This window comes from Perna viridis, chromosome 1, assembly GCF_037379345.1.
Source record: "Perna viridis isolate PV_CMFRI_1.1 ecotype Kerala chromosome 1, ASM3737934v1, whole genome shotgun sequence".
In the NCBI taxonomy this organism is placed as follows: Eukaryota; Metazoa; Mollusca; class Bivalvia; order Mytilida; family Mytilidae; genus Perna; species Perna viridis.
In genome coordinates, this window is record NC_142445.1 from 62715639 (window position 1) to 62839507 (window position 123869).

Here is a 123869-nt window from a genome sequence, read left to right on the forward strand (position 1 = left end):
AAATCACTTGTTTTATACTGGTATAAAGATTTAGCAGCACACTAAGAAAAAAAAACAAAAACAAAAACAAACAAAAAACAAACAAAAGAAAAATCCAAACAAACAAACAAACAAAAAAAACCAAACCAAAACAAAACGGAGATATAGCTTTTGCACGGAGTTTTTGTGAGCATTACTATATACATGCGTCCTAGATTCATTGACTTGGCGGAGTTTGTTTCAGTGCAAGGGGATAACCAAACATAAATAGCTTACATACAGTTACACAAAGACCAAAACAAAAACAAAAACAAAAACAAGACGAAGGTATGCTGTAATTAAGCACGCCAATAAATACATTAACGCTTTTAAATTTTGCATCATTTATAATAAAGGTCAACCTCAAATATATTAACCAAAAATCATATACTAGTATTACCAACGGATACAGGTGGGCCAATGGCTTGGAACCCATTTTTTCTGAAACATGACCCCTTTTCCAGATAACTAGATCAGTGCCTGTATCAAATCCTATTTGTATACCGGTTGTCATTTAACCAATATCAACTTTCTAATGTGTGTCAAACAAGAGAACAAAATGATTTAATATTCAGAGTATAGAAGTGCCGTACTGTGAATATTGGACTTTTGAATATTGATATGTTGCATTTCATATGTTGGTTTTTCCTTTTTCCTTCTTCCTATGGCCCCGTGCGGGTCCAGGTGTCAAAAAAGCTAAGCTTGTCGTAATAGGTTTGTTTGTTTGTTGGGGTTTAACGTCCGAGCAGCAATATTTCAGCTATATTCAGACGATGAACATGAAATTGATGATAAAATGAACATGAAATGGTGATGAAATGAAAAAGGGATGGGACACAAAGACAATGGGGTCGACAAATTTTGATTGCCACTGGAAATTGGGTGAGGTGGGTAGGGTCAGGCAATTTAGCCTCCTGTGGCGGAGCCTTGTGGTTCCTACTCCGGGAGAATACCACAGTAGGGTTCTTTAACGTGCGAGGAACGTGGCATTTTTCCCCAACACGGTGCACCACTATGGTTTGCGGTCAGGTTTTCCGTATTATAACCTGACAACCCCAGCATGTAACACGCCAGGGGTACCCCATTCCACCACCTGGGGCACACAACCCAGTTGCTCTGTGGGCAGAGCGCCCTGCCCCTAGCCCCCGACTAGGGTTCTGAGCACTATTTAGTCGCCTTTTACGACAAGCTTAGTGCTGCTGCAGGCCTATTCGTCTGACACCCGGACCTGCACAGGTCTGTCGTAATAGGTAGTTGAATTGGTAGTTGCATTGGGTACCCGGTATACGAGCATTTTTTACCATAAACAAAAAATGAAAATATCCAATGAAAACATGAAAGATACACATAAAACGCGTGGTTTTATGTTATAGAAACAGGGTTGTCAGGCTATATTTCGGAAAATCTTACCGCAAACCATAGTGGTGCACCGTGTTTGGAAATGTGCCACGTTCCTGGCACGTTAAAGAACCCTGTTGTGGTATTCGATATGAGTAGGAACCTTTGCGCTCCGCCACAGAAGGCAAAATTGTCCGACCCTACCCGTCCCTCCTTATTTCTAGTAGCAATTAAAATTTGTCGACCTTATTATCCTTGCGTCCCATCCCATTTTTAATTTCATCACAATTTCATGTTCATCGCCTGAATGTAGCTGAAATATTGCTGTGGGCGTTAAACCCCAACAATCAAGCAATCTTCTTCCTATCATTAAACTCTCCCTTTTTAAGCCTCTAAATCCCTGAGAACACGTGCTTAGTCTATATCCGGCAAATTGCCAAGATATTTGAACTTAACGTAATGGCCAAATAGTTCACATAATTCTGACCATTATATTCATAGACATACATCAATGGTAAATAGAAGAACTATAGCTATCGATACTTGATAAAATATATCTTTTCTGATTAAAAAAAAAATAGGGTTCTGACAAGGAACCAACGACTTTTATTTCTAAATTCATCCGCTGTAAACAGGATTGACAGGGGACTATTTTCTAAGGAATGAATCGTCGCCATAGATGAACGGGAAAAAATGGATTTATGTGTATTGTTACCACCATAAACTAGCAAAATGCACATGTTTGTAAAGGATATATCCTATTTGGATTATTTTTGGGGGTTAGTGAGTTGAAATCATAATATACTGCGGTACAGCAGCTGCAGTCGTGTCCCGGAAGTGCTTATTTCTCATCTGTCAGAATGAATTATTTCTCGACAATAACATTGGTGTTGTAGCATAATGAATGGAGAAGTTAAGGTGACCGTTCACAACACACATTTTATGGAGTATTTAATTGGAGACTTTAACAGTTGTATATTGTGGGCATTCTTTTGTGACTGCAAATCAAATTCGTTCACGAAAAAGAGGTCACCGTCATTTGACCTGTGTGGTCCCTATTTCTTTTCTTGTTCAGCTCCTCTGGACATTTTTTGTATATATAGAAATTAGTAGTTTAGTTTTAATACCTTGTTATGAAACACCATGACTGGGATAAAAGAAGTATTGTATGTTTTAAAGATCAATATGTTGATACATCACAGACATGTAAGAGTGATGATATTGTAAAGAGATTTTGACTCTGTTTTGCAATATTGTACATCCATCTTCTATTATTTTTTAAGATGAGTAAGAAGTCATCTATGGCAAATGGTGAATTGACACATGAGCATGTGGGTAGGTCAGGATCTCCTCACATTCAGTCTAAGGGTTTAAGGAGAGGTGAAATGGGTCAGAAAGTAACACATAGGAAATTGGATGGTTCATTGGCTAACAGTTCTCAGAAGCAGCTGACAACTGATGGTACATTTAGTAGAAATATTAGAAGCACCAAGATAATCCCTTCAAGAGCTAGACGCTGTGTTTCTGATGATATCTCATCTAAAATTGATACCGGTAAAAGTGAATTGCATTTGAGTGCAAGGCATCGAACAAAAGATGGAACCAAAAAGTCTGATGTACATGTAGTTGGGCGAGATCGTTCTTGTAGTTACCCCTCAGAAACAATGTGTTCTGAAATAATTTCAAAAATAAATGACCCAAATGTGAAATTGAAAAGTATAGAGGAAAATAGCAAGCCAAATGATAAGGATAGTGCTACAAATGAAAAAGTTGAGTCTAGCTCAAGTAATATAAGCAATAATTCAGAAGAAACAAAGTTTAAAATAGTAACTACTGAAGATGAAACAAATTTGTCACCTAAGTTTTCAAGTGTGAGTTTAAATGGTGAAGAAATTGAAGAGGATTTAGAAAAAAAATCTAACCAAAAATCAGTAGAAAATAGAAAATTTGCTAGATCAGTCACAATTGACCATACAGCATTAATTTTTGATTCTGAAGGATTAAGAACTGAGTCTGACATTAGTTCTGTAGCAGATAGTGGTGTTGGTGTAACTGGTGAAATAGACCAGCTTAGTGGGAAAGCATCTGAATCTGATATTCAAGAAGCCCAACTTGATGTGCTAGGTGCTGAACAAAGTTTTAAGAAAGATGAAACCGAGGAGAAGGCTGTTGGAACTTCTCCCGATGGACGCTTCTTCAAGTTCGATATTGAAATAGGAAGAGGGTCCTTTAAAACTGTGTTTAAAGGTCTTGATACTGATACTGGAGTAGCTGTTGCATGGTGTGAATTACAGGTAAATATTCAGCTGTATTTTGGTGAAGCACAATTCACTTGAAGGTAAATTGTGTACATATCCAATGTACACAGGATCGTATAGAGTTAACTAGCCCGAAATACATGTAAGAAAAGTACTTAGTACACATCATTTTGCTAGTCCAAATCAATTTTTACTGATGTAGCCCTGGGCTTCAGGCTAGTGGCTAAAGATGAGCACTGGGTCACTGAATGATGTTGATTTACAAGAGGCATTATCATTTTAGTTTAGAGTGAAACATTTCCTAATTTGGTCTGTACATGTATTTTAATGTAATTTTTCAATGTACAGTAAAATGATGAGTCTGTTTCAAAGCATTGTACAAATCTGTATGCATAACTTTATTGGTACATGTATATGTTCAGCTGTATTTTGGTGAAGTTCAGTTTACTTAAAGGTAAATTGTGTACATTTCTACATGTACATGTACTTTAAATGCTGACTTAGACTGAATGATTTTGATTAATTGATATACAAATTTTTAAATTTTGGAGCTCAGAATGTGTTCAACTATCATTTGTTTGAATTGACAATTTACCGATGTGTAATCTTCCGAGTTAAAAGGTACAAAAAATGTTACAAAGTGTATGTCAAACCTTTCAAATACAAGTTTTTCTTTTTTTCTGTAATGTTTTGAATCCTTGTTTGTACAATACAATTATAGTTAGTTTCTGGATATTGGACTCTAATGCTGTTGGTACATTTTTTAAATGTTTATTTCAAATTTTTGAAATATGTTTACTTTGACCACTTACATTTTGTGTCAGAATCTTGTGAGTGCCAGTCATCAAATCAAATTGCAAAGCTTAAATATTCCTCTATTGTATACACAAATGTACTTGCACAAGTCAGTTTTTCTTGGTTTGACCTCTGCAGTTGTATCATGCTTCACACTGACTTCACAGTATTTTATTTAATTTTGGAAATTCCAAACTTGTTGGATATTGTTTGAATTTTCTGAACATTTTATTTTTAGTTTTACACATTTGATTTTATTTACTTTGAAATTGAATGAAATTGATTACAGTTATAAGTCAAAATTCTAGAAGGCAGAGCTCACGCCACTGGATGATTTGGGCGAAATAGTCGCCCTGGAGTCGCTCACTTCGCCCTCAGACGACACCAGAAGTGAAGTGAAGTCGCCCTCTCATTTTCAGACATTCCCATGATCAGGACTGTACTCCGTCTTTTAGCGATATTTTGACTAGAGTTATCTTTCTTTTGAAAAGAATTCAAACAAAAATGGCGCCTGTTCAAGAAATTAAATAAATTTTTGAAATCTATCAAATTATGGGTTACAAGCAAGTATTTTAATCAGCTTTTTGTTTCAAACGTTTAAGACTGGATACAGGAGAATATTTTTCACTTCAGCTACGATAATTCATGTTTTACCGTTCACATTTCGTTATGAAATGTGCAAATTTATCATGTGGGTTCTTTGGATTTGGGTTAAATTTATCTCAATTGATAATTTAGTAGAAAACCCAAAGCGTTTCTTTTGCTCTTCTTGTTTCACAACAGAACAGTAAATTCTCCATTTCAAAGAAACATTTCTTGAGCTTGAGAAAAGTTCGTATTGACCGCTACAATACAGTCGAACTTCACTCACTCGAACTCGGATGGCTCGAACACCCGGGATTTCTCGAACACAATTCAAAGTACCAAAATTTTCTTTTATATAATCAATGTAAATAACCTTGGAATTCTCGAACTTCGATTTCTCGAAAACTCGAACGGACTGACTAGTCAGTCCGTTCGGTAATAAATCTCAGAAAATAAATCTGACTAACTCGAACTCGTCAGTCATTTTGTCAGCTTGGGTAATAAAAGGTGTGAAAAACTGAAACCCTATCATTAATCAGTGTCATTTTAGTTAATTACAGGTAATATTTAAGTCATCACTAATTAGGTAGTTTTGATAAAACTGATTTAAGTTCGAGAATGTTCCGAAGTCGATATGATGAAACCATGAAAGAAAATCGGATGAAAACAAATTATTGACCAATGAACCTGCACTCTGGATGTTTTTAAAAAAAATACAGCATTCTGAATGTCCGTAAATCAACATAATCTTCCGAAAGCGAATGAGAATGATTCACGACCTAACACAACTTCGGAGGAAGTAGGAAAATTTCTAACGATAAAGTCGAACTTGGACCGCCAATCAAAGAAATCCGGAAATATACGAACTTCAATTTCTCGAACTCCTGATAACTCGAACACATTTCAATGGTCCCTTGGAGTTCGAGCTACCGAGGTTTGATTGTATTTGTCAATTAAGTTTCAGTCTTGATTTTGTCAGTAATTAATTTTTAACATGACCACTGATACTCTTGATCAACTTATATCAAGAGACTAAATATTTTGGACAAGAAATCATTATGGATGAAGTGGGATCAGGAAAAAAAGTAGAACAAAATGAAAATTCAAACAGAATGTCAAAGCCTGAAAATTTTCTATTCCAGTGATGCTAAAAAGACAAAATAATAGGACAATGCATAGCAAGAAGCTTTGCTTTGCTCAATCATGTATTAATTTTGCTGTAAAAAATTTGGTAAGGGGTAGAGGTATAGATTAGAAATTAAATTTCATGAATATATGATACAGTCAAATCATTCAGTCAGCAGGGCTGATTTCATTTTGTCCAAAATATTTAGTTTCTTACATATGTAACTTAGAGAAAAAGTAATATTTATCTTAATAAAAGAAAATAAATATATGAAAATGGTTCTTTATATGGTGTGCTTGTAAGTAACATATAATACATATAATTTTAAAAAAGCATTAGTAAATGATGCGTGTACGCATTCACTTCTCCCTGTTCATCCCCACTTCTCCCTAGTGTCTCTTTGAAAGAGAAGTCACTGCTCCCTGTTTTTCTCAAGTAGCTTGAGCCGTGGAAGGTCATTAAAAGATGGTCATGTTTAATTGTTTGGCCAAACTGGGTGTGTATTAATTTGTTAGCTTACAAAACATTTGTATTTCTTGCTTTTTGTATTGTCAACAGAAAGGATGTTTTTAGATGTCATTGAAGTATATTTTTGTATTATAAAAATTTGTGGCAATGATTTTCCAGTCCTTATTTTGAGTCAAAAGTTGGCTTTATTCCCAATGAGTAATTTGCTTCAAATTTCATCAATACATATGATATCTAAATTATGACTTGAAACATTGTCTCAAGATTTGTATAAGAATTGAAGATTAAAATAAAAATTCGTGAAATGCACATACTGTACATGCAACCTATCTACTCTGTACTATATCAGATTTTTCATTCAGAGGTTACCTTACTTGTATGGACATAAATACAATGAAATCTGTAATATCCTCTTCAAGGATTTTAAAGAGTAATTATTTTAAAATACTGTTTAAAAGTCATTGCCCTCTTGTACATGTATATGTACATGTAAATTATTTCACAAAGTTGCAGTTTTCACACTCTAATTTTCAATTTCATGGGCCATGGGTGCCTTCCCCAAAACAGTGGCAAATCACTGTGCGGTAAATGCTAAATACATGTATAAAACAAAGATTGAGGGACATTAAGGGCTCATATAGGTCTAAAATACAACTGAAAATAATTACGTGTATCTAGTTTTGAAAGAGTAAATAAAATTGCCAATTTGTACATTAGAATCCATATCAATTGAGAAAACAAGGATCTCTGAAAGGTCTTGCATTAAAGGACGCAAGAAGTTGCATGAAGTTGACAAAAATTCAAATATTTTGTTATTTCACATCTTTTGGTCACTTTCTGGTAATATTTCTATACTCGGCGTCACGTTAGGTCGTTTTTTTGTCTTTTCCCCAGTTTGGCAACCTTGACATACAGTAACTCGAGAAGTTCATATCGCTTTGTCTTTGACAATCTGTTTGTACTTCCATCTTAGTTTTGTGTTTAGAGACGACGTAGGAACAAATGCGTGAAAGACTAGGAAAGACTTTGACACTACACCTGGTTTCCTATAATTGGAAGTGCATAATTTAGGTGGGGACTGTTTCTCCAGGATCAGTTAATGTTATTGAAAATTTTGTAACAGAGTATTGAAATTCAACACTTAATGACTTTTCAGTCGATTTCTCAGACCAGAGTTTGACAATAATGAATAGAAAAATAATATGATTTTGAAAGAGCGGTATTTATTTTGACAGGCCTGACTGGCACTTGAAGCCCACTGTTTTACATACACGACTGTTATTTCACACATCTCAGGCTTCTGACTACCAGCTAATTTCAAAGACTAAAAATGTGGATTGTTCAAATCTGATTAGATTTGAAATCCAGATCACAGTGTTCACACTGTTGAATTGGCTGTGATTTTGTTACCGAGACAATTTTCGGTAATTAGTAGTCAGTAATAGGGATTACCATGTGCCATGTGCCATAGTCGCGTTTCCTCTTGAAATGTTGTATTGAGTGACTATCGTGCCCCATCATGTGCACACATTAAGTTTCCATCATTAATGGTGGAGTGTTGTCAGCTACTTGTGGCACTTAAAAACAAAAATGGCGGAATTACTATGGAATTTGTAGTAAGGAAGTATAAAATTCTTTTTGATTTGTGCATATCAGTCGTAAGTACTGATGTGTGGTTTTTAGAAACTGAGAAACGCATAACAAATTAAATGAAAAACAACTCTACCTTGATAAAAGAACAGCTGAAGAAAATTATGATTAAATAAAAAAAATGGGCTTAACTGACATGGAGTATAGGAAGGATGTTGAGTCAGCATCTAAGAAACGACTTCATATTTAGTGAATACATACAGATAGTTTATACATGTAATATACATGTACTTGTATTTGAAAATATAATTTATGTTTCGCGAGAGTGGACATAATTTTGTGGGTGTAATTGTATCTGAAATACATGTACATAAAAATGAACAACAAAACTTACTTACTGTTTTTGTTAAATGATGTAAAACTATGGCACAATTTTGACCTGTTACAATGAACTTAAGTTGCAAAATATTAATGTTTTTCCTTTAATATACTTAAATATTTTACTACATGTACAATTGTATGCTATGGAAATTTTAATTATGTTATTATAACAAAGATGATATTTCCAAGCCAGAAATAGATTCTAATGCCTTTACTTTTGTACACATGTGCCTGGAAATGTTTTTCTTGTTACATTTGTGTTTATTTTAGGATAAAAAATGGAACAAAGCTGAAAGACAAAGATTTCGAGAAGAAGCAGAAATGCTTAAAGAACTTCAGCATCCAAATATTGTTAGATTTTATGATTCGTGGGAGGAATCAACTTCAAGAAATAAAAAATTCATTGTATTGGTAACAGAATTAATGACATCAGGGACTCTTAAAACGTAAGTACATACATTGAAATTTAGTAATTCATTATTTAACTTTTTTGGCTATTGGTAGAAATTATTTGTTGGTGTTCTAGGAATTTTGAAATAAAAGGTTTCTGTTAGAAAACTCCAAATAATTCAACAATTTAAGTCTGCTTTAGAGTGCCTACTCTAAAGTTACCAGTGAAATCCTATGGGGAAATACATATAGTCCAGCAGTGTTAGAAACTTAAATTTTGGTCAACATAGACCCATCATAATATTATGTAGACCACACTGTAGATTTCAAAGGAAATTGATCCAATTTCATCATAGATCTGCTTGATTTTATATAGACTACTGCTAATTTCTTTCACTGGCCCAATATTTCTGCCTGTTGGTGGCTTGGGTTGTTTAGTGGATGGTAGGAATGATGTAAGAATAGGAAAAAGTTTAGTTTAAATGATCAAATGAGATGACCACAGATTTCAAATTCTTTCAGGTTAGCGATTCACGCTCTAGAGCCTGTTGTTATTTTTATTTTCTCATTTATTACTTTTTATACCCTGCCCTATGAAGTGGCAAGCTATTATGTAAAAAGTTGTGTGTCCGTCTGTCCAACATTCTTCCATGTATGACAATTTTTAGCTCACCTGGCCAAAGGCCATGTGAGCTATTGCCATCACTTGTCGTCTGTTGTCGTCGTCCGTCATCGTCGTCAACAATTATACAAAACTCTTCTCCTCTGAAACTACCTGACTGATTAGAACCAAACTTAGTGTAAATGTTCCTTGGGATATCCTGCATATCCTGAACTGATGTGGGGATATTTGATTGAATTAACCCATGTTGGAGTTATTGCCCTTTATCGACGATTTTTGCTATTTTTAATGTTATTTTTTTTTAAAAATCGTCTTCTCTGACACTACTTAACCAATTAAAACCAAACTTGGTATGAATGTTTCTTGGGATATCCTGCATAGAACTGAAGTGGGGATTTTTGATTCATTGAAAAACATGGCCGCCATTACTAAAAATAGAACAGAGGGGTCAGACAGTAGATTTTTGAATATATCTCCAAAGCCGATAGGTTTAGCTAAATTCTGAAAGGGTAAAAGTGTTCAGCATGATGATATCTATCTCTGGTTAAGTTTTGGTTTTAATCTGTTAACCCATGTTGGAGTTATTGCCCTGTTTCGACAATTTTTGCTATTTTTAATGTTATTTCTTTCAAAAATCTTCTTCTCTGACACTACTTGACCAATTGAAACCAAACTTGGTATGAATGTTTCTTTGGATATCCTGCATAGATCTGATGTGGGAATTTTTGATTTGTTGAAAAACATGGCCGTCGTTACTAAAAATAGAACAGAGGGGTCAGACAGTAGCTTTTTGCATATATCTCAAAACCGTTAGGTTTAGCCAAACTCTTTCAATTGCTAAAATGATCTTTATTATAAGGCCTTCAAAAGTCTTTAGGGATCAAAGTTGTCAGGCGACTCCTTGTAAGGTGAAAAATTTTTTTTTTTTGCAGTTTCAATATCTTAAAACCTATAATAGATAGAAAGAAACTTTTAATTGCTGAAATGATCCTTATGATAAGTCCTACCAAAGTCTTCTTGAGTCAAAATTGTTGGACATCTCCTTGTTAATTTATTACCCTTGAAAGACAAATTTTTTAGCAGGTGAGCAATTCAGGCTCCTGGTAGCCTCTTGTTTTGAAGAATTAGAGTTATCTTATTGGAATATAAATATTGAAATTTTGTTTTCTTGATTTATAGCGTAATCTTTATTGTTATTTTGAAAAAAGGTGAAAGTTAGTTCTTTTAAAATTATGGAGTTAGAAAAAACAAATTTTGAATTTAAGTTTAATCTGTTGTTTCTGTAGGATGATTGGCAATTTAGAATGTGTCCATGAATATTTACAACACAATGTGGCAGTGTATCATTTAATGACCCATTATATACCATTTTGTTTGTGTATGTGTACACAGGCAGGTATTTTTCACATGAAATTCATGTCAATCGAGCAATAGTAAGAGGGTGATAGAGCAGTTTGTTACCCTGAGAAAATTGTTGTCATCCAAGGGGGTAGCCGAGGGTGACAATGTATTTTCAAGGGTAACAACCTCTCTATCACCATCTTAAGCTAAATTTAAATGACATTCATTACATAGTAACATATCGCAATCTGTGATGATTCAATGTCGCAACAGATACCCAACTAGGTAGTGGTGATCTGCCATTGATCCACGATAATTCCTCGTTGATATCATGATGATAGGTTGTCATGCATGATCAAGAAATTCCATCAGGGATCATGACAAATGTAAAATCCACGAGGTGATATCTGTAAATTTTATTTATTTATTTTACTGAATCTCAAATTGTAATTCTTTTTTCAAATTAAACCCTAGGCTATGCCGCTAACAATTAGTTTTGTATGTTTGTCATTCATCTTTATTTTCTTCATTAATATTGTTGTATATATTTTTTTTCAACTTTACATTCATTGGAAGCTGTGGATTATACCCTTTTTTGTGACCTTTATTCCATGTTCCAGTTATGGACCTTTTCTTTGCTCACAAACAGAAATATCTATAAGATTGTTTTTTGTTGTGTTTTGTTTTAAATTATATAGTTAACTTCCAGTATTGATTTCCAGCTTGTATCTGAAAAGATTGTGATGCACCAATAGATCATTACCCCAGTAATGTATAAATGTTGTGTCAGTTTTTATGTGTAATGAACATTATGTTTTTAGAGCATTTGGTTTTTCATTGGTTGGTTAAATTGATACCATGAAAAGATTTTGATCTAAGGTTTTGTAATTGGTTAGGTGAAAATTTCCAACATCTTATGAAATACAGAATGAAAAGAGCAGTTACAGAATTCTTTTGTCTTAAACCATCCATAAGCAAAGAAGGTTCCATTCTCTGTTATAACTTATCAAGTCTGGTCCTTTATGAATTTTTATTTATAGACTTACTTGAATAATGTGTCTTTTTTTTTATATTAAAAAACATTTGTCTTTTTATGATGGGTGTATTTTAACTTTTTCTGTACAAATGTATTTGCAGGTATATTAAGAGATTAAAGAGATTAAATCCAAGAGTTCTGAGAAATTGGTGTAAACAGATTCTAAAAGGACTTTACTTTCTGCATACAAGGTCTCCTCAAGTAATACACAGAGACTTAAAATGTGATAATATTTTTATAACTGGACCAACAGGATCTGTTAAAATTGGTGATCTGGGCTTAGCTACTCTAAAGAATAAGTCCTTTGCAAAAAGTGTTATAGGTAAGTTGAAAGCAGAAAGACATTATTCATATACTTCAGATTTAAATTTTGCATGAATACATGTATCGAGTTTCTTATATTTGCTTGTCTTAATCGCTTTGGATTCTTGAAAGAAAACCTTGCTGTTGATAAAAACTATTATAAATTGACTTAAAATGTGCAATGATTTTTTTATTCACCATTGTAAGGTATAATTTTGTTTCAAGAAACCAAGGCAGGTTAATTACATTTGTTTAATTTGTAGTGAATAAAGGTAAGTTTTATGATTATTGTTTCAGGGGATAAGTAAAAAAAGAAATCATTGAAATTAATTAGCACTTTGTCCTGAAGTCGTTATTTTTTCTCAATAAAAATGTCATATTTTCAGTAGTAATGATATTCGTTTAATTACTATTTAATAAGAAATTAATAGCACATTTTCATCCTTTTTTTAAAAATGAATTTGACTACATACCATTAAAAAGTTAGTTGCTTAATGTAGTTAGTTATTTAATTTTTGTTTAAAAGTAAGATGTTTCATTTTTCTTCATCTGTTAAAGCTTTTCACTTTTTAATAATTTACATGTAACTTTTTTGCTACATGTACATGTTTATTTTTAACTTTTACCTTTTGTTATAGCATCTGTCCTCTTTGATCTCCTGGGTAAATGACAGATTACAGGTAAGATGACCAGGTAAAAAGTTGTATAATATGAAATGTGAGGGGAAATATGAACATGATAGACCACTAATCAATTGTCTTATTTTCAGGCCAAAAATAAACATCTGGTTGCAATGACTAATGACTAATCTTGTTTTCCCCTTCACATTTCCCTTTGTAGATTCCAGCAAATGGTACAAGAAGCATCTTCTTATACATTTAAGGTACTCCTGAATTCATGGCGCCAGAAATGTATGAAGAACACTATGATGAATCAGTTGATGTCTATGCTTTTGGAATGTGCATGTTGGAAATGGCTACATCAGAATATCCATATAAAGAATGCCATAATGCTGCTCAAATATATAGGCGTGTTACTACAGTGAGTGACAATGATTTCTAATATTTAGTGAAAACAAACAAAAAAGAAAACTGAAGCATTAATGAAAGATTTTCATGTTTAGTTTTCTGATAAGGCCATAATAAAAAAAAAATCCTAGATTCTCATCCAACTTTTCTGAAAAGATAAGGTGAGAGGGTAAATTTTATTTTTTATTTTCCTACATTTTAAACTCACTCTAACTGAACAATTGATGTAGTTGTTACAATCATCCTATGGGTGCTTATTTGTTGATTTCACCAGCACAAAAGTCTTGCAACAGCTCTATCAAAGTATACATGTCTCTAATGCTACACCTATACCAGTTTTTAATCAATTTGGAACCATGTTTTAAAGAAATAACAGCGAAGACCATGTTGTTTTCTTATTTTATAAACCAGAAGTTGAATTATGATAATTAAAAAAAAACAAAACGATCCAGATGTATGCAGCTGCATTAGCATCACTAAATCACTATTCTGTATCCATTTTATTCATATGCCCCACAGTCACAGTCTATTGACTTAAAATCTTTAGGTTATTTTTTCTGATAAGGTCATTTAAACATAAATCACTTTTACTAGATTGGTTGTATTTCTATGTAGTTGCATTAGCATCACCACTTTACAGTTTCAAATCTCTTTCATGCATTTGTCCCAACATATATATTTATGTATACAATACCCTATACCTGAGAAATCTGTCCACTTTGGTGGTGTTAAATGGTTGGATGGATATTTTGAATTAATCATAAATATAAAAAATTAGCAACAGTGTCACCTTCAATCAACTTTTGGATGATTTTTTTCCATGTGCAACATGCAAGACATGTCTCTGTGATAACTTTTTTTTTTTTTTTTAAATCAGTGTGCTAATTTCTTGATATTGTTTTGTACAACATGTCCTAAGCTTTTTCTATGTTGATTAGTGAGGATGAATTAAAATGAAAAAGGAAATAACAAATTACATGTACAATTGAACAGTTTAAAGTACCAACATTTTCTTCTATATAATCAATATAAATAATCTTGGATTTCTTTAACTTTGATTTCTTGAACACTTGAACTGACTAGTCGGACCGTTCGGTAATAAAACTTTCAGAATAAACCTCACTAACTTGAACTCATCAGCCATTTTGTCAGCATGTGTAGTAAAAGGTGTGAAAAACTGAAACCCAATCATTAATCAGTGTCATTTAGTTAATTACAGGTAATATTTAAATCATAACTAATTAGGTAGTTTTCATTTTAACATAGTAGTGTTCGAGAAAGTTCTGAAGTCGGCATGATAAAAGCATAAAAAAAAATCAGATAAAAAAGAATTATTGACCAAGGAACTCAAACTGAACGTAGCACATCATTTTTAATATCCACAAGTCAGCATAATCTTCCGAAAGCAAATGAAAAAGATCCACAAACTAACAAAGTTTTCGTAGAAAATAAGCAATGTCTAACGATAAAGTTGAACACGGACCGGCAATGAAAAAAATCCGGAAATATATGAACTTCAATTTGTCAAACTCCCGATAACTCAAACACATTTCAATAGTCCCTTCGATTTCGAGCTACTGAGGTTTGACTTTATATTCTTAAATCTGATGTAATGATTCTTTTTTTTTCTAGGGTGTTCCTCCAGATGCCCTAAAAAGTGTGGACAATCCAGAAATAAAAGAAATAATTGAACGTTGCATTCATTCAAAGAAGGAAGAAAGGTATTTTTTCAAAATCATTACTTATTTATGAGATGGCTGAAAGAATTGAGACTGATTTAAATGTAAATTCATGTCATTTTTCATGCTCATTTCGAAATTTTTTCAGTCTGTTTCCTTCATACATGACATACCAGTAGATGCAAGATATTGATCATTACCTCATGTCTCCTTTGTACATTCAATGTTAGGGAGTCCAGAATGTTGTGTAAAATAAACATGTAACATGGAATTAAACCATGCATAAATGTGCACACACCAACAAGAATGAAATGAAAAGTTGTTCTCATGTCACTTTCACATCTTATTTACATTTTTAGATACTCAGTAAAAGATTTACTGCAGCATAATTTTTTTCTTGATGACAATGGCTTGAGATTGGAGATTGTAGAAACAGAAGGAGATTCAATACAGTTCCAGCTGAGGGTAGTGGATCCGAAGAAGAGGAAGGATAAACACAAAGAGAATGAAGCAATCCAGTTTGGGTTTGATTTAGGTAGTGATGATCCTGATCAAGTTGCTCAAGAAATGGTAATTAGCATTTATATAATAATATATGGCACCTTTGGCAGTCAGTACAAATGAATTGATAGAAAAAAGAATTACAACAGTTTCAAGTGTTTCATTGATGATAAAATTTGATTAGATATGGAAAATTTGATAAAACTTTTTATCATAAGCCTATCTGTTTTTTTTTAAAATATATTGTAGGCAAATTCATGTAGTATATCATGACATTTTTTGTTAATGGAGTAATGCTTTTGTTGTGTGTCTAACTGGCTATTTCTTTAAAAACAGAAATAATGGAAGTATATTGTAAAAATAGTATGTCAGTTATAATAAAAACTAATGTTTTTTTTCTTCTTCAGGTGAAATCTGGGTTTTTGCAAGAGGAGGATGTCAAAATAGTGAGTAAACAAATCAGAGACAGAATTAACCAGTACAAAAGCAAAGGCAGTGTTATAGAAAGTCAGAGCAAAACTGGGGACATAAACCAAGATGTACAAAGTATACAAGATGCTGGAATTGCTGGGACTTCTGGCCATGTGAATGATCCTCATCATAGTCAGTCATTTGTAAATAATGATTCATCTAGTCAACAACATACACCTCATACTGTGCAAACACAAACATCAGTGCAGGCTGTTCTGCAGCAACAATCAGTTGACATGTCATCAAATGAAAAAGTTAATACCACAACAAGTGAACATATGATAACAGAAACATCAGAAGTACCTCATATGGACAGTCAGCAAGAAAAGGGTAAATTATTATCCAGGCACTTGTGAGGTGCAGAACTTCAGTTTGTCTTTGGTTTTAAGTCCATCGTTACACTTTTAGTCAAGTTTTAAATATGAAGTTGATTATTTTCAAATTATCCTTTAGAAATCAGAAATCTAGCTAGTGAATTTTTATTTATCTCTAATAGATTTTTATGCCTGTTAATTTGTAGATTCTCATCCACCAGCAACTAAAAAAAATGGGGCATGTGGGAGGATTTTATTTTTTATTTTTCCAAGATTTGTAAAATTCATTAAAGAAATCCTGGAAATGTGTACTTATGGTTATGTTTGTGCCATATCAAGGCTTTATTTCTTTAATTTCCCTTATAATGCGACTAACAACGAAAACCATCCTGAGAGCTGCCAAAAAATATCAAGATATTCTGTAAACATATGCCACATGTGATGGATACGGACATAAAAGAAATCCGGAAATTTGAACCACTGAAAATTCAAAAATAAAAAAAGTAGGGTGGGCACTTCTGATAAGGGTGGTGGGGATGAGAATCTGCAAATTAACTTGATGTGGCCTAAGGGAATTCTACATTTTATTTAGTCCATTCATTGTTGAATTTTGTTAAAGTTCTTTTTTTTCATTGAATTTACATCAGAATACAAGCTATTTCCTTAAGCCAACTTATCTTCAAATCATGCAAAATTCCCCAAAATCATAAGTTGTCCCAGCTTTTTTGGTTTCCAATGAGTTTATTTTCTTCTGAAATCCAACAGGGAGCACTTTTGAAAAATAGTAAAAATCATTGATATTGAGGCAACACAGTCATATATATGGTTCATAGCATTGTTTTCACTTCACTTTTACTACATTCCTATTTCCTGTTCAGCATACTTGACAAGATTTGAAATGAGTGGGTTATATATAATTTGACATCAAGTGCAACTTCTTGTTAGCTTAAAATATGTTATATGATCTGTGGTTATGATGTGAGCACAGTTAGTGTTTTGAAAATTGAGGTGGTCAAATATACCTTAACATAAATACTTTATCAAATCTTTTTAAAGCTTGACTTTTTGAGAACCCTCTTCTTTCCTGTTAAAATCTCACATGAAGATGTGTCATTAGCAATATTTTTTCTTTTGATTTAGATTCTACAATCGCTAAACTGACTGGTGATGTAATAGACATTTTAAAAGAGCCATCAGCTCCACAGGTAATGGTTCCTATTAAGGAAATTTATAAGAACTTACAAACCAACTACCATTTAACATGCTAACAAAAGAATGATGCATTTTTAACTGAATGAGTGAAACTGAAGTTTTCATTCTTAATTAATCAAAAGGGAGTCATTATATTATTATATTGAAGATTTGTTCTTTACAAATGATGCTATTGCCATCATATGGTTGAATATTAAAATTTGATGATATATGAAAGATATTCCATGAACTTAAGTTTGACATTGTTGAACAATTGAATACTTTCAGACAACAGAAAGAGAAAGATCAGAGAGTTTGCCATTAATTTCTAGAACTGAACAAATCCAAGACTCCAACAGTCAACAGGTTAGGAATAATTTATTGAAGCTATATAGGGTGGTATAAAAAACATTTGAACAGTCATAAAATCTTGACTCATTGCCTTGGAATTCTAAGAAAAGTATATGTGATTTGGTTGTTAGAAATCTAAGAAGATCCTGTTTGTTAATTTAATTTTTTTGTGGTGTTTGGACCTAGGTCTATTTCAGAGAGTTTGAATGAATAACCTAAAGTAGCTTTTGGTTTTTAGACTAATTTTTTAAAATGATTGCTGTAATACTGGTTTATCCCCATCTTTCAGAAATATTATAGAATATCGTTTTCTGTCTGTTTAAACATTTTTACACTCTGCTGAAGAATTCAAATCACTCTCACCATTTCTCTTGAAACTTTGGTATTTTTTTTCTATTGATGTAAGCTCCCTTTCAATATTTATGAATTTCAAATTCTATGTTTTGCGAGTCATACAAAAATAAATGACTTTCCCATTTTCAGACTGGAACTCAAAAACAGCAATTTACCGAGTGATTAACGATTTAATTGGTTTACGTGTACATTATCTACAAACTCCTTTTAATGGCATTGTTATAATAGCAGTTAATTTTTAATGGTATTGTCCTTATGAAAAAAAATGTTGTTGACAATATTACACAAATTTTTCACACTCATGTTATTTTTATATGTATATCATAGGTCGCTGGCATTGACACTGCATCAAATAAACAGAATATTCAACAACCAGGCTCTTCATCCAATAATCAATGTCTAAAAAAGGTCTGAATATCTGCTTGTCAATCTTTTCTATTCACCACTGATGCTTAGTTTTAAAATTCATTTTTTGTGTAGATTTATTTGTTGTTTGATGACTATTCAAAATTTTTAGTTGATCTTTTGACTTAACTTAAAAAAAGCGGATGCTATTATGAGTATGACCACATAGTTAAGGGAAAGAAATATACTCAGTTATGCTATTGTCGAAATTTTTTTAGTTTTACATTTTTGTAGGAAGGAATTAATATTAACTAGGAGATTAATTTTAAGATGCATTAGTGAGTTAATATCGTGGTTAAATTCAGTGATCTAATTTCAGGGGAAATACTTGCTAAATGCAACTTGAAATTCAGTTTTGCTAGTAGAAATTATTTGCACTTGCTAAAATTTGCCATTGGAATTCTACATTTTATATGTATATAAAATCCAGAAATAACCCAAAAAACTTAAATTTAGCGAGTGTAAATTTTCAGTACTTGCTAAATTTAGCTAGTGGAAAAAATTCTGAAATTCAGTCCTTGAAATTCACTCTTTGTTATGAATGAATGTAATGTCTAAATTGTTTCCTCATTTGACAAGTTTGGTATATTGCATTTAATATTTAAAAGTGAAGGGAAATTAGTGATTTTCTGAAATTCATTACGCTATTGTCTCCCTCCACACCTTGTATCCACTCTCATGCCTACATTTTCCAGTGGATTTGGATTTGATTTATACTGAAGTTTAATTGAATGTATTTTTTCTGAAGAAATCAACAATTATCAGCTGATATTATACCAGTTATTAGCTGGGGACATAGACAACTATTGTTATGAATTTTTAAAGGCAAATTTTAATGTCTTAGGGACAGGAGTGATTTCACTTATTAGATTGTCTTTGGAGATTGTTTTGTTGTGCTTGTTTTTTTTTTTTTTAATTCTTTTAATTTCTCTCTTTTACACATGCACATGAAATTGATTCTAGCATTAATCCTTAGCATTTATTTATACCCTCACTTGATGAATTTGGATTTTTAGTGATCCTTTAGTTTGTCTGTTAGTCCTTCTTTCACACCTTTGGTTTCTGGATAATATTTTAAGGACCCCTCAAAGAAATCTTATTGAATTTTATAAATACTTTTTGATATAAATACATTGTTTTTCTGAAGCAAAACTTCTAAGTAAAATTTTCAGCTGAAAATTAGTTTGCAGTGCATAGCCCCAATTAACTTCATGATATAATAAATGATATTAATCTGGCTGATGGTTGTCAGGGTAAGGATCAAACTTCAGATGATTGTTTCTTAGAGTATTCTGCACAAAATGACCGTTTGGATTTTTGATAGGTTAAAAAACATGGCCATTGTTACTAAAAATAGAATGGGTCAGACAGCAGGTCTTTTGCATATATCTCCAAAACGGTTAGGTTTAGCCGATATCTTTCAATTGCTGAAATGATCCTTATTACAAGGCCTACAAAAGTCTCCAAGGGATCAAAGTTTTCAGATGACTCCATGTAAGAGTTATTTTGCCCTTGAAAGGCAAAAAATTACTTTTTCAGCAGTTTTGAGTCAATATCTTGAAAACAATAATAGATAGAATGAAACTTTCAATTGATGAAAAGATTCTCACAATAAGTCCTACCAAAGTCTTCATGGAGTCAAAATTGTTCAGAGTTATTGCCCTTGAAAGGCAAAAATTTAACAAGGTGAGCGATTCAGGCTCCTGTGAGCCTCTTGTTATTTTGTCATTAGGTCTAAGGTCAAGGTCACAATTTTTTTTTTTGCAATAGAATTGGCTTCTTAGGCATGACTTGTATAAGTAACCAAGAAGTAAATGGAGTAGCATATGTATGTAATTGCACTTTATTCTCTCATAAATATGATGGTCACTCTTTATGGCAACAAACTATTGTTTAACAATTATCCTTATCATCTGCTTTACCATGCTCTTAAAAAGATAGCTATGGTTTTTGAACAAAAGAATAATGTAACCCAAAAATTGAAATTTATATATTATTTTTTTCACAAATGCACATAGATGTAAATAATAAAACTAAGCATTAACTTGATGTTGTTATCTCTGCCACTGAGTGGACTTTTTCTTGGTGTGGTCACTTAATGATGCACATGTAGTTTATATACTAACTTTTGCATGGGTAATATAGCGTTTCCTTTATTTATTTAAATCAACTGAGACAAGCCTGATTTTTATTCAATTTTGAAAAACTTCATATATTCCAAATAGGTACATGGTTTGCTGAATGTGACATTTAGAATATTCTGTTTGATTGAATTATGCTCTCTCTTGTTCAGCTTTGTGATGTAGGTCCAATAATTCTTTGCATTTTCACATATACTGGTAATTATGAAAGAATTAATCAACAAAATAGGATTTTTATACAATGTTTAATGGTATGGTGCTGTTGTCATCTGTAGATAATTGTTTTTTTTTGTGCAGTAACTTGAACATTAATTGCTTGATCTTTATGAAATTTTATGACAAGGTTCCAAACCGCAAAAGAAAGGTTTGTATTAATTTTTTGGGGTAATGGCCCCAGCTGTTTTAGAAATATGGGTCAAAATCAAGCAACTCAAGTAAAAGCGTATGAACGTCTATGATATTTTCCACAATATTTTAAAAAAGTGGGCGCTAGACACAAATATTTTCCCGATGTCCAGTCGACAACTTTACTATAAGTAAATGGATCTCATTTATGAAATTGTATTACAAGGGGTGCAATATCACTAAAGGAGGACTAGGATTGAAATTAGAGATTAAGACTAGAACAATTTACGAATTAGTGGGCCAAAAAGGGGTCAGAACAAGTATTTGATATTTCTTGATTATAACTAGACAGAAAGTAAATGGATCTCTTTTAAATTGTACTACAAGGTGCTATACCACAAAAGGAAGATTGGAATTGATTTCTTTTGGGAGGATTTCTTGTAAGGGCAACTCTTCTTAAAAGGTTCAAGAGGTTTTAATGAGATGTGCATGTGGGAATATTATTAGAGCTCAAGAAGGAAATAGTCCAACTTACAGGGTTAGACTTATGGGTTTAACATATCAATACCTAGTAAGAACAACACCTTTTAAACCACTCCAGGGATTTTGATGAAATTTTATGGAAATGTTGGACATCAGATGCTGATGTGCATGAATAAATTTGATTATTGTTAAATGAATTAGAAGAGAATACTCAAACTTCTGAAGGCTTTTAAAATTTGATATATAACTCCATTTGAAGTTGGGGAATGCTCTATGTGAGTTTGCTGTCATATTATTTCTACCAGTAGGTCAATGTTGAACTAAATCAATACAGTTAACTAAAATATTATTTTATATCCATATTTTTTTTGTTTTTGCTGTATCATGATCTAAACCATAGGATTTAATATGGTATTTATATAGCATATATATAGCTGAGTTTTATCAAATATTCCAAGTATAATATATTATGATAATTCACTCTGTGAAATAAATTCGGAAACTTTACTCATGGACTTTCTTCTGCCACAGTCGCAATTTTGATATCTGTCTGCCAATCACAGAACATAAAATTGATGTTGAAAAAATATCAATAAATTTTGAAGAAGATATATATATAAAATAAATACTAAGGATAATCAATTGGTTATTGTGAATAACCATAATATGATCACTTGTGCCAAGAAGGCTTGAGGATTTAACTGGTGGGCAGATCAATTTCTGCACACTCATTAAATCTAGGTGTTCTTCGCCACTCCTTAACAAAATTATCCTATTATACTTTAATCCTATAACTGAAGACAACAGTTTATTTACTGGCAAAAACCCAGTTGACCATTTCTTAATTCTATGAGGTTGCATTAAAAAAATATGACATAATTTATACTTGTGTTGTTTATTATCTTATCACATGCATAGCCACATACATCTCGCCCTAAATCTATAACAACATTGTTAGATTAAAACCTATTAGTCTTGAGAAATTCAGTCACTTCATTAGATTTTATGTTTTTGTTTTATAAAGAACGTTGGTTGATATTTCGTCTTGTTATACTATGGTATCTATTTGCTCTTAGGCAATGCATGAGTTTAGTGATTATATGCACCATTAAATGAACACAATAGACTGAGTGAAACCTGATACTAACAATACACTTTGTTGGAGTAATTTGGCTGTGTATATTTACATTATTTTCTTCAAATGGAGAAATAAATATCAGTATACATATATTACTAACATTTCATTGTTTCAAGTCGAAGACTAATCCTTAACATAAAAGGGGACATTCAGACTTTTCCTGCTTGAGTTTCATGAAAGTAGATTTAGAATTGTTGGTACTTATTATGACTTAAATCATGCAGTTATACATATCCAAATATTTATGAGAATGTTATAGTACTATTACTTTTTGTTATCACTGTGTCAAACAATATATAATCATGTACTTTTTAATTATGATTACATTGACTTGTTGGAATTGAGTTGAAAGTGACAAATAGATTTTTCAGCCACCATTGCAATTTACATCATTTTCTTTCAGATGCTGTACAAAGATATTGGTTTACATCATTCTGCTGGTTTGCTTTAGTCTTGGTCTTATTTTTTTGAAAAAGGTTTGGACTATACATTTAATTTTTTGTATTGGTCATTATTAAGTTTCTACTTTTTTCTTTACAGGGTGCCAACTTAGAGCAACTTAATATTGCTGTAGCCCAACAGTACCAAGGACATTATCAAAAATCTAAATCTATGGGTCCACAGTCTGGATCATCAGCATCTAATGCAGGCATATCTGCAAGTTTGTCATTGGGAAACTTGCAAGACGATCATTCTAACAGGGACAGGTTTGATCACTTATACTTCTCTTGATTTCACACTAAATTGTGGTTGTTCAGTGTTAAGGTGGTGTATTCTTTCATACACATCTGGTTTGCAACCAATAATATGAGTATCTTTATGAAATCCATACCACATTGGGGGTTATTGCCATAATCATAAGGAGTTGAGGGCCAAAGGAATCACAAGTACTTAATTAAATTCATAATAAATGCTTACTTTTTGACCAATTTTATTGGGATTCAATCATAAATCTTGACTTGTTTTGGATTTTTTATTAGCCGAGTCTTATTGTGTATTTTAAGTTCGTCCCAAGGGCAACCCTGACTTACTTCGTTTCATTTTAACATACATTGAAATCTTAAGTTTGCTTAATCAAAATGATCTAAAAATAAAGGGTCCAAAATTCTGTGCATAACATCTTTGCCATATCAAACATTACATCACAATCCTGAATCATAGCTGTGTAAAGCTTTTGTTGTGTCCATACTTGCCCTAGCTTTTTATGTTTCAACCTCTGCAGTCATATCAAGCATGACCCAGAGAAGCATTTTATAACCTGATAGATTTTGATTGCTTATTGCAAAAAGATTTGGAAGAAGAGGATCTGGGAAAAAAAATCTTGGATAAGCTAGATACACATTTATATACAAAAAATGAAAAGAATGAGTTACCCTGTTTTTATAATTCTTGTGTTCTAAACCTAACTGTAACTAAATATATTTTCTAGTGAAAATGAATCTTCAACAGTTAAAATGGATGAAAGGAAATTAAGGAAAAAACCAAAAAGAAGAAAAACTTTAGAGAGATCTCCCAAATTAACTGTATTGAGTTACAATGAAGAAGATGGAGAACTTGAATGTAGATTGGAACTTTCTAACAAGAATACTGTTACATTCAAGTTTGCTACTCAGTATGATAAACCAGAGGAAATAGCTGAGAGTTTGGTAGGTTTAGATAACTATAATATCATATACATTTTCCCCCTCTTGTTAAGTGGAATGGGGGCTTATAAATGCTTGGCATCTGTGTGTTTGTCTATCACACCTGCACTCTCACTTTTACATTTTTCTACAAATTTGGATAAATTCATACCAAATATACAAATATGAAATATACAATTTGAATAATAATGAATCTCTCTGACAAGTTCAGATCGGGAACACTTTTTTTTTTTTTGTACTAGGGGTTGGACATATTATATAAGAAAGTGTCAGTCGCACAATTTTTTTCATGCCCAAAAAAAATTAACATATTTTCTAATACATTTAAGTACATGTGTTTCATAAAGAAAACAAATAACATAACTGAGCGGAAATGGAATAGAACATATCTATTATTTACGAAATCAGGAGCTCACAGGGTCAAGAATATTGCTATATATAAAAATAAGAGAATGTGATTGATAGATGTACTGCTATTTACGAAAAAATACAGATTGATTTTAGGAATCTTGATTGAATATGCAAAACCTTTAAATTAAATGCTAAAGGTATGAGAAATGTGTTCATATACTGATCATGGATATGTTCTTTTGTTTATATATAAGGTTACTGAACAGCTTCTTCCTAGCCAACAGTCTATAATGGTAATAACTCTATTGAGGGAAGTCATAAATATGGTAACAGAGGATCCCAAAAATGCTGTCTCCCAATGCCTGAGTTATGTCAGCACTCCTTCTTCTAGTCCACAGACAGTTAGAAAAAGTCGACCAGCATTTGATTCAGATGCTGCAAAGGTAATCTATGAGCAATGAGTCTACATTTTTTGATTTTTTAATATCATTTATTCTAAAAAAAAATAGTTAAGTGATAATTATAATAGGTGAAGTATTTGTTGAAGCAAAAAGGTAAGATAGCAAATTACATGTAAAAGACTCTCTGTTGAATTAATTTCTGTTTTCCTTTGGCTTTTATCTGTTGGACTTTAATGTTTAAGAGTCTGACTTTGTTGACCTAAATTAGTGCACCTGTGAATTTTGTTCTCCCTTTCTTTTTAAAGTTTTTTTATTGTATGGTAAAAATAATTTCTGAAGTTGCTTATTTTCCTTCCAAAAAGGATACTACTTGTATGTTCAGAAAACTAGTAAGAGAGAAGCTTAAACAGTGTAAAAAGGTTTGTTTGCATCCCAAGTAAATATGCAAATTACAGGTTATGCATCTTACTTTGTAATTGATTGCAATGATTCTCTTATTTATGCTGCCCAATACACATATTTTCAGTGAACATAGAATTAAAAAAATATAAACTATTTTCTTAAAAATATGGTACTCAGTATTTGCATGAAAATTCTAAATAACATCTACAAGTTAACGGTTAATACTATGATGTGAAAAGTTGTGTAATGTGCATATCTTTCTGTAACACTTTTTTTCAGTTCCTTGCTGACCCTTCAGCTTTATAGATTAACTCATTAAGTTGCTCATTGACCATATAACTAAACAAAATTAGGGGTAGCAAATACCAACTTTGAAAACACATATCACTTCTTGAGCTTTTTTTATTTCACAGGACTCTATTATGATTCTTGGTTGGCGTTGACATAATAATACTTGTGTGTTTAGAATGTATTTGTAATTGTTCAGTTACCAGCAGTTCTTATTGGTTTGCTTTTCTGCACTTTCTATCACAATTATCATGGGTATTACATCCATTACCTTCTCTTGTGAACAAGTTTGATCTGTCAATGTTAAGGCTTACTGAATGTGTTATTGCTCTACATAAATTATAGCAGTTGTTTTTATGAACTTTTTAAAAAATTTCTCCTAGACTATTTAATATAATTATAAATCAGTTATTTCATAAATTAATGATACTCATCTTAATCTATGGATGGCTGTGACCAGCACTGAGTGGAATGGTTATACTGTTTAATTGAGACATACACTTTGTTACATGTCATGGTATAATTAACTTCTACCACTACCAATAAGTTGTTTTCTATGGGGTAACAAAAACCAAGATTGCAATAGAACTTTTTGTGCTTATTTCTAATAAGCAACAATTTCCAATTAAAAATTACTTGATCTCATTTTTGCAGAGACTGCAGTTTGAATTTGACGGAGATAGCGGCCCAGGTTCAGATGATGGGAGATCAGATCTTGGTGTTCATGTTATTAGTGATTCAGCCCCTGATGGTATACAGAAAGAAAATCAAGAGTCAAGGGTTGTGTCTACAAAAAAGAAAAGTTTCATTGTTAGTTGTGTTGCTGAGCCATCATTACAGGAATCAAAGATAACTGAAGATGAATCTGAAGAACAAATTGTAACATCTGATAACTATATATCTCCTGAGAACACACAAACATCCCTGCCATCCTCTAGTGCAACTACCACACAAACAAATGTAGCATTGGACTCTGAAGCATCCTCAAACTATGATACTGAAAAATCTCTGAAAGGCAAAAAAGTACCTGTTGATTTGAATGATTTACAGGAAAAACTGACTCAGTTAACTCAAAAACAAAGTGTAGCTGGAGGTTCAAATGCATCACTAAATCCACAAGATGGAGTACCATCCCAAACTGGCACCAGTTCTCTTCCTACACCTTGTGCTGAAAATCAGCCTGCATCAATGCAGGACATTCAACAAACATCAGGTGCACCTTATTCTACTAACCAACAAGATGCTAGTCAAAAACTTTTCCCTTCAAAGGATGGACAATCATTCTCAAGAAATACTCAACCTGTACTTCATCAAAGCAATGAAGGAAGTGCAACTCCTAATCAACTGCCTACTATGTCATCCCAACACAGTCTTTCACAACCACTGGATCCATTACAGATTCCTTTAAACCAGTCTTTTTCTGGAAGTGTTTCAAACCTATCTCAGCAAGGGCAAAGTAATCAGCAAATGTATTTTCAACAACCTGCTCCACAGTATCAGATGATGTTTCCTCCATATCAGGCTGATCCAATGTTCATGTCAATGATAGGCTATCAACAAATGATGTATGCTTCAATGATGATGCATCAACAACAAGCCCAACATCAACAGCAACAACAAAGTCAGCAGACTCAACAACAGTCTCAATTTTTACCCCCACATGTAATGTATCCAAACTGGATGATGCAAGGGCAACAAATGCCTTATTATCCGCAGATTGGAGGAGGAACACAAAATATTCCTAGTCAATTCCCACAGAATCTTCAAAATCTGCAGTCAGATGTCACTTCTCTTATCAGTTCTCATCCAACTTCACCTTCAGTAATGAGGAAAGGTGAAACAGAAACACAAGGTGAAAGTTCATCTGCACATTCTTCAGTAAGTGGTTCTCATGGAGCAGGAAAAAAGGAATTGTCAATAAAACAGTTAGAGGAAGAACTGAATAAACTTCATGTTGCTAATATTCAAAAATCTGATAGCAAAGACGGTGTAGTAGTGACTGTCAATTCTGATACCAAGATTGCTGAGGATGCCAAAAATACAGATTCTGTTCCTATGGAACAAAGTGGTGCTAATAGTAGTGTAGATACAGACTTGCAAATTACTGATAAAACTAAATTTAAGTCAAGATTTGCTGTAAGTGTTGTGAAGGAAGACAAACTTCCTGAGCAGTTTTTGAAAGACTCTGAAAGTAGTGTTGATAAAGAGATTCCTTTAGCATCTGAGGAGTTAGATGGAAATGATATACATAAAAACATAGTTAAACAAACATTAGAGGAAATACTTGATAAGGTTACAGAAATAACTGGTGATGATATGGAAAAAGAAATGAAAGATGAAGATGTTGGCAGATTAGAACAGGCTGAACAAACAGGACGTCGAAGGAGCCGATTTCAAGTGACAAAAATAGAAGAAAATATTGAGACTGCAACTGACAGTTTATCTCCTTCCCCGCCTGCACCAGAAGGTGGAGGGCCTAGTAGTTCTAACATAGCTTCCAGTAAAAGTGTATCACATTCCCTTGTCTCTAGCATAGTAAGTAATAATCCTGTATCACCTAACCAGCATCGAAAAGCTAGCATTGCTGTGCCTTTCTCTTTCATCAGAGCTCGAAAATTAGATATAAGCAAAAGACGTCGAGTGAAATCTTGTGGCAGTTTTGAGGATGATGTTGAATCTTGTCCAGATTGTAGAAGGGGATCTCTGATGTTAGGAACAGGCATGGACAATGATAGCGAAAACCATAAAAAGCATTTGTCCTCGCAACATACTGAAAGCTATGACAAAAATATTTCGACTGACCTACCTATCGGCTCCCCGACATCTCCAGCATTCTTTTACTTGGACCCTACAGTAAATCAGGAGGTAAAATGGGTTGGATATGCAAGCTTTTAAAATAGAGTGCATTCTTATAACAAAAACCTTCATTTAATGTTATTAGGGCTTACACATATAATCTTTTGTGCACATGTTTGTAATCCATATTACTAATAATTGGGCTTTCACTACCTACTGAGTGCTGTTACATTCAAAATATTGCCTAGAAGTAGAGGTTTTAAATAGGCTCTAAGTATATTTTACAATGTTGCATTAACTATTGTTGTACATACCTTATATTGATTTTATTTACATAACCGTTGTGAATTCCAGATTATTTCTGTAGTATAATGATTTTTTTGTCTTTTTTGAACAGCTTATTTTCATAAATTTCTTATATAATGTTTAATGTTTAAAATACCCTATGCTTCAAATGGACATACTAAGTAACTGAAAATTTGGCATTTAATGGGTAATACATTTTGTATGAAACTTCTATTCCTAGATTGTTTTGGGGTAAATTGTCACCTTGGGTTGTTTACAATATTGATAATGTGTTAAGTTAAAAGTTTCATGAAAAGAAGGTCAATATCAATTATATCTTACTGTATCATGTTTTCCACCTTCACAAACTGGAGAACCAAATAATTCATATCTTCGTCTTAAAGGAATTATTCGGTGGTTGGTTGTAAGCTCTAGGTTAGGTGCATTGAATTTTATTACTTAAAACTTGTACTATTAACATTTCAATTCTTTAATACATTACCATGCTACATTTCATTTTAAAATCATATAGCCTTGAACTTAGGGTCAATAGCTTCAAGCATAATTTTTACACTGGCATATCAAGCTTTTGATTGCTTCTTGCTGCTAAGAGCTATTAAATTAACCAATCAGGAAATAAGAAAATTCCTTTGAATTAAGAAACATAAAGGTAGCTTTACTGACATAATTCCCATAAATGACCTCATGAAAGAGTAATCATGGGAACCAAGGTTATAGCGGTAATCAAAAGAATGTAATCCAGGGACAAAGACCGGACATGGAAAACAGACATACACAACAAAGAACATACAGTAACTAAAATCATACATACAAAGTAACAAAAGCAAATGAGCAACTCGGATTCCACTAAAAACTGGGAGCATGGACCAGGTGCACCGGTAGGGTAAGCGTCCTCTGCTTTTCTAGAAACACCTGCTGAGTTGCTCATAAAGAGTCAAGTCCGGGGTAGACAAACAAGGAAAGGAAAACTGTGACCCGTTGAATAAATCAGTTTTCATGGTGCAGATGGATACACCATAACGATCCATATAAATGAGTACATTATCTAAAATTGTTGCCAGTGTTTCATTAAGGGTTACAAGGGGTCAAAAGATGTTTATGTTGATTGTTGACCTGTTATCAAATTTGAATATATTTTTTTCTTTTTCATTTACACCTTAGGGACATATGAACCCTTAGACAGACACTAATGAAAACTTCTATTACAAAAAAAAATAAAGTGAAATGTGACTGTTTTGAAAATGATATTTTTTTCAATATTGCTTGGTAAATATATCATTCAAGATTGTTTTTTCATGTGACAAAGTCCAATTCAAAAAGAAAAAGAAGGTAAAATTTATATCTGTTTATCCAATAGGTCAAGTTTTTTTTAATGTCTAATGTCATTCCCTTATGCTATGTACACATGTAGATTGACAATGTATATTGAAGTATTATAGATAATTTGCAGTATACTATTGATATATTTAGATGAAGGATAATGTATCTAAGGTGACAAATGATGTTTAAGTATTGCAAAGTCTTCTAATACCTTTCTTGTGTTATTTTGCAAGTGATCTGAATGTTTCTGTTACATATTTCACAAACTGTTTCTTCATTTCTTTTACTTTAATATGAAAACCTGGGTAGTGTAAAAGAAAAAGCTTTAATATGTCTTCATTATTTTCTTATTGATTCTCTTAGACTTTGCATCCAAAGTTGAGTGGAGTCTATTATCTTCTTATGCCTTTTCTCTTTTCTGTCATAAATATTTAAATCTTGACATTTAAATTATACAGAAGGACATGCTTGAGAAAAAGACAAAATCTCCAAAAACCAAAGATGATTCTGGAGCAAGCAAGGCATCGTTTATGATGATGATAAATGATCAAGAATACCAAGAAATAATGGCTCGGTAAGATTTTTAATTGTGTTTTATTAAAATATAATTTTAGGATTGAAGAACTTGCGGTAAAAACATGAAGATAAGAATTATTGTAAACTTTCTTGATGTGGAAGTTATTTTTAAAATTGATAACTATGATAGATGTTAATGGTAAAGTTTGACAGACTTCAGACAAAATCTGTTCCAACTTAATTTTTTTGTAGACAAAGCAAGGAGAACAGTGAATTGACTTTAAAACACCAGAAAGAATTTCGAGAATTTTGTGAGAGAAAGGGTTACCCACAACCTCCTGTCGCACCTCCTCTGCCCAGCAGTATTCTATCTAGAAGTGTTAATTCCATGCTTAGTCCTCAATTAGTGACTTTACCCTCTGGCTCAGCTGACTTGTTGATGGCAACAAAAGAATCAGCAAGAATCCGTTCACTTAGTGAAGGTACTAATGTTTCTTCAAAAGAAAATAACAATGTGCAATCTACTAATGAAGAGTCATTAAATGAACTCAAAAAAGACAATTCAGAAAGAGCGAAGGAGGGTGAGAAAACAGACCTTAAAGAGGATGATAAAAAGAAGGAAGATTCATCAACTGTGCAACATATTCAAAAACTTGAAGGACAAATTTCTATATCTCAAGAAGATAAAGTGGTAAAAAGTGATGGAAATGACCAAGAGGAGACTGCATCTACTAGGAGTCAGGGTAGTCGAAAGTCAAGCACAGACTTAACGCATATTGTAAATACTACACAGCCAAAGCAACAACTGACTTACTCTCATCCAATAATGTCTGGTCAACCACCAATGTATTCCTTTCCAGGAATGTATCAGCAGTTTGGTTACCCTCCTTCAGTGCCTAATATGCCTAGTATGTTTTATCCAAACATGTCATTCCCAAATCCAGGAATGTGGAACTTTAATCCAGCTGATCAGCAGCAACAATTTCAAGGCATGCCATCCATGCAGCAACAACAACCTGCACCTAGTATGCAGCGACCAACTGGAATACCAGAACAAGGATTTCAAATTCCAGCTGTCTCACAACTCCCAACAGGGACAAGCTTTGTGTCTAGTGCTAATGTTCCATCAGTGCTTCAGTCAGCTACCAGCAGCCTTCCACCCAACACTTCCTCAAGTTAATTTTTAAATATGCCACATGTCTTTCAGTAATAGAGAAAAGATAAAAAATGTATCTTTGTAATAGTAAATAAAACTATTAATGTAAATATTACTGTACATTCTGCATACAGATACCCCTATAACATACATGTGGGGAGTCTTGATAAGGTTTGAAACAATTTATCAAATTTATTTATACACAAAACACAATTCTGAAAGCTGGTTCACAAGCCATAGATGTTGCATGTATTTGAAGCTGATTGCATGTCTGTGAAGCTAGTGTCATTTTGTCACAGTTGTTGCACTTCATTATTAAACCTTATCATGACCTCCATTGTTAGAGAGATCTGTATGGTTAATTGGGATCAATTAGTTCAGTTTTGAACTTTTTATAAATGAAACATATTGTTGTATGATTATTTGTTATAACCAGTCAAATTTAAATGTTATTGTATATTCAACTGCACAAGTAACTGGGGTACGAGCTAAAAGTATCAGCAGTGCTCATTTATTTGCATCAGAACAGTTAGGAAGTCAATGTAGTACTTTCTTTTTTATATTCTTAGCACATGTATTTCAAATATATGAAAGAAATTGTTTTGACCATAAGTTTTGCAATATAAATGTGCCTTCTTTTTTAAATTTTTGATTATCTATATTTCCTTTACTTAATTAGTTGAGGGTTCTACTGAATCTTAAAAAAATCCTTTCTGCTTTTAGACAGAGATTTAAGTAGCAGTCTTTATAAAAATCAGACAGGAAGTGATTCATGCAAGTCAGAAACCCACTGAATTCACTTAAATATCTAATTCAGAAACAATTACTGAACACAAAACCATTCTTAGTTTGTCATAAGGTGCATATTAATTACATAGATTGTTTTTGAAATTTGCACTTTGCAAGAGTTATTATTCTTGATTTACTTTGATTTGATTTATTTTAGTCCGAGATGAATGCATGGTTTTCCCAAAAATACAGGAAAGACTCTCATTACGCAAAAATATATCATGATATGGTTCTTTGTAGACAAAAAGCATTGTTTAATTGGTGTGTTATTCTTTACCATGAATCACCTCAGCTATAGACAGTGTCAGAATTTTATAAGGACTGGTACTTGATGAAATAATTTTAGGTGTCATGGCATTAATGGAACTATCACTTAGGGTGCAAACATGTAATGGACTAATATGGTAAAAAAAAAAAAAAAATTTCATGACCTCTTATACGAATATCAAGTACTTAATTACATTGTATAATTCCATTTTCTTAACCTGACAGTAATACAAAAGTAGGTTGAAACATTTTGTGCTAATTCTGTTGATGGTTGTAGTGGTGTTTGAAGGCCAAGAGATTGTACTGTTTTGTATATTTTCAAATCCTATCATGGAGATATTTAATAAAAAAAATAACTTCGATCAATCCTTATGAAAATGTAGAAAGTATCTTTTGTTTAAAATCTAATTTTCTCCAATTAAAAAAAATTATAAAAGGTAATGTGGCAAGTTGCTGCTTTTGAAAAGTACTAGATATCAAGTGCAAACTGTAGGTGGATATCATAGTTACAAGGAAATGTAATGGAACTCTTAATTTTTCATGTATAGAAAAGTTTCATAATTTAACAGTTTCTTTTATCAATGGCTGTACATGTAATTAAAATCAATCACATACATTTAGAAATTAGCCATCTTAACCAAAAAAAAAAATAGCTTTACTTATTTTTTTTCAACTTGTTTCTCTGGTTTTGTAAGTGATTTGCTGTATCTGGGCCATGTAATAAAAATGCTTTATTTATTTTTTGTATGGGATGATGCAATGTTTAAGGAAGTAAAGATCAAAATGTTGTGGTATGCTTGTATGAATGATGCATTTTAGGATATGTGTGGCATACTGGTACATTTTATGTTAGGTCAAGAAGAGTTCATTCAGATACCTGTCTCTTGTCCAGAGTTTATCCAGACAATTGTTTACGTGAAGTATATAGAATATGATACATAAACCAAGTTGTTGCCATTGACAATCTTGTTCCTTACAGCATTTGTAATTTCTCATTTCCAAATCATAACTTAGTATTATTGTAAAGCACAAGCATTCTTGCCTGCATTTTGCCATCATATGATCACAGAATGTTTTCATAGAATATTTTGCTTGTAAATTAAGTTTTAAAAAGATGGCACCTTTGAAAGTTATTTTTTTAATTAAAAAAATATGTTATAAAACCACCTTTTCAAAGATTGGTGTAGAAAAGGTGAATTGACTTTATTTCCATTGGGAAATGATTTTAGCTTGTATAAAAGCTTCTTTATAAATCCACTTGACATTCAATTCCCACTAATATAGTTAACAACTGTAAAAAAAATACCAGCATTTATATTGTCATTACATTTGGACTATATTTCGTTCAGAATGTAAATAGAGCCATGAGAGTGACTTTCTGGTGTGTGTTATAAGTGTGCAATTTTTTTGTTGGTTAGTACTCACTTTGAGTTAGCGTTAATTTGTTTATTTGCTGTTAATTTTTAATATTGAAATCAGTGAATAACAGGTTTAAATGAATTAAGTTGTTTGACAATAGAATGACTTGGTTATAAGAATAGCAATGTGATATCCACAGAATTCGAGATTTAATTGATTTTTGTTGCAATGTTATATTTTTGAAATTCAAATACAATGCAGAAAAAAAAGCTTTTGCAGTAAAGAGTGACAAAAATCATGATATTTGTTATTTCTTGCTTTTAAGAGGTGTGAATATGCACTCATTAAATGGTATGGCATTTTTGTCATCAGTAGACTTTTTGTGTTTATGTGATAAACTGAAGTACTAATGAGTAATGAGAAGTCTGTTAAAGTTGTTAGGTAAACAAACTCTCAATACGTGTACTAGATTAAAAGAAACGTATACTGTGTCACATAAATAACATATTCTTTATATTTGAATTAAAAATTGGTCTACAATTTTATTGACACCTGTGGATTTTTAAATGACTTGCTCATTGATATCACTCAAGTTCTTGTCTGTGAAATGTGAATTGTTCAAATCTGATGCCATTTAAATCCAGCATGACATAATCAGCCGTGATTTGTTACCAAGACAATTTTCAGTTGTATGGTATTTGACCAAAACAATGATTTACCACAAATTTTTGTGTCAAAAATTCTTTTTAAGGTTATGGTTCCTGCCAAATAATTGTTTATTTTCAAATCTGTGAGAAGTAACTTAATGTCAACACTGAAATTGAAATATTTTTTCAATAATTGGCACTTAGCAACAAAAATGGTTGAATGATAATGGAAATTCTGGTAAGGAATTATAAAATTCCTTTTGATAGGGTATATCTATCATAAGTACTGATGTTTGAAATGTGAAACATAACAAATAAGAAGAAAGGCAACTCTGCCTTGATAATTGAATGGCTGAGGAAAATTATTATTCATCATAAATGAGTTTAAACTGATGTCAAGTATAATAAATCAGATAAAGATGAGGAAGATTAATTCTTGGTTAGTGTTAAGAAGAATACTACTAGTCTGCAATTCAGAATGAATTTTATAGTGATGGTACTCACAGTTACACACAAACAACAAATTCAAGAATGTTGCAGACATTTAAAAAGATATTCAATGTGAGTTGGTCACTATAAGTACATGTATTTGCTGGAAAATGACACTATCCCCATCCTTCTGTTCAAAGACACATGGTTATGCAATAACAGTATCAAGTATGATTTGAAGGACCTTTATAAAATTTATAATTAATAATTTATAGAAATTTGAAATGGAATTAGGGCAACAAAAAAAAAACCCCAAAAATTAAAAAAAAATTTTTTTTTAAATTGTACAAATCGCTTACTTCCAATCCAAATTTAGTCTGTTCTTGGTGCTTATTCATGTATCTAGATTTTTGGGGCAGAATTTTATATTTGATTATACCCCATCAAGTATTTTTAGGAAAGTATATTAAAATAACTCTGTCTGACTGTTTTCTGTGCACACGTCTTAATAACACAATTCTGAAACCCACTCAAAAGATTGTTGAAGTTCTACACAGATGTATGTCAGAATATATCGATCTTTTCAATAAAATTTCATGAAAACAGCACTGACAAATTAAGTATAAATAAGAGCAGTCATTATTTTTCTCTGCAGTTGGAGATTCTACAAAAGGAACAAAAATTAAATACTTTGGTTAGATTTTACTTCAGAAAAAAAAAACAGTTTTTCAGCACATGCCTTTTGCACAAGCTGTTTTTTACAATTACTTTAATACCAGGTTAGTGGTTGAATCTTATATCACATGTTACACCATTAACTTATTTTGGTACACAGACATTCTTTATGCTATGTTCTGCTCTTAAAAGTAGTTCAGTGTGGTCAACAATATTTGATAGCAACTATAAGGATGGTTCTTGCATCAAATTCCAATGTTCTCTTTGAGGTAGTCAACTACTGCCGATGAACTTCCAAGTGCATTAAAAATGTACCTTTCAGATCTGGGTAAAACTCTCTCTAGCATGTAAATAAGATGATTATGAAAACACTGGTATGTTGTCCCTAATGCAGTTGATATGTTCAGCTAAAAAATAGTAAAATAAAGCTACTTTAATTACTTAACAACTATTTTCAACAACACTGAAAAAGTTCACTAGTAATTTGGCATCCACTGGTAGTATGAAAGAAGAATAAGCAATGAATCTTTATGAACAGAGGCGAAAGAAAATATACCAACTAGATAGCAGCTGACACTACATATCTGTTACACTACAGTTGAAAGTAAGGTCAAAATAAAATCTGAAGCATATTTCCTGCCTAAAGGCCGAACACTTCCTCCTGTTCAATTTTTTTTCTGTTCATCCGCATAAAATCATGATACATAATAAAAGTGTGAGTTATCATTTCTTTTGGTCTACTAAATGTGCTAAAAACAAAATTATTTACTGAATATTTTCCCTACTTAAACTATATACTAGTAAACATAGGAGAGTATATTGTTTTTGACTGTCTGTCCATCTGTCATCACTATGTTGTCAATTGGAAACTGCTTTCAATTTTTAATAGAATTCTTTCCAATATGAAGAAAGCTTGTATAGAATACAATTTAACAAAACATTATTGATGACCAAGAACTTCACCAAAACCATAGATTCATCCATGTGGCCAATGCGAGAGTGTCTGGAGTTGTAGGGTATGTGAGTCTCTAAAGTGTCAAACATCAGAGTGTGGGGGGTATGTGAGTTTCTAAGAGTCCAAAAAAAGGTATGTGGGGTAAGCGAGTCACTAAATGTCCAACATGAGGGTGTGTCTCGTTGAGTATACCAGTGTCTAAGCATCCAACATGAGGGTGTGTGGAGTACTTAATGTCTAACAGTCCAACATAAGGGTGTGTATGGTATGTGAATGTCTAAGAGTCTGGGATATGGGAGTCTTAAGTGTCCCAACATGTGAGTGTGTAGACTATGTCAGACTCCAAGTGTTGAGTATGCGAGTCACAAGAGTCCAATATGAGGGGTTGTGGGGTATGGGAGTATCTGAGTCCACCATGTGGGGTGTGGGGTATGTTAATCTGTTAGATTTATCCATTATCAACTTTTTACAGAACAAACATATACATCTTCATCTTACCCAATTTTCAACACATTCCAAAGGTGTTATGTCATACCCTGCATACATAGCTGGATTTTGTAAAATCCCTCTAGCTGCCATTACACCTATAATATATTTGTTTTCAAAATAAAAATATTTGATATTATAGAGTTATTGCATGAATACTGGTGAATATTCTGCGAGGGACAATATTCACCAGTATTCATGCAATAACCCTTTTATTATATAGTAATAAATATTTCAGTTAACATTATACTAATTTGTTGGATATAATGCATCTGACGTTGTATGTGTTTTATTGCACTAGTTCAAATATGATGCATAATAAATATATGAACTAGTGCAATATGAATTTATGAATGTTTGATAAACTGTAGTAAAATTGAAAGGAATGCATTTTTTGTTTGTATTATTTGAAAGAAAAGTGGAATCACAATATCTGTCACCAAACACGGAAATATGTTGACCCATACAAAGAGGTCATTGCCATTTATATAACAACCTGTCAATATCCCGTTCAGCCATTTTTTTAGCAAACGACAACAGTGCAATAAGTTTAAAAATGTATTCGGAACATCTCCGAATTTTTTCGAATATGAATGAAAGTTTGCGTGCAAATACGGGGATATATTGCATGCTTTGTTTTCTATTGATTTGAATAGGAAAATATTTATTACTATATAATAATATATATAAAGATATTATTTAACTTTTCAAATATCTCATATGTTAATTTTACACAAATAAACATTGAATTATATTAGTGATACTGTGTAAGTATTAATTTTCGGAGTGTACTCATTTTCGCTATTTACACAGTGGATAGAAAAATGTGAAAAATAATACCTACAAAATTTATTTTTAACACTATAAAACACTTATAATTTTTTGATGCCGAAAAAACTGATACCTGTGAATATGTTCACTTGACAGAATCTGTGAAATTAATACATTTACAGTAATTTTTTCCCTAAGTATCAACGAAACTAAAATTTTGTTATACATTCACCTTTTTAAAGGACCATCTTAAAATAGTGCAATTCTTCAATATGTTTTGTCAATTAAGAAATAATTCCTTCCAGGGGTAGATTTGTACTCATTTTAACATGGGTACAGCATTTATGTTCGATTATTTAACACTGAGCGACAACAAGTGGTTAAAAGAAAATATAAATGCCAAACCCATGTTAAAATGTCAGTACAAATCTACCCCCGGAAGGAATTATTTCTTTTCTAATATGACATATACGGTAATTTTTGTGACAAATTTCCCTAGGCTTGGCCAAAATAACGGCTCTGTTTAACCTCCCCTGAATGGAAGTTGGATTAATTAAGAAATAAACTGCATATCCAAGTAAACCATCTATTGAATAAGTATCAGTATCAGTATAGTAATAGATAACCTCAGCCATTAAATCATCGCGTAAACATTTTTAAATCAGTGTTTTGTCTCGAAGCGATAGCGAAAGAAAAGAGACAATGCACAGGTGCTAAAGGTGGGGTTGTACCGACATAAACTGTTTGACAATATAAAGACGTCATATTGGAATGCTGAAGAATGCATGACCAGGACTTTTATATGACTTTTTGGTAGATTGAATAACTTTCTTTGTTATTTTATATTATAGTCTGAGTTACTCATTTGCTTTTGTTATTTTGTATGTTTTATTTAAGTTACTTAATGTTCTTTGTTGTGTATGTCTGTTTTCCATGTTTGGTCTTTGTCCCTGAATTGCTTTCTTTTGATTTCCACTAAAACCTTGGTTCCCTTGGTTACTCCTATAATAAGTATAATACTTTCAGTTTAATTTTTTTCCTATTTGTTTTATTTTAGAACTCTTAATCAAAATAATACAGGGAAAACATATTACATGTGTTAGTATGGCTGTTTATTAATTTTTGCATCAAAATTGTTGTCAGCATTTTCAATAAATGTTGTAAACTGGCAAAACTTTCCATCCATCATATTTTCTCCTGCTCACAGCAAAGCTTTTGAACAAATCTCACAACATTATAGTACTTGCACTGTCTTAAATCTTAGTAGAATCAATGGCTGTACATTTAGATTGCTCAATTATCACTGAACATTTACCATTGACTCCAGTTACATCAGCTATTCTTTCAACATCATCCAGTGATCTTACATCTCCATTAGCAATGACAGGACATGAAACACTATCTTTAATTGTTCTAATGGCTTCTAGATTGACAGGTTGATTTCTCTGATCTTTTGTTCTACCATGAACTGTTATCCATGACACACCAGCTTTCTCTGCCTTTTGACAGAGATCAACAGTCTCTCTTTATCAATAGCAAGAAAGTATCAAATATTATCTTCCCAACTTTTATGAGATTTTATCAAATGTGTCTTGTTCTTAACCTGATATGATTCTTGGTTAAGAAGCATCCATTTGATTTGTAAGTGATGGGCTATGTTAAATTATGAAAGTGTTGCACATAGCAAAACATAGTGCCCTACTAGATGTAAAATTAAAATGAAAGGAGTACTGCTGTTTCAGATACTAACCAATCAAACTCCCAGTTTGAGTATACCAAGTTTAAGAAAGTCATCAAGTAATAGAACAAAAAAATACATCTTACAAAAGTAAATCAGAAGAAAATGTCTTGAACAGTATTAATCTGATGAAAAAATTTGGAGTCTATGACCTATAAATTAAAGAAACTTGGATTGGAACGAATGAAACACTTATTCTGTAACCTTTTTCTGCACACTCAAATACAAATTATCAGATAAAATTTAAGTCCTGTTGGAATTAGCCAAAAGCCAAAATTGGAAGACATTCGTATCAGCTTAAAAGACAGAAAGACATACAATTTTCAGGCTCTTGAAAAAAATAAAATACTTTAATCAATAGAAGCATGTGTTCCATATTTTTAAGATTCTAATAAATTATTATTAAGATCAAGTTCTTTAAGTTGTAATCAATTTACATGTCAATATAGGCATGATCTAATTTCTTAACTGACAAAATCATTTTTGGAAGTTTACCTTATATCATTGTGTATTCTGATTTTTATGGACACAGTGAAGTCTTCATTATCAACTCTTGATTTTGCTTGAGTCACCATTTCCTTGACAAGCTCTGGTTTCTTAATCAAACATGCACCATATCCTTCTGCCATTGCCCATCTATAAGATATTTATTTTAAAATCAACAGGATAAAACAATCCCATGGGCTTTTTACATATAAGATCTAAATTTCTGAAGGAAACCAGAGGCTGCTGAAGAGCCTGAATCGCCCACCTGGCAAACCATGCCCTATTAACTAAGAAAGTAAAGATATGCTTTGTTACCATGTTCGACAAAATATTTCTAAAAAAAAAGAGCATATATTGATGAATGTTGTAAGTTCAACTGAGTACCAAAGGCAGTGTAAAATGCTGGAAATGCCTTCAAAGTATTTTTAGAACCTCTGAAAAAAAATTTGGGCAGGGGTCCCCTTATGCCCTGCTATTCCAACAAGTCTGAGGAGGCATTAGCCAAATATCACTGAAATCAAAGCACTGATGGCGTTGAAACTCTGAAGTCATGAGATATTTATAGGTATTTTAAAAATTTATAATCCGCTGATGGTAATTTATTCTTTCAGTATTTCATTAAAAATTTACAAGGGAATCAGCACTTTCATCACTACTAGAACTGCACATCAACACAATACTGATGATTCAAAATTTAAATTTAAATTTCGTTTTCTTTTCTTTTTTTCATTGTTTTGTTTCATTTCGTTTTTATTTTGTTTCTAAAATGTGTAACCTTGACAACCTATTTTTAATTCTAAATGTAGCCAATCACATGGAATCCATTTATGGATATCAAAGGCATTAACAAAATATAGTTCAAACTTCTATATATGTATTTGAATCATGTAAAATATAATTTCAATCATTTACTGTAAAATGGGCATATTTATATGAAATAATCAATTTGATACATTTTAATAATCATCCACCAGATTTCTTTCACGGTGGAAGTACTTTTAAGGCGGTTATTAACCACAAGTGCTTTTGATTGACATCAGATGGTTTTAAGACTTGTTTGTCATGTGACATGTAAAATTCATGCGAAAATGCCCACCTAGAACAAACTGTTGTCATCACTATTTAACTTAGAACACAATGTTTCCTCCAGAGACCAAAAATCGTTGGAATCCTAGCAACTGGTGAAAAAGGTCTGGTGGCAGCTTTTTTGAAAATGGCAGTCTAAAAAATAATTTCAATACTGCCAGTCAACTCAGAATATTGTTTATCTTATGAGTAGCTTTCATCTTCATTATTCTTCTATAGCTGAGGAAAAAAATAAAGCATTTTCACCCCATGTTCTATTTTTAGTAATGATGGGCATGTTTTTTTGAAAGATGAAAAAATTAAAATAACCAATTTGTGCAGGATAACCTAAATAAAAAACAATTATGCCAATTTTCATTAAATTTTGTCGCATGGTTACAGAAAAAAAAAAGTTTTCCAAAGTTGTACATGTAAAAAACATTAAAAAAAATCTGTTTTGGGGGCCATAACTCCTACATTGGGTGACAAATCATTTTGGAAATTTCGGGATAGGTCTGTTTTCTAATGGTGAACAATTATACCCACTCTCAGAATTTTGCTAAATTCAAGGGTTTTTCAGTTATTTTCAAAAAACTGTATTTTGATCCGCATGTTCAGTTTTTATGAACAGCCTCCATATTTTTAAACAGAAAAAAAATTTTATGCAGGGTACCCTAAGAAAAAATCATTCCTACTTTAATTGAATTCTGTACAGATATTCTATTATTAAAGTAATAACATCAAAACCAGCAAAAAATGTCCCAAAAGGGCAGTAACTCAACATGGGTCAACAGATTTTCACCAAAATTGGATCCCAGATAGATCATGTTAAACACTATAATTCTGTCAGAATTTGGTTAAACCTAACAGTTTCAGAGATTTATGCAAAAAACTGCAGTCTGACCCCTTTCTATTTTTAGTAATGTCAGCCATGTTTTCCTACAGATCAAAAATCAAAATGGTCATTTTGTGCAGGATATCCTAAAGAACAATCATAATAAGGTTCATCCAAATCCATTCATTACTTTCAGTGGAGAAGAGTTTGAAAAATTATTGACGATGGATTCCAAGTGATGGCAACAGCTCACATGGCCAATGGCCAGGTGAGTTAAAAAAGTGCTTTCATATCATCTACCTATATTACAGTTATATTTGTATGTTTATAATTCAAAAACAGTTATAACTGTAGTAAAACATTTTTTTTATACGGAAAACTTACTATAACACACAAACAATTACCTTTGAGGGCATCCACAGTTTAAGTCAACACCATCAGAATATCTGTAAATAGACAGCAATCAAAGTCTAAATACATTAGTTATAGGCAAGCCATAATTTTCTTTATCAAAACAACACTATTAAGACTTTTATTACAATATTACATTTTATCACATGCAATTATCAGTGTTCCAGCTAGTTTAAAAACAAATGAATGCAGTCCCCTTCCTCCTTTTTGAAGAGCCATGTCAAAAATCAAAAGGAAAATAATTTTTTTCATAATTGACTAATCTTTAAGTACCAGTCCTCATAAAGACACTGCTAATGGTAAAGTGATTCATGGTGAAGAAAAACCAACCAAACAAATGATGCTTTTTCAGTCTACATATGCTATACTTTAACTTAACTATGATAATTCGTGCATTCAGATCAGCACTTTTTAGAAAATCATACATCCATCTCCCACTAAAACCAACCAAATGAAACCAATGAAGAACAATAACTCTTCCAAGTGCCAATTTCAATATATTTTTCTCTCTCAAAAGCGTAACAACAAAATGAAAATCTAAGACTGGTTATGTGATCAGTAATTGTTTTTGAACAAAAAATAAAACTGAATTCGGTGGGTTTTTTCACATACATAAATCACCTTCTGTCTGATTTTTAGAAAGATTGCTACTTAAATTCTTATAAAAAGTTTGAATATTCAAACTGATTTGGAAATCAAGAATAATAGCAAATTCCCATGAAACAGGAAATTGATATTAGATAGGAACTAAAATCACTTACAACATATGTCCCATCTATATAAAGCCACAAAACAAATTTGAAATCAATTTATCTATTGGGAGCCAAGATAACTGCCCCTAAGTTCAGACAAATGGACAAGGAGATTCCAATATACCACCCACTCATTGAGTGGTGGTATAATATTACAATCTGGTAAACATGCTGAAGAGTCATTGTTTTCTAATGTGGTAACCCTAGATTCCACCACATACAAACACATACGGTACAACAACTTCTGTAGCATCAGCTAGTTCTTCAGCATTTTTAGCAGCAAACTGGACAATCAAAGGACGATCACCTGAAAAGAAAAAAACAATATTCCTATTTTCACTTTCTGTAACAGACATGGAGTTGACAAAAAATTGATAAAATTTCTGGTAATTTTTTTCTCAGCGAATAGAAAATGTTTCATACCCACTTCACATGCACAAATCTTTCTTACAAGTTGTTATAAATAAACATATCTTTGTCATTTGCAAGCAATAGTATTTAACTGTCTACATTCGCAAATAACTCTTAATAACTCTTTGCAGACATTTGTACCAATTCACAAAAGAAGATGAATTTTTTTTTTTGACACGTTAAATTTTTTTTTACATGAATGTCCACAATCTTTATTGAATAAATTATTTATAGAGCTCACAAACCACTCTTAACAATTAGTAAGGCATAATAACCAATCCCAAGAACTCGTAAAGGATTTATGTATGGGAAAAAGGGTATAAAAGAGGAGATGATGCCTACAATAAGAGAAGCTTCAATAATCTTTTAAGTGTCAGTCTCTGTAAGAATCAGGCAGTGAGTGAAACATGGTATGACAAAACCCATCATTTCGAAAGTTTAATTTGACTACTTGCACCACCAGAATCTAGGAAAAAAGACAAGATTTTATATACGATTTTGGTATATTGAGTCATAGTACCACTGGAATGCACTGAAAATAAACATTTCAAGGGCAGATAACTCTGTCAAAAACTTCATTCTTCTAAAATGATATAGAAAAATTTCTGAGCAAATCCAGTGATGCAGGGATCAAAAAATGGTCTTTTCAAATAAAGAAGGTGTCATTGTGTGATATTTTATTGTCAGATCAGTAGGGTTTTGATATGCATGTTTCTGATTTTTCCAATTTTGCCTGATTCTTCCAAAACCTTACACTTTAGTGTTACATGTGTATAGACTGACCAACCTACTAGCTTGATCTGATTGAATAAATCTTGTATTCAACATGTATCAAATGCATACAATAAACATGTCTGTCTGTTTGGGTTGAAGTTAATGCTTGACCTTTAAAATCAGAAAAAAACATATTGAAACTGGTAAAGTGAAACCTGCCTAAACTGAACCATGAATAATATGAAAAAAAAAATGTTTAAACTTTATGAAGTCCATTAATATCAATTTGAAAGTATTTTTAATCTTGGTAAACTAAATACCCGTCTAAACCAAACCAGAAGTCCAAATGGGATTCTTTTTCACAGTACTTTGAAATTTTGTGTATACAATTGAGTTTCTTAAACAGATTTCTTGAAAAGAGTTGGGTTAATCGGTTCGCCCAATAAAAACTAAAAATGTCTGACAAGATTTTTATACTAAGTACCTGTCGACCAAGTGTCCAACAAAAATTTTACATGTTGTTCCCACATTTTCAGAAATATTTACCGATTCGAGCATTACAATGACCAGAATTTCTTTTTTCAATAAAAAAATGAGAACTTCAAATAATAACATTTTACATGTGGACTATGAATGAAAGAATAAATGCTTGTTTCTCAATAGCTGGCCAAACTTGGCTATAAAATGACAAGAATAGGATGACGTGCTCAATTTGGAAGGACAATACAGAAGGAGAAAGAAAGTGGGGGTAAAAGAGAGGGAAATAGTAAGATAAATAAAAAAGTAAGAGTAACAGAGAGGTTGGAAATGATTGTAGTAAGTAAAGAGAAAACAACATACAGCATAGAAGAAGATGATGAAAATGAGCAAAAAAATGAAGAAAGTAATGTTGAAAGTGAGGGGGGAAATGAGATGGATAGTGAGTCAGAGTGTGAGCAGAATGAGGATAAGACTTTCAGAAATGTAAAAAAAAAAAAAAAACCACACACACAGAACATGAAATTGAATTTAATTAATAAAGGATATAAAACAAATTACAATTGTGTATGTATTTATGAAATAGGATTAATTATTTGTTTTTCATTGAAAAAAAATTGGACGGACAATTTTTTTTTCAGACTGATAAAAATCTAAGTGTCAGTCCAAATGACTGATAGATGTTTTTTCCTTTCAAGAACACTGTGAAATGACTTCTGAGCTCCCAAAATTAAAAAGCATAACACCAATTAATTCACAACAACAAAAATTGTATATACATTATAATAAAACTAAACAAACCAGCACAAGTTGTGAAGTCACTGTCTCTTGCTTTTAATGACTTGATGAATGAATCTGAGATTATCATTGGAGTGAAGGCCAGATCACATCCATATTCTCTAACTAACATACGGAATGACAATCTAAAAAAGAAGTAAAAACTAATAAAAGTAATTGTGAAATGAGTGGATTTGTGAACAAAGTTCAGCTGGGAACATACCGTAAGAAAGACAACAGACTAATAACAAGTCACACATAACACAAAGGAATTACAGTGTATACACAGAAACAAGCAGCAAAACCCAGGAGTGACCAAGGGTGCTCAAGAAGGGTGAGCAGTTTCCATGGTTCTTAAAAAGTATTTGCCATGCTGCTGTTGGAAGGTCATGTCCAGTGACTGTTTAGAATAAATACAATCAACTGAACTAGATAAATAATTTGATTTAAATACAATAAATAATACATGTATTTAAATTAGAAAAATCCAAATGTTAGGTGCAATCATTTGTTAGAAAATTAGCGACTACATTGATTACAATATTTCTTTTTTCACTGAAATAATTATATTGATTGCTTCATTAAAGTATGTACACATCCAAAGATTTTCTGTATCAAAATTTGTAATAAAATGTAAATTAAGCCATGGAATTATTTGGTAATGCATGTAAATGCAGTTCTTATGAAATTTCTTGCAAGACATCTACCTTGCTGACAAAAGGTTATATCCAGTAAATTTATATAAAATAAACAACATTAACACATTTTGAAATGCTAAAAATGAATTACAAAAATATCAGATTCATTCCTTTTTTTAAATAAAATAGCAACCACATTTATAAGTAGAGCATGACTACAATATTTTAATAGTAAAATAACGGCATGAGTTGGTTAATTCTAGAGGATGTAAAGTTAAAACTTACAGTAAAAAAAATTGCAATATCAAATATATTTAGATATAAATCTACATTAAGCAGTGGCATTACAATGTAATTGGTAATAGGTGTGTAAGAGATCAGAGCTGAAGAGAATATAAATAGAAACACTGACAACAAATAACATTAATGTCATTATTTATAATATACAAGTGTTTTGTTAATATACCAGTACATGTAGCTAGAAACAAAACCAAATACAAAAAAAAAAAAAAAACTGAAATAAATAAAAACAAACAAAAATCCTTTCAAAAGTATCAAGCTTCTGGTAAAAATTCAAGTTAATGAATAAAGATTTAGAATACAATAATAAACTATTTACAATGAAAGATTCTGTTAGTTGATTAAAATTTAAATAACTAATTCCAAATTGTCAGTCTACAAAAACTACTGTATTGTGTATATTTGTTCTCAATGTCACCAGTTTTGTATGTACATTATGACTGTCAAAGTAAAGGAACCAAAAAATATGTTATAATAATGTGATAAACATATTTCTCTACAAGAAATGGCAAGAAAACAAAACAAGCAAGTGTAAAAAAACACACATACCTTATAACTACAGTCTCATTAACTTACTTGGAATACCTGACCATTGGAGCACAAATTTTTACACATTTTTTCTCTTGAAACAGTTGCAATGGTTTCATCCGTTGAATCTCATTGTCATTAATCATCTCTTAATACTTCAGATTAGTTTTTTTTGTAATGTAAAAGGTGCTCTGTATCTAAAACACTAAAACATTACATATATTAAAACAAAAAAAATTAATGAAAATTATATCATATCTCAGGTAGAAACCTATTCAAGGGAACAAAAGAAATCACGCTCTAGTTTAGCTGAGGAGAAAAAGTGAAATCTGTTGTCTATGGTCATTGCTAATGACCTTTAAAGATATTTTTTAAAATGAAGTTAAACTTTCTCATTTTGAGTGTTACTACTTTCTGCAAATTCAGGAAAAAATAAACAGGTCCATCAAATATGAATCAACCAATATGCCAATATTTGATTTTTTTTCAGTAATAGTCCTTTCTACCCGAGTTAACCTGTAATTGATTACATCACACTTCAAATGCTTCTAATGACACACCTATCTATATGTAGTTAGATTCCTGATTTATTTTACTCTATGCTGATTCAATATTAATTACTAAGATTTCATTTTCATTGAAGTTTCAATCATTTTGGATGTTAAACCCTGTTTGATTGACATTTTAAACTATTTAAATATAAAATCACAGGTGATGAGAGTTTGGGAGAAGCTTATTATTTCTGCAATGGAACAGTAGCAGACATGTTTTTGATCCAATAGAATTTTGAATAATTCTGATGGGTTTTTTAATAAATAATGAAATCATTGTAATATTCATCTATATGCTATCTGCCAGGGAGTGTATATCAGAGAGAGAAGTAACTTGTAATAATCTATTAGAACTGTGACATTGCTATTTTTCTGTACATTAGCCAAATGTCTCCATTTAAAATGGGGTAACTTTGCCTCAGAGAGTTTGTAAACAGCACGTTTTCATTAATGATGTACATAATTAAGGATAACAGATTGGAGATAGGCAATATATTTTTAAAACATTAAAAATAAAAGGAACATTAATACTTTACAGTTAATCAGTCTGAGATGTCATTTTAATATCTAAGCTTCTTTTTGCATCTTCCCTCTTAAAGATCTATGTCTTTTTTATGGTTTGAATAGGCCATTTTGATGGTCTGATTTGTCTTTTTTCACAGTCCAAATAGTCATGGTCTGAGTTGTCTTGCACCCACCTGTATCAGCATACAGGAAAATGAGTTTGGGATCAAACTAGGTTGGCGTGTAAGTCACTGGAAGCATTGTAAGTGTGGTACGACTGAAAATCCATCTTTTTATATAGCACTCTATTCTAAATATCAATGTCTAAATAAAAAGCAATTTAGACTGTTGATTTAATAATTTTATTGTAAAAGTTTATGAAATATGAAATATTTATTTGTTCATCAAAGATATTTTGCAATATATGGTCATGACAATATGAAAAAAATTAAACAGCATAAAATCGGTAATTCAAAAGTAAAAGAATAATTTTTTATATAATAACTTGGGGAGATGGTGACATAAATTGACATAATAGACATATTCACACCAGAGTTAGAAATAGTTGCCTGCCCGCCAGCCCGAGACTAGCTATTTTTTGGCAGGACTGGCTAATTTTAGCAAAACTATATAGCCATACAGTAAATGTATTGAAAAGTTGTATTCAGGACTGGCTAGAATTTGAGCGAGTTTCCTACCCTGATTCACACTTGTGAACACCACTGATGAAAATATATTTTCCTGTTGTTTTGGTTCTCCTTCCACTGACAGATTACTAACATTTCAAAGGAAAAAAAAACATTGTTTTTCAGACTTCAAAAGGTTATTTGGAAAAAATTAAAATCTGGGGTCGTTCCAAGCAAAATCAGTTTGTATTCATGTTTTGCTATTCAATAAAGAAATACATGTACATATTAAACTTATAACTTCCTGAACTTACATTAAATGACGATGATGACATTTTTTTCCCTGACATCTATTGATGTATTCAATAACAGCTTTAAATGTCATTAAACAATTATGACTATATATGTATTTTACATTATGTCTTTACCTTATGTCTTAATTCTTGTCTACAAATGTATATGTGTTTAACTGTTACAGTCTGGACAGTGGCCAATGTGAATGAAGAAATGCATTTCTTCTTTTATTTGACCAATGCATTTCTTCTTTTATTTGACCAATGCTGCATTTAGTCTGAAATTCATCTGACCCTGCAACCTTTCTCTTTATTTGGATATTGATATGTCAGGTTGGGACATATCTAAATCCAAATACATGTAGGAGAGTTCACCAATCTCATTTGTGATGTCATGTTCACTAATTTCCATCTCATTTAATTGTCAAATTGATTGGCAACTAAACAATTAACATTTTTAGGATAACCATCCAATTTTCAAAATTGAAACACTTTGTTATTTCATGTCCATTATGAAGTCAGTTTAGATTCTGTAAAATACCTTATGGCTTATTTAGATGAAATAACTCATATTTCGTCTGTAAATTTATTATTCTGTTACTTGGAAAATAATTTGAAGTGATATTTAAATGTAATCTTCTATTTTTCCTCTATCATTGTTATTTAAAATTTATTTGTAGATAGCCTAATCACTGAATATTTATCTGAAATTTCCACAGATAATAAGAGTTTTACTTGCAGTCGAAGGAATCAAACGAATTTTTCATACCTTAAAAAATAAAAAAAAGTTATGATGATTTAAAGTTGATGCTCTACACCACTAAATGGATTAGTTTGCCAACCAAAACCCAAATCACAGGTAACTGATGACATCACTCTCTAATAATCAAAGTACTTATGTACTGAATTAATTTATATTGATTGTTTGAATATTTACGCCTCAAATAATCGTCAAATTGCAAAAAATGGGGATAAAAGAAAAATACAGAAACTGAATTAAAATGTATCAAGACATAAGCTTATTGTTGTAAATGGTCAGTATTGAACTTTCATTTATTTTTAAATTCCTCATTCTGATTATGAAGGTCATTACAAAAAACACACTAAATTCATAATGCATCTTAGCAATGCACCAGTTTGCGTAATATTCTGGTTCAATGTCAGTTTACATGGATCACCTAGATGAATGAACACAACACTCCAACATACTGCATAATTGAACAACAAACTACTAGTTGACCTTTCTCAGTTTCTAAATTCAATTTATCAACCTCCAGTTTGAAACAGTCTGTTAAATCATTCAAACTTAAGCCGCCACACTCACTGAAATAAATCATCTCCTTAGATACTTGTCCTTCTCAACTAGCTATATTCCTAAGTTGATAAGCTTCATATCTCAAATACTACAAGTTATCGTATAGACATCTATGTGTAATTTAAACTGATTAGTTTCTTAGGCACCTAGTTCCAGACACACATATTAACATAAATGCCAAAGTCTTACAATATAATTTCAACAATTATGCCTGGTGCAGACAATACTAGCCAAGCACTTTTATGGCCCTAGAGCACCGGCAGTTCTATTATCTTCATACATGGCCAAAATAGTCCAATAGAATGATTATTACAAAAAGCAATATCTCCAGACCACAGACTGATGCCATTTAAAAATACCATTTAGTGAGTGATAAATCGGGATGTTTCGGTTTGTGCTACCCTTTTGTACAACGTTTGACCTAAAAGTGTATAGCAACTGAGAGCTTGGCACCCCTTTCTCTATATAAGTTTCTTGATCAAATCAACTGCCCTGTTTTGTACATATTTGGATACGCTAGGGCCTGCATGAAATATCTAAAAACAGCTTCAGCTATATATCTATAGCCTCGCAGGGTTTTCATTTCTAGCTAAACATTAATTAGTTTTTTTAATTTGAATATATCAACAGTCAACAACTGAACAGGTACTGATAAGAAGTTAGAGGTCACCTATTTTTAATTGGATTGTTTGCAGAAAAAGTTGATTATTAGTTTTGTTTATTGGTGCAAATGACATAGAAGTAAATTTGATATATTATAAATACCTATAACATGGACCTAACTACCAGTATTTGAACCTAAATGGGGCATGCCAATGGAACTATTTTACTGCAGTAAATTATTGCAGATGCTATCAGGTTTTTCAAATCTCAAGGCTCTAACGACTGCTATATCAATTCTGATCTTCGATCAAAACTGATAAAAAATTGAAGCTTGCAGTGTCAGAGGAAATTCAGACTATGCTTTATTTAGCGCATATTCGGTTATTTTGGGAGACATTTTTATCTGATCAAATATAATTTTATTAATTCATAATACCCTTTAACTTAATCTCAACATAATAAAGAAGTAAATACTGTCAAATCATCATTTTCATCAACTTCAAAACTCAGTCTCAGGGGTTTAATAGACAGGGGAGCGAAATGAACTTTAAGGGTGATAGTTATTATTTGTTTTCGTACAATAATAATGTTGTATAGAAGATATTCCCGGTACCATAAATTATTCTTATACTTTAAGATAGTGACTCTTAAGATTTTTTAATATATTAAAAAAGTCAAGCCGGTGTTTGATCGGTGTTTCGCATTCCAACTCACAACCGGAAGTGTCATGGAAGACTTCTTGCTGGAAAATCTTGGCACCGATGGTAAAATTTAGAATACCTTAAAATACAAAATTAATTTGAAATAATAAACTTGCTTGTGCAATTCTTAGGGAAATCTCAACTCGTTTTTCCATGACAAGTGTCTCCAACATTCTGTGACCATTAGAAATGCTTTGAATTGTAATTATCTGGAGCTGGAACCGCAATATATACCAAAAAAAAAAAGCGAACACCACTGCCTTTCGTAGGAGGAAGTTGTCACCATTCCCTCATCCTGTTAAGCTATAAATTTACAAGACACTAGTTGGACCACAACTCAATCGAGCATAAAGAACCTGCGACAAGAAAAATATGTGTTTCTGGTTACCTACCCTAGTATGACTATGTTTTGCTGCCAAAATTCTGTCCCTAAGCTTCAGCGAAATATTTTTAATTGTTTACATGTGAAAATCGCATGAGACCGGACTGGACACAGCTTGTTTTATTTGTAAAGGAATGGAGCAGTGACTGAAATGAGAAATTTGATATGGAGAAATTTATTGTGTTATTTAGATTGATAAATTGATGGTTTAGCATATTCAACCATATTTATAAGCATTTTTGTAATTTTAGAGTACCTTTGCCAATTTAACCCCCAAAAAATTTGTTTATGATTTCTATTTACCACTTTTATAGGAGTTAAAATCGGGTAAGACACCCCTGGGTTACGTTGGCAGAGTCCCTGGAAAAAAAAAACATTAGATACATTGAAAATGGACATTTTTCCCAATTTTGTTGTTTTTGAAACATTTTAGGCTTCCATAAAACTGAAAATTAGTGTTATTGAAAAAAAATGTGTAACCTCAGTAATAGGTATGGTTACATCAGGTTACATGGTTACAAAGTAATAGGCCCAGTGCAGGTCCGTGTGTTAAAAGAATAGGCCTGCAGCAGCGCTAAGCTTGTCGTAAAAGGTGACTAAATAGGGCTCAGAACCCTAGCCAGGGGCTAGGGCGCTCTGCCCACAGAGCAACTGGGATGTGTGGAATGGGGTACCCCTGGCGTGTTACATGCTGGGGTTGTCAGGCTATAATACGGAAAACCTGACCGCAAACCATAGTGGTGCACCAGGTTGGGAAAGATGCCACGTTCCTCGCACGTTAAAGAACCCTACTGTGGTATTCTCCCAGAGTAGGAACCATAGGGCTCCGCCACAGGAGGCTAAATTGCCCGACCCTACCCACCTCTCCTTATTTCCAGTGGCAATCAAAATTTGTTGACCCCATTGTCCTTGTGTCCCATCCCTTTTTCATTTCATCATTTCATGTTCATAGTCTGAATATAGCTGAAATATTGCTGCTCGGACGTTAAACCCCAACAAACAAACAAAAAACAAACAAACAAGGTAATAGGGAAATAATATGCAATTGGTTACTTGAAAATAAAGTAAATTTGAATTTCTTTCTAAACCCAGGTTACACTGGTTACAATGGTTACATGGGTTACATCTCAATATTTAACATTTTCCTTGGGCAGTTTCTCAGTTTTCAGTGCATTTTTAGTCAAGGAGTAATCAAGGGAACCAAGGTTATAGCAGTAATCAAAAGAATATAATCCAGGGACAAAGACCAGACATGGAAAACAGACACACACAACAAAGAACATAAAGTAACTAAAATCATACATACAAAGTAACGAAAGTAAATGAGCAACTTGGACTCCACTAAAAACTGGGAGCATGGACCAGGTGCACTGGTAGGGTAAGCGTCCTCTGCTTTTCTAGAGACGCCTGCCGAGTTGCTCATAAAAAGTCAAGTCCGGGGTAGACAAACGAGGAAAGTTAAACTATGACCTGTTGAATAAATCAGTTTTCATGGTGCTGATGGATACATCATAACGATCCACGAGTTCATGATGACGACCATAAAACTTCTGTAGTGATGACTTCAATCTTGTAGCAACATAACCCTGTTCCAGAAGCCTATTTGTTAGACTTCTAGCGCGATATAAAAAGTCTGCGTAGTTTCGGCAAGCTCTGGCATAATGTATACGCAGGAGCTGAAGGGATGTTGCCACAGATGAAAGGTACTTAGGTACACTGGTTACTTTAACTATTTCCAAGGTTACAGTAAATTTGAAATGCTTAAAGGGTTGATATATTGGATTTTGCTCACATTTCTTGCAGTGTGTAGCACATTTTTTTTCATTTACTTCAGTCTTATTTTTTTCTTACAATAGGAGGCCGAATATGGCTCCTATCGTACTTTATCCTTTGACATTGCTCAGGGTCAGCACCTCTTTGCAAAAGGTTTTAGTTTTTAAGGTTGTAGTCAGAGAGTCTTCTAGGTATTCAGTGAGTTATATATTGTATCCATGTACATGACGACACTGTAAAAAGAAAATTTTAGGTTTTGATGAAAAAAAATACAATATCAATATTAATTTAAAAAAAAATGAATATCCAGATGTCAATTTTGTAAGAACAGGATGATGTCAAGTATTTCTTTATACCGGTAACAGTCCGTCTTGGTTATTATCTATTTGATATGATATTATGTCTAATTAAAATAAAAAATATCCTTTTCCTTTGACAGTAATTTCTCTCTTGTATTTTCATCACTGGACTTGAATCCCCATAAAATTACCCTTTTTTTTACTTTTTGATCTTCATCTGAAACAATGAAATTGCAGAAGAAGGTTGCTTTATGTTCACTGTTGAAAAAATTCACAGAACTCAAAAGAAAATTTTTACATTTTAAAATAGTAAAAAAATTCTGTTTGTTTTGTTGGGGGGTATTGATATGTAAGGTCATACCCCAACTTGCTATTTTTTTTATAGTAAAACTTAAAGAAAAAAAAGAAGGGAATAAATACACATAAAGCATTTCATGATGTACAAGTATGACCAGACAAAAAACTATATACTTATCAGTTGATCTGCAGAATTCTCAAGAAGCTTCCAGTCCTAGACCTTCAAAGTTGAAAATCACAGAAGGGGGACCTCAGGCCTTTTGAAAATTATCAATTCATTAAAAATATATTGGTTTGTTCTTTTTTTTTTCAGATGAGTTCAAGCAATTCCTTGATGAAACATTTGATGTTAAGGCACATGCTAACAAGGCAATTCAAGGAAAAGAAATATCTGAACAACTTTCAAAGCTAGCAGAAGGAATATCTCTGCTAGACAAAGAAATTCATTCACAGGTATTTTATTGCTCTAAGCCAGCTTTTTTTATGCAGTCAGAGTCTTTCTTTGTATAAATAAAAAAATCATACAATTTAATCTTGTTATCCTAGTTCTACTTTTTATGAGCAACTCGGCCGTGCTTCCAGTTTTTGGTGGAGTACAGGTTGCTTTTTTGCTTTTGTTACTTTACTTGTATAATTTTAGTTGATTTATGTTCTTTGTTGTGTATGTCTGTTTTCTATGTCTGGTCTTTGTCTCTGATTACATTCTTTTGGTTGCCATTGTGGCCTTGGTTCCCTTGGTTTCTCTTTGTAACCCCAAACAATGAGTAGATCCTAAATTTGTACAGGGGTTTTTTATATAAAAATGTTGGTGTATAGAGCACCAACAAATACCTTATTGTACTTTGTTTTGTAGATTGTTGCCCATCATGATGACTTACTGTCTCAGGCCACAGGAGTTGAAACTCTGGAAGGTAATTACAATCAAGTTTCAAGGGAAAGTTTGTTGTAGTTTTCTGAACTATTATGATTGCATAATTTTGTAATTGAAATAATGATAATTTTGTAGGAAATGGGCTCTTGAATCATAAAAACTTTTGATTTTTATAATACTCTTGTATTTAAATGCATATTATACAAGTACAGTGCTCAGAAACAGTTAAATGAAAACATTTTCATTTCTGTTTTCAAATTTGTATTTTATTTTTTGTCCAGGTGTTTTACAAATGATGCAGACAAGAATACAGTCATTGTTGGCTGCTATGGACAGGTAATTATCAGATTGTTTTATGGCTTAACAAAAGTGTCACCAAGATTAAAATGGTTTAGATATTCTATATTTTAACAAAATTCGTCTTAAAGATCTTTTTAAAGACATGGATTTAAAAAAAAAAAAACAAATCTGTGCTCCTTATGTGACACATGGAAAAGTAATTTAAGGAAAAGAAGACTTTGTAAATTCATCACTATTTTAAACATAACTCAGCAATAAAATCATGCTAAAGACAGGTGATATAATTTTAAGACCTGTGTTCTGTATAGAATTGCTAAATCATCTTGAAACTCCTAATATAATTTTCTGTTTTGTTTCTAGGATAAGAACTAAAGTTACAGAACCTTTTAACAAGATTTCTGCTAGAACTACACAACTTCGTAATTTACAGGTAAAACATGAACCGTTTTGCATTCTCTTGTTACATGTATTTCTTGCAACATTTTTACTTACGTGTAGTTCATGACTTATGTCAGATCCTATTGTTGGTTTTGTTGTACCGATTAGTACTGACCATCCAACAATGAAAAAAAACAATTCGTTGTTTTGAGGTAACAAATCTTGTAAATAAGCCAAAATTTAACTTTGGCATAATGTTGCTTGGATGCTAGCTATCAAAGACAACTAAATAATTTATGATTATTATAATTCAAATGTAAGTGATATAATTCAAATTATTTATCAGGCTAAATGCAACAATCCAATTCAAATACATCACAAAAACTTAATTAAATTGAAAAAGTCGGACTTCTGAGTCAAGGATGTACACATATATTTTCTCCTATTCTTTCAAATAATTTGAAAAAAATATTGCTATGTTTGTAGGAAGCCTGTGATTTACTTCGTAGAATCATCAGAATTATGTACCTCAGTAAAAGACTTCATAGTCAACTGCAGGGAGGGGCCAGAGAAATTACTAAAGCTGCTCAAAGCTTAAATGAATTAGGTTAGTGTATTTATTGTGCTACAAAATTATACTAAAAAAGGTGGAAGTGTACCATAACAATGACTTAACTCATAATTTGGAATTATCAATTATTGAAATGGGGGTAATACCCTAAACTGCCTAATATAATAAACACAGTTATTTCTAAAGTTACAATTGTACCTGTGGAATTTATATTCAATATGCCACGAAGTTGGTGTCTGGCATTGAAGCAAACAGGAGGAGGGTGCATTAGATTCATAAACTTTAAAATTGTGAATGCATTTTATTGTACCTTGTTTGTATTTTAGACTATATTTGTGAAGGTGTTGATCTCAGTGGTATTGAGATTATAGAACAAGACAGAAGATTTATAAAACAAGCAAGACAAGATGTAGAGACACAGGCACAGAAAATGTTAGAACAAAGCATGGAAACACAGGTTATTAATGAAATGGGGAAATTTGTAAAGGATACAAAACTTTGAACTTGATTATCTTTATAATAGATTGAAACAGAAATAAGAGATATGAAGGTATATCCATCCAGATATTCCATTATATATACACACAAATAAGCAAAACATATGCCCCTGATGCCTAAAGCATATAAAGATATGTAATGTATATCTTGAGCAAGGGAAAGTTTTTCCTCTGCATTCATAATGAATGATTGAATTTCTGACCATAAAATTAAATCTTAGCTGAAAAGACCTTGTTTTAATGGTAGAAAGGCTGAAAAAATACATGAAATTAGACATGTAACTATCTTGACAAAAATATCTTTGATAATATTGACACTTACACTGAAAAAAATAATATTTCACTATTGTTTTCTTTCTGTTTTTGTCATTATTAAGTGATTTTCCTTTTTTAGAACCCTACACAAGTAGCAACTTCACTGCAGGTTTTCCATAATCTTGGTTGTTTACACACAGTGGTAGAAAGAGTTGTCAATGGATGTCAAGAGGTTCTACATAAAAATATTAGATCATGTCTAGATGTAAAAACTTTGTCTCAACAATCATCTAAAAAAGGTAAATTTCTAACTTTCAAGGTAATATTTAAAAAAAAATATCATTGTGACCATAAAATGGACTTTGCATTTAACACAGATGTATAATAGATTTGTATGTTTTGTATGTTTTGTATCCACAGTTTCTCATAAAATGGTTTTGTATGAAACATTTAGGGAATGATTTTTGGATAATGCCATTGTTCAGCTGCTATTGTGATTTTTGTTTTAAAAAAATGAAAGTGCAGTTTCCTGTAGTAAAACTTGAATTTTGCCATTAAGTTAAGTTGGTTTATATAGAGGATAATATCCAATTTAGTCCTCTTTACAAAGCTTGTATTAAACATACTAGAATTGATTATTAGGTAATGCTATGGTGCATTTGCTATTTTGAATTTTTATATGAATGAAATTTGGGTTTTCATTTGTGTATGGTGGACTTTGCAATGAGCCCTGATTGATGGAAGAGGGTACCTATTTTGTATCCACAATTCCTTTTTAATGAAAGTATATATCAGTATGTAAAGACTTTGGGAGATTCTTTTGTGAGATATACTCACAGTGATTTTATTCACTCTTTAGTTTGTCTATGTAGTGAAAATAAATAATAAAATTATGATTATGTAGGTCCAGGTAGAGCAGCAATACCCTTAACAGGGAACACAGCTGCATTTAGAGCCACATTGTGGACAAACATGGAAAAACTAATGGACAATATACATTCCACTTGTGCACAGGTAATTGTATATTTACTCTGAATGCGTTTTTAACCCCTATTATCCCATATCTAAATATGCTTTTATTTGGTACATTTAATCAGAATGTTTTTGAATTTTGAGCTATTGCCATCACTTAGCATCCCTTGTTGCTGTCATCCATCATCATGAACAAGTTTATTAAAGTTAAAAGTTAATAAAACTCTTTTCCTCTGAAACTACTTGACCAATCAGAACCAAACATGGTATGAATTTTCTTTGGGTATTCTGCACAGAACTGATGTGCGGATTTTTGATCTGTCAAAAAACATGGCCACCATTACTAAAAAAAGGAACATAAGGGTCAGACATGAGTTTTTGCATATATCTCCAAAACCTTTAAGTTAGCCAAATTCTGACAGGGGTAAAAGTGTTTAGCATGGAGAGATCTATCTTAGGTCAGAATTTCATGTAAATTTGTGAAGCCATGTTTGAGTTACTGCCCTTTTTTTTGATGTTTTTTGGCTATTTTTTGTTGTTGTTGATATGTTGAAAAACATGGCTGCCATTACTAAAAAAGGATCATAGGGTCAGATAGTTTTTCGCATATATCTCCAAACCCGTTAGGTTTAGCCAAATTCTGACATCAAGGTAAAAGAGTTCAGCATGACGAGATCTATCTCTGGTCAAAGTTTCGTGTAAATTTGTTAAGCCATGGTTTTTGTTTTTTGGAAAACTATGATAGTTAGAAAGAAAATTTCAGTTGCTGAAATGATCCTTGTGATAAGGCTTACCAAAGTCGACTTTGATTCAAAATTGTTGGACACCTCCTTGTTAGAGTAATTGCCCTTGATAGGCAAAAAATTTTGTTTTTAGCAGTTTTCAGCCAATGTCTTGAAAACTATGATAGATAGATAAAAACTTTCTATTGATGAAATAATCCTTCTCCCAGTTTTTAGTGGAGTCCGAGTTGCTCATTTGCTTTTGTTACTTTGTGTGTATGATTTTAGTTACTTTATGTTCTTTGTTGTGTATGTCTGTTTTGCATGTCTGGTCTTTGTCCCTGGATTGCATTCTTTTGATTACCGCTATGACCTTGGTTCCCTTGATTACTCTTTCTGACAAATCTTACCAAATGATCCTTGTGATAAGGCTTACCAAAGTCTTCTTTGAATCAAAACTGTTGGATAACTCCTTGTTAGAGTTATTGCCCTTGAAAGGCAAAAATTAACCAGGTGATTGATTCAGACTCTAGGGAGCAAGGGTCCGGTAATTTTGACAGCCCATGTTGGGTCATTTTATCAAACTTCGTCAAGCAGATGTTTGTGTCAGTCTTTTACATGCTCAGATCAAGAATAAATATTGGAATCTGTGTTATTTCATCACAAACTCTGTCATTTACAAAATATCTGAACAAGTGAACGAGTTCGGTTTCGACCACACGTGGACATTCTAAAATGTAAACAAAACATTGTATCTCTTAGACATTTTCAACACATCAGCAAACAACCCAAGACTTTTGAGTGTTAAAAATAAATGTTGATTATTTATAAAAGAAAATCACTATTACATTTTGTATATTGATCTAAATGGGTTGTTGACTTCTTTGTTAAAAATATTCAATCGATAAATTAATAATTACAAACTATGACTGATTCGTAGTTTCACAACATGTGCTTTCATTACCACTGAAAGATCGGCAGAAAAATGGTGGATTTGTCAATCATTGTAAATCTAGTAATAAATGAATGAAAATTCTCTGTGTCACATCAATTAATTCATATACATAATGATGCTGTCCATGTACTGTTAATTTAATTATGCAATCAATTAATCAGATACAGGTAAATCACAATCACAGGTGGGCGCACATCGGCCAATATTGACACACACCTTAATTTTCAATAAACAATTAGGAGACAGGATGTTTTTACACTAATAAAACCATGCAGACTGTAATTTATAAGGGTTGACAATTTTTTATGTCCGATATTGGAAAATGGTCGTTGACCAATTGTAAAACTTGTCGGTCAATGACCGACATTTTTTGCTGTTTCCGGACCCTTGCTTGGGAGCCTTTTGCTTATATGACCGCAGACAAATTTTTCAGTTGTATAACAGTATCATCCTGTTGCCGTCATTGGCGTATGTTAACTGTAGTTTATATATGATAACTTAAATTAAAATTTATCTTATCTTTTGAAATTTTAGCACATTGTTCTTAGGCACATAGTTTTTTGGAGATTTTTGCTCCATCTTTTTAAAAAAAATAGGTGCTAAGAGGAGAAAAATAAGTGTTCTTATTAGAATTTATTGGAAAAAATTATTGTTGATCCAGTTGTATGATTCAGATGTCAGTGAGTTCATTTGGAAATTCTGTTTTTAAAATTTTTGTACAGCTAGGCTTATCTTTTGGAGTAAAATGGGGACCTAAAAAACCAACTTAATTTTTGGTCTGATTAAAAAAACAAATTTTATATTGGATTCCTTATAAAATTCCTGCCTGCATTTTTAAATCAGATTTCAGATAAATCTTATGGCTTTCGAGTTATAAAGATCAAAGGAGCCACACCGAAAAAAAAGAACTTTTTAATTTTTTTGTCCAGTTACGAAAATTTTAATTGTATTTCAAATTTTGTGCTTTATTGTGTCCAAACTGGTTGTTGTGCTATAATGAATTGTAAGTCAAAAACTAGTTTTTTGTCTACACTTGTACTAAGTAAACAGAATTCAACATCATGCTGCATGCAGTATAGCTCTTTATTTAGTGAGGGTTGAAGAATTGTTTGTTTTCCTTTGAGGCAAGATACATCTAAATTATAAAAGAAAAGTAAACTTTGGGCAAATATCCTGCACATACATGTTTCTCTCACTTTAGCTTTTGTGAGGAAAGACATAAATTATATAATTTCAGGTTCAACATCTACAGAAAGTTTTGTCTAAGAAGAGAGACCCTGTAACACATGTGTGCTTTATAGAAGAGCTAGCAAAGGTACTTAAAAGTTTTCTGATGTGGTAGTGATTAGAAACACATGCTAAGTATAATTTAACTTGAGGGAACATGGAAATGCTGTCCGTCCACGTTTTCCTCACTTCTTTGTAGTGCTTTTACCAAATAAGTTTGTTTTTGGTATGTGGCTTTATTATAAAGAGTTATAGATTAAGTTCGACTTTGGTTACGGTTGAATGGTTTTTACAGAGGGTATGGCCCTTGGACTTAGAAAATTTCAGTGAATGTAAAGTTTTTTTTTGCAGGGGACATTGAAATGCTGTTAATTTATCTTGTTTATTTATGTGCCTTATATTAAATTAAATTTTATGAAATTTTCCCAATAGTAAGGGTCTGACATTTGGGGCTGTATCATACTGTTACTGTGGAGCATTTTATTGTACAAAAAACTTGAGACTCTCCACTGGTATGTATATTTAAAAACAGAAGAAAAAAAATTACATGCAATTAAAGTTTTGATTTGATTTCAGCACAAAGAGGGAAATGTTAATATTATGCAGGACTTCTGGGAAAACATTACCAAACTTTTGACAGTGGAGTTCACAGAGGCATCAGAAGGTATTATATATAAAGTATAAGTACCTAGTACTATAAATCATTTGCTTATCTTTTACTGTAAGCAAAATAAAAGTTTATAAGAAGTAATTTTCTCTGTTTTGTTCAATTTCAAGTAGAATGGTACATAACTGCAAGATAAAAAAATATTCCCCTTCATAAAAGTAAAAGACAGTTGCATGTTTCTATTATCAAACTGCAATTTGTTATCATTTTTCAGGTTCAACTTTTATAAAGCAGGCATTTGAGGGTGAATATCCCAAATTATTACGTCTTTACAATGATCTTTGGAAACGACTTCAGCAGCTGAGCCCAAAAACACCCACTAACTTAGCTGATATAGTTATCCACGAGGAGGGCACTGCTGAAGAAGATATGTTCTCACAAAAATCTGATAAATATGAGTAAGTATTTATGAAAGAAAGGGGATAAATCTCTGATAAATATACAGATTCCACTAGCTCTCTCAAGGTACATACATGCCTTATAATGTCATATTTAAGAATCTAGAATTTATAGTCACTGCTTCTCATCTGTGTTGGAAATGGGGTAACATTGATGTCAGAATACCTATTTCAGGTATTTGAATATACCTTTTTTTTTCAGCCCAGAGAAAGCTCTCCACAGTACTCTGAGTAAATTTGAGACAGCCTACCTATCCAGATCATTGTCTCGGTTGTTTGATCCCATCAATCTAGTGTTCTCCACTGGGTCTCAGAATCCTCCAACTGAACAGGAGGTAGAAAGTATCATCAAAACTATATCGAGGTATTTTTACGAGTTAGATCCTCTTGTATACAAGTTGTTAAAATTAAGTGATGTGAAAGTTGCAAACGGTTTTCATTGTCATTTACTTGAAATATCTGAATAGAATTTAACATGGACAGTTCGTGTATCTAGAGCAGCAGATTGTTAACCTCTCATGACATAATACTTCTTGCTTTATTATTAGAATGACCTGTACAAATTGTACAAAAAAAAAGCTAAATGCCCCGTTTCAAAATTTTCTTTTCATGCACTGGCAACACATACATGTATATCACATTCACAAACATTGGAATGTGTACAAGATGAAAAAGAAATAGAATGTCTATTCTTGTGAAAAGTAACTGATTATATGGTATGATCGAAAAAACTATGCAAGCTGTTAACAAAATAATCAGACACACACAATATGTGTCTTGTCTATGTTTCAGTGAACTGAATGTTGCTAGTGTTGATACCAAACTTAGCATCACTGTTGCCAAGAATGTGTCCAAGACAGTTCAGCTATTTAATGTCAAATCTGAGCAGCTGGTAAGTAAGCATAGTAATATAAACTTTTAATTTATCAGTATTATTTAAGTTAATTGACTTAAGCATTTTATATTGTCTTCTAAAAATCAGCTGTTGATTTGTTATATGGGTCACCTTCCAGTTTTCATGGTATCTGTTTAAAAAAAATGTAAATTTTTAAACGTATGTAGATTAGTATTTTGCATTTTAAAATTTTTTGTTCTCTTGTTTCATTGTAGATTAAAATTTTCTGTTTTAGTTATCAACAGATGGAGAGGCAAGTCAAGTTATAGGACCCCCCACACAAGGACAAAGCAGAAACCAATCTGTTGTTAATACATTGTTCTCATTCCATCAGTCAGTTACTAAGGTATTTCATTTTAAGTTGAATGGTATTCAAATGTGTTCTTTGTCAATGTTTTACTGATGTCTTGAAGTAACCATTGTTTTGTTTTGTAGCACATACACATAAACATAATTCAATATGTCCCATTATAATATCTGATTTTGTATAAGTTTTAATATTTTTGAAGATTTTCCTGAATTTATGCATTTATTTATTAACTACATGATGCTGTTGGTTTGAAGGTCTTGTTTAGTTTATTTATTAACTACATGATGCTGTTGGTTTGAAGTCTTGTCTAGTTTATTTGTTAACTACATGATGCTGTTGGTTTGAAGGTCTTGTTTAGTTTATTTATTAACTACATGATGCTGTTGGTTTGAAGGTCTAGTTTATTTATTAACTACATGATGCTGTTGGTTTGAAGGTCTAGTTTATTTATTAACTACATGATGCTGTTGGTTTGAAGGTCTAGTTTATTTATTAACTACATGATGCTGTTGGTTTGAAGGTCTAGTTTATTTATTAACTACATGATGCTGTTGGTTTGAAGGTCTAGTTTATTTATTAACTACATGATGCTGTTGGTTTGAAGTCTTGTCTAGTTTATTTATTAACTACATGATGCTGTTGGTTTGAAGTCTTGTCTAGTTTATTTATTAACTACATGATGCTGTTGGTTTGAAGGTCTAGTTTATTTATTAACTACATGATGCTGTTGGTTTGAAGGTCTAGTTTATTTATTAACTACATGATGCTGTTGGTTTGAAGGTCTAGTTTATTTATTAACTACATGATGCTGTTGGTTTGAAGTCTTGTCTAGTTTATTTATTAACTACATGATGCTGTTGGTTTGAAGTCTTGTCTAGTTTATTTGTTAACTACATGATGCTGTTGGTTTGAAGTCTTGTCTAGTTTATTTGTTAACTACATGATGCTGTTGGTTTGAAGTCTTGTCTAGTTTATTTATTAACTACATGATGCTGTTGGTTTGAAGTCTTGTCTAGTTTATTTGTTAACTACATGATGCTGTTGGTTTGAAGGTCTAGTTTATTTATTAACTACATGATGCTGTTGGTTTGAAGTCTTGTCTAGTTTATTTGTTAACTACATGATGCTGTTGGTTTGAAGTCTTGTCTAGTTTATTTGTTAACTACATGATGCTGTTGGTTTGAAGTCTTGTCTAGTTTATTTGTTAACTACATGATGCTGTTGGTTTGAAGTCTTGTTTCATGTTTAATACAACATTTATTGCTTTGCCAAATTGACATTAACTACTTTGATGGTTTGCAGTTATTAGGCAAACATAACCAAGTCTTTGATGGTTTGCAGTTATTAGGCAAACATAACCAAGTCTTTGATGGTTTGCAGTTATTAGGCAAACATAACCAAGTCTTTGATGGTTTGCAGTTATTAGGCAAACATAACCAAGTCTTGAAATTACTTGGTAAAGTAAAAAAAAATATTTGAATAGGAATAACACAAGCATATTTTTTCTTATAGCAGTAATTAATTTTTTGGGTTGTGACCTCTTTGAATAGTTATACAGGTTTTGAATGGAATGACAGTCGCTATATAACATGCTCTTTTATGATTAAATTTATCCTTTTTTTTCAGGTTGTGACATCTTTGAATAGTTATGCAGCAGAGGGTATAGAAAGTATCACTAAAGGACTGGAGGAGACAGTAATTCTGATGAGTAATGCCATTAATCCTTTATTGTCATCTATATCAGATGCTACTGAAGCCATCATATTAACTATGCATCAAGAGGATTTCTCTGTGTGAGTAATCACTGTGACATTATATGTTGTCAGAGTCTACAAGCTAGCATGGTATTGATATGTTTAAGTAGGGTTCATACACATAATATGCTGACATTGCACTGATATCTGTAATTTGCATTGTACTTTCTGAAAGAGTAAGTTTATTCTGTTATAGCACTTTATATGACCTTATTAGAAGCTTTGATTACATCACATGTCAGAATTCTGTTGGATTTACATATGTTAGAGAATGTTTCGTTTTCATTTGACAATAGATTTCATAAATATCATATTCCTGTTGAAAAATATCACATGACACTTCTGTCTCATATTCTAAATTAACACCTTGTGTTATCTGTATCAATATTTATCATAACAGTCCAATTGGAAAATAATTATTTTGTTTGTTTATTGGCAGTGGTGCCCCAGGAGACCAGAAAGACTCCCAGTGTTCATTGTACATGAGAGAGTTACAAGACTTTGTTGTGAGGTGTCAAACAGATTACCTCTCTAAATATCAGTGTCAAGATTTCATCATGGAATGGTATGTTGTTTATAATGAAAAGTTTTATTTTTTTTGTATGTATAAAGAATGAAAACATGTTTCATATTTCATTTATTCTGTTTTTTTTTTCTTCAGTTTGCAACCTATTGCCTGTAGATGTGTAGAGTTATTTGTCAGACATGCAAGCCTGATACGACCTCTAGGAGAGGGTGGTAAACTGAGATTAGCTGCAGATTTTGCCCAGATGGAGTTAGCTATTTCACCTTTCTGTAAACGTATCTCAGATTTAGGCAAACATTATAGATTACTCAGATCATTTAGGTTTGTAGTTTCTTTTCATTTAGTTCAGTGGAAATAACAATAAGGCCATCGCTTGAAAATTTAGATTATAAACAATGAAGACTTAATGCTGCAGAAATAAATTTTACCATTTCATTCAAGGTGCAGTTCAAATATGTTAAACATGAAGGCAAAGGTCAATAAAGACTTTTTAACATCTCTTTCAATGAACCATAACTTCAACTTTCCTATGAATATGAACACATATTCTCATAACAGTTAGTTATTAGTTGTATGATCATTGTTTTTGGAAATGCTCAGATTTAAATGCGTATAAGAGGCCATTTGTTTAGGAATCAGAACAAATTATTTCCCAAATTCTTGTATGTTCTAGTACTTTCTAACATTATTTAGTCAACTGATCCAAATTTATGCATCATGAAACTTAATTCACTTGTACTTTGTATGCCAGCAATGCTAGTAAATATGATAGAGATAAATTTGGTATATCAGGTGCTGCTGAAATGTCTGTCTATAACATGACCAAACATATGGCAGGAAAATCCCTAGAGAACCAATGAAAGTCAGCTCAGAACATTAAAATCTTGTCACAACACAAACGCTTAAAATTTGAATTCATTATCTACTAAAAGGTACTTTTCTGGCATTTAAGTATGTGCATTCCTCATTTTTAATACATGTACATTTTACCGTTGGTCTGGAAAATGGTTCCATACTTAACAAATATTTCCTTGATTTACATGTAGCAAATTTTGTGAACAGTTTTCAACTTTTCAAAATTTTATTATGACTTTTCAGGCCATTACTATTCCAGTCAGTAGAACACATATCCATGAGTCCAGCCTTGGGGGACATCATTCCATTTAGCACTGTATTACACTTCCTGTTTGCCAGGGCACCAGTAGAACTCAAATCACCACATGCCGTGAGTTACCTTGATTTCTAACAGAACAAATTATGATTAAATTAATCTGTTGTTTGGCACATAGTTTTTCATCTCAATGAAACCCTAAATGCATGTCTAAATCTATTTTTTTGCCGAATTTCACTTAGTGAAAATTGGGTTTTAGTATGGTGAATATTCATTGGATGAGCATGGAAATCATATTTTGTTGCACTTTTCTCAGCAAATACTAATTGCAGCCTCTTGATATTTGGTATCCAGCAACAGGTGCAGGTCCAATATTGTGGGATCCAATTTCAGGGCTGTCAGACATCTGCTTTCTGTGAAATGAAATTCGGGCATTCCTTTAAATCTTACAACTATAGCACAGTGTTTTGTTGTTACTGTACAAACTTCTTTCAATACTTCTGGATGTCATCCTATTCTGAAATGGAACAGTTTGGGTTAAGTGGACTCACTTCTTCTTATCTTTTATGATGCAATTTATTAGTTGAGCTATAAGATATATCCTTACTTAGTTACTATGCATTTTAAAAGTACTAGTAGTTGAGATGGGTTCCTTTCTGTGTGTATGATGTAACATTAGTTAATAATTCATACATATTTTTCAGGCAGCTGATTGGTCAATAAGTAGATACTCACAATGGCTGGAAGACCACCAATCAGAGAAAGACAGACTTTCCTTGATCAAGTAAGGTCTTAGCAAATATTTTCTGTAATTTGTATGGTGTTAATGCTGTTAGTTTTTCACAATAAATATATAGCTAAATTGAACACCGAAACCTTGATTTTTTTTTGTAGATAACAAATTTACTGAGAGGAAATTCATGATTTTTGTTAGAAAATAACTCAGGTTCTTTTAAAACATTTCCCATATTAATGATACAAATTGTCCAAAAAGACGACTTGCCTTAATAGAATATAACATATTTCATTCTTTTTTTCAGTTTTAGAGATAAATTTGTTTAACTTTGCATCAGAGAGCAATTTCACTATATTTATATTGTATTTTCAAAGGGGTACACTGGAAGGATATGTACAAAATGTGAAGTCGAGACAAGGGAGAGAGTTTGCATCAATATACCCTGTAATGTTAGATCTTCTTCAGAAAGGCCTACAGACTGCAACATGATAGACCTGTGTAAACAATCTGCAAAATGATATACCAACTGTGATAATGCATAAGAATTGAGACACTGTTTCAGTTCATAGAGGGAATCTGTGTATGGCATATCATAAGATCTGTGCATCAAGTTGTAGAGAGTAGGTGAAGTGAAGTTTTCTTTCTGTTCCTCTATAACTGAATTCCAATACAAATAGAGGGAAACATCTTTCATTGAAAGTGTGATTAGTGATTAATGAGATTTAAAAAAAAATTAGGTATTTCTGTGCATTAGGAAACCATGTAATTTTATACAAAAAGCTTGTAACCATTGCATTATTCTACCAACTATAATGGAAATTTATTTGTAGTTTTGAAGTACCAAAATATTATCACTCTTTCTGAAAACATCTGTTGATTATATTTGTGTGACGAACAAGATCTGGGCACTTGCCATAGCCACAAATTCTGCATCTGTATTAATATTTATTCTTTCCAATGGTATGTTTTATAATTTAATTCACTGGGGAATGCTTTTATTTTAAATTGGGTTTGAGCTTGAAGGTGTACTTCAATTTATGTCATGAATACAATATTGATGTTTTGTTATAACCAGTTTACATCTTTGTGTCTTTGTGTATGTTGATTTGTTAATGTACAATTTGTTATTTATATGAAGTGGGAACATGAATGTGATGTAAATTATGAATAAATCCTTTGATTTTACTGATTTTTCTTTCTAGTATGTTTGACTTAAATTAATTATGTACAGTAAACCTGTCAAAAGTGACCTTTCCAGGGACAGCATAATCCTGGCCCCAGCACCACAAAACTTGAAAAATTACTCTTGTAAGAAAATTCTTCACTATTTGTGAGGTAATGGATTTCAAAGACGTTATTGGAGTTACCATGGAAGTTAAGAATATTCTCAGACCTAAGTATTTTTTAAAATTTTTGTGGCGCTGGGGCCTGGTTACATAAGACAGATAGTCTTTATATACAGGTAAAATTTACATACAGTGCACTTAACAGGGACATTTCAATCATGGTCTTTTAAGACAGATTATTGTTGAATACAAGTTTGACTGTATATGGAAGATTTGAATGTCAAAAAGAGATTAAGTAAAGAAAAATTGGCTTACAAGCATAAAACTTCAGCTCCATGATGTATAGGTCACAAAACTTTTTTGGGGTGAAATATCTTAAATCCACAAAAAGGATAAAATAAGCATCAAATCAACATCATCATCATCATGGTTGGTACCTCCCATGATAGAGGGAGTTACGAAGCATAGTCAACCTTGGGTTTCTGACGATGCATCTACATCAACTTTGTAACCTTGTCCAGCCACAAAATGGATGTATAATATTAACACTATCCTGTAAGGCTCCTGGCTCTACACATAAAAAGACTCAACCTATATATAAAATGCTTTAATTCAGATGCATGTATCACATTTTACAAGAAGTGAATTATATAGTTTAACATGATAACCAACAATAAAATTCTCAAAAATCAAATTATTTAAAAAAAAAAAACAAAAAAACATACAGTTAAAATTATTGATACAAAAATAGTTTTTAATTAAGTTAAGAACCTTCATCTACTTTTTTTGTATCACTTTTTTGTCCTTTCAACAGAGTTCCAAAAACAATACCAGTAAACATGACCAATCCAAGTCCAGTATTGGATCTAAATTTAGCAGCACAATCATCTGCATTGTTAAGATCAACTGTGTACAACTAAAAAAAAAGGAATTCGAACATGAAATCTTCTAGAATAATAATTCATTACAATTAAAGCATCAAACACACAATATCAAATATTACTGCAACCATGCAACAAATAAGTTTTGGCCCTGACTTCATTACTATTACTTCAAGAGATTCTTAGAAGGTCTATAATAGTACAAAGATCATTTTCAGCAGGTCCATTTCCAAGCTGATATTACATAATTTTCAAATGATTGATCACTATTCCTTGGCAACTAGAGCATATTGTGTACAGTAGGAAACAAATTAGTAGACCTAGCCATATCGTACAAAATTTCTTTTTATTTAATTGGCCCTTGTTAATACTGTATGCCATTTGCATATCTAATCTCAGCACTATTTAGCAGCAGTTGACATTATTAAACAATTAAACAAATATTTTGTGAAATCATTTTGTGGAAATTCATTAACTAATTTTGTAGGTTGAAGATGGCTTGATAACATCAATACTCCCTAAATGAAACTCCACCATTTCAGACCTGGCAAAATAGATTTTTGATCTGTCTGACCAAATGGAATATATTAAGACTTTTCCCTCCACATTATCTTTACCTGATGAGCGATATGAGCTACAGTTATTCCTAATCCACAGAAATATGGCCATGTTTGGTCACATGCTATACCAGTATAGGTCAGTCCACTGATCATAATGGCACTGAACCCTGTCAACCATAGTTTGGTCTGGTCACCAAATTTCAGTGCAGTAGATTTCACCCCTATCAGCATGTCATCATATTTGTCCTATAACAGAGTATTTTGAAGGTTATATTTATATGATCTTCCCAACTTCATGTACAAGATTAGTATATCCATATAGATTTAAATAAAAACATCTTTTTCTCAGAAACATTGAAGTACTAAATATTACTTCCAATATTTTTTTATGATCATCTTTAAAATGTTGATAGCACACAATCACAACTATCATTTTGTATTTATGTATTGCGAATGTTTTGTAGAAAAGTTATTGCAACTTGCTCCAAAATCATAAAACAGGTCACAGTAGTAAACAGGAAATCCTTAGTCAAAATTTCCAGTTACTGAGACAAGGTTTGGTACTCGATACAGCAGAGGTCCTTGATAACAAAGTATCAAATGTCATACTTCTTACATTTGGTTTGATCATGGAGTTCAGAATTGATTGATTTTAGCACATGTTCAGCTTCTCATGTTTTCAACTGAAATTTTACATTTTGTTGGTTCATTTGTATATACTTTGAATCCATATTTAAACGGAACCACAAAATCGATGAAAATTGATACCCCACAAACATTATTTTTCTAGCTTATCCTGAAAGTCTTGAGAAAAACAAATCTAAGTTTAAATCTTTAAAAAAATCCAAAAAAAAAAAAGACTTCTTGTAAGTTGCAAGCAGTTCCAGCTAAGCAGTGAGCTAGAATTATTTTAGTATAGCTAAAACAATATTTGATCAGGGCAATATTTTATCAACAAATTCCTGAAGTTTACAGTGCAAAGTCCTGGATTATGTTGGGCTTTACAATTTACAATTTTTATATGGTCTGGCAAAAAACAACTGCCAATAGGTGATTTCATACCCGCCAACGTTTGTGATTCCCATGGGGGATTTAGGCAGGACAACATCTGAATGAACATTTTCTGGACATATTTTGGTAACTGCATGGGTATTATTGTAGTAATGTATGACTGAGACAGCAACTATAGTATTACTGCTAATTGAAAAAGACCAGTTCCAATTTCAATACTAATTTAGATAGGCTAGTGAGTAATTTAAATAGCTCTAGGCAGAAATCTGCCCTACATCATACCAAGTTTCCTACTTAACTACACAGAGCACCTGTGTGATCATTTTGGACACTGCCTTTTTAGTTTGAATAGCTGTCAATTCTGATGACCTTAACCTCTATATCACGCCATCCACCACTGTGTTTGGATAGCTTGTACTCTATATACAAGTGATTTACTTGTTTCCAATTGGATAACATTGTTCATTTTATTTAAATATTCATAGACCAAGCCTATTTTTAGTATCAATTACTTAATTGAACTGAATGTTGAAACTTCTTTTATAAAGAATTTGATGCTCATACATTGTTAAACTGAGATTCTGTCTAGCTGAAGTAGTTTTAAGAACTTGAAATTATGGTTACATTCATTACACTTTTGCAAAATGGCCACGTTTTCAGTTGGCAATTATAAATGCATGCACCAGTCCTTCTAAGAACCTTTTTAATATTAAACAGCTTAAAAAAACAGTGTTCAAGAAATATTGTAAAGTGACTGTAAATACTAGTATCATTTTTATTTTTTTTCTTTAGTTTACAATTACTGTTTATAGAAGATGCCCTAAAATATAAACTTGAAAATGTACCCGTATAGAAAATTGAACAATGATTTGAATGGCCTCAGTGAGTTGTATTTACTTGACCATTAGAGGTTAAGCTCATCATAATTAACAGCTGTTCAAACTTAAAAGGCAGTGTCCAAAAGATCACACAGGTGTTCTGTGGTAGTTAAATAGGATACATTGGTGTAATGTAGGGCAGATTTCTACTTAGAGAGCTATTTAAACTACTTAGTAGCTTACCAAGATTTGTATTGAAATTGGAACTGGTTCTTTTCAACTAGCTGAAAAGGGCCTTTTTCGGTTGAACAACAAATGCATGCATTATAATAGATTGAGGTTTGTAAATCATGAACTTACTGTATGTACTTTCTTGTTTACTTTTGAGACATGTGATTTAAATTTGAAATCTTTTAAATAGTGAAAGAACTATGACTTTTGCCTTCTAAATTATATATAAATTGTTAGATAAAATGTAATTCTAAAAATCATTCAATTGCTTCTGAATTTATGGTATATACCAACTAATTTTTTTCTTCTGCAGTAATACTGGTATGCCATTTGAATGTGTCATGGGGACCAATTCCTTAAAACTCTCACAAAAAATAGTCTAAGACAAGACTATTCTGATTTGGAAAACAAAATGACAAGTTATATAGGCCATTTCAGCAATAGCATAGAATGTGTGGCTGGATATACATATTACTGGTAATCTATCTTACTGTTCCACTACACTGTACATATAAAGCTTGTCAAATAAAATTCTCACTAGCTTTTCACTCGATTCAACCAAGTTGATAGTTAAAATACATTTCAAAAGCAGTTTTTAAATAATTCATAAATAAATATATTATTATACTTCACAATACCTGAACTTTAAATATCATGGTTGTTAAGTCATCAGTGACACAAACATCAAAACTTCAAGTGTTCTATCATGGACTAAATGATTAAATATGATGTTCAAGTAAAGGTATATAAAGAGTAGGGTTGTCAGGTTGTGAGTGTGAGTTTTGTTTTATTGAATATGGAAGATGTATGTAAAAAAGGAACTTTTACATTGGTAATGAAATGTTAATTTTAAAATTATTATGCAGCATCTTAATTTGTCTTCCAATCCAAGTGCCAACACAACAACAATGATTTGATCTAACCAACAAAACAAAAGAAATAACACAAACTCAAAAAATAAAAGCAAGAACTCACATGTTAGTAAAACCAACTTCTTGTTTACTCACTTGATGAGCATATATGGTGTCATAGGCCATAGTCCATGCCATACAGCTTATATAAAGAGGAAGAACAATACTCCAATCAACCCCTGCATTTACAGCGGCCCAACCTAACATAGTCCCATAGTTGAAGGTAATAGCTAGTAACAAAGAGGCATTTGATTTTAAAAATGCAAAAAGCCAAGCTACAAATAAAATAATTGCTAAAAGGAGTTTAGCAGTCTGACTCTACGTTGGGGTGTCCTGTTCTAATTTTGCTAACCCTTAGGAGATTAAATTTTTTTTATAATTTTTTAACTTTGGAGACATACCAAATGGTGTTGTAGTACTAAGAGATTGAAATGAATGCAATGAACGTTCACAGACAATACATACAATGTATATAAAAGATTAAAGCATACAATCAGTGATAAACAAAATCTGAATACTAACAGCTGTGTGGTTATGTTTACAATACATACAAGTGCAAATTAAACAAAATATAAATGACCTGTTAAAAAAAATGCCATCATTGTCCTAACGTGTATCACTGAAGCATGGAATGCTAAAGCAATAACAAAGTGGCATGGATTTTGAATCAAATTAGGTCATGACACTGGCCTTAGATCATGGGAATTTATAGGCATAAAACATAAAATTTTAGTCTCTACTGTGATCACAAAATCCTGTTAAAAGTATTGAAGTTTCCCTTTTTGTATATTTCTAGCTTAATTTTCAGTTATTTTTATGTTTTGAATCAGAACCTTACTTTACATATGAGTAAAATTGGGGATAGTTTAAAACTCTTCAGCAAAATGTACACAAAGAGAGTATTTTGGAAAAAAATTCTTTTTTTTTACATGAATCAAATCTGTACAAAAAAAAATCTATATGGTACTCATTTTGAAGATCATTTCATAACTTATAAATATAAATGCCTAGAATAGCTATTGTAAATTAAACTCACAAAATTTTTTAATCATGTCAGATGAAAAAAGTTTTCATGGAATTTGTAAAGCATTAACTATGGCAGGTAGGTCATTAAGTGAGGACTACAGGATAAGGCTAACATTGAATGGTTTTGGTAGGTCTGGACATCCAGCTCTTTTCTGTCAATATCCCTAAATAGATGTTACTGCTTCCATGATAAGCCTTCAAATTTGTCTCAAAGCAGCAATTGTTTTTTTTAGCTGGATTACCTGCCCTTTTTATAAGCTGCAGGGAACACTAAAACATATACATGTATCTACAATATTGTTCAAGTGTGTACTGATTAAATATACATGTATTAGAGACTAGCAAAGGTTATGTTTACAAAGCATGCTCCATGCAGTAACAAATAAAAATCACAAGTTAAATTTTATTATAGCACACCTTGTAACTCCTTTTTTAAATATCAATATTATTAGTAAAATCTAAATTGTCAGCATATTTTCAGAACAAAAAATTAAACAATTATGGAAAAATATTATAAAAAAAACTTAAGTGTCTAAAAACAGTGCAATGTAGGAAGAACAAGAACAAGACACCTGCCCAAGGCAACAATGAGTACTACAACTGTTAGTACCTGGTGGGAATAAATGGAATCGTAGATCATTGTATAGAAAACACAGGCCATATAAAGAGAGATCACTGGCCACTGTACACTCCCATGTATTGCTGACCAGGATAACAGGACACCCCAATTTAAAGTCAGTCCTAAAATAGAAAACTTGTCATGTCTTAACTTTCTTCAATATATTCAAGATTCTAAATAATAAATATTGATTAGTTTTATGATTATATAAATAACTGGTACATGTACTACATTCTTGATAAATCTCAATTATCAAACACAAGAGACTACTTTTTTATACTTGTGCTAGTATTTATGAATTAAAATAAAAATAATTCACAGGACACAGCTTGATATGATCACAGAGGTCAAAACAATGGACAGTTAGGACAAATATGGACACAACATTCAAAACTTGATACAGTTCTTAATTTGGATTGTGATCAGCATGGATGATGACAGTGCAGTATCATTTTACAACTGCAATTTTTTGTGTTCATATAAATGTAATAAAAATGCATCTGATTTACAGAAAAAATATTTGAAAATGATCAACAAGGTGTTGACTATTTAAAAATCTTTTACAAATTTAATTGCTCCACTTAATGAGGAATCTTTGAAACTTACCCAGCATTGCCTGAGGCCAAAAGGTTACACGCTTGGCTAATGGATATGTGACAACAAGGAACATTGAAGCTGCACCTAGTGCAACACTGTAAAACAAACATTCAGAAGATGCTTAAGAACCAAGCAACTTGAAGAAAAGTGTATTAACTACTTTTTCTGATAAGTGGAACAAATTCAATACAAAGATGTCATTGCTGTTAAAATTTGAGTGAAATACATTATTCCTCAATAGTTGACAATTATCTGAAATAGTTTGTTATACCTTTTGATATAAATTAAAACATTGATCTTGGAAAGATCATGAACTTAAATTTAATGTATCACTAACATACACACTACCTTACACAATAAAGGAAATCAAGACCCATAACAAGTCTGGACCTGCATCACCACCATATGTTTTTAGCATGTGTTTTTTAATGTATGCTTGAAGACAATGCAAAATATAAACTAGAAAAAAAAAATGAGCAATGAGTGAATACCCCCACTCCTCCATTGAAAACATTTACTTTTATTGATGGGAATTCATAATCAAGACTCTGTGAAAGTTTCATTTATTTCCAATCAGTAGTGTAGGAGGAGTAAGAGAAAAGAGATGGGTCCCCTTTGCATAAGAGTAATCAAGGGAACCAAGGTTATAGCGTAATCAAAAGAATGTAATCCAAGGACAAAGACCAGACATGGAAAACAGACATACACAACAAAGAACATAAAGTAACTAAAATCATACATACAAAGTAACAAAAGTAAATGAGCAACTCGGGACTCCACTAAAAACTGGGAGCATCGACCAGGTGCACTGGTAGGGTAAGCGTCCTCTGCTTTTCTAGAAACACCCACCGAGTTGCTCATAAAAAGTCAAGTCCGGGTAGACAAACGAGGAAAGGAAAACTATGACCCTTTGAATACATCAGTTTTCATGGTGCTGATGGATACACCATAACAATCCACAAGTTCATGATGACGACTATAAAACTTCTGTAGTGATGACTTCAATCTTGTAGCAACATAACCCTGTTCCAGAAGCCTATTTGTCCTAGCGCGATACAAAAAGTCTGCGTAGTTTTGGCAAGCTCTGGCATAACGTATGAGTTGTGATATGAACACTCCATACGCAGGAGCCGAAGGGATGTTGCCACAGATGAAAGGAAAGTTGACAATTCTGAATGAAAAGTAATCACAAAAGGGAAGAAATGAAGTACCGAATGAAAAAAGGACAGACACCCCTATCACTATATACATGTACCCCCTAACTCAAAGTAGGGGGTGTCATAAAGTATGTACTTATGATGTTGAAAAATGACTTGGCTCAACAGAGAAAAAATAATATTAAATATTGTTGAATTCATGAAAGAAGGTGCACATCTTCAATATGTTAAAAAAAACTCTGTTATTCAAAGTTTAAATACTGTGAAAATACTATTGTGGGGTACAAATGTACCAATTTTCATGGTTTTCGTGGGTAGGCCAAACCACAAAATTTGGTTACAAATGAAGAGTTTTCCCTTGATGAGTATACTAGAAACCTAAAAGCCATGAATTCAAGAATCCACTAACTTGTGTTTCTTCCCTAATCCACGAAAATTGGTACACACAATTTAAAGTACTTTCACAGTAGTTTTTTAATTGCAAGTTACATTAGGTAGGCTCCCCTTAAGTAAGATAGAGTTGATTGACTGATTTATATTTTTCCATCATACCTATACCAATTAAGTTGTAAGAGTATCATCAGAGATATGGATAACATCCCTCCAAGACAGCACAATCCCTGGAACATGTTCAATTCTCCACTTGCCAAAGGTCTCAACTTAGTTCTTTCCACCTATCAATTAAAGATACATGTATATGTATAAAGTTTGTAATAATTTTTGTATGCATTTTTAACTTTCATAATTAAAAAAAAATCATGCAAGATTCTTCTTAATTCAATTTAAATAAGTCTATTTTTGTATCTAATCTTAATTTTAATCCTAAGATTTTCTAGCAGTCTTCAGTAGAGGGGGCATTTACATTTGTAATTGTTCGAAGTGCATATCAAATAATAATGCATATGGTGTAACAGTCATCTTTGTTCATTGGTAATTATTATCACATGATGCAAAGGATATACCACACACCTTGTTTCTATTTTTAAATATATTGACGCTATGTTCATATTCATGTTCAGTCAAACCTTGGTAGCTCCAACTCCATGGGACCATTGAAATATGTTCGAGTTATCAGAAGTTCGAGAAATTGAAGTTTGTATTTTTCCATATTTCTTTCGTTGTCGGTCCGAGTTTGACTTAACCGCTAGACATTACTCATTCTCAACGAAGTTAGTTCTCGAATATTTTTCATTTGATCTCGGTGGGTTATGTTGATTTGTTGAAATTAAAAATGATGTGTTTGCTATTAAAAAAGTTTCAGAGTTCAAGTTCCATGGTCAATAATTTGTTTTCACCAAGTTGTCTTTGATGCTTTCATTATGCCGACTTCAGAACTGTCTCCAACTTCAATCTGTTCCATGTTAGATTGAAACTATCTAATTAGTGATGACTAGAATATTACCTGTATTTAACTAAAATGACACTTTGATTAGTACAATGTAATAGAGTTTCTGTTGTTCACACTTTTTATTACCCAAGCTAACAAAATGGCTTACTAGTTGGAGTTAGTGAGAGTTACTCTCTAAGGTTTATTACCTATGAGTGGCCATTCAGATCTTTCAGGGTTCTCCCCAGGATTATTTAATAGTGCGTGACACGACATTATTAGAGTTTGTTGTGAAACACGTCGCTGCGGGTTTGTTTTTCATGTTTGAATTTGTTTACACTGCATAATTTACTATGTTCATTATGTTGAATTGATAAGATATTTTAATATTGCTGTAATAACTGCTTATATGCTTGTTTTTTTTTTTATATTTAACACAAAAACAAATGCATCATTATTTTATCATAAACCTTACTATATTCAACAGTTACAATACAATCAACAATGACAAAGACACAAAACAAAATGTTACATTCAGTGACTATATAATTTCCTTAAGCATTGTTTATGATGTAACAGTCATAATGAACTAGCTACTCAGTGGCAACTTTTCTTTTTCTGATGGCCCCAAATGAAGTTACACATAGATGGGTCAAAACTGTCTCTGCAGGGTCCATTAATAGATATCTGCATAAGGCTGTTTAGTATCTTCTGGCTCAGTCCATTCCTTAGAACAGATTTAACCCTGCCAAGTGTAGAAAATGACCATTCACAGTCAGCTGTTGATACAGGTAGCACTCTACATATCATACTAAGTTTAGCACACAATGGATACAGGTCTTTCAGCTTGATAATTTTCTGCATTACAACAGTGTGGGTGTCTTGTTGCATTTCTGTTGCCAACAAGTGCCTAAGTGAGGTAAACTCTGTCTTGAGTGTCTCTAGGTCACCAACTGATGTAAAGTGCTCAGAAAGCCTCTGTAAAAAGAAAGAACAACATAAGCTAGCTTGAATATTGAAAATGGAATTAAGACAATTAAACTTGATTAAAAATTGAAATCAATGTTGTCTTTCATTCATGCATTCGTTTATTTCAATACATAAATATTTTTATTTTCTTAAAAAAAACAAAATTAGGAAATAGAAATTAAATAAAGTAAGTCTTATTTTTGGTAACGATTTTTTCTAATGAGCAATGTTCAAAGTGTATGTATAAGTACCTTTAGCATTTCATGTTGAATGAACTCATTCCACCCTGGGTCAGTCTTGTTTATCAGGTCAGGATCAAAAACTGAGAAGGCATCCAGAAGGCTGGTGTCTGGGAACCTCTGATGAAGGTTGTCAATGACATTCTGGATGTACCTTTGGTAAATCTGAACAAAAGAAGAAAATGGTAAATGGAAACATAAAACATATAAAATAGAAAAAAAAGTTCTAGGAATAAGTTTGAATATTCAGTTCTTTGATCAGGCATCTTTTTATTACTACAACACGTCTTCTCGATATACACTTACTGACATTAATCTATCATTATCACAATAAACATTATTGAACTTACTGTGTCTGTAAAAGTAGAGATGTCAGTCTCACTGCCTTTGACACCATACTCGGCCAGTTGTTGGAACCTGCTGGGGAGCTTAGTTATATTGTTACCAGGCTGATCTAGCAGACGGTGCAGTGTCATCTGAGTGTTGGATACCATGGGGTCTACCATACTAAAGTCAATGTTGGCCTTTTGGAAGACTTTAGATAATCTGGATAGGTGTGGCAACATATCCCCTAACGTGGCAAGAGTGCAGATAAAGGTTGGGTTGGAGTCTTCACAATGGTGGCAAGACCAGCAGCTGTTGCATCATGGCGTTCAGATGATGGTGGGCTAACATACATGTATAGATTTTATAGATTTTAACGTGTATATTTGTATTATTGAGTATTTCGGATAACTGATATCCTTCTTCAGCATAAAACTCATAAAACTTTATGAGCATAAAACTCACGAAGTTCAAGATCAAAACAGATTTAGAAGCTGAATCGCGTACACTGTGGGTGATTGTACCTTTATCACAGGCACATATATATATATATATATACACACACACACACACACACACACACACACACACACACACACACACACATATTGGTTATTTTTTTTATATACACGTATATTTCAACATTATATGCATATATTATTAAGATATACATGTATATTTTTGTTATAAACATGTATATTTGTATTATATACATGTATATTGTTATGAATATATATATACATATAAAAAACAACCAATATGTGTACATATACATGTAAATTTTAACAATATACACATACATAATACAAATATACGCACATATCTTGATATTATATGTGTATATCTTGATGTTATGTACTTTTAAAATGTTTATGTGATGTTAGACCATCAATGACACGAATGGCCACTCATAATTATCAAATGAACCCACAAGTCAGTTCGAGTTTTCGAGAAATCCAAGTTCGATAAATCAGAAGTTATTTCTATTGATTATATAGGAGAAAAGTTTGGTACTTTGGATTGTGTTTGAGAAATCCCAGGTGTTCGGGCCATCTGAGTTTGAGCAAGTGAAGTTTGACCGAACATGTATATTGACACTATACTTCTTAATTTAGATCTGTAATTACTCTCAGCCAATCACGGCAGAAGTGCTGCAGATGAAGCAGAAAAAAAAATATACATTATCTACATATGTCATATATAACTTAAGGACTTTCACTCAGTCAATACATTATATATGGACCTGTTAGATTATATTGACCTCAGACCGTGTCCTTGGTCAATATAATCTGAACAGGTCCATATATTGACTTCGTTAAAAGTCCATAATTGATGATTACTTCTACCCACAAAAAAATATCAACTTCACAAAGCTGGTACAGAAGTTACATGGAACATACCCTTTTATCATAATCTCTATCCCACATATCATTTATAATGCAACCAGCACCCCTCATGAAAAATGACCCTGCTCCAAACAAGGCCAAAAGCCTGAAATCTGGCAAATGACCTGGAACTGCTGCTAATCCAATACTCCATGTACATGGCCAGTACAATAACCATGTTCCTTAAAAAAATATCATAAATACTATAAATACTAACATATACATAGTAGTTTTTTTACAGTACTACTACTACATGTATTTCATAGTTCAAATGAAAAGAGTCATTCAAATGTTTGTCTACATATTGATGAATACTTCACACTGCTTATTAGAATGAAAGTATATAATTACCTATTGGTTTATCAAATCTAATCAATCTTAAGTATGGCTGCATGGTTTTTGGAGAAGCATCCAAGATAGCTTTAGGTGAGGCCATCAGTTGTCTGTGTGAGAGCACATCTGGACCATTTATCTTTAAGAGTTCTTTCTTACTCAATGATATCCTCAATTTAACACAACTGTATGACATTTGAAATGTTTGAACATTATGATTCTTAGGCCACAGAAAACTTGTGGCTTGAAATCTACTGCTTCTGTTATGATCCATTGAATTGTGGTACCATTGGCATTGGTTTTGAATGTAGACATCCTTAGGTCTACTTCCACCTTGATTATGAAAGCATTGTGCACATGCTGATAATATGTGTGAACTAGCAACTTGATTTTGAAACAGTGTTTTAGATGCTAAATTCTTTATCCAGAAAGCTGACTTCGTTAAATTCATTCTTCTCCTGAAAAAGTACAAATATTTAGCCTTTGATCATACTGTAAGAAAATAAACAACTCCACTCAATTTTATTTTTATTTATATTTCATTTATCCATTCAAAATAATAATAGATCCCCCTAAATAAATATCATGAACTAATACCTACCCCCTCCCTTCAAAAGAAATCTTCCGGCCAAGGCAATCAACCATTCAACCCACAACCTTCTACAACTAAGACATTACCATTATATCTCCCACAAATACCATTTAAGTGTTACCAGTTGGTTTTATTTGTTTATAATACATATCCTACTATTTGCCCTGAATTTGACAAAATACAAATGTATAAATCAAAATGTAGAAAAGTAATGCAAATATAGAGGAATGCACTCGTGTGGACAACATTAAATTTTCCTGTTGTTTTTTTAAAATCTCCTTCAACTTGAAAAGATTACCTGGATGATTTTATGAAACCAGCAAAAAAATGGAATTTGGCAAAACCAGAAGTTAACAAAAAGAATCATAACAGTTAAATCTGCTAAATAGTGGAAGAAAATCGTTCCAGTGTCTGAAGTCAAAATATCATTCAGGAAACAAATCTGGGGTAATTCAAAGCAATAAGACAAATGTGAATGGTCCTTTTACTTATTCCCAACTTTGACTCTGTTTTTTGTAATTTTAAGCAACGGGAAGTAACTTTTCAAACTGACAGACTGGTTTACTGTCCCATTGGAACGATGAACAGCAGAAGACTTAAAATTCAAATATTTGACTTATTGGAGCTGTGGTAAAAAAAACTTATTTCAAACCATTCAGCTACATACCAAAGTGAAAATAGTTTTTTGATATTCATTCAAAAAAAAGTATGGCCCCTAAGAACCCTTAGAACTAAAAAAAATCATAAGAGATATCTGAAATCTGATTGAAAAACCCAGACAGGAATTTTAATAACGAATCCAACAAGAAAAATACTTTCAAAATCAGGACAAACAATAGAAAAACATGGCCCAATTTTGTACTCCTTAAATTTCAAATTGGTTAGACATGCCTACCCTGTAAATTTCAAAAGGAACAGATTCACATCTGAATCATAAAAATCTGATCAACAATAAACTTTTCTTATCAATTCTAATGACAACATCAATTTTCCCCTTATAGCCCCTTATTATCAACTAGTGGCTCTAGAAAGCCTGAATCGCTCACCTAGTAAAATATTCTGTGAAAGTACTATTGTTTGTGAAATACTAATTTTCTTTATTTCAATGGTTAGGCCAAACCACGAAAATTGGTCCCCAATGAAAAGGAGATTTCCATTATGTTTATACTAAAAAACCCAAAACCACAAATTCAAGAATCTTCCCTTATCCACAAATTAAAGTACTTTCACAGTAGTCTAAATCCAACTCCTTTTGAGTTATGTGCCAAATTCTGCAATTTAACCCCTGTAGTTCATTTTTAGTAACTGGGGCCATGTTTTTCGCCAGATAAAAAATACCCAGGCATAGTTTTTTTCAGATAATCTACTAAACATTTATACTAAATTTTGTTTCAATCCATGCAGTAGTTTCAGAGGACAAGATTTTCAAAATTGGAAACGTAAAATTTGGGAAAGAATCACTTTTCAGGAACCATAACTCATTCATCCGTCAACAGATCTTGCTGAAAATTTTGGCAAAGGTACATCCCATCAAATTCTACCAGATTTTAGCTAAACACACTTCTTATTGAGTTATTTCCAAAATTCTGCAATTTGACCCCTATGGTCTATTTTTAGTGATGGGGGCCATGTTTTTTGCGAGGTCAAAAATTCCCCCCCTCCCCGAGTTATTGTTAAAAATACCCTAAGGAATGTTCATGCAAAGTTTTGTTACATTCTATCAAGTAGATTCAGAGGAGAAGATGTTTGAAAAAGTTTAAAGGTCAATCCCATCATGTTGAACAATTTTATTCCCTGCCAGATTGTAGCTAAATCCAAATGTTTGAGTTATTTGAATAATTCAGCAATTTGATCCCATATGGTCAATTTTTAGAAACCATGGCCATGTTTTTTCAATCGATCAACAATACCCAAGCATAGATTGTTAAACATGCTCTACATAACATTCATTCAAAGTTTTGTTTCAATCCATGCAGTAGAGAAGATTTTAAAAGTAAGAAAAAATGCATTTCAGGAGCCATAACTAATTCCTTCCTGAGGTCTCACTAATCACTTCTGTAGTACCAAAAACACACTGAACCTAGAAATATGCATTGTAAGTGCATTATTTGTGTGTATTCTGATCAAAAGTAGTCAAAATAAAGCTGAGAATATGTATTTCAAAATCATTTTGTAATTTAATACAAGTGTATGAATATTGTTTACATGTGTGAGTAATTTGCCTCCATGCTGTCAGTTAGCAGAAAAGGTAAAGATGTTGATTTTCATTATTTTTTATTCAAGTAAATTTTGTGAAGAATTTCTACAGTCATCATACCATTAGAATAATGATTTTGAAAGCCTTATTTTCCAAGCTTCTCAATGGTATGCAACTTTAAGGTGTCATTTGTCCTGGAAATTCACAGTGAAACATTGAGAATTACTTCTTTAACATGTAAAGTAATTGAAACATTAGAAGTGGTTAGCGAGACCTCAATGGATCTTTCTCAAACTTCAGCAAAAGTCCATCCTGTGATGCTGAAAAATTTTAACCTCTGCCAGATTTAAGCTAAACCCAACAGTCTTTGAGTTAACTGCATAATTCTGCAATTTGACCCCTATGGTCTATTTTTAGTAACAGTGACCATGTTTTTTGCCAGATCAAATATCCCCTCACAAGGATTGTTAACCCTTGTCGTTCTGCACCTGGACCTATTTCGGATAGGCCCTGGTTCCGCTTTATTGGTTCTGGCAATGTTAATCTTAGTTCAGGAAAGCAAAATTTGGGTCCATCTGCAAGCAGCATGACTGTGCTTTAAAATGAAGTTATCTGATAAAGAGTTTGTTAAAAAATAATGACTTGCGAGCTGAAAGAAGAGGTTATGAGTTTCTGCTGCCCCCAAAAAAGTGAGAATAGGGCTCATTTCCTGACCCCTTCTCACAGCAGAATTAATTTATAGTGCTCTATTTTGCCTGGAATCTAAATAAGAATGGTGTCTGTCACCAACATTTCTATGTCCACCCCTTGCATTGACTGCTCCCAATTTTAGGCCAAAAAGAGGCCAAAAATTTGAAAAAATCTTCATTTGTTCACACGAGTAACTATCCAGGGAACTCCTGACCCCCTACTCGCAACTGCAATACACCTTATTTGGCTTCAGTGGCCTTCAAACCCATATGTAGCAAAAAATGGTCAGAAATGGACAAAAATGACCATTTTTGAGTGACAGACCCATTTTACAGTGTTAGCTAAAAAGGGTGGGGCAAAACCCTCTAAAAACTATAGGATCCTCTGCCATGTCCCTAGGAACAATGATGAATGTCTTACATTTTCAAAAAGATCAGATAAGTTTACTTAATTTATCATAAACTAAAGTTAATGGAACCCAACTACAACAGTGTGTTATGACTGAAGGATGGTCATAAAAAAATGTTAACTGAACTATTCCTATCCCAGATAAGACCACAAACCAGATTGTCCAGTGACTGTGTACACGAAAATATTTTTGCCAGTCAGTCATGGGACTGATACGATCAATCGTCATAAAATTTGTTTAAAATTGATCAGAAATGGTATGAGAGTGTATGCAAATAAAAATAATCTGTGGATGTAAAGAAGAAATTTTAAAGCAGTAGCTTCCCATTCTTTCGTGATATTAAGGTTTTTATTACACCAACTGTTGATATAAAAAAAATGGCAGTCCGAGTCAAACCCTCGAGAAATATATTCCCTCTTAAATTATGTGGAAATTTCGCCTGAATATTGCTGAAATATTGCTGCTCAGGCTTTAAACCCCAATAATCAATCAATCAATCTTAAATTAAAATACTAACTCCTTCTTCAAAAGCCCAACAATCATCATAAAATTTGTTTTAAAATGATAAAAAATGGTCTGAGGGTGTACATATGAGGATGTTTATTCCCGACTTGCGGACCAACATTTTGTCAACATTTATCTCACTTTGGAGCAGGTGTCTATTAGGAACATGTAAGGTTTCCCATCCAATATCGATGATACTTTAGAAAATCTCGAAAGTCAAAAGGGAATTTTTCGTTCTACTGACCCTGCCATAAATTTTCTTTACCCGGTATACAAATGAAAATCATCCTTATGTAAGTTGTAACCTACCAACAACATGAAACACCCTGTAAATTTTAGAAACACCATTGTGTGTCTGCTGAGGATTCCATTTTCATTCGAGTTACCTCTTTTTTCTGCACCCAAATCTGAACATCTATTAGAGAGACTTCGAAATTAGGTCTCAGTATCGTATTAATTTTTCCATAGACTTCTATAGTGAAGTGCATATTTTTAGGATTTTTTAAAAAATATGTAAATTGATTCAATAAAACTTTCACTTATGTAGCATTTCTAAGGACATGTGAAAAAATAATTTCCCACAAAGAAAATAGGGTGAGTCCACGAAGATCGGACAGAAAAGTAGTCTCGAACTATAAATAGCCATTTTCCCTACTTTCACTTTCGTTTTGCACTCACCAAACCAACCTTTTCAGTGGAACATTTTTATGATATTATGTTAGATTTTCTTTTAAAAAAGTTCTTCATCTTACAGTGTGATGTTTGCTCTATTTTATAAGTCATTGTTCATATCTTTTGACAAAATATTAGTTTGTAGAGAGGCAGAAAGAAAATGCACTATATTTTTATAGCATCCATGTTTTGACGTACACCTGCTCAGGGATATGCAATACGATACTGGTACCTATTACTAATAAACATTTCAATATAATCATAAAAGTTGTTGTTTTTCTGCTAGAGTATTCATTTTCATACTGAAAATTCAGAACATCATTGCCCTGCTATAAACATGAGTTTTCTATTAAAATTTTTATATAGGTACCATATTCCAGGCATGAGACTAATATCTCAGTGTTAGCCAGAAAATATTACTTTTGATAAAAAGCTGCTGCATTAGTCAAACTAAGCAAATTTGTGGTTTATTCTGACATGGTAGATACATGAGCTGTACTATGAGTTCCAAATCATTATTTAATCCCCACTTGTGACTTCCATATATGGAAATATTAATATTCGAACCTCCGTTTTTGTCTTTAACTCAAGGGAGCCTCTTGTTTAAAGTAAAGTATAATGACTGGTACAACCAACTGTTTTAAACTATAGATATGGTCATTTCAATAATAATAAATCCAAAAAAAATTATACCAATATCATAGTTTTAAAAAAATATAGCTTTTCATATGCAGAAAATACAGATTTTAAGCCATTTTGGTACCCCAGGCAGATACAAAAGGACCTCAATATGACAGGAAAAGGACTTTTTCTTTAAAACAGATAGCTATGATGCAAGAAAAATAGTTTATTGGTATAAATATTATAATAACAACTGTCTGCTTTAGATATTTTTTTTAAAAATTCAGTTTTTATATGAAAAAACACCTATATTTTTCTTGCCGCATTAGAATCTGTCCATTTGAACCACTAAAAAAAGTCCACTAAAAAATTGGCTGTTGACTTTTGTGACATTTCTGTGTTTAAATCAACCACACAGTTATATGGCAACTCATTTTAGCTATTTATTTGAAAGAAAAACAAAAAATAAAAAAAATATTCATTTTTTCATATATAAGAGGCAATGTATGGAAAATGACTATTTTCAAGTCCTAACCACATACTTAAAATGTGTTGTAACTTGAAAACTATCCTTTATGCAGGAGTATTACTTGCTTTAGGTTACATGAATATAGATATGCTCATCATAAACAGTCAAGATAATAATTTTATTGAACTGATATTATACAAATTCATGAAAACAAAATGCATTTCCAAATTTGGTAAAGATTAACCATAAATGCAAAAAACCAGAGCTACCATAAAAAATCAGGTTCAAAAGTTGGCTAATTCATCTTAAAAGTGTTACCTGCATTGGGGTACTACTTTTTCAGCTGGTAAAGACCACTTGCTGAATATCCAACTTTACTTGAAAAACTGGCTTACTAGGTCTCAGTATCGTATTAATTTTTCCATAGACTTCTATAGTGAAGTGCATATTTTTAGGATTTTTTAAAAAATATGTAAATTGATTCAATAAAACTTTCACTTATGTAGCATTTCTAAGGACATGTGAAAAAATAATTTCCCACAAAGAAAATAGGGTGAGTCCACGAAGATCGGACAGAAAAGTAGTCTCGAACTATAAATAGCCATTTTCCCTACTTTCACTTTCGTTTTGCACTCACCAAACCAACCTTTTCAGTGGAACATTTTTATGATATTATGTTAGATTTTCTTTTAAAAAAGTTCTTCATCTTACAGTGTGATGTTTGCTCTATTTTATAAGTCATTGTTCATATCTTTTGACAAAATATTAGTTTGTAGAGAGGCAGAAAGAAAATGCACTATATTTTTATAGCATCCATGTTTTGACGTACACCTGCTCAGGGATATGCAATACGATACTGGTACCATTATACCTGCTCTTACGGGAGGTAACTCTGCAAAAACAGGATAAAATATGGCTGCATCCCGAGCTCCACAAGTAGGGAATAGCTGTAGCTTCCCTTTCTTTTGTGATATCATTTTTTTATATGACCTAATTTTGACTTCAATAGCAGTAGCTGTGCAGAGTATACTGAAATCTCACCACTCAAGATATTGCAGTAAATTACAAGATGCGAATCCTTCTATATTTACTCCTTGAAGAAATTTTCAATATATCATTAAATTCAACTTCGTTCTCTTACAGGTTACACCTGTCGGATTTCCTGTACTTGGCGATCACAATACTGGTATAAAAATTGTTCCAGTATTGTATACCAGTATTGTACCAGTATTGTGATTTAAAAAAATAAATATTTTACTTGTACATATATATCTATAGTATTGTAGTACATGTAAGTATTGTCATGAGTATTGTAAAAATTTAACTCAAGTACTGTTTTGTAATTACTCATTTCTGCACAGTATTAACTTTTATTGATTTAGTAATGTTGACTTTGATATGGAAGACTGCAAAAACTGTTGTATGATATTTATTTCGTACATGCTAGAAGAAAATTGAGCACTATTTTAATGAAAGCACAAATCAAAATATCATGATAAAATTACATAATAAGGTGGTGATACACAGCTACTGTCATTAGAGTGAGTCTTAAATCGTCAATGGTCTTAGTCTTAAGTGGACTTTGTTCTTGTAGTAAGTTGACTAGGACTTCATATTCTTTCCAAGTAGGTCTTTTTCCCCAAGGACATGCAAACCTAAGCGATCGGTGGATGGACAACGCTGTACAAAATTTTGAAAAAACAAAATCACTATACTGGAACAAGTTTTTATACCAGTATTGCGATCGCCAAGTACATGAGATCCCACCTGTCCTATATTACTTAACAATGAAAAAGTATACTGCCGAAGGAGTAAGCATGTATGTGTAAACTGATTTTAGCCGGAGTACGAGTACTATGACTCCGAGGTCATGTCGACTCGTCAGTGCATTTCTTTATGAGCTTAGAAAAAAACAGTTGTGTATTCGACATTATCAAAGACAATGATCTCTTAGACAAATGGAGAGTATAGCATTTAACAGCACCCTACATCAAATTAATTCGAGCTGTAACTGTAAGTTTCTTTTCCACATTTCTGTCGGTCGGCTTAAAACCGGAACTGTGTTCGACCCCTAATTTGATGACGTACTTAACATTCTTCATACCTGGCTGCAAAAGCGGTGAAAATGAAAAAGGATAACAACGTCTTACTATATTGATATTGACAAACAACAGGCAGATTTTGAAAAAAGCGGGGCCAAGTAGCACACCTTAAATTTTGACATGTTTGAAATTCCTGATGATGATGAGAATTTCTGGGAGGTTAGCACTTTGCCTTTGGATGTTTTTATTGACATGATTGTCATGAATAATTTTCCATTGCAGTTGCAATTGGCTTGCCAGTGTTTTATCAACTTTTTTAAACGGCGCCTGTGCCTTTCAGTTTTGGAAAAAAATTTGAAATATATTAAAAACAGAAATTTGTGGGACAATTATATTTCATCATACAGCTGGTCACTTGAGTCCTTGTCCAAATTTTCTCTGACATTTTTTTTGTATTTGGATATTGCTGTATTGATATGTTGGGTTGGGGTCAGAACAATGTGCTGTGCAAAAGGTTGGAGATTCAGTTGTTCCACGGAGTACTGTCCTTCAACCGCTTGTAAAGACTTTCAAGTTAAAATCTTGCAAGTCACATAAAGTTAATAAAATATTATTAATATTAGACCTAATTGAGTACTGTTTAGAGTAATTACAGTCCCAGCCAAATTCTGTCGGACTGATAGACATGACTGGTGAAAAAATTGTAGGTCCTGTAGAATTGTCCAGCTTACAAATACAAATACAAATATTTTATTGGCTCAAACTCAGATATAAGAAATGGTTAAGGCCCATTATATGCAAAGATATATATCTGACATTATCAATATACATATATAATGTTGAGACTATAACAATAATTTGGCAATTACACTGAAATATGAAATAATTATAATAAAGTTTTCCTTTATTATCAAGGCATTTAGATATGACGGAGGAAGACATTTTAAGAACAGGAAGAGAGTTGCTATTTAAAATTAGGTTTATTTTTATGGTTACCTCTTTATTATTAAAATTTTTATAGTAGTTGCAAATTTTATTTTGAAATATATTTCTTTGTGTATTATATGCACTACAACTAAATAAAAAGTATATTTCCAGGGGTTGCGCTGGGCTTCGCCAATGTCGCAATTCACGATTTTTTATTTGATCTGGCGACAGAAAAAACCAGTTGGCGATTTTCTTGGCACCTAAGTTTTGTATATTAAAATTGACAGGAAGTTTATCAGCAAGGGATATTTTCTCTAATTATCAAATTATGTTGACACCTGGTCAGAGTTAACTGACCATGACCAATTTACTGACTGAAGGCAATTAACGGTAATTAGACCACACCACTGTGAGTGACAATATCATCATGAGAGGTGTCAATCAAATGTAAATATATTATTGAGCCAATCAAAACTCTCATCATCTGGTCAAAAGTAAACACAATTATGGCCATGTGCACGTTGGCTACATACAAGTTTCACAGCCCTGTTTAACCATGTGTTACATTCAGAAACAGACTTACCTAATAACAGAATAAATTAAATCCATTTAACAATGATTATCCCATCAGAAAATGTCTAAACACTTACAAATGAAAGAATGATGAAAGAATACGGATGACATTTGTTCACACTTTTGCCATGTGACTTTTTGGCGGGAAAATCGGTAAACAAATAGAATGGGGATTCCCAAAATCTAATTAAGGAAATACTATTCAGATATCAAGATATCTGAACAGGGACACAATTAATAGTCCATGGTACAAAATGTAGTTTGCTAGAAATTTTATCACTTGAAAAAAAAATAGAATCAGGTTTGTTAAATTTAAAAAAATCAAATTATATTGTAAAATAAATTAGACCATAAAGGACAATGGTGAACATGCTTTAAAATCAGGGACTATGTGAGAATAGTAATATAAAGTCCTTGATAGAAATAAAATACCTGTTTCTGGAGTAGTACTTTATTATTTTATGAAAGTGACAGAATAGAGTTAAAAACCTGCTTCATTCATGCATCAAGAGTGAATCTTGTGTACATGTATATCATGAATGAAGAGGTTATTTTGTGAATTGACAAAAAATAATTCATCAGTGGACTTAATACTGTCATATTTAAAAAAAAAAAAGTATAATTTTTTTTGGCCCCCCTGGCTCTAATTTCTTGAAATTGGCAACATAAAATGGCAGCTGGCGATTTTTCTGGCGACAGAATTTTGAAAGCCAGAGCAGCCCCTGATTTCATCTTCAATGTTTTCACTATTACAAACTGGACATAATCTATTATTTCTAGGAATGTTCAAATGTCTCCCTTTTTCAATCATTAAATGATGTGCACTAATTCTAAGTTTGCACAGATTAGATCTATCAGATAAACAAGATAATTTGTCTATGTAAGCTGGTCTTATACCTTCTGACCAGTTAAATATTTTCATGAGCTTTAATAGTTATATAATGACACTAAGAAATTTTGGTAAAAAAATTTTTTTATCGCAGTATAACAAAAATAGTCCTTCTAAACTTGAATATGCCTATAAATAACAGACCAATCAACATATTGATAACACGCTCTTCAATAATTGTCCTGATTGGAACACACTCTGCCATTCTATGAGAAATGAAGTAAATGTTCTAGGTTTTCCCAATGTAATCTTTGATTGTATTTTTATTTTAGAAGTGAGACTTGAATATTTAATAAAAAGAAACTTCCACTGATGGAAAATTAAAGACATATGTATGTTATCAAGGACTTTTTTGGACAAAATTTTGACCCAAATTAAAAAAAAAAAAAAAAACGTGCGTGTAATGTCTGATTTGGTTTAGAGAATTTTTTGTATTTGCAACTGAATTTTTAATTCACAAGTTTCCAGCTATACCACTAAAAATGGTCTGTCCCTTGAAAAGAAAAAAAGACTGCCCCTTCTGCAGACTAAGCACGCAAAAAGAAAATCCAAATGTGGTAGGCTTACCTGGAAACGGTGCCCAAAACAAAGTGGGGGCAGTGAAAATTAAATGACAAAGGAAAGTGGGTCGTACCAAGTTGATGGAATTGCTAAAGAAGAATAAATCTCGCCAATGACTTCATAGTTGATTTTCTTATTCTGTATAGTCAAGAACTGATGTATTTTCTGTTTCAATTTTATTTTTTTAACTGAAAAAAGTTACATTATGGTAGATCTGACTACATTTTACCAACAGATTTTTTTTTTACCAAGTTGTGGATGAGGTTTTTGGGATGAGAGGTTTCACAATCTGCAGTTGTGCATATTACCAGGAAATTTTGATCCTGGAATTTTTGTAGGAGTTATGCCCCTTTGAACTTAGAAATTTCCTTAAAATCTCTTAAATTACCTTGTCAATGCAACTCCTCTGAAACTATTGAACCGACTTTTATGAAAGCTGGTATGTTGTTAGAACATCATATGTAGTTGTGCATTTTACCAGGAAATTTTGATCCCCTAATTTTTGTAGGAGTTATTTCCCTTTGAACAGAATTTTACCAAAAGTCCTCATAAATAACCTAGTCAGCACAACTCCTCTGAGCCAGCACTCCACAGTATTGTAGAGCTGCCTAATTTTGGTCTTGTAATCTGATGCTTTGTAACATTTATCACTTTAAAAAATTGTCAAGCATTTGTAAATCTATATATCTAGAAATAGCTCAAGCCAAGGCCTTCAGGATGCAGTAAAAATTTTCTGGAAAAAAATTACCCACAGCATATAGGGTTACCATAGAAACCATGCAAAAATATGCGAAAATTTGCAAAAAAGTTCATAAAATCAGGTTTAAAAATATCAAATTTCCCGCAAAATATCTGAAATTTTTATTTCAATCCCTGAAACTGTTCAAACTTTTCCCTTCAAAAACCCCTTCCTCATATGGGCATCGCCGGTTAGATTTTGAGCTATTTCACTTTGTAATCCACTTATTAAATTTAGCATGGTAAAAAATTGACTTACTTTCACTTTCACAATGAAGTCAAATTGTCATTGAAAAAAAGCCCCTTCAACATTGAAAATATATAAAACATTGCAAAATACTTTTAAAAGTCCCCTTTTTTCAGAAAATGTTTTATCAACAATAGATTCTTCATTTTTAATCACTATAGCAACCACCGGTTTCCATTTATGTCATTTTTCATCCCTAGCCAAAAGTGCGAAACTAAACTAAACTGTGGAGTGCTGGCTTAAACAGAATGCAATATTAAATATTGTAATTTTCTAGATATTTCTTGAAAGCTTACCTTCTTACGAGTAAAATGATACCAAATTTATCATAATTGGACAATTGATAACAATTTTAGAGGCATTCTCATACTAGGCTATCTCCTCGTCATTAGTGGAGAACTTTCCTTATACCTAAGTGCAGATATGCATTTCACTGTTTTGCTATAATCATCTTTTAAATGAAAATTTCCACTTAAAACATACAAAATCACAACCCATATGTACTTATAAGCCCTAAATTTGGGGTTTTGTAAGCTTTTAACACAGGTTTTATGCCAAAATAGTGCATTTGAAGCTCATCACATGAAAAATCACAGAAATCTGAATGAACTGAAAACCAAATACTAAAAAGTCCACTCCAGGTCTAAGGTTATTAAACCTTTGCTTATTGTGCACTTAAAAGTTGCCCGGTTAACTGTTTTACATGTAACCTGCGCAAATATTTAGCTTTTAAAAATATATTTCATTCTTTGTGATGGCAAGAGCCATATTCACACATGAATCAGTTCAATGATTGTTTTGTTAACTTTGCAAAAAATCTGCATACTTGGTTGCTAGGGACTTATTAGCTAACAACAACATAGGCCCATACCATAAGTTACATTGTTTTAACCCTTGTATCAAAGCATTGCATAATAACACTAGTTTCTAAGATCTTAAGCAATGTTTTAAATGTGTAGGGGTATAGGCAGCTCCCTTTAAGCCAGCACTCCACAGTATTGTAGAGCTGCCTAATTTTGGTCTTGTAATCTGATGCTTTGTAACATTTATCACTTTAAAAAATTGTCAAGCATTTGTAAATCTATATATCTAGAAATAGCTCAAGCCAAGGCCTTCAGGATGCAGTAAAAATTTTCTGGAAAAAAATTACCCACAGCATATAGGGTTACCATAGAAACCATGCAAAAATATGCGAAAATTTGCAAAAAAGTTCATAAAATCAGGTTTAAAAATATCAAATTTCCCGCAAAATATCTGAAATTTTTATTTCAATCCCTGAAACTGTTCAAACTTTTCCCTTCAAAAACCCCTTCCTCATATGGGCATCGCCGGTTAGATTTTGAGCTATTTCACTTTGTAATCCACTTATTAAATTTAGCATGGTAAAAAATTGACTTACTTTCACTTTCACAATGAAGTCAAATTGTCATTGAAAAAAAGCCCCTTCAACATTGAAAATATATAAAACATTGCAAAATACTTTTAAAAGTCCCCTTTTTTCAGAAAATGTTTTATCAACAATAGATTCTTCATTTTTAATCACTATAGCAACCACCGGTTTCCATTTATGTCATTTTTCATCCCTAGCCAAAAGTGCGAAACTAAACTAAACTGTGGAGTGCTGGCTGAAACTTGAACAGAATTTGACGAAAACTGGCATGTAGCAAGAACAGCATGTAGTTAACATAGGAGTTATGCCCCTTTGAACTTGGAAATTTGTCAAAAATCCTCATTAATTACCTTGTCAGAGTAATTCCATTAAAAAAATCAGGCCTTTGCAATGTACAAGAACTATATAACTTACTAATAGAAATTCATTCTGAAAATAATCTTGATTAGGAAATCATTTCTTTACCTGCATAGCTTGCATTTCTGCTGAGAACAGTTTCTGAGAGGGGGAAAGACATATGTTTTTGCAGACAAAAACAAACTTTAATTTTTAGAAAGACCCATTGACGGATGAATAAGTTATGGGACCTGTATTAAATATTTCCCAAAACTACATTTCCATCTTGGAAAATCTTCTCTAAAACTACTGAATGGATTGAAACAAAACTCAACATAAATGTTCTGTACAACATATTTAACAATCTGTGCTCAGAGATTTTTGATCTTGCTGTTACTAAACACAGATCACAGGGGTCAAATTGCAGAATTTTTCAAATAGCTCAAAAATAGTTCAGTTCAGCTAAAATCTGGCAGGGACTAAGACTGTTCAGCATGATGAAATGGACCTATGCTGCCATGTTCTGTAACATTTTTAACAACCTTTCTGTGGGTATTTTTTATCTTGTGTAAAATCTGGCCACTGTTACTAAAAATTGACCATAGGGACCAAAATGGCAAAATTTTCCAAATATCTCAAGAACAGTTGGTATTAGCTAAAATCTGCCGGGAGTAAAATTTGTCAGCATTGGCGGGATGGACCTATGCTTAAATGTTCAGAAAGATCCGTTGAGGTCTCACTAACCACTTCTAACATTTCCATTACTTTACATGTTAAAAAGTAATTTTCAAAGTCTCACTGTGAATTCCCAGGACAAATGACATCTTAAAGTTGCATACCGTTGCAAAGCTTGGAAAGTAAGGCTTCCAAAATCATTATGCTAATGGTACGATGATAGTAGAAATTCTTCACAAAATTTACTTGAATAAATAATACTGAAAATCCACATTTTTACCTGTTCTGCTTACTGACAGCATGGAGGCAAATTACTCACACGTGTAAACAATATTCATACACTTTTGTAGTTAATTACATATATGATTTTTAAGTACACATTCTTAGCTTTATTTTGACTACTTTTAGCCAGCACTCCACAGTATTGTAGAACTGCCTAATTTTGGTCTTGTAATCTGATGCTTTGTAACATTTATCACTTTAAAAAATTGTCAAGCATCTGTAAATCTATATATCTAGAAATAGCTCAAGCCAAGGCCTTCAGGATGCAGTAAAAATTTTCTGGAAAAAAATTACCCACAGCATATAGGGTTACCATAGAAACCATGCAAAAGTATGCGAAAATTTGCAAAAAAATTCATAAAATCAGGTTTAAAAATATCAAATTTCCCGCAAAATATCTGAAATTTTTATTTCAATCCCTGAAACTGTTCAAACTTTTCCCTTCAAAAACCCCTTCCTCATATGGGCATCACCGGTTAGATTTTGAGCTATTTCACTTTGTAATCCACTTATTAAATTTAGCATGGTAAAAAATTGACTTACTTTCACTTTCACAATGAAGTCAAATTGTCATTGAAAAAAAGCCCCTTCAACATTGAAAATATATAAAACATTGCAAAATACTTTTAAAAGTCCCCTTTTTTCAGAAAATGTTTTATCAACAATAGATTCTTCATTTTTAATCACTATAGCAACCACCGGTTTCCATTTATGTCATTTTTCATCCCTAGCCAAAAGTGCGAAACTAAACTAAACTGTGGAGTGCTGGCTGAAACTTGAACAGAATTTGACGAAAACTGGCATGTAGCAAGAACAGCATGTAGTTAACATAGGAGTTATGCCCCTTTGAACTTGGAAATTTGTCAAAAATCCTCATTAATTACCTTGTCAGAGTAATTCCATTAAAAAAATCAGGCCTTTGCAATGTACAAGAACTATATAACTTACTAATAGAAATTCATTCTGAAAATAATCTTGATTAGGAAATCATTTCTTTACCTGCATAGCTTGCATTTCTGCTGAGAACAGTTTCTGAGAGGGGGAAAGACATATGTTTTTGCAGACAAAAACAAACTTTAATTTTTAGAAAGACCCATTGACGGATGAATAAGTTATGGGACCTGTATTAAATATTTCCCAAAACTACATTTCCATCTTGGAAAATCTTCTCTAAAACTACTGAATGGATTGAAACAAAACTCAACATAAATGTTCTGTACAACATATTTAACAATCTGTGCTCAGAGATTTTTGATCTTGCTGTTACTAAACACAGATCACAGGGGTCAAATTGCAGAATTTTTCAAATAGCTCAAAAATAGTTCAGTTCAGCTAAAATCTGGCAGGGACTAAGACTGTTCAGCATGATGAAATGGACCTATGCTGCCATGTTCTGTAACATTTTTAACAACCTTTCTGTGGGTATTTTTTATCTTGTGTAAAATCTGGCCACTGTTACTAAAAATTGACCATAGGGACCAAAATGGCAAAATTTTCCAAATATCTCAAGAACAGTTGGTATTAGCTAAAATCTGCCGGGAGTAAAATTTGTCAGCATTGGCGGGATGGACCTATGCTTAAATGTTCAGAAAGATCCGTTGAGGTCTCACTAACCACTTCTAACATTTCCATTACTTTACATGTTAAAAAGTAATTTTCAAAGTCTCACTGTGAATTCCCAGGACAAATGACATCTTAAAGTTGCATACCGTTGCAAAGCTTGGAAAGTAAGGCTTCCAAAATCATTATGCTAATGGTACGATGATAGTAGAAATTCTTCACAAAATTTACTTGAATAAATAATACTGAAAATCCACATTTTTACCTGTTCTGCTTACTGACAGCATGGAGGCAAATTACTCACACGTGTAAACAATATTCATACACTTTTGTAGTTAATTACATATATGATTTTTAAGTACACATTCTTAGCTTTATTTTGACTACTTTTAGCCAGCACTCCACAGTATTGTAGAACTGCCTAATTTTGGTCTTGTAATCTGATGCTTTGTAACATTTATCACTTTAAAAAATTGTCAAGCATCTGTAAATCTATATATCTAGAAATAGCTCAAGCCAAGGCCTTCAGGATGCAGTAAAAATTTTCTGGAAAAAAATTACCCACAGCATATAGGGTTACCATAGAAACCATGCAAAAGTATGCGAAAATTTGCAAAAAAATTCATAAAATCAGGTTTAAAAATATCAAATTTCCCGCAAAATATCTGAAATTTTTATTTCAATCCCTGAAACTGTTCAAACTTTTCCCTTCAAAAACCCCTTCCTCATATGGGCATCACCGGTTAGATTTTGAGCTATTTCACTTTGTAATCCACTTATTAAATTTAGCATGGTAAAAAATTGACTTACTTTCACTTTCACAATGAAGTCAAATTGTCATTGAAAAAAAGCCCCTTCAACATTGAAAATATATAAAACATTGCAAAATACTTTTAAAAGGCTCCTTTTTTCAGAAAATGTTTTATCAACAATAGATTCTTCATTTTTAATCACTATAGCAACCACCAGTTTCCATTTATGTCATTTTTCATCCCTAGCCAAAAGTGCGAAACTAAACTTAACTGTGGAGTGCTGGCTTAATCATAATACACACAAATAATGCACTTACAATGCATATGTCTAGGTTCAGTGTGTTTTTGGTACTACATAGAGGGGGTGGCCATTTGACCCGGAAGTTGTTAGTGAGACCTGATGGTTGTTTGAGTTATGGTTCCTGGAATCTTGTTAACCATTTATGTGTGTCACTAAAAAGATGATGAAGCATTTTGCTACCTTAAGAGTGTCAAAATTACCTGTCTTCAATTTGATATTTAAATCACTTCACAGAAATCTCATTGCTTCAACACCAGGCGAGGGCCATCTCTTTGCATTGTTTTAATTAGATGCTCCCTATGGATTAAATGATTCATGTGAAAATAGTACAGTAGGATCAAGACTCTCAAGAGTCCAGCTGAAGCATGCTAAAAAGACTTTTTCACCTGGTGAGCGATTCCGACTCTCTAGAGCCTCTAGATTTTTGCAGTAAGCCTCTACTTGCTCTAATACACTTTGTAACATATTGTAGGGTCAAAGAAAATTCAGACTAATTTAGATATTGGTATTCATGTACATGAATCAGATTATGTCTTGACCAGCTTTGGGGGTAAATAAAGAATGACTTATAATTGAACAATACATGTATTCTTGCAAAATGTTCATGCTAGCAACCCAGCAAAGTCAGATAATGTTTACTGCCTCTTCAGATAAATATATATATTATCAAATAAAATCAGTTATATCTATTTAAATGTTGTTGAATCAAATATTTTATGGTATTATGGGGCCACTTTTGGTTGTTACTGACATAAGTTATAAATGTGGAATGTCTTGATTACTTTTTAGGAGCTACCATTAGAAGACATAACTAATTCAAAGCATGAGTCTGGGAACAAACACAGTTTTTCATGTGGTGGAAAAAGATTATCCTCTGAATCTACTGACTTTAATCAAACTAAGCGCCACAGGCCAGGAAATGTACAATCTCCAGAATTTAATGTTATAAACACAAGTAGTCCTAAGCAGCTAAGGAATCAGATAGTTGAGTCTCTAGCATGTAGAGAACCAGATCAAGGTAGTAAGTTGAAATTGAGTGACATATCCTGCATTCATGTCTATTAACTATATTCATTGATTTCAAACATCTCATTTGTAATAGTGAGCTATATTAACCCATAAAATATTTTTTAAAATGCCTTGCCATGTAAGAGAAAGTAATATGTATTTATTAAAAGATTAAAATTTAAAAAATTGAACCAGCAGAAAGAAAAACAGCAAGTAGTTTATAATACTTACAGAGCATCATGGTGAACTGTTCTGTGGTAAACATCATGGTGAACTGTTCTGTGGTAAACATTATGGTGAACTGTTCTGTGGTAAACATCATGGTGAACTGTTCTGTGGTAAACATTTTGTGTATTTAAAAAGATCATTCAGTTAAGTCACAGCATCTCAATCTGATGTCTTTGTCAAACTTCCTTTATTCCATTTTGATACTTTGACATCACATTTAACACTTAAAACTTCTTTGCAGATAGCTTTAGATCTCCTCTATCACATCAGGGCGGTCAAGATTTTCTGAGTCTACATTCTTTACATCCTAACAATGTACATATATATGACAAAATTCCAAGAAGTCTTGGGCCTTCTGAAGATAGAGTTCCTGCAGTATCACAGCACATAGTAGGCCAACAGACAAATGAACCAGTGAAAGATGTTCTAGCAAGATTGAAATCAAGGACAAAACAGGAAAACAATGCACAAACCCCAGCAAGAGGAAGACGGAAGTTTCCTGGTCCAGCTGGACTGTTACCTAAGATTGTAAGTACATGCTCATATATAAATTGGATAATAGAAAATAATTTTTTATATAAAATGTTAATACACTTTATTGTATTGCAAAAAAATAAATGAAGTGTCAAAAAATAACATTGGAACTTCATACCTGGTTGTTAACCCCTGTCACAATTTGAGGGAGACTCCCACATTTGAGTTAATGTGCATCCTTTCATGAAAAAATCCTTTGAATAAAATCCATAACAAATATTTCTATCACATATTTCTCGGCTTTTACTGGAGGGAATGATTAGATGTTTGGAAATGCCTTAGACATGATGACTTGTACCCTGTCTCCCCTTTCCAGTTTTTTTATTAGATTTTTGATATATGGCTTTATCTCCCCTTTCCAGCTTTCTAGATAATTTTTCATTGCACCCATTAGAAGGAATGATCAGATGTTTAGTGATTAGATGAACTTTTACGATATTATTTAATTTATTGAACATTTATTGAAAATTTCTGTTATTAACAAGAAACCATGAAGCCACTGAGGACATTCACTCAACCTTTAACACTTTAAAGATTAAATGTACATAGCATTTTTTTAATATAACAAGAATGGATTTTGATAATATGCCATCTGTGTATATGGTCATTTTTGAGGGTACAAGGGGGTATAGATTTAGTGTGCATTGCTCACACAGTTTCTATATTTTAATATCTTATAGTTTTAGCACAAAAAAGTTTGTCATGCAAAACCTCCCACATACACATTCTCTGAGGTTAACATGTATAAAGCTTTCTGATGCACTGAATGTAAAGCATTTTTTATATTACCATTTGTATCACCCCAACATTTATTGTACAATGTATCAAGATTTAAGAAAGGGAACATTGCTTAGGAGCTAACATGTATAAATTGTCTTCACGTATTGGAATACATGTAGTACTACTGGGGCCATTATTAAAAATGCTATGGTATGCCTAACTGTTAAAATATCATGTTAAATTAGAGTCAGAGATTTATTATGCCATATTTGATCAAAATGAATTCCATATATCTGTTTTATTTTTCTTTCTAGTTCTAGTATAAAGCAACCATATTATAATTGCTTTTGCTCTATGCAATAACTAATGAGTAAGTTCCAGTCTAGTGTGAAATTGATTTTCAAGTACATGTATCAGAGAATATTGAAATGTTTCTTGGTCTTTACACATTTTGTAGTAGATTACTGTGAAAGTACTTTCATTTATGGATACCTGTTTTTGTTGATTAGGGTATAAACACAAGTTCATGGATTTTTGAATTGGTGGTATTGAGGTTTTCAGTTTACACATCAATGGGAAGTGTTTTTGTTGGTAACCATATTCCATGATTTAGCTTACACAAGGTAACCACAAAAATTGGTACTCCACGAATAATAGTAATCTCCCAGTACTAGATTAGTAAATCATAGATTTCTTTTTTAATATTGTGTTTTAAGTCTGTCACATATTTAGTTTTCTTATCTCGATGTATCAGCAACCAAAAAAAAAGATTTACACAGAATTATTGAAAGAATTCTTTGGGATGCCTAGATAGAAAACCAGAAGCACTGCAGTGAGTATGTAAATATGAAAAAAAGTTTTTTTTTCAGTGTCCTGGAAATATAAAAGATAATACTTGTATGGCTAAAAAGTTTGTCTCAACCAGTCCAGAAGTTGTAAGACAGGTAAACAATATTAATAATTGTTATTGGAAAAAAACCTAAAATGAGCTTATATGAGAGGTTGTGCTGCCAATGTGAAAAATTCAAATTTCCATGCAAATGCACCCCAAAAATTTTTTAATGAGAAATACATGGCCTTTGAAAAATTCTAACTTATTATAATTAGTTTAAATTTGTGAAGGAACCAGTATAATTACAGCAACTAATTCAGCATGTGAGTGATAATTTTTTTTTGTGAGCATTTTTTAATAAAATTAGAAAGAAGAAAAAAAAAGAGTACTTGTTGATATACATACTTTTATTCAACATTAGTTGTAATGTTAAATTTTTGAAGGAAAGTTACATTCTAAATGGCAGGGTATATATTCCATAATAGACTCCACTCACTTTTTAAACAACATCAAAAAATTTGTATAAGTTGGTTGATCTTTATAAGATTTTATAACAAGATTTCAGACCAGAAAAGGAAGATTGTTATTGATTTTTTTGGCCAAAACAAGCATCTCATATAATTTATCTATGTAACCCCAGTAAAAGTGTATGGATGTATATGATATTGTTTCATTATATTCTATACCACAAAGGTGAGAGTGGAATTGATTTTGTCGAACAGTTCAAGAATGAAGGGCCAAAAGGAGTCTCAAGCAAGCATTTTCCTGATGTCTAGATAATATCTTGACTATAAGTGATAAAATCTTTTTAAAATTGTACCACAAGGTGCCATACTATCAAAGGAAGATTTGAATTTGGGGCTTTATGACTTGAACCAATTAGGAATTGTGGGCCAAAAAGGGGCCAGAAACAATTGTTTTTCTGATGTCCAGACAGTACATAACTTGAATAACTTTTAAAATTGTACTACAAGGTGCCATACCTCAAAAGGAGACTGGGATTGGTTTTTTGTGTTGTGAATTCAGCCAATTAAGAATTAGGGGCCACAAAGGGGTCAGAAACAAGATTTTTTTTGTTTTTTTTTGGTTTTTTGTTTTTTATGATAACTGGAAGAAAAGGGAAAGGAAGAATTCTTCCACAAGGTACCGTACCCCTAAAGGAAGGTTTGGATTGATTTTTGTTGTCATGACTTGAAGCATTTAAAAATTGGAGGCAAAAGGGGTCAAATTATTATCCTGTGTCTAATGTCTAATCACAATAAAGAAACCAAAGCTGTATCCTGTTTGAATGGTGTGTCAATATTTGCCCTAACTTTTCTTGAGCCAACCTCGCGGTCATATCAAGCTGCACACTGAAGCATTTTATTTTCAATGAAATATCACCATTTAACTGTTTTTTGCAACCATCAAATCAAAATTGATGATGACAATTCTTAAAATACAATACTATGAAATATATCTTAGAAAATGGCAATCACAAATCTATTTAAAAGATAATCCACACATTGCTAGTCAACTCAGATGTGAGCACCCACAATTGATGTCTAAAAATCTTCTAAAACAATACAGCTAAATGTACTTCATAATTGTATCATTTACTTTAATAGTTCTTTATACTTCAGGATGATGATTCTGTGATATTAAGCTCCCACTCAGGTGAGGAGGTGTTTAATGACACACCATGGCAGACATTGCTTATTGATCTTGGGGAGGATGGAAGGAAACTAATTAAACAGTTCTCAATTGCAACAAGTCTTCAAAAAGTAGGTTTTGCTGTTATGTAACAAGAGGATATGGAAATGGTATTTATTTGTAAGGTCCACTCAGACCACTTATCCGATTAGAGTTCAACCATTTCAGGCTTTTAAAACACATTTAATACATCTTAGGTCTCACTAACCACTTCCGGGTCAAATGGCCATCCCCCCTATGTAGTACCAAAAACACACTGAACCTAGACCTATGCATTGTAAGTGCATTATTTGTGTGTTTTCTGATTAAAAGTAGTCAAAATAGAGCTGAGAATGTGTACTTTTAAAATCATATATGTAATTTACTACAAAAGTGTATGAATACTGTTTACATGTGTGAGTAATTTGCCTCCATGCTGTCAGTTAGCAGAAAAGGTAAAGATGTTGATTTTCAGTATTTTTTATTCAAGTAAATTTTGTGAAGAATTTCTATGGACATTGTACCATTAGAATAATGATTTTGAAAGCCTTATTTTCCAAGCTTTACAACGGTATGCAACTTTAAGATGTCATTTGTCCTGGAAATTCACAGTAAAACATTGAAAATTACTTGTTTAACATGTAAAGTAATGGAAACGTTAGAATTGGTTAGTGAGACCTGAAGAACCAAGCTTTCTGACAAAGTTGTCTGCCCCTGGAATGAACATTGTATTGAAAAATTATTTAATTCAATTGTCTTGTTCTATGGAACTATTATTATAAGTACAGTAGATTCCTGTCATTTGCATATACATTAAAAATACTTTCAGATAAAAACATGCAACTGATTAAAATTTTTTGTATTTAACATCTACTGTTAGTTCTTTAAAAAATGCTTTTATTGCTAAAAAAGGCAATTCCTTTAAAAAAAAAAGAACTCCTATTATGATGTACGGCTGATTTATCCATTAAAAACTGTTTTGAGTCAATTTAAAATTTGCTTTTGTATTATCAATGAAATTTTCCATTTCTTGCATACTGTAATGTAATTGAGAGGATTTTTCCCTTGATATGAATGAGAAAAATCTTAGTTTGATGTTATGGCTGCAACATTCCTCATTCCTTGCTGTAAAAGTGATGAAAATGAAACTGGATAACAATATCTTAACTAACAGTTGGCAGATTTTGAAGTAGAGGGACCAAGAAACAAATTTTAGGTTGTGGAATGTTAGAAATTCATGTTGATGATGAGAATCACTAACCCTTAATATAATGCTTCATTGAATGTTGCAACTTCTTTTGTTCTGCTTTACAGGTGTTCTGTACATTTTTATAATAAATTAATTTCCTTTGCAGACGAGGAAGAAGTTGTTACCCAAGGGGAAAGTTCCTCTAGTGCTAGCATTGATAGAAAGTGTAGATTGGCAAGGCTCAGATGCCAGTGTTTGTCTAAAAGATAAATCTGGTTTGTAAATTTTCTATTCTCCAGTCACATTTGTTTTGGTTTAAAGTATGTATTTGGTAATAATTTTTTTATTAATGCTTTTCTTTCTTTTATGAACTATTAGAAGAAAAACAAACATGGAAGAAAGCTTTAAAAGTGGAAAGGTTTGATTACTTCATAGGAAAATATAATGGTGTTATAACCCATTCTTGCCTGATTAAAATTAACACTGTAATGATGAAATTTATTCTGTAGTGCATTTAAAACTTCAAGAATAGAATTAATTGCATTAAAACCAAAGAATGTAATCACTCATGTGAAACAGCTTTTTTAGCTCACCTGGCTAAAGGCTATGTAAGCTATTGCCATCACTTATCTTCCATCGTCATCATTAACAATTTCTCAAAACTTTTCTCCTCTGACACTTCTTGACCAATGGGAACCAACCTTAGTATGAAAGTTTCTTGGGGTATCTTGCATAGAACTGATGTTGGGATTTTTGATCCATGGAAAAACATGGCCACTGTTAATAAAAATAGAACATTGGGGTCAGACAGTTGTTTTTCGCATATATCTCCAAAACAGTCTGGTTAAGCCAAATTTGACTTTGATTAAAGTATTCAGCATGATGAGATCTTTCTGTGGTGAAATTTTCATTGTAATCTGAAAAGCCATGTTGGAGTTATTGCCCTTTTTCGAGGTTTTTTGCTATTCTTTAAGGTTATTTCTTTCAAAAATCTTCTCCTCTGACACTACTTAACCAATTGGAATCAAACTTGGTATGAAGTTCCTTGGTGAATTCTGCATGGAATTTTTGATCCATGGAAAAACATGTCTGCCGTTACAAGAAATATAACATAGGGGTTAGTCAGTAGTTTTTATCATATATCTCCAAAACTGTTAGGTTTAGCCATTTTCTGATACGTGATTAAAGTGTTCAGCATAATGCGATCTATCTGTGTGAAAATTTTCGTTTTAATCTGTTAAGCCATGTTGAAGTTATTACCCTTTTTCCACTCTTTTTTCTATTTTTAATGATGTTTCAAAAAAAATCTTTTCCTCTGACACTACCACACTAATTGGAACCTAATTTTTTATGAAAGTTCCTTAGGGTATTTTTCATAGAATTGATGTAGGGATTTTTGATCCATGGAAAAACACGGCTGCAGTTACTAAAATAGAAGAAAGGGGTCAGTCAGTAGTTTTTCTCATATATCTCCAGAACTGTTAGGTTGAACCAAATTCTTTCAGTTGCTGAAATGATCCTTATTATGAGGCCTACAAAAGTCTCTGCAGGATCAAAGTTGTTGGACGACTCCTTGTTAGAGTTATTGCCCATGAAAGGCAATAAGTGAGCAGTTTTCAGCCGATATCGTTAAAACTATAATAGATAGAATGAAACTATTGTTTGATGAAATGATCCTTATGATAAGACCTACCAAAGTCTTCTTGCGTCAAAATTGTTGGACAACTCCTTGTTAGATATTGCCCTTGAAAGGCAAAAAAATAACCAGGTGAATGTTTCAGGCTCCAGGGATTCTCTTGTTCCACACCTAACAGGTTTATGAACATGTTTTTGTTAATGCTATTATATAAGTATGGGGCTTTGTATATATATATATATATATATATATATATTAACCAAGAGGCTCCCAGGAGCCTGAATCGCTCACCTGGTATAATTTCAACTAAAAAACAACTTTCATTGAGTTCTATACAGTAGTTTCTGAGGAGAAGATTTCTGAAAGTAATAACAGCAAAAACATCCAAAAAGGCAATAACTCCAACATGGGTCGACAGATTTTCACCAAAATTTGACCACAGATAGATCTCATCGTGCTGAATACTTTTACCCTATGTCAGAATTTGATTAAACCTAACGGTTTTAGAGATGTATGTTCTATTTTTGGTAACAGCGGCCATGTTTTTCAACCGATCAAAAATCCAAATGGTCATTTTATTAAGGATACCCTACAAAACCAAAAAAAAAAAACCAACTTTCATTAAATTCTGCTGTCTGACCTCTATGTTCTATTTTTAGTAATGGCGGCCATGATTTTTATCCGATCAAAAATCTAAATGGTCATTTTGTGCAGGATACTCTAAGGAACAGTCACTGTAAGTTTCATGCAAATCTATTCAGTAGTTTCAGAGGAGAAGATGTTTGAAGAAATAGCTAATGACAACGACGACGGAAGCCAAGTGAATGCAATAGCTCACGTGGCCTACGGCCAGGTGAGCTAAAAATTCCTTATGGTTTTTGTTGTTGTTGATGTTTGTTTCAACATTAAGATGTCTATTACAAAATCTGTTAATGGATTAGAAAGACGATATATGTAGCTTTTACACCTTTTGTACAGTTTTTTTGCAGTTGGATAAAATATCATTGAAAACTGAATTTAAAAAGTCAAATACAACATCGTTGACATTTCTGGTCATTAATTAGTTCACTATGCATACAGTGGCTAAAAGTAGAGAGATCGAATTGTCCTGCTTTTTTTCACATTTTTTTGTACAAACTTAAACACCAAGTTGAAGTTATAACAATTACACTCATTTCTGGCTATATGTAAAAAAGTAACATTTAAAATAAAAATTGCTTCTTTCAACTGTACCAAGAAAGTATAAATTGGGAATTAGTCACTCTACAACCAGCCAGAGACTATTAGCCACCAGTTAAAGGTGAGACTAATTTTGACAAGCCTCAGAAACAACAAATATACAGGTTTGCTATAATGAGCATCACATTATTCCCTAAGCTTATCAGAAATCAGTATCCACAATACAAGATTAACAACAGATGGTGCAGGTTTGAACAATTTGATAGAACCACAACCCTCCCCTTCGTCTTGCAAACAACAAAATACATTATAATTGTTGTTAAAACTCAATTCAAAAGAAATCTGAATCCAGTGTGAAAATAGGAAACAAACCAAGCATTTGATCAATTAAGAATAGATTAAACTTGAACCTCAGTCAGTCATAATCTGTCCTATTTTAGAGTTTAGCAAAGAATGAAATCTTTAATTATACAAGAAAAGCATAACACATGCCATGCCAACAGTTAGATAGAATAACTGTTTAAATTCAATATAAAGGGCATTTGTTTCAAATGATTTTCACTATCTTGAATTATAAAATTGAGTCATTAAGTTCAAGATCAATCTTAAAGCAAAATCTTGGATAGTGAAAAACTTGTGAACTGTGTATTGTGTTATTGTAACTTGAACACTAGGAAGTAAGAAATCAAACCTTCATTCCAAAAGATACTATTATTAATGACTATATCCACATTAACTTATGTAAATAAGTCTATTTTATTTGAGTATGTTATTTTCAAATGTTTTATAGATTTTACTAAATCAGTAATCAAGCCATGATTACAATGTTAATAATAAGTTTGACTTGATTTATTTCTCTCGTGGGTAAAAGTGTTGAAGTCATTAACAGCATTTAGTAAAACATGTCTAGATGAGGTATGGTTTAGATTGTCTAATCTGGAATACAATATTGAATCTAAGACCATTACAGCAAGGCAGACAAATTGCAGTTTTAAATGTATCAGGAAATCCAGCTACCAGTTGATGTGGGCCTATCTTGTCCCGTTATTGTGATGGTGTAAAGAAATAGATAATATAACTGGTCATTTATTCACTATAGTTTTGCAATCAATAAAATGTTCCTGAGCAATTAGTTTCCCTATTAACTTTGGACATGTTGGACATCTTTATTCATGTTGTGTAATAAAGCATTAATGTATTGATTGATTTATTTGCATTTAAATAGAAGTTGTAAGCCCTTTAATGTCCGTGATGTCTTTAATAGACAATAAACTATGATACTTGCTTGAGTATTATTGATTTATCAAAAACTCCCATATAGATATGAGGGAATTAGTGTTGATCTTTATAGTTCAAACATGCCATTTCAGAATTTCCGATATATGACGTATTTGATCTAAACTTACTAATGTGAGACAAATGTTCCTGCTGTGGACTTTGTTGTAGCATATTGATGTAAATTTTGTTTCAGGGAAGGATACAAAGACAATAACAGGACACTGTCTTGATATAAAACCAATACCGGTATGTGGATGAGGCTTAGAACTGTCATAAAATGTGAGACCTCCCCAATTCAAGCTAAATCTGTTTCTGTGTTTTTGTTGAGTCTGTGCACTGTTGTCTTTATATCGCAACGACTAATTAAAAGAAAAATATTGTAAAACCAGGGAAAAACAATTTTGATTCCAAGCAGGCAACATCCTGGCAATTTCAAAACAATGTAATGTTGGTGATATTTGTAACAAAATGTTATATTCTGTCAGCTGTCATTGACAATGTTATGTCTTACTGCCCTAATAGAATAATGGTAGCTATGTGAAAGTCTATTGGGCTATGATGTACACATTGGGTCTTTTTCTGAACACATTTGAAGTATTTAACATGATTTTTTAAGCATGTGTGTGAAAATAATATTAATGCCTTATTTTTTTTTTGGCTGTATTCAGTAGCTATGATTTTCCTCAATTCTAAATACAGAAATATCATATAATTCAATATTGACAATTTCAAACCCATGAATTGATGATTATTAAATTTATCAACATTTTTGTGGTTTGCATCTTGAAGAGATAATTGCGCCACCAAAGGGAAGGAGAAGTTTATTGATTTTCTATAAATTTAATTTACTTACAATTCTGACATTGCTGTGTAGAAAAACATATTAAGTAAGTCATTTGCAAACAAGATTTTATTTGGCTTTTCATTATAGATTTTTCAGTAGACTGGAGAACTTTTAGGAGAAGCCTAAATAAATTGATCACGTTGACAGATGATTTTTTTCCTGTTATGTACGAGATATTTTTCCTTGGTATTAAAATACTCCCTTGTGTAAAATGAAAGTCACACTTAAAAATGAAATATGTTGAAAATTAGGTAAAATGTCTATTAAGAAACTGTAAAGGTAATGTTAAGAAGACTTTATTTATGTAACCTGGTACCAACAATATCCAGGTAATGATCACAACTTTATTATAACCCGAAAGATTGTTGACTAAAATTAAAGTGATTTCTGAAGAAAAAAACAGCTTGGGTTTAGGGTACGACAAAATTTCATTGTCAAATTTTTTAGGCCAGTTGACACAATGAAAAAAAAAATATTAAAAGGAAAAAAAATTATTCTTGTTTAGAATCAACTTTTTGGATATGTGTATTAAATTTTTTTTATTGTTTTGTACAAACTGTCTGCAAAACATTTTTATGTGATATCACTAATTTGGGATCTGACATTCCGATCCATTTACCTTTATAGTGTTATATTGATGTTAATCAGTTTCAGTTTTCCGGAATACCATCATACTGATTCTCTAAAGGACCAATTGTTATTGATTATACATTGAATATTAGGGGAATTTCTTTAACTATATTACATTTCATAACTTAAGCTGTTATGAGGATGTATTTGCCATGCAGTGATTGACAAAGAACTAATCAGTGAAGATGTTGCAACTGTAACATGTCAGGATAAGAAAGTGGAATTTGACATGTCTGTTAAAATTTATAAGCTGCATTTCAAATATATCTTCTTTTCAAATGGTGGTTCCAGCATATTTCTGTTTTCCTAATGTAATCAACCAAAATTTCCAGCCGATTACTGTACCCCCTACAAAACTCACACACTTACTTTATTACAGGTAAAGTCCAAGGCACAATACATCATAGTTTAATGAAAGATCACCAGTGTGACTTACAACCTGGCACTGCAGTTGTTCTTAGACAGGTAAGGTTCATCATAGTTTAATGAAAGATCACCAGTGTGACTTTACAACCTGGCACTGCAGTTGTTCTTAGGCTGGTAAGGTTCTGGACTTGACTGTTCAACCTGGTACTGCATTGTTCTTAGACAGGTAAGGTTCTGGGCTTGTCTGTTCAACCTAGCACTGCAGTTGTTTTTAGGCTGGTAAGGTTCTGGGCGCTTGTCTGTTCAACCTGGCACTACAGTTGTTCTTAGGCTGGTAAGTGGTAAGGTTCTGGACTTGACTATTCAGCCTGATACTGCAGTTGTTCTTAGACTGGTAAGGTTCTGGACTTGTCTGTTCAAGTTGGTACATGTACTGCATTGTTCTTAGACAGGTAAGGTTCTTGACTTGACTGTTCAACCTGGTACTGCAGTTGTTCTTAGGCAGATAAGGTTCTGGGCTTGTCTATTCAACCTTGTACTGCAGTAGTTCTTAGACAGGTAAGGTTCTGGACTTGACTTCAACCTGGTACTGCAGTAGTTCTTAGGCAGGTAAGGTTCAGGGCCTAATATTACACCCAGGTACTACTGTTGTTCTTAGACAGGTAAAGTATAGGGGCTTAGTAGTATTATTAAATATTATTGAAGTAGGTTATATTTATTTCTTCTGCACAGACATTCATTGTGTTCTATTACTTGTATCAGGAACTGAAAATAGTTTTAAAAAATATGCCCTTTTAGCTTTATTATTATATTCTCATTGTGACATTGTATAAATTTCATAATTTATTGTTTGAAATGAAGAAATGTATCAGGTCTGACCGATCGAGACCTTCCTCTATAAGGTCACTGACAAAAATGAAAATGTAGTATTTTTGCCATTCCTTCTATCAGTTCCCCTTGCAGGTCCAGGTGTTAAAAGAATAGGCCTGCAGCAGCGCTAAGCTTGTCATAAAAGGCGACTAAATAGTGCTCAGAATCCTAGCCGGGGTTAGGGTGCTCTGCCCACAGAGCAACTGGGATGTGTGCCCCAGGTGGTGGAATGGGGTACCCCTGGCATGTTGAATGCTGGGGTTGTCAGGCTATAATACGGAAAACCTGACTGCAAACCATAGTGGTGCACTGTGTTGGGAAAGATGCCACATTCCTCGCACGTTAAAGAACCTTACTGTGGTATTCTCCCGGAGTAGGAACCATTGGGCTCCGTCACAGGAGGCTAAATGCCCCGACCCTACCCACCTCTCCCTATTTCCAGTGGCAATCAAAATTTGTCGACCCCATTGTCCTTGTGTCCCATCCCTTTTTCATTTCATCATCATTTCATGTTCATTTTATCATCAATTTCATGTTCATCGTCTGAATATAGCTGAAATATTGCTGCTCGGATGTTAAACCCCAACAAACAAACAAACCTTCTTTCAGTATAATGAAATATAATGTAAATACTGTAAACAATAGATGTAAACAACTAACAAATAGGGACCATTCCTTTGACATCATCTGATTAGATTTCACCTAATGTTAACTAAATGTTAATTTATTTAAGTACTGTTCTGTTTCTGTTATTTTCAAGTCAGATCAATACCTTCCTAACTAGTCAGCAGTGGGGAACAAAAAACATGTCATGCAAACTAATCAGTGATTTATAGCTCAATATAAACTGGAGGATTGGGAAAATAACTGGTATTTTCAGGGATTATCTGCAAAATATAGAACTTTATTTGTCTTTTCTATTCATGACTGAAGTGTGAAATTATCGTTGTTTATTCATGGGGTCTTTCAGTGATGGCAAATTAAGATAAAGTTATCAAATAAATCCTTCTTTTGTTGATGGCCTGGGCTGTTGTTAGATGAATTACTAGTTATATTTACATGGAAGTTAATTTCATTATGCTGCATAGAAAATGAATATTGATATGTTGATAGTTTGAAGAAATAGGGGACTTTTAGTTTTCTACTTCATTGTTATTTTTATTGAATCTAACATGTACGTTTTGTCAACTTTAGCTTCAATGTCTTTATTTGTTTTTTGATTTTTCTTAAGTTTTGATACTTCCATGTTTTGGTAGCATTATTTCAAAAGATATCCTGTTTTAATTACAGTATCATATTATCACACTTCAAACCTTTAAATTTCTGATAATTTTACTTTATTGATAAAGATTTTTCAGTTGAATATTCCTGTTGATGAACAAAGATTAATGTTTTTTCAGTATCATTATAATCTATCAAGCATCTTGTGCATATTTAAGAGTACTAATACATGGTTAATAACCTATCCATCATCCTTTGCATGATATTTAGGAGTACTAGTACATGGTTAATATGTGATAACCTATCCAGCATCCTTAACATAATATTGAGGAGTACTGGTACATGCTTAATACATGATAACATATCCTGCATCCTTTACTTGTTATTTAGGAGAACTAATACATGCTAAATATATGAGAACCTATCCTGCATCCTTTACATGAGACATGTATTTAGGAGTACTGGTACATGCCTAATATGTGATTATCTATTCAGAATCTATTACATGATATTTAGGAGCAAATAATTATACACAGGTTCAGCGAAATAGTTGCCCCCACCCCCTGCATACACTGCCAATAACATAAAAGTAAACTGAAAGTGAAAACAAAACAATGCATCCAGAGGCCAAAAATTCCTTTCTTTGGACAGGTGCAAAAAAATGTGGCAAGGTCAAAGTACTTTGGCCTGATCACAACCCTCTCCCTTTTAAATTTGGCCACTGTATTAGTGCACAATTAGACACACCTAAAAATCAGTTCAAAAAAGTCTTAGTCTCTTATTAAAACAGAAATAAAGAAACTGATTGTATGTTGCAAAAATGAACAAACAATGGACTACTTGCAGTTAACTGACATACTAGCTCCAGACCAGTTTAAATGCACAAAAAGTTATGCTCTCACTGTAGGTAATATCAATCCCAATGCTTCGCATGTGGGATTGAGAATCATGGTACTTCATATGTCATACAATAAGTACACATGCAGAAAATTGCTTTTAGATTTAGTGTGTTAGTTTCTATGTAAAGACCCCATGAGCCAATCAATGTTACTAGTACATGTAATACCAAAAAATGCCATCTTGAATGATTTGACAGCAATATCATGCCTATATCCCTTAAGAATAAGCCTTTTCAATGGTTTAGTTAACTTTTTGGATGAATATTGACCTTTCCATGCTTTTTGAAGAATATTTCCTTTAAATTTGTAATCCTTCACTTGATATTTAGGAGTACTAGTACATGCATATATACTAAAAACTTATCCAACATGATTTTCATGATATTTAGGAGGACTAGTTCATGCCTTAGTAATTGTAGTGGCTTCTACACTTCTATAAGTTTTTACTAAGACTAATTGATTTTTATCTTCTGGCAAGCCGTTAGACTTTGACTTGAATGATGGTGCAAACAGTTTGCAAGCAATGTTCCACCATTCAAATGTATATTACTTCCTTAATAATGGTTTCCCCTTTGTTGTCGTTATAACAGAGTTAAAAGAGGCCTTTTGATGTATAGCTTGTGTTCTGATTGAGTTTTGTAAACAATGTAAGACTATGTAAGAAAGACTTCTAACACAAAGTATTGATTTATATGTTATATTTCTAAATAGAAACATAAAAAGGTTGTGACAATGTAATTATACCATTAAATTGGTGCACATCATTGATTATTCTCTGTTCTTTGTCCTTTCTGTAAGGAAAAAGAACAGGTAATGCATCTCAATTGATTTTACATGTTACCATCTTTTTTCTTCAGAAAAGAATGTTAAGCATGTCAATATATGTAATTCGAATCGTCTTTTAGAAACTGAAAAGGACAAATCCATATTGGCATTTAGTGGCAATGCATGTAGTTGTACCATTAATTTCGTTGTGTGTCTTAATTTTGTAAAAAGAACAAAATTGTAATAGGAAATTAAAATTTTTGTTTCAACCTGATAAAACCATGAGCCTTGAACCGTAAAGATATTGGACTGGAATAGTGATAGGAACTACAAACCATTTCCAAAATAAATATAGAAGATTTGTGTTAAGGTCATATTATCCATCACATCAATAGAAGGGGGAGGGGCACATTGTTTTGTCTTGTAGGTCTGTTTGTCTGACCATCTCAGTTCATGTTTTTTTTCTTTTTTTACTATAAAATAAAGTTTGGGGTATATGAGAAATTCCCTGTTCATCCATTTCAATTCCTCAATTTCTTGTAAGCAGATCTCCTTCACTGCTGAAGAGATTTGATGAAATTTAATAGGAAGATAATGCATCATATTCAGATGTTCACCAGAAGCCCAAAAGCACAGCTCTTCCTAAGCCCAGACACGATCTTCTTTCTATTTGAACAGGAATTCCTTGTTTTTAATCTGAATTTTTAGTATAAAAAATAGATTTTTTTTTCTGGCAGTTAACAGAAAATGGATAGATATGGTTATTTAGAATTATTTATTCCAAGTAAATTTTATATAATTTTATATGATCATCATACCATTGGCAGCCTTATTTTCTAAGCTTTATGATTGTATGCAACTTTTAGAACATGTTTGTCCTTGAAATTCACATTTAAACTTTGAAAATTACTTTTTTAACATGTTAAGTAATTGAAACTTTAGAAGTGGTTAGTGAGACTTAAAGGTTTACATGTTAAACCAAAAATGCAACTCATTCTAAGTGGCAGCCACTCAAAGAATTTTGATAAAATTTTATAGGCATCATATGTATGTGCATGAAGTTATATATGTATAGTCAGAGGAATCAAGAGGAAGGTAATCCAACTTAAAGGTCTTTACATATTAAAACATCGTATGTGCAAATCCTCATGTACAACTTTAGGGATTTTTATCGAATTCTATAGGAAATTTGGGCATGATATGTAGATTTGCATGAAGGAATACAAATATTGTTGGAGGACATCAAAGGGAGATGTTCTAACATTTAAACTTCCTGGGGTATTTTCTTTGTGAGCTTGCTATTGTTATTATTTATTTTTTTTTTTATTTGAATGAAACTTTACACAGGCATTCAGTACATTAGTAGATTTGCAATGTCTTTGTAATTTTTAGGAGGGTGATAAAGCTAGAACTTGGATTGTCTTTATTATTCATACATCCCACCTGGTAGTCCTTTCAAACATAATTTATCATCTGCCTTTTTCATTTTTATGCCAATTATGCTTTCATTCTTGTGAATTTTTTCAAGGATTTTAAAAATATACTAATAAGGAGCTGTGTATATTTTCAGGTCAGCATGATAAGTCCATCAGCAAGGAACCACTATCTGAATGTAACACCATCTAATATTGTAGCGATTTATAGCAACTCTTCCAATGGATTGAGAACAGTCAAGAATTTTGCTGAAGATAAACTTTTGAGTTCTGCTCTTAGTAATATTGAGCCTTACTTGACTGAGGAGAATAATACCAGGAGACTATCAGGACTAAATAGTCCAGTGACTCCTCAGGTAGGTGGTGGACCACGACCTAGACTTAATTCGCCACAGTCTCTACTAGTTACACAAAATCAAAGACCAACATTTACTCCTGGACCAGTTCAAGCTTTAAGCTCTGGAACCTATAGTTCAACAATACGGACACCACAAAGTGTCAAACCTGTAAATAGTCCTCAAGTACCTGGACAAAGGCTTGCTTTTGTGAGTGGACTAAGTGGAAACTGTAATTTTGGTGCTAATGGTCCACCATTTAGTACTCAACAACAACCTCTCACTCAAATTCCACAAAGACCTCCATCCTCTAACAAATTTAGATTTATAAAAACTCCTAGTGTTGGAAATAGTGCCATATCGACATCTTCCCACAATAGTGCAATGAATATGTCAAATGCCTGTAGCATGAATCATAACAAATCAGAATCAACTCCTTCAATGTACACCAATGGTGCTAACAAACAAGTCTTTAATAGAGATAACTCACAGACTAGGCCATTTGTTTGTACAATGAACTTAGGACAGAAACCATCTTTTAACAGAAATATTTGCTCTACAGACTTCTCAACTAATAATGATACCCTTTCTGCCAAGTTAGGTGGTAATAATTTTGATAATCAAGTATCATTGAGACCACCTCTAGTATCTCCTAGTGTCCAAACAACAAGACAACATGAGCCAGCAACTATAAATACCTGTAGCAATGGGTCGGCTAAAAAAAGCTTCAAGTTTAAATCATCAGAATCTAATATATCACCTGAGAACAACAGCTTACCTGGCACTACGTCCTTAAGAGAACCACCAAGACCTTTTCTAGAGGCTGAATCTTTATGGCAGGATGGTAAGTTTTGATCAGAGTGGTAGGATGTATGATAGAATTACATGTCTGCTGTAGGCAGTGATTTGTCGCCTTATTATACCCCACCACATGAAGTTCTAACATATCATGTGATACCCTCTGAAAAGTTGCCCTACAGTTTCCAGATGATAACTTGAGAAAGGATCAATGATATTTTTTTTTGAAAATTTGCACAGTTGTTAAGTACCATAAAATACAGGTCAAGTCAATTTTCAGCATATTCCAAAATGTAGTTTTCGAGTAGAGCCATTTTGAATATTTTGCCATCCCCCTTTTTTCACCATTATGTACCAGGATATCACTTAATGTTCTATTTATACTACCCAATTTTTTTAAAGTGTCCCTGCCTATGAGTTTTGTTAGAATTCTTGTGCTTGGCAGAATCACAAAATTCTGGGAGAAACTTTAATTTTGAGGAATTTTGCATTATTTTGAGCCAATTTTGCATGGAAGCAAATTATGTGTGTAAGGAAAAATGCTGAATATTTTGTGCATAATTTCATCACAGAGTTTTGGAGTTGACAAAATTAAAACTAAGGATTTTCCAAAATTTTGACATTTTCGAGGCAGAAGTTCTCATGAATGATTGTAAAAGCAATTTGTATAGGTAACAACGGTCAATACAATACACACAAAACTTGTCTCCTAAAAATCAACAAAACTTTCAAAATTGACTGACCAAAACACAAACAAAATTGGAAAAGAACATAAATCAAATACAGCAACTTTGTTATATACTTCTCCTGATGAAAACTTTGTTATATACTTCTCCTGATGAAAACTTGCTATTTGTTTTATAATCTGCTAAGACTATTACTGCTGGTACATTTTCCATGGAAATTTACAAACTAACTTTTTTTTGTATTATCTCACACAGATGAGATTTTACTGATTATGATATGTCTTTTCTCCAGACACCAAAGTTGTCATAATTTGTCTGCTATGATATAGATATGGTACCTAAAAAACTAAGAAGAAAAAAATTAGATGAGAATTATGTAACAATGTATGATTTCTGTAGTATTCTTAAGAGATGTAATCTTCAAAAAGTAAATTAAAGTCATTTCAGAAATAAAAGAAATTGAAGCATTTCCACTCAAATAGAGTTAATACCATAGTAAAAGATTTGTCTGCATTATAAAAGAAGTTTGGTAATGGCCTTGGTTGCCTAGATATTAATGATATTCATCAATTTTCCATTCTTGAGATTTTCTTTAGATGCCAAGTTTACCCCTGATGGTCTGTTATTGATGTAGAATTAAGACCACTCTTGTGAGACCTTGTCAGATGCATATGAGTGACAAGGAATATTATTAAGTTGTTTTTTTTTGTTTTTTTTTGTCTTCATGGGAATTTCTTGTTTTTCATATAGTATTATTTATGAAAGGAGTGGCAGTAATTAACCAAATTACAAGAAAGTCAAACATAGGTTATTTGGATTATTTTTACATATAAATTGGTTGTTGGTGAACTTTTTGTACTAAAGGGTTACTCTATGGTCATGAATGAAGAAATAATAAGGATTATTCATTTAGAGTTGGAGCCTGGAAAACAGGCTAAGGTTGTTTTTGTCTGTTGCTTCTGTATACCGTTATAGTAAAGATTTTAGCTGAGAAATGTTAGACAAGAACAAAGCAGCCAGTGTGGACTGGATTTGTGAGATTTTCATGCCTTGAAAGACATGAAATTTGTATAAACATGTACTACAATGTTTTACATTAAGTCATTTTATTATATTATTTCTTTAATTTCTGTTATATAACTTCAAGTTTTCATGCACTTAATGCATTCATTTATCAACTGCATGAGTTTTAATAAGGAATTACACTTCATAGTATGTTTAAGTCGATTCTAGAATTTTTAAGACTAACTAATACATTTAATCATGTTTCCAACTTTTAGCTTTAATATAAAAAATGTAATATCATTTTGTAATTTCAGATCTGAGTGATGACTTGTTATCACAGCTCTCAGAGGAGATGATTTAGCTCTGTAGATGAAAAGAGACTCGAAAACAATCATGCATCTTGTATAATTATCAATCTTTGAAGACTATTAATGTATTCATATTCATTTAACAGAGTTATACTTTTTAAGAACCAGTCCATAAACAATTAAGACTTTGCCAATGGTATAGGTTATTCAAGGTGCAGGAAAAAGTAACTGAACACATGATGATCTAAATATTCCTTTTTTCAGAACTATAGTCCTTTTTATATACAGATCTCTATTTTGGAGGGAAAAACTAGCATTTCAATCAACTAAATCCAGAATAATAATTCTTAGAAAGTGCTAATTTCATATATGATCTATATAATAGAATTCATATTGCACCAACTGAACAACAAACGAAGACTGGATATATGTCTGTAACTATTTCTAAATAAGAAATAAAAGTAAATTTGATGGGATTTTGACATTCATGAATCACTTCCTGTCTAATTTTTATAAAGACTATGAAACAGTTTATTACGTCTTGCTACAGTGAAACCTATCCGATTAAAAACCAATCTAATTAGAATTACGACAACCTTAATGCTGAATTTTCTTGAAAACCTTCAGAATCTGACTGAAATTAGATTAAGAGAGTTTAGTACTAAGGGTTTCTATCATCAGTTTTTTTTTGTATTGATTTTTTAAAGATTACTGTTGATAAACTGATTTGAAAGGCAAACTAAATACACTTTATTTGATTTTGGGGGTTATGGACCCAACCGTTTTTTTAATAAGGAGCCAAAAAACCATTCCATACAAATCAACTTTGTAACTCAAAAGCATATGGATGTGTAATTCCACAATATTTTATATCACAAAGGTTAGACTGAGATTGATTTTTGATATCAGACTTGCACCCATAAGGAATAAGGGGCCAAGAAGGGACTAGAAACAATAATTTTCTTGATTTCTGGACAATTACTTGACTATTGTGAAATGGATTTATTTAAAATTGTACCACAAGTACCATACCACTAAAGGAACTCTAGGATTGATTTTTAGGGTTATGACTTGAGCTGTTTAAGAATGAGGAGCATAATAAGGAACAGAAACAAGCATTTCATGATGTTCAAACATTTACTTAAGTAGATGTGAATAGATCCCTTTAAATTGTATTACAAAGTACTGAGAGATATTTTTGGGATTGTGACTTGAGCTTAATTAGTGTATACATACATCTGTATTAACCAAAGTCAATAAAACTGTAGGTTATACAATTACAAAGAATGTTAATTCAATACATATTAAATAGTCAGCAGAAGGTTATGTTGAGAAAGTTATACGGTAACATGGCTGATCGTACTTTCATAGCTCGAAATATAAATTTACCCAAATTAAAAAGTTCTTTAACATTACAAGAACTCATAAATCATAGATAGTTTTTTTCCAATAATAAGGTTTAATAAAATACGACCTAAAACCACGATAGAGAGGACATTTTAACGCAAAATGCATCTCATCGTCGATGTCATCTTTACAAAATAAACAGTCTATTGTTTCTAGAGATGGCGGAAAATTGACCGCACTCAATAGCTAAATTATGACTGCTAAGTCTCAACTTAGTAATACATTTTTTATATACATCTGGTATAGGTTTACATAAATAAAATTGAAGGCATAAATTCTGAACCATGTATTGATAACTAATACATTTACTTGAACTTCTCAAGAGACTATCAAACTCTTGTATCTGACAATCATATAAACGTTGTTTGATCAATAAAAAAAAAAAGCATTGCAGACCTTTGAAATATCACCAAGACCTATTCTGAAAAACTCATTCTTGATCAAATGCAACCAATTAGTGCTATTACTAGAACATTTCAACAACTGTTCATATAAATACATAATTTTTCAAAATACAATTTGAAGTACATAATAATTTGAACCAGTATTTGAAAATTTTGCACTTTCTAGTATACAACAAGGGCATTCTGTCTAGTTCATAGTAAACCATCATGTTAATGTCACCACTTGAGAATTTTGAAATTATGAAAAAAATGTGTATATTTGTCCAAATATGAGCAAATAAAAGCCCGGAAATCCTCTCCCCTTTTATAACTTTTAAGTCGAAACCCCCTTCCTTTATAAAATTTCTGGGTCCGCCTATAATACTAATTAGCCAAATTCCAAAGAAAATAGAACGTTAATGGTAAACTAACAAACATCCGGACTCATTCAAGTGGATAATAATGTAAATTTGTTGGGATATGGCACCGACTTCTATGATATTTTTAAATAAAAAAAAATCCTGGTCCCAAAGGCCTGTGCCTTTTTTCATAAAAAAGTGCGAATGTGGGAGGTCGTGAGTTCGGCCCATGACTAAGTCAAACCAATATGGTAAGCCGTTGTGGAATTTATTCCCCATATATTGATATCAATAAATATTTATCAGCATGTTCATAGATTATTTATTGATATTGATAAATAGATGAATTAGTAACATGTTGATAAATATTTAATAAATTCCAGAACGGCTAGCCATACACCAAGTGACGTATAAATTGGGCACTGCTTTTCCGCAAATCACCAGTACAGAGTGACGACTGGTTTGCTGGAAGTCAGAATATCTGCGAGTAGGGTGGCATGCCTACCCTTGGACTTGTGCTTCTGTGAGCTAGCACAATAAAAATCCAACTGAGCGTGTAGGACTATTACGAAGCTGGACTGTTCGATTGGTAATTCGTTTTCGTCCCATAGGACGTTGAACAATAATAAATCAAATAATTATTCATAATTATGGGCTGATTTCTCGACTTGGCAACTTAAAAAACTCTAAGCAATTTCCATGAAACTTTTGTGGGGTAGTTTATTTTATTTCTAACGCTTCATTGCTTTAAAAGGCAAGTTTTCGGGAGAAAAACAGATTTGATTATTAGTTTGATTAAAGCAGCCGTCAATTTTAAACCCAATACCTAAGTACTAACTTCTAGTAATTAGGGTGGGCAATAGAATAAGTTGATTGTTCAACAGCGCCTGAGAACAGACAATAATCTCATTTAAGACCATTCAGAAACACAGTACCATGAAAAACTGTCAAAAGAGTCTACAATTGTCATATTTATGCCTATGTACCTTTAAAGCTAAAGTTATCCTGCACTTCATACCTTTGTTACCGTTTTATAGTAAAATCTACCATTAGTGATATGTGGCTCGGGATGAGATATCCGACAGTGGCACGAGTAAATAAGTTTGAAGCAAAAAAATTCCAAAATTGACCTGTTAGAACTGTTTTTTAATCGACTCATCCATTCTCGTTATATTGTTACTTTTATTATTTTCGTGCACATTGGCTATCAAACCACAATCGTTTGAATTTAGTGACATGCACACACACACATATATATGTCTCTTATTTGTATGGAAGTCTATTTCTGTCATCGTGATAAACATAAGTCGCGAAAAATTATCTGGAAAAGTCGTGATGATTTGGGTATTTTGTCGACATAGATGACAATTTTATCTCAAAAAGTCACGATAATTTTTCGCAATAGTTAAGATTATTGTGTCGACCGTTCGATATAATTACATGAATTTTCGCGACTTTAAGGGAACCGACGACAACTTGTGCCTTTGACATAAAATATTTTCACGATAAATTATGACAGTTTTATACTAATACAACGACTTTATGTGCTAATTATCATGACAAATCGTAATATATTATCTCAACTGGTCGTAAAAGTTATGATATCTGTCGACATAAACTATCGCAATCTGAGAATTGAAAGTTGTGAAAAGTAGTGTTCACAACAAAACATGTGAATTGCGATATATAATGTTGACATTTTCGTGAATTAACTTGACTTATTGGCTTAATATCTCGACAAAAGCTAGTTTTTCGTGGTAAGTAACGATAAATTATCGCGAAATTTCGCGTTCGTCGAAATAATACGCCAACAATTCAAGTTATTTCACAAAAAAGTCAACATGATTTATCACAATGCAAAAATTTTGTAGCTGACACTACTTGGCATTTTCATAACCTTAAACTATAAAATTGCGATAGTTCATGTCGACATATGTTCACGACAAGTTGAGATAACTTGTCTCCATTTTGTCACAATAATGAGCTCTAATGTCTTGATATTGATAAAAAGCTATGCTAAAATATTTATGTCGGCATGACTCTCTATAAGTCGTGATAATTAACTCGAACGGTCGACATATTTATCTTAAATATCACGAAAAATTATCGTGACTTTTTGAGATGAAATAATCATTTATGTCGACAAAATATCCCAATTATCACGACTTTTCGAGGTAATCTTTCGCGACTTTTACTTATCACGATGACAGAAATAGACTTCCATAGTGATCAAACAATTAGCCCGACTAGTTCGTGTTTAGTAATTATTGACTTCCCTGTACTCGTTGGGCTACGGCATATTTGATAGTGGTTTCGTGCCACAAAGGGGATCAACATGATCTCATGATAGTTTT

At 32.3% G+C, this 123869-nt stretch overlaps 5 protein-coding genes and 1 pseudogene across 21 annotated transcripts; 3 read left to right on the top strand and 3 right to left on the bottom strand.

Annotated features, from left to right (window-relative positions):
* The first annotated feature begins 1991 nt into the window (after window positions 1-1991).
* Window positions 1992-34791, top strand: LOC148629774 (uncharacterized). 6 transcript variants are annotated; one of them, XM_088556964.1, is made up of 18 exons: window positions 1992-2135; window positions 2640-3650; window positions 8830-9005; window positions 12050-12270; window positions 13135-13292; window positions 14912-15000; window positions 15318-15528; window positions 15867-16260; window positions 17385-17449; window positions 17724-17801; window positions 18468-18548; window positions 23193-23359; window positions 24082-24298; window positions 24901-25089; window positions 25410-25466; window positions 26392-28602; window positions 30618-30733; window positions 30928-34791. In XM_088556964.1, the coding sequence occupies exons 2-18, from the start codon at window positions 2640-2642 to the stop codon at window positions 31853-31855; spliced, it is 6369 nt and encodes a 2122-aa protein (XP_088413090.1). In that variant the 5' UTR covers window positions 1992-2135; the 3' UTR covers window positions 31856-34791. The 6 variants fall into 6 exon arrangements, with proteins under 6 accessions (XP_088413090.1, XP_088413089.1, XP_088413093.1 ...); XM_088556963.1 differs by having other exon boundaries at window positions 1992-3650; XM_088556967.1 differs by having other exon boundaries at window positions 1992-3650; window positions 26392-28272.
* A 1218-nt stretch (window positions 34792-36009) lies between these two features.
* On the bottom strand, window positions 36010-51784 carry LOC148629775 (tRNA-dihydrouridine(20a/20b) synthase [NAD(P)+]-like). 5 transcript variants are annotated; one of them, XM_088556970.1, is made up of 9 exons: window positions 51670-51784; window positions 47390-47546; window positions 45900-46021; window positions 43728-43803; window positions 42738-42779; window positions 40443-40583; window positions 39525-39733; window positions 37451-37536; window positions 36010-36404 (listed from the first exon to the last, which is right to left on the bottom strand). In XM_088556970.1, exons 2-9 carry the CDS (start codon window positions 47485-47487, stop codon window positions 36243-36245), a joined length of 936 nt encoding a protein of 311 aa, XP_088413096.1. In that variant the 5' UTR covers window positions 47488-47546; window positions 51670-51784; the 3' UTR covers window positions 36010-36242. The 5 variants fall into 5 exon arrangements, with proteins under 5 accessions (XP_088413096.1, XP_088413097.1, XP_088413107.1 ...); XM_088556971.1 differs by having other exon boundaries at window positions 51708-51774; XM_088556981.1 differs by having other exon boundaries at window positions 47390-47538; window positions 51670-51753.
* A 158-nt stretch (window positions 51785-51942) lies between these two features.
* Window positions 51943-69015, top strand: LOC148629776 (conserved oligomeric Golgi complex subunit 5-like). The gene is made up of 21 exons (XM_088556998.1): window positions 51943-51997; window positions 54999-55138; window positions 55539-55596; window positions 55838-55892; window positions 56217-56286; window positions 56721-56841; window positions 57132-57262; window positions 57697-57856; window positions 58462-58571; window positions 61444-61521; window positions 62010-62097; window positions 62315-62498; window positions 62701-62862; window positions 63291-63390; window positions 63629-63739; window positions 65330-65496; window positions 65897-66022; window positions 66119-66304; window positions 67082-67208; window positions 67799-67878; window positions 68205-69015. The coding sequence occupies exons 1-21, from the start codon at window positions 51961-51963 to the stop codon at window positions 68317-68319; spliced, it is 2406 nt and encodes an 801-aa protein (XP_088413124.1). The 5' UTR covers window positions 51943-51960; the 3' UTR covers window positions 68320-69015.
* A 692-nt stretch (window positions 69016-69707) lies between these two features.
* Window positions 69708-100315, bottom strand: LOC148629777 (4-hydroxybenzoate polyprenyltransferase, mitochondrial-like). 5 transcript variants are annotated; one of them, XM_088557050.1, is made up of 8 exons: window positions 100171-100315; window positions 81523-81962; window positions 81187-81353; window positions 77480-77601; window positions 75780-75865; window positions 75165-75295; window positions 70615-70803; window positions 69708-70032 (listed from the first exon to the last, which is right to left on the bottom strand). In XM_088557050.1, the coding sequence occupies exons 1-8, from the start codon at window positions 100305-100307 to the stop codon at window positions 69880-69882; spliced, it is 1425 nt and encodes a 474-aa protein (XP_088413176.1). In that variant the 5' UTR covers window positions 100308-100315; the 3' UTR covers window positions 69708-69879. The 5 variants fall into 5 exon arrangements, with proteins under 5 accessions (XP_088413176.1, XP_088413167.1, XP_088413186.1 ...); XM_088557041.1 differs by lacking the exon at window positions 75165-75295 and adding an exon at window positions 73625-73758 and having other exon boundaries at window positions 100171-100310; XM_088557060.1 differs by lacking the exons at window positions 75165-75295; window positions 100171-100315 and adding exons at window positions 73625-73758; window positions 89648-89749.
* LOC148629778 (uncharacterized) lies at window positions 77669-80141 on the bottom strand (annotated as a pseudogene). Its single transcript, XR_015919291.1, has 3 exons — window positions 79813-80141; window positions 79475-79627; window positions 77669-79232 (listed from the first exon to the last, which is right to left on the bottom strand). The product of XR_015919291.1 is annotated as an uncharacterized LOC148629778 (transcript).
* LOC148629779 (uncharacterized) lies at window positions 89729-119842 on the top strand. 3 transcript variants are annotated; one of them, XM_088557010.1, is made up of 9 exons: window positions 89729-89919; window positions 99721-99952; window positions 100409-100695; window positions 102291-102365; window positions 103876-104016; window positions 105280-105388; window positions 111060-111145; window positions 116372-117413; window positions 119373-119842. In XM_088557010.1, exons 1-9 carry the CDS (start codon window positions 89881-89883, stop codon window positions 119417-119419), a joined length of 2058 nt encoding a protein of 685 aa, XP_088413136.1. In that variant the 5' UTR covers window positions 89729-89880; the 3' UTR covers window positions 119420-119842. The 3 variants fall into 3 exon arrangements, with proteins under 3 accessions (XP_088413136.1, XP_088413143.1, XP_088413154.1); XM_088557017.1 differs by having other exon boundaries at window positions 99721-99949; XM_088557028.1 differs by lacking the exon at window positions 89729-89919 and adding an exon at window positions 98908-99320.
* Window positions 119843-123869: the final 4027 nt, after the last annotated feature.

Bases quoted from the DNA above. Each gene is read 5' to 3' on its own strand.
- LOC148629774 (XM_088556963.1), top strand. From the start codon at position 2,640: ATGAGTAAGAAGTCATCTATGGCAAATGGTGAATTGACACATGAGCAT. The intron at 3,651-8,829 runs GTAAATATTCAG...TGTTTATTTTAG, and splicing joins TTGCATGGTGTGAATTACAG to GATAAAAAATGGAACAAAGC. The intron at 13,293-14,911 runs GTGAGTGACAAT...TTTTTTTTCTAG, and splicing joins TATATAGGCGTGTTACTACA to GGTGTTCCTCCAGATGCCCT.
- LOC148629777 (XM_088557041.1), bottom strand. From the start codon at position 100,307: ATGATCTTTTTAAATACACAAAATGTTTACCACAGAACAGTTCACCAT. The intron at 77,602-81,186 runs GTATGTTCCATG...TTTAATTGATAG, and splicing joins ATAGAGATTATGATAAAAGG to GTGGAAAGAACTAAGTTGAG. The intron at 73,759-75,779 runs GTAAGTTTCAAA...CTTTGTTACTAG, and splicing joins TTGGCCTCAGGCAATGCTGG to CTATTACCTTCAACTATGGG.
- LOC148629775 (XM_088556970.1), bottom strand. From the start codon at position 47,487: ATGATTAATGACAATGAGATTCAACGGATGAAACCATTGCAACTGTTT. The intron at 42,780-43,727 runs GTATGTGTTTGT...GTCTATTTACAG, and splicing joins GCTACAGAAGTTGTTGTACC to ATATTCTGATGGTGTTGACT. The intron at 40,584-42,737 runs GTAATTGTTTGT...AATATCTTATAG, and splicing joins AACTGTGGATGCCCTCAAAG to ATGGGCAATGGCAGAAGGAT.
- LOC148629776 (XM_088556998.1), top strand. From the start codon at position 51,961: ATGGAAGACTTCTTGCTGGAAAATCTTGGCACCGATG. The intron at 55,893-56,216 runs GTAATTATCAGA...TTTTGTTTCTAG, and splicing joins TTGTTGGCTGCTATGGACAG to GATAAGAACTAAAGTTACAG. The intron at 62,098-62,314 runs GTATTATATATA...ATCATTTTTCAG, and splicing joins GTTCACAGAGGCATCAGAAG to GTTCAACTTTTATAAAGCAG.
- LOC148629779 (XM_088557010.1), top strand. From the start codon at position 89,881: ATGTTTGAAATTCCTGATGATGATGAGAATTTCTGGGAG. The intron at 104,017-105,279 runs GTAGGTTTTGCT...TTTCCTTTGCAG, and splicing joins TTGCAACAAGTCTTCAAAAA to ACGAGGAAGAAGTTGTTACC. The intron at 105,389-111,059 runs GTTTGTAAATTT...ACTTTATTACAG, and splicing joins TTGTCTAAAAGATAAATCTG to GTAAAGTCCAAGGCACAATA.